Source organism: Molothrus ater, chromosome 26 (assembly GCF_012460135.2).
Source record: "Molothrus ater isolate BHLD 08-10-18 breed brown headed cowbird chromosome 26, BPBGC_Mater_1.1, whole genome shotgun sequence".
In the NCBI taxonomy this organism is placed as follows: Eukaryota; Metazoa; Chordata; class Aves; order Passeriformes; family Icteridae; genus Molothrus; species Molothrus ater.
This window is the reverse complement of record NC_050503.2, coordinates 396,333-521,681: the sequence shown is the minus strand read 5'-3', so window position 1 is coordinate 521,681 and position 125,349 is coordinate 396,333. Positions and strand designations below refer to the sequence as shown.

General features: G+C 43.7%; 4 protein-coding genes and 1 pseudogene across 6 annotated transcripts; 3 read left to right on the top strand and 2 right to left on the bottom strand.

Annotated features, from left to right (window-relative positions):
• The first annotated feature begins 6,561 nt into the window (after positions 1–6,561).
• LOC118697123 (ceramide synthase 4-like) lies at positions 6,562–51,073 on the top strand. Of its 2 annotated transcripts, none has more exons than XM_036399629.2 (11): positions 6,562–6,753; positions 27,215–27,388; positions 34,560–34,677; positions 37,049–37,167; positions 39,141–39,198; positions 41,643–41,693; positions 45,599–45,691; positions 46,311–46,439; positions 46,693–46,799; positions 47,132–47,288; positions 49,927–51,073. In XM_036399629.2, the coding sequence occupies exons 2-11, from the start codon at positions 27,216–27,218 to the stop codon at positions 50,116–50,118; spliced, it is 1,197 nt and encodes a 398-aa protein (XP_036255522.1). In that variant the 5' UTR covers positions 6,562–6,753; position 27,215; the 3' UTR covers positions 50,119–51,073. The 2 variants fall into 2 exon arrangements, with proteins under 2 accessions (XP_036255522.1, XP_036255523.1); XM_036399630.2 differs by lacking the exon at positions 6,562–6,753 and adding an exon at positions 10,656–11,287.
• Positions 51,074–55,121: 4,048 nt separating this feature from the next.
• On the top strand, positions 55,122–68,247 carry LOC118697160 (ceramide synthase 4-like; annotated as a pseudogene).
• A 2,114-nt stretch (positions 68,248–70,361) lies between these two features.
• On the bottom strand, positions 70,362–74,968 carry LOC118696868 (kelch-like protein 24). The gene is made up of 3 exons (XM_036399205.2): positions 72,263–74,968; positions 71,130–71,541; positions 70,362–70,907 (listed from the first exon to the last, which is right to left on the bottom strand). The coding sequence occupies exons 1-3, from the start codon at positions 73,182–73,184 to the stop codon at positions 70,595–70,597; spliced, it is 1,647 nt and encodes a 548-aa protein (XP_036255098.1). The 5' UTR covers positions 73,185–74,968; the 3' UTR covers positions 70,362–70,594.
• A 97-nt stretch (positions 74,969–75,065) lies between these two features.
• LSM7 (LSM7 homolog, U6 small nuclear RNA and mRNA degradation associated) lies at positions 75,066–80,491 on the bottom strand. The gene is made up of 4 exons (XM_036399209.2): positions 80,379–80,491; positions 80,065–80,155; positions 78,725–78,796; positions 75,066–76,111 (listed from the first exon to the last, which is right to left on the bottom strand). The coding sequence occupies exons 1-4, from the start codon at positions 80,418–80,420 to the stop codon at positions 75,969–75,971; spliced, it is 348 nt and encodes a 115-aa protein (XP_036255102.1). The 5' UTR covers positions 80,421–80,491; the 3' UTR covers positions 75,066–75,968.
• A 21-nt stretch (positions 80,492–80,512) lies between these two features.
• On the top strand, positions 80,513–111,848 carry SPPL2B (signal peptide peptidase like 2B). Of its 2 annotated transcripts, none has more exons than XM_036399208.2 (15): positions 80,513–80,643; positions 88,610–88,729; positions 90,757–90,939; positions 91,639–91,728; positions 92,082–92,221; positions 93,059–93,201; positions 94,026–94,122; positions 94,278–94,394; positions 95,866–95,947; positions 96,761–96,835; positions 96,969–97,031; positions 98,360–98,459; positions 99,417–99,494; positions 101,732–101,892; positions 102,870–111,848. In XM_036399208.2, the coding sequence occupies exons 1-15, from the start codon at positions 80,587–80,589 to the stop codon at positions 103,155–103,157; spliced, it is 1,794 nt and encodes a 597-aa protein (XP_036255101.1). In that variant the 5' UTR covers positions 80,513–80,586; the 3' UTR covers positions 103,158–111,848. The 2 variants fall into 2 exon arrangements, with proteins under 2 accessions (XP_036255101.1, XP_036255099.1); XM_036399206.2 differs by having other exon boundaries at positions 80,528–80,643; positions 101,732–101,960; positions 102,870–102,982.
• The last annotated feature ends 13,501 nt before the right edge of the window (positions 111,849–125,349 follow it).

The following is a 125,349-nucleotide window of genomic DNA, read 5'->3' as shown; positions in this document are numbered from 1 at the left end:
AGAAGCTAAGAGGCTCAGAGACAGAATGTAAACAATGGTTATCTGCTGCTGTGGAATGCAGCAGGTCCACCTGTGACTGGCCCATCTTGGATGTTTATAATTAATGGCCAATCAAGGACCGAGCTATCTCGGACAGAGTCCGAGAGAGCTGCCTTTGTTATCATTCTTTTCTTTTCTATTCTTAGCTTAGTTAGCATCTGAGGAAACCTTTTCCTTTCTTTTTCTTTTTAGTATAGTTATAATGTAATATATATATATCATAAAATAATAAATCAAGCCTTCTGATCATGGAGTCAACATTCTTGTCTCTTGCCTCATCCAAGAACCCCTGTGAACACGGTCACAGGACAGAGGGTCTCCTTGGCCCACCTGATGTATCTATAGAAACACAGAAAAGTATCAATTTATAACCTACAGCATGGGACAGATTAATTTCTAGCTGGGCTTTGGCCCTTCTAACTTTCTCCCTGCCTAACCTCCCAACATCCTCATAAGTCCTCCTGAGTTCCCTGCCCCTTTTTCCAGAGGTGATAAATGCTCTTTTCCTCCCTGAGTTCCAGCCAAATTTCTCTGTTCAGCCAGGCCAGTCTCTTCCTCACCAGCTTGTCTTTCAGCACATGGGGACAGCCTGTTCTTGTGCCTTGAAGATTTCCTTCTTGAAAAGTGTCCAGCCTTCCTGGACCCCTCTGCCCCTCAGGGCTGCTTCCCAAGGGGCTCTCAATCAGTCTCCTAAACAGACCCAAATCTGCTCTCCAGAAGTCCAGGGTGGCAGTTCTGCTGTCCTCCTTCCTTATTTCTCCAATATCAAAACCTCTGTCACTTCATCATTGCTGTGTCCGGATGGCCTCAGCTGTCACGTCCCCCCCAGTCCATCTCTGCTCACAAACAGCAAGGCCAGCAGGGCAGCTTCCCTGGTTGTCTCACTTTCCAGCTGTGTCAGGCAGTTCTCTTCCATGCACTCCAGGAACCTCATAGACTCTTTTCTCTCCACTGTGTTGAGAGAAAAGTCTATCTGTATTTCCAGCAGATATCTGGTTAAGCTGAAGTCCCACACAAGACCAAGTACCAGTGATTGTGGGGAATTTCTAGCTGCTTATAGAAGGTTTTGTCTGCCTCTTCTTCCTGGTTGGTCAGTCTATGATGGTCAATGTTCCTCCTCCAATCCTTAACCATAAACCTATGCATTTAACCTTATCATTGGCATCATTAAGCTCAAAGCAGTCAAAACACTCACTCACAATATGGTTACCCCAACTTGGTTACTTCCTTGCCTGCAGCACTCCAGTCATGTGAGTTATCCCACCATGTCTCCGTGGTGGCAATGATGTCATAGTTTTCTGTAGGATATGGGATAATAATTATCAGAGTGGTTACGGCTTACGCTCACCAGAAGGCCCCACAGAAAGGCACAGCCGCAGGCCGGATGGGTGGGAGGCGGCTGAGGGGTGAGAGGCCACTGGGAGTGAGGAGTCCGTCAGCTGAAACTGAGATTGTGATTGGCTGGAGGAACATGTGGACTGTGTATGAGCAGGAAGCTGATTGGATGGTAGGATGCATGGACAGCAGACATGCATAACAGACTTAACTTTCTGTTAAGTTCTGTTAAGTCTCAGTTTGGTTTCAGTTATGTCAGGTTAAAATTAAAGGTAAATGTGGAAAATGTGTATTATATGATTGGCTTTTCACAAATATTAAAATGAATATTATATGTGTTATGTTAGAAAGTTATGCTGTATTAATCCTTTTAAATAGTGTATTAAATATAGTTTTAGGCTACAACATAATATTAAAACAGAGACTATGCGATGTAAGATATTTTTCTGACTAGCTCAAGGAATGGATAAGATAATCAAGAAATTCTTTGCACAGAGATAACAGCAACAAGACACTAAAATCCCAAAGAGAAGAATTATTGCCTCCTTATTGGGAAGAACCAGGCTTCTTCTACCTCCTTTCAAACTCCATGGACCCAAACCATCATTTACAAGAAGAACGGGGAGAAGTTAACAATAAACAGAAAAATCCCTAGTTTGAAAGGAATGTTTGCATCATGTATAAGATATATGAATATGCAACAGGCTATTGCTTTTAAGGGTTAATCCTTTGTTAGCGGACATGCTTTTTTGAGGAAAGCATCCAAACGTTCATAATTCTTTGCTTTTTTATTGTCCTTTATTATCTTAACTCTGATTGTCCAAATTCTTATTGCTCTAATTTGTATTACTATTTTTATAACCATTTTATTACTATTAAACTTTTAAAATTTTAAAACAAGTGATGGGCATTTTTCAAAGTGAAAAAAGGGACTGATTCTACAATAAAGCGATCTCCTTTGGATGCATAAGGGGGTCCGTATCACTTTGTTCCCCACTGCTACAGTTTTCCAGCTGCACAATGGCTCCCAGAGTTAATTTTATTCCCAGGGGCTGGTACATCGTTGTGGTTTTTTGATTCATGAAGAGAATAATGTTGATCACACACTGATTTCATTGTTTCTCAGTTGTGCTCACCCCAAGTCAAGGACTTTTCATTCTCTCATGCTCTGCCAGTGAGGAGCCGTACAAGAAGCTGGGGGGAACATGGCTGGGAAAGCTGACCCAAACTGGCCAGAGGGATATTCCACACCATAAAACGTCCTGCCCAGTGTGTAAACAGGGGGGAACTGCCCAGGAGGGGCAGTTCTTGCTGCTCAAGAGTGGGCTGGGCATTGGTGAGCAACTGTTTTTGGCTTCACTTGTTCCTTTTGCATTTTATCTGTCTCCTTTTCACAACAATTATTAGTATTGTTATTATTATTATTGGTGGGGTTCTTTTGTGGTTTTTTTTTTTATTGTTAAACTGTTCTTCTCTCAGCCCATGAGCTTTAACTTTTCCTTCTGATTCTTCCCACCAAGTGCAGGATGGAGGTGCGCGAGGAGCAGCTGTGTGGTATTTCGTTGCCAGCTGGGATTTAGCCATGACACACTCTCAATGTCACAACACAGATCCTTCCATATGTCCAAACATGGATCTGATAGATCAGCAGGTATCAACAGGCCTGTGAGAGTGAGGCTAGAAACTGTGCTGATTTGGCACAGCCTAGTTCTTAGTATCGAAGAAGGGCCACAACAGTGGCTTCTCTGAGAAGCTGCTAGAAGCTTCACCATGTCTGATAGAGCCAATCTCTGATGGCTCTGAAGATGAACATGCTGCTGGCCCAATTAGAGAAGTTGGTAACACTCTGTGGTGACATATTTGAGAAGGAAATCAAAATGGCACATGGGAAGGTTTTTCCGAGGGGTGGCGAGGCGTGAGCCAGGGGTGATCCTGGCGCTGGGTGTGGCCATACAACCACCACAGCCACCACATTTTGGCACAGCCCGCGCTGAGCCTTGCCTACCTGGCCACTCCTAGCCAGCTGTGCCATGGGCAGAAGGGCAGGGGCAGCAGCAGCTTCCCCTTCCTGGTACATGTGGAGAGGCATTGAATGGTGCCAGCGCCGCAGCAGCCGCCACTGCCTGTGCAATGGCAGCAGAGCCGCACGGCTGGCAGCAGAAGCATGACGAGTGATTCCCAACGTGGAACCTAGACGAGATCAACTTCTCAGCGCTGCAGGATCCTGCAGGAATCTTTGAATTCATGGGATTTGTTGGCAGTGGTACCTACAAGCAGTAGCTCTCTTCTAGTCAGAGAAGAGGAGGAAGTGAGGACTCATGAGGGAAAACAACATGGCGGCACCAAGATCAGTGGTAAAGAAAGGGGGAAGAAGTGCTCCAAGTGTCAGAGCCAAGATTCCTCTGCAAGCTGTAGTGAGGACTGTGGTGAAACAAACTGTCTACTTGTAATGCATGAAGTCCACGGGGGATGAAGAGATCTACTCACAACCTATAAGCAAAGGTACTCATGCTGGAGTGGGTGGATCCTAAAAAAGCTGGGGTCTAGTGGGAGACCTGAACAAAGAGAGAGGGCCCATGCTTCCAAACTAGAGCACCTAGCCTTAAAAGACTACATCCCATGGACTAGTGACCCATGACATGCAGTTTTGAGAAGAGTCTTTTGCCTGTGGGAGGGACTCATGTTACAGCAAGCTGGGCAGGACTGCTACTTGTGAAATTAGAACCGTGCTGAACCACAGTCACTGAGAACTGTCTCCCATGGGAAAGACTCCATGGCACAGCAGAAGAAAAAGACTCCTCTTCCTAAGCAAACTGTAGAAAGATCTCAAGTGACGAACTGAAAGGCTTCTTTTACTCCTCATTATCCTCCTCTGACCCTGTTAATATTAAATTTACTTTATACCTTTAACTTTGAGCCTGTTTTGCCCCTAGAGTGTTTTCTTCCAATCCTTATCTCAGCTCATGAGCCCTTCATTATTATTTTCATGGGTGCTGGGTGCCTGGTATCTTGACCAGTGTCAAACCACAACAGAGATAAATTCCCTTTTCTTGAATGCCCTAGTCTTTAACAGCAAGGATTGCAAATGACACAGGATTTATGAGCTGAAACCTGTGCTTTGAATTACATTTGAAAACAAGTTGGTAACCAGTACATTTTAAGACCATCCTCTCCCCTCTGCAAAGGGCCACACACTGCAAATGAATGTTGGCATATCAAATCCTGAAAAAATTTACTATAGCTGTAATAGCTGCATTTCTGTTCTGTCCCCCCCTAGAATGGGAATGCAATCCCATAAATTGGGCCCCACAATTTAAAAAGGAATGTGAAGGTCCTTGAATGAGTCCAGAGGAGTGGAACCAAGCTGGGTGGATGGCATGCCCTTGAGGAGCAGCTGAGGGCTCTGGTCTTGTCTCCTTTGGAGGCTGAGGGATGACACTGTTGCTCTCTGCAGCTTCCTGAGGAGGGGATATGGAGAGGGCAGTGCTGAGCTCTTCGCCCTCAGGTCCAGGGACAGCACTCTGGAAACGGTACAAAGCCATTCCAGGGAAGGTTCAGACTGGACATGAGGGAGCATTTCCTTATGAAGAGGGTGCTCAAACCCTGGAATGGGCATCCCTGAGAGGCAGTCAATGCCCCCAGCTTGTCAGTGTTGAAGAGGCATTGGGACAATGGCCTTAAGAGCAAGCTTTAGTTTTTGGTCAGCCCTGAAGAGTTCAGGCAGGTGGATGAGGTGGTTGTTGTAGGTCTCCTGTAGCAGGCACAGGGCCTGCAAGGTCCCTCTGGTGGCCAGCAGCCTAAGATAAGAAATGCCTAGTCATGATGACTGGACCTAAGAAACCCCTCTTCCGCCCTCGGACCCTTGTTATCTCTGTAAAATGATAGGTCACTTTTGCCTCGACCCTTACTACTGGACTGTTTTCCAAAACTCCTATACCCATATAAACCCCTATTTCTGCCCAGTTCAGCAGCAGAACTGTCACTGGGACCCTTTGAGAAGATATCAATGAAGACACCTCTGTGGAACCTCACACAGCCTTCTCCTCTCTCTCCCTGGTCTGCTGAGGCACTTTGAAAGCAAAGAGCTGAAATCACTAAAGAGCTGAAAATCACCAAAGAGCTGAAAATCACCAAAGAGCTGATCTCACTTAAGAGCTGAGCTTGCTAAGATTGCCAGCAGCTTTGAGCCTGCCTGAGAGGCCTGGACAGGTTGTGCTTAACTGGACTTCCCTGTCTGGGACACTCATGGCAGCCGGAGTCGGTGAGACCCCGAAAACCCCAGAGCTGCATTATATCCTCCAACTGAAATATTTGAGTCTGTTCAGTTCCTAGGGCTAGCTGCAGGGCTACAGGGTCCCACCTGTGCCATTGCAAGGCTTGGTGAAGCCCTGGCACTCTCTGGAGCAAGAGCCTTGGGGTGGGTATGAAAGGTGTATGCAATATGCAGCACGTGGCCACCAACTCATGAAGAGCTGAGAGACGTGATGAGGACTCAGCAGCCAGTGTTCTGTTCGTGGTGTTACCTCAAGTAACACCACTTGCACACATTCATCTCAGTACTTCTGTATGAATGCCAGAGAACCTGTGAATGAAATTTAAAGGCAAATGAATGGAAATGAAGTCAGTTTTGTTTCTAATAAAATCAGCTATTCAGTATATCATCCTGAGTTTTGCTGCGCTGGCTGTGCAAGGGAAAGGGAGGATGTTCTGACACTCCAGCAGGCTTGCCTGGGACACTTCACCCTCTTCAACAAAAATGTCAGCAAGGAACCCTTAAGTGTTCAGTGACGTGAGTCCTGAGGTCCTGACATTCACTCTGAAAATGGTGCTACAGGATGAAATCACAGCAGGTATGGGCAGAGCCAAGCACTACAGAAAGGGCACTGGATTGCTTGCTGAAGTTACAGTGTCTAATATTAGCCACAGGTCGGACACTTTAGAAAGCCTTTCAAGAAGGACAGAGGTTGTGGGACAGCTTTCCTGCCTGTAATCCCCTAGAGCAGCACACTCAACAGCAGGTCTTTGAGGCTTGTAACCCAAATCCTGCCAGGCTGCGCAGAGAGTACAAATGGCTCTTGGATACTTAGGTCTGTATCTAAAATAGGAACAAAGCTGCTCCCATGTGCCTCCCCACAGAGCTGGGGGAGGGGCTCACATGATATCTGAGAGTGTCCGTGGTGTCTGCATCTCTCCTCTTTCTACTTCACTTACAAAGTTGTACCTTTCTCTCAAGATACTGAACTTTGGCACCAGGCAATAAGCCACCTTCTCTGCACACCCAAGGTTGTAAGGATATCCAAGGACAACCAATTCAGGCTGATACATGGCAGGAAGAATGTGGAAGTAAGACAGTGCAGCAGCCGCCAGCAGCAGGAGCGGGTAAGTGAACTGCCATAAGCAGCGATGGGTGTGCGGTGTGGGACGTGCTGTCTCTGCACAGAGAATCTGAGGTCCCTCTCTGGCCCTAAACATTAGGGTTCAGAACCCAAATGACACCATAATAGCAGACACCAGTGTCAGAATATTGGGGTGGGGGTGCCAGCGGGAAAGAGAGTAAGTGGAGTTGTGTCAATGGGCATCACCTGTCACTGCAGGAGTTTAGGGCAGAGTTCAGGTAGCAAACAGCTGCTGAGAGACAGATAAGGGGGACCCAATTAAGCCCAAGCAAAAAATTTTGCATCAGGCTTGAACAAATGAAGAAACTAAATGGCACAGAATTCAGGATTATCTAAGTGGGAAAAAGGAAAGTACATACACCAAAATATCAAGACAATGGTGTTAACAGGAAGCTGCATGTTAACTTCCTAGGCAATAGTATGATCAAAAGGAATGTCTTGAGAGGGTGTTGGCCCTCAAAGAGGAGCTGTTATTCCAGAAAATTCATAGAAGACATTGCTTCTACAGGAATAGCCATTGGTAAATGGAAGGAGACCTAGAAGATTTTCAAATTTTCCTATTTAAGAATGTTCTTTAAATCCCACCAGCCACTCTGCATTTCAGGGTAACTAAGATGGCAGAGACCTGTTCAAAGCACTCTGAGCACACTCTCTAGGAGAGTATGTAATTTATAAAGGTCCTGTGAGTAAAACTAAGCTCTTGCTGCTGTAGTGTGCAGGCTTCGATAGCATTCACAGATCCAGGCTCTGCACCACTGGCTCATACATTCCATTCCATTACTGCTGTACAGTTTTTTTTAATTGCTAGACTCCTTCTGCTTAAGTCATGTAAAACCCAATACCCCACTGGCCACAGCCAGTGCCAAAATGATGCCACATCTGGTACTCTGAGCAAGCAGATGTGGAGGAACCCAGGTGGAGCTGGAATTCACAGCCTCTACAGAAGGAATCAACAGCAGACTTGGAACAGAGATACCTGCTTTCTGTGAAGACACTGGGGATTTATTTTAATGACCTGGCTTAGCTGATGACATGAAGACTTTAAGACTCCTCAGACTGTTAGTGTTAGGAGTGTTGGCATGAGTAATGTCACTGATTCAGAACATGAGCATTTCTAGAGAGGAGGTTTGGTGCAGTTAATCATGGTTGGGCTCCTCTTGAGAAGCATCAGTGATGTGTCAGCCATAGTATCTACCCCCTGACACCTTCATTGCCTGACCATAAACATATGCCTCACCATGATCTACAGGAAAGCCAGTTTCTGAGTTTGTCTGCTAGTGATGATTCTTTCAAAACTCCCACCTTACCCTGCTCTGACAAAAAGGCCATAAAGTGATAATAGAAAGGCATGTTCATAAGGATAGTCCTGTTAGCAACAGCATCTTATCAAATTTCAGGTGTAAATAATTGCACGTTCTTCCATGAACTACCTGTGCAGGTCCAGTTAGACACTGTCTCACAGCATCTTCTCTCAAGACCTGAGGAATTGCAGTATCTTCCAAAGACAAGCCTCCCCCTTTCTTCATAAACAGGATCTGTTTCAAGAGTAGATGAACCAATTCCATGAAAATGCTGTGTCCTGGTCTTGAGTTATAATGGCTTTGGGATCCTCACTAGGATGGAGAGGTGCACGAATAAGACAGTAGGATGAAGTGTTATGAGAGTCACAACTCAAGAGTGACTTAAATGCAAGAATCCACACAAGGTGAGATTTGTTGCAGATGGACCAATAAGGCTCCAGTGGGCAGCAGCTCTGCCCAGATCAGTGCCACAGCAGGCACAAGCATTCACTCACCATTGCCAGACCTGAGCACATCCAGCTCTAGGGGTACCAGTGCTCAATTGCATTTGGAGTTTCATAGAATTACAGAATGGCTTGGATTGGAAAGGACCTTTAGGTCCATCTCATTCCCACCCCTGCCATGGGGCAGGGACACCTTCCACTATCCCAGGTTGCTCCAAGTCCCATCCAGCCTGGCCTTGAACACTTCCAGGGATGGGACAGCCACAGCTTTCCTGGGTAAAGTGTGCCAGGCCTCACCATCATCACAGGGAAGAATTTTTTCCCAGTATCCCATCTAAGCCTGCCCTCTGGAAGTAGGAAGCCATTCCCCCTTGTCCTGTTCCTCCACTCCCCCTTGTCCTTCCTCCTTGCCCAAAGTCCCTTCCAAGCTCCCTTGGAGCCCCTTAAAGGAATAAAAGGGGCTCTGAGGTCTCCCTAGAGCCTTCTCCAGCCTGAACTAATTTTGCTTACCTCAGGTCCTGCTGACTGGGAGGAACTTAATTTTCCCACTCGAGGGTGCTGTTCCCATTGGCAAAGGCCAGCCTTCTGCTTTTCCAGTGCCCAGCATCACATCCCAGAGCTCACAGACAAAATGGCTATCAGGCTTGCTCAGAGCTTCATTTGGACACACTGAACAGGGTTTCAGAGGGTAACATTCTTGTGGACTCTAACTAGAGGACTTGTTTGACCTCTGAACATATTATCATCCTGTTCACAGTGGGCATCTGCTGGATAAATGATTACATTTTTATAAACCTGTGTATACTCATAAATATATTGTCATATAAATACTAACCCAGCAGGGGTTCAGCAGTCCATATTCTGAAATGATAAGTGATTTTGAAGTACCTCATATCCTAATTGTTTCATGAAGTATTGAACAAACCTGATAGGTAAGAGACTGGGTGCCCATCTTTGTCCTTCAGACCCCTTTGGATGTCTCAAGGTACAGATCCCAAAAAACCTGGTATCTTTCAAGGCTTAAAGGCAGCACACTGCAGAGGGATTGAGTAGCAGTATTCAGCACTTGTAATTCTAGACTCACCATGATTTATGATTATGGACTGCTGAGGCATGCAGGGTTAGCCCTTCTGAGCAAGGCTCTGCTCTGAGCTGCTTTGCTGTGCGGAGGTTGGTGCTGGGTTGTGCTGCTGCAGCTCTGCGTGCTGGGAACCCTCTGGTGAGGACACAGATGGGTCCTCCTGGGTGGGAGGACTTGGATCACATCTCTGTAACTAAAAGAGTCAAAGTGAACGCAAGGGAAATAAAAGGCAAACAACACCTGAGCACCTTCCTTTGCTCCGGGAGTCTTAGATGGTTTTGTTCCACCTATTGCACACACTGAAACAAGCAGACTTTTGCTTGTGGAAAGCCCAATCCCAATCCTTTGGAAGTCAGTGGGAGTTTTCGTCAGTGGGCTTCAGATCAGCCCCAGAAGAACTGGCTCTATAAATATGGTCATTGCAGATAAAGCACTGTTTTGAGATGGTTTCAGTGATGTCACACAAGGAGATACTGGACAACCACCTGCTTGTAGGTGTACAGGTGTCCCCTGGCGCTCTGAGAGGGCCAGAGTTTCCTGACAGGATTGTAAAACCAGGGCCCCAGTACTTTGTGCAACTATGGTCTCTGATATGCTGTGGCAACCTGGCTACTGTAACTGAGACTGTTTACAAGCCATCCCTTTGCCAGCAGCTGGACTGTGCATTGCCTAGTGGGAATGGAGCAGGTGGATTCAAATGGGTAAGCGAGAAAACTATCAGCAAGTCACGGTGTTTGTTTTAAAATTGTTCACATTTCTGTCTGCAAAGGTATTTATAACCATGCTCATCATAACCGTGCTGACTACAGCTTTAGAAAAGTCTGGCAAGAAAGAGCTGATGGACAGCATTTCAGTGAGACAAGGGAACAGCCTTAAGTGCTCCAAGAATGCATTACAGCACAGGAACAGCAAACAGGATCTGTGCTCCCAAGGCTTGAGAGCAAGAATGACGGAGTGGAATTTTTTTTGGCCTACGTAACACAGGACAGAATAGATCATCTCAAGGGGGTTTTTTTCCGGCCTTAAAATCTACACAGCTGTACTGCACTGATTCCAAAGCCGTGGTCCACAGAAGGAGCACTTTCTCCCTGTTTCTACTGAAATACTATGTATTACTTTAACCACTGTTTTCTGTGTAAAGAGCAGCTGCAATTTCGCTGAAGGAGCCCCGGGTCCCCCGCGCCGAGATCTCCCCGCGCGGCCGCCCTGAGCCGCCCTGGGCCGGGCGGGCAGGGCAGCGCCGGGAGCGGGGCAGAGACGAGCAGTGTCGGGAGCAGAGAGAGGCAGCGCCGGGAGCGGAGCGGGGCAGCGCCGGGAGCACAGAGAGGCAGTGCCGGGAGCGGAGCACAGAGAGGCAGCGCCGGGAGCGGAGCGGGGCAGCGCCGGGAGCGAGCAGAGAGCGTCAGCGCCGGGAGCAGAGAGAGGCAGTGCCGGGAGCGAGCAGAGAGGGCAGCGCCGGGAGCGGAGAGAGGCAGTGCCGGGAGCAGAGAGCGGCAGCGCCGGGAGCGGAGCAGAGAGGGCAGCGCCGGGAGCAGAGAGGGGCAGTGCCGGGAGCGAGCAGAGAGCGGCAGCGCCGGGAGCAGAGAGCGGCAGTGCCGGGCCCGCCGCCGGCTGCTCCGCCCGGGCGCGCGGGGGCCGCTCGCGGGGCGCGGCGGGGTCCGGGCCGGCGCCGCCCGGTGCGCGAGGCCGGAGGTGAGCGGGCGGCGCGCGGGGGCCGCGGGGCTGCGGGGCCGGGGGCGCTCAGCGCGCGGCGAGCACGGGAGCGTCGCTCTCACCCCGTGGCATGAAAAACGATGCGACTGAGGAAGATTTTCTTGGCAGCAATGAAAACTGTTCTCAGAGAAAAGGACGACAAAGCTGGGCAGGAGGCTGAGATATTTCGTTTGTGATTTGAATTGTTTTTTAGAAAGATTTGTGTAATGAGCAAAATTCAAGTAGGATAACGACAAAAAACCAACCAAGCAAAGCAACCCTAATTTTAGACTGTAGTTGCCGAAGACCTCAAATCAGATACTTGACAGCAAATTCCACTTCTGGAATCGTTTAAAGCCTGACCAGCTGGTAGGTTTTAGGAGGTAATGGCAATCAGATAAGAGTAAACTCAGGTGTCAGGGCATGAGGTGAGTGTTTCTGGAGCAGACCGGTGTTAATTTGCAGTCTGACAGCTGAATTTTAGCTCACCAGATTGGAAAATGCATCTTTATCTATATCAGTTTATCATCTTTTAAAGGTAATTCCTTCTTTTGAAAATGTAATATGGAGTTTTGTGAGATAAGTTTGGTCAAAGTCAGATGGAAGGTGTGTGTGAGAGGACGCATGTGGTGAAGTTTGTCCTCAGAAGGAATCTACCTCTCCTTCTGCCAACAGTGAGAACTGGGGTGAGGTGTGAGACTCAGCTGGTGATTGATGAATCTACATGCTCAGGTTTATCAAGATAGCCATGAGGCTTGAAAATGCAGAGGATTTTTTTCTGTATTTCTGTTTAAAAGAAAAAAGAAAAAAAAGGACAAAGCTTTTTTTTTACCTGGGAGTTGTACACTGAAAGATAAGACTTTGAGATGCTTATGTTCAGAGCAGTAAAGAAGCTGCCAAAATGGAAAAATGCAGCCAAAAGAGCTTTTTACTGAGAATCAAAGCTGCTGAGGCTTATTAGCTGTTAAAATCTGTTGAAATTTGCATATAATATTAATTTTCTTAATCTTATCCCTATCTAATGTCAGAGTTTTGTTAAGGAGATAAAGCAGAGTAGAGACTTCACAGCTTGACAACTGCTTCCAGACAGGAAGGAGGGTAAACACCTGCAATGAAAAATTATTATTGTCCTTTTCTTTTGTTGTAGTCTACCAAAATCCACAGAAATGGCTTTGTTTTGCTGTCACACCAGTAACTACAAGAGACTTGGCTCCTCTGTTCACATGTGGCAAAGATTAGATTCATGCTGCCAACCTTTCATGTTGGGCTGAAGGATTTCAGCTCTAATCAAAATTAAAAACTCGTCTGAGTTGCTGTCCTTTTCCCATGTTGTTGGACGGTGTCTGGGAAGCCCCTGCATTGCCAAATGAGAGACAAGTGGTGCTTGAGGATGTCTCAGCTATCTGCTCTTGCTTCCCAAGTCTGTCTGGGGACACCAACCTGTCTGAACTCCAGAGGCTCACGGTTGGGTACTCGTGCAGGCATCCTCACAGGCTTCAAAGTTCAGTTTCCTGGTATCTGCCTTTCTGTTGAAATAGAGTTAAATAAGGCTTCTTTTTAAAGCTTCTCCTCGTGATGGAGCTTTTTTCTTCACTTCCTGAGGTCACCAGATTGATGGAGCGCATTTCCATTGGGTTTTTAAACACCACTTACAGTTTCTGATGTCCTTTTGAATGCAGAACTTAAATGATGTCTGATCTGAAGGAGAGCATGAGCTCTGGAAAGTCAGTATCTTGACAACATCCAATCTTTTATAAACCTGCCAGTGTCCAATAAACACAAAAATTACTAATTCAGGCATTCCTGCAATTTATGTTTTTTCTGACAGGCCGCTAATTAGAATCCTTGATCATATTCATGAGCCCAAGAAGGCTCAAGAAGCAAAAAAGTGTCAGGAAAGTCCAATTGCTTTCTGTTCTTTGAGATACATAACAAGAAAATTGATACTGTTTTTCTAAATTTTTATTTTCTATTTTAGCTCTAGCTTTTATAAAACCCTCGATTCTTCCCTGCGAAGCTCTTTGGGGGAAATTGCTTTCAGGCTCATAGAGTTATCCAAATTTTTCTTTTCTGACATGTTTATGGCAGAGAACAATACTTTGCAGGGCAGGAAAGGAAGTGAAAGCCTTTGTAGATCACTTATTTTAGCATTATTCTAGGAAGTGGCTTATGTGGGCTCAATATACAGAAGTCAAACTGCAAAGCTGCTAATTCTGCTTGTGAAAAGTGACTGTGGTAAAGGAGTGTTTAGTCAATACAGCTACAGATGACAAGGCTCCAGCCATCTGGGCGCACGCCTGAGCTTGGTCTCCTTTTCTTCCAAGGCAGTTCCAAGGTACAGGTCCATGGGACTTGTCTTTTTGGAGAGCACTGTGCACAGAACTAGTACATGAGTTGGGTTTGTGACCAGTGCTTGAAGCAGATTGAGGCACATCACAGCTGAGCTGCAGCAGCTGGGTTGCCACCTGCCAAGGTCATGATGATTTGTCCAGACTTTGGAAGCAGTGGTTGTAAATGAAAGATCCCTCAGGGAATCTCCGGATCCTCATTCATAGCAAGTTTCTCTGCAAGAGAGTAAAATGCAGCTAGAATGTTATTGGACGCTACTTTTTCAGGTCTAAGATGAGTAGGGGATAGTTCTTTTAACTTGTTACTCACTCCTGAGAGAAATAGGAGAAAAATACAGGCATGGTGTTTGGTGTGATATGATCCAGAGGTTCCCTCAGTTGTGTATGTACACCCAGAAATTGCTTGGGGGTGCATCTATCACATATTTAGGCTTAATTTTCTGGTGGGTTTTTTGTGTGTGTGTGGTTTGGGTTTTTTGTTTGTTTGTTTGGGGGTTTTTTGTTTGTCTTTTTCTTTTTGTTGTTGTTGGTGGTTTTCGTTTGGTTTGGTTTTTTGGGTTTTTTTAGGTTCCTTTTGCAAAGGTCAGTAAGGACTCGATGATATGAATCCTGATATTTCCAGGTATGATGTAGCAGATGGGTGTTTGGAGCTCAGCAGAGGTACGGTTTCATTAGCTTGAGCTGCGTTCCTGTAGAGAGAGGTGCCACCTTTGCCAGGTCCAGGCCACATCTCATTTCCCCTAACAACTTACACCGAGCCTGCACAAATGATTTTGAAGCCGGGAGGTAAATTGCACTGAGGAACTGGCACGGGGTAAAATCACCCCCAAGTAATAAAACCAGAAAAAGTTTGGTTTAAACCCAGATCTTTTTCTCAAGCTGGTTCTCTGTGAAGCCTGACAAATCGCTGTGCAGAGCGTGGCAGGGTGGTGGCAGTGATGTGGGAGAGCTGGCCAGGAACGGGTGGAGGCCGGGGTCCAGTCTTTGATGGCTCTGTTGGTTTACTCTGGCTCTCAGTTGTAAGGAGCCTCTCTCAGCAGGGGGATCTTCATGCTGGAAAGAGCAGCAGTTTCATTTTAAGGACTGTAGTGGATCTCTCCACCCACTGATATAATCTTAAAGGAAGCACATCTGTTTCTTTTCCCACTCTGGTCCTCCAGTCTTAGGCTTTGTTCAGGTGAAAACAAACTTAGAAGAAAGGAGATTGTAGAACATGAAAGAACTGACATGCGCAAGTCAGAACAAATAGTCCATCTTGATTTTCTGTACTGTAGGGTGTAAGTAACATGTAGTTGTTCTTTGAAATGCTGAGTCATTATATCACAGCATTTTCTGAAAAATCACATTTGTTTAATACATTTAGGCTCATTAGATATATCCAGACATTACTATGACATAACAAGTCCACACTAAAATCCAGTGGGGGTGCAGCTGAACTGAGGGGCATGCAGTTTTGAACTGACTCCCCTTTAGCTGTGAATTTAGAGCCTGTTGATAAGAACAAAAGTGTCATGAGATTTCTGGAGTCAGAATTGTTTATTGTGCTCTGTGTTTTATATCCTGCTTGTATTTCCAATGTCTGTTCCAGGTTTCTTCCCTGTGGGAGAAAAGCCACGCTTTCATGTAAAGGAAAAGTAGAAGTCAAAAGGCTTACTTCAAAATAGATTGCTCTTGAGGAAGCCAAAATCTTGTCATTATTTCTTACAAGTAAAATTAATTATCCTCGTTCTAGTTAATAGTGAGATATTGAACATTTCAGTGGCATCCGTTGTAGGTGTAGAGTTTGCACATTTCCAGCCCCATTTCATTGCAGTGCCACACACTGCAGGTTCTGTTGTAAAGGCTGGAGCTCAGGAAGCCCCTAGACCTGGAGTGCACCTGAAAGGAGCTGTAGGGGAACCTCTGCCAGGAGCATGGACAGCCCTGGAATGCCCAGTGCAGCTTCTGGTCCTGGATGAGTTCCAGGAGCTGCTGCCAGCCCAGGCTGGGCCTGTGTGAAGCTGCCACAAAGGGCTGAGGATGCAGTGTTGTTCTCCACTGGATGCATCCTGGCCACCACAGGTGTTGGCAGAGCTCCTGTCCTTGGGCCTGCTTGTGGTGTGACTCAGTGCTGACCTGGCTGTGGGGTGCTTTTCACCTTAACTAGGTGTCTGCAAGTCTGTTCTGTGCCCTTAGCCACCCTCCTCATTCAAATTAAGGTTTGCATTTTATTGTGGGTCTCTGCTCTATGCATGTATTCACCTTTAGTATATCTGTATCGAAAGTTTCATATTTAATTCTACTGGCATTCTATAGCAGGTTCTTCTTAAGTAAAAAGAAAAAAAGTCATAATTTTCCCAGTTTTGAAAGTCCACTTAAGGCTGTTCTGTTGGGGGTTGTTTTTGTAGTGTATGCCTCAGCAGGTTTGTCCAGAATTAAACAGCAATGTCAAGAACCCAGTGCATGTTCCCCACTCCTTTTCCAATATGCATTAGTTTTAATTAATCCAGGAGTTTTATTTGGAAAAATAGGAAAGACATTCGAAGAGCACTGCAGTAATTCCATAAACTTTGAGACTGATTCACCTTTTACCGAAACTGGTTTTGATCAGAGCTAGTGTCTTTGTTTTAAAAGTCAGTTCCAAAAATAAAGAAATTCTTAAAATACTTTTCTTTCTGAGGTTGCTGCGCTGGTAGTCACAGGTTATGGCATATGCCTTCCAACCCAACAAATGCCAAGGCTTTAAATCAAAGCAGATAAGGAAAAATAAATTGTGAAAGAGGTAAACTACAGGCTGCGTTCACATTATTTTGTTTGTAATGAGCAGTGTTATTTTTATCCCTGAGGTACTATAAGAGCCTTTGGGACAACAGCTTCCCTGTCGTTCATCTGTCTGTCTTCATACATATTTGAAAGATCCTTCTGCAGGGTTTGAAAGATGAATTGTCAGAGTTTGTGTTTAATGTTTTCAAAGAAAAGATCAGAGGAATTTTTCTGTTTAGAGAGGATATTGAATTAAAAGCACGAAAGCAGAATTCCCCAAATAATCCCTTCTGTATGACTTTTCTTGTAAAGTTACTTGTGGTGAACTGAAGCAAGAAGAAAGTGACCCTCGGTATCAGCGTTTTAAAAATAAACCCTTAGCTCAGGCAGCTGAGCCAGGGCTGTGCCCGGGAGCCGGGGGTGCTGCTGGGATGGGGGATGGGGTGTCCGAGTTCTCTCTCAGACCCTTCAGCAAACACAGGCTCCTCAGTAGAGCAGGAGGGGGAGTCCGGCTTGAGGAGGGACTGTGTTCCTCAGAAGACCAAGAGGACCCCCAGGGCTGAGCAATCCCAATGAGCGCTGTCTGTGTCCAGCGGGATCCCTCATTGAAAGGGTGCCGCTGCACATGTGGTTATACCATCCCATAATGCCAGAATTACTGGATACATAGCACAGTTGTTGCAGCCTTCAAATCTTGACAAGGAATACACCGTCCTACAGTGATTTGTTTATGTAATAGATAAAGCTCCATTGGAGGCAGGTTCTCTTCATGTTAGCCACCTTCCAGCAAAGAAAAGAGCTCAATGCCTATGGAAACAACTGGAGTTTTTCATTCTGCTTTATAGGCTGCTCCTATCACAGAGCTTTTAAGTTATCTGCACTAATGAAGAATAATTCATATTCACATTTGTTTTTCAATGAACATCATCATGTGATAGATTGCATTACTCATTAAGCAGTAATGCTTGTGAAAAGTGATTCTCAATGGTTTTAATCTTGGAGAAAGGCAAATCTTTCTACCAGTTGCTATCTCAATGTTTTTGACATATTTTGCTTTTGCAGTAATGTTGGGAATGTAGATGTTCTCAGATAAAGTTTTATGTTTTGTGTTTTGAAATGAAAAATCATGAAAGCATGTACTAGTTTTACAGGTAGGAGTATAATTTAAAAGAATCTTAATTTTAGCATAATTAATTTTTTTTTCCCTAAGCTTTGGAACAGGCTGGGGAGTTTGCAAGAACAAATACCTGGGAAACTGATGGAACAGTTGATACTGAAATTTAAAGACAACTCATAGAAAGTAATTAAAGCCTGTGTGTTTCCTGCATGAGGGAGGAGAACGAGGGTTATGTGAAAAGTCATTTACTGTGTGTGTAGGTGTACTGCATTGTAATACAGGATGCTTCCCTCAACTTCACACAACAGATTAATCCTAAATGATAGGTAAGCACTTTTCTAATCTATGTTGGCATTAAGGATGATCCAATTCCACTTTGCTGTTTGATCTTTGCGAGGTCTGTGGCAGAGGTTGCACAGATCGGTCCCTGAGGCCTCCTTGTTTAACACAGCAGGTTCTCTTGTTTTGACCCAACATTGGCTGTTCAGGAGTTCAGCGCTCAGGGGGATGCTCAGATGTGCTGGTGTGATGAATTAGAAAACTTGACTGGGGAAATGGCCTGGCTGGAGGAGAAAGAGGGATAAGAGTGCTTGATTCACTGTAGGGCTTGACTGTATGAATTAGGAGCAATGGTGACACTTTGGGCTGCAGGGAAGTAGGAACTGTAGGTGAAACTATGGATGAAGAGCTTCTGAGGGCTGCACAGACTGTGGAACCTGGGGTGTGGCTGAAGACAAAAGGACAGGAGAGGAGGAGCTGTCCTGGAAGGGACCAGAAGGGCTTGCCAAGGGTGATTCTTAGAGGTGAGGAGAGGGCCATCACAACAGTACGATTATTTAGGAATGTTTATGCCTCAAAAGTGCTGGAGAGTCAGGTAATGCATTGGAGAAGCATTGCACTGTCACATGAGCTCATAAGAGGCTTTATTGAGCACTGTGTTGGTATTTTAATGTGATTCAAGTATGGCTTGGAAGCTTGAACCTACTACCTGCTTTTTGTTATTCTCAATTTTTAAGTTAGGATTAAACTTTTTAAGGCCTGGTATATGTTTGTAGAGTAGCAGGGTTAGTGATAATCTGTTGAGTGATTGCAGTCGATAGTAGAAACAGTGTCAGGGGTATGTATTGTAATGAATTATCTGGACAAATATTTTTTTGCTCCTCCAGCATCTGAACATCCACGCACATAAACTGGGTTATAAGGCCAGAACTTGTCTTTGGAAGAGTTTCTCACAAAGTTATTGCTGTCCAGGCTCAAAGTCTTGAGCCTTATTCAGTGTGTATTCTCACAGTGTGATTCCTTTTTGTGCCTTTCTCCTCCAAAATCTGGCAAAAGGCTTCTATTGGTGCATGAACGTGCTTGTTGGTACAGTCTTTGTGGATAAATAGCATTTCTGTTTAGAGGCTTTTTGGCAGTTTTTACTGTCTCTTAATTCAGATTGAAGGACATGATCTCATTAAGATTGCCTGACTCTTTCTTTGATACTGATAAAATTTAGAGAAAGAACAGGCGAGCAGTTCTAGGAGAAGTAATCTCCCTCTTGATTCTTTGAGTGATCTTCCAGCCTGACTTCTTAGCTCACTGTGGCCTGAGGCCAATAACTTGATTTTCTTCCTCAGTTCTATCAAGTGATGTCAGACAGTGATGGCTGTTTCTACAGTGAGACTGGAGGAAATAGTAGGTGTCAGGAGAAAGAATGAAGGAAAAAATGCAAAGAAATTGATAAGTAGCTCATTTGGGGTTTATAGGTACCTCCTTCTTATATTTTACATTTGCACTCTTGAGAAACCCACATAGGTCTGGACTGTGTGTTTTGTGGAGATGTTGTAGCTGGTGCTTTGACACCGGTGGTGTCTGATGTTCTTACTAAGCCATGATATGGTCTGTAGCTTTCTGCACAGGGATGTGGCCAAACAGTCAGCATGCAGTCTCCTGTGGTTTTCCGCTGATTTTTGTTTTGTTTTTGTTTGTTTGGACAGTTAATGTTCAGTAGCAGAACATTGTTCCCAAGTGTCAGGACAACAAGGTTTTTGTTACCTCACTCTGTCCTTGGAAGGCGTGTTACTTCATGTTAGCATGTAACAGGAATGTTACTGCATTTAATAATTCAGCCGTGAACTAGGTACCAGCCAAACAGCAAAAGTCTTCTTGCTTTTACCCTGATAATTCAATACAGCACTTTGTTTTTCAGATAGTTTTGTTTTTTTTGATGAGTGCTGCAGTTCAGCCCAGGTTTTTTGCAGCATTAGTAGGGAAGTATCTCCAGGTTCTTGGAGGAAAGATATGGTAGAAACAGCTGTGGTATTTCAAAATTTGAATCTACCTTCTTGGGTTTTTCTTAAGTTTCAGGAGAGGAGATTTGTGCTTCTTCAGGGATCTGCTTGGCAGGAGTTCATGGGAGACTCTCCTGGCAGGTAAAGGTGCTGATCTTCCAGGACCAGATCCAAGCACATGTAGTCCATTGCAACATGCAAGAAGACAAACAAACATGGTAGGAGGCAAAGGAGCATGAGCATGGAGCTGTTGTTTGAGCTCAAACACAAGCAGGAAGCATCAGGAAGGTGGGAGAGGTATGAATGGCCAAGAGCAATATAGAAATGTTGCCTGGGGAAAGAAGGATGCGAGGAGGAAAGCTGAAGCTCAGCTGGAGTGAGGGGTGTGAAGAGCACCCAGAGCAGCTTCTCAAAGTACATTGGTAGCAAGAGAGAGGCTAAGAAAAATTTGGACACGCTGCTCTGACCACCTTTTGACCAAAGACATGGTGAAGCCAGAAGTATCTGGGGCCTTTCGGCCTTGTTTTTAGCTGAATAAACTAATGCTTGTTTTTCACTGGGCAAAACCAGGAAGTTGTACTCGTTCCCCTCAGTGAGGGATGACTGAATGAGAAGAGCTGTCTGATTTGCATTCTGACGTGGTGAGTGACATCAGCTGAAACCCTGCTGTGCTGTGGGTGATACCTGCAGTCTGTTCAGAGCCAGCACTCACAGGCACAGCAGCCCAGCAGGGAAGGAGCTGGCAAGTGGAGCATAAGGTATGGGAGGTTAGTATGTACTTTATGCTGGGTGAGGAAGATGTTCTCTGCAGATCTAGGTAAGCAAGTTTGTCTATTGTGGGACTTTTATTTGCGGTTTCAAATATTTAATTGGGCATTTTAGGGGTTTTCTGCAACAGAGCTCTCCCAAAAGATGGAAATTTTGGCCTTTGAACAGAGCAGCGTGTGACTTGGAAAATGAATTTATTCTTGTATAAACAGCAGACATGAAATAATTTGGTAGGAAATGTCAGCTGGTAGATCTAGGTGAGGAGAACATCCAAAAGCTAGGAAGTTGAGGGTAATTGGACATTGGTGGAGAAACAAGGCTGCACAAATAATTTCAAATTTTCAGTTATCTTCCAAAAAAAAGGATATGGAGAACAGAGTCTGGGTGAGGAGAGTGAGCCTGGAGAACATAGTGTTGGTGATTACAAAGGTGAGGAGGTTGTGGTTTCATTTCTCTTGCTACTGGTCAGAGTTGAAACATCTTATTTGAGTCAAAAACAAATGGAGGTTCTGCCAGAAGCTGTAGTTTTAGGGAAAAGGGTATGTAGAGTCACAAGAGACAGAGAGAAGAAGGCTGAGGAACTAGAGAAATAAAGCAGAATTATCTGCAGGTAAAAAGAGATTAATGACAAAACTTGTACACGTGGTTGGAGATTCTGCATCAGTTATGGCCAGAGAAAGCAGGCTTGTAAAAATCTGCAAAAGAAGTTCAAAGAAATAGAGGTGTACAGGGTGATGAGTTCCATAGGAATGTTACTTTGACAGGTTGAGGAAGCATGCTAGGAGAGCTAAGGCCAATAAGTTGTTCATGGACTGGAACTATATGGAAAGGTTTAAATATCTTTTCATTACCATGGGAGGACCTTCTTAGGCATTTTTCTTAATTGATAACTTTCAGCTGAGTCCCTTGGACACTGTCCATCCATGGTTAAATTTACATTATAAGAAAAGCCTTAAAATGGTGAAGAACCAAGGGAAACAGTTTAAAAAGGATCTCGGGCAGGGGAAGTGTTGTTTTGAGTAAGGTGATATCTGAAAGCAGATATGACTCCAGGATGCTAACAGAGATGAGGAAATGGAAATGAACATATCAAAACTGAAGTGAAATTTGAAAAGCCTAATATATTCCCTTCAGGCAGGTGACTCTAACTAACTAATCTCTGTCTCAGTATCCTGAAAATAATGCTACCTGTAATTAAAAATTTTGGAGCAGAGATTTTTTTATCCATAAATTTTACCAAATCTTTAGTGATTTTTTTATCTATAAATTTTACCAAGTCTTGATATATATTAGGAGAAATGTATAAAAGATTTTACCAAGAAAAAAAGAAGCAAAAATTATCCTAGAACTATAATACTATAATACCAGTATTGTGATCATTAGTGTGAAAGTTTAAAAAAAGAAAAATCCTTGGAGATGGAGATTAAGATATTAAATATAATATGGGTGTTCAAAAGATAGCCTGTGCTATGTTAGTCAGAGCTTTATTTGATAAAATTATTTCTTTATACCTAAAAGAGACACAGTAATTTTTGTGTCTAAACTAGTAACTTCTCTTGGGTTGCTCTAACAAGTAGTTTTAGTTGAAGACATCAGAATTATGGAAAATATCAAACAAGAAACTGCCTAGAAAAGCTATCGGGAGAGAATTTACTCATGGAGTTCTTGGCTAATTGATTTCTTAGTAAAATGACTTAAAGGTTCAAAGACATAATAGGCAATGGAAACTCAAATTTAGGCAATATGGACCAGAGTAGGGCAGGAACACAATGGCTCCAAATTCCAGTTTGAAATAACAGGAACCTTTAGAACTATATGGAAGACTTTGTTTCTCAACCCCAGTTTCTTGGGAAGATAGGACAAGCCTCTCCATTTTGGTCTCCAGCAAATCAAGATTGAAGAAGCTTTTTTGGTTTTGTTTAGCCTCAACCCCATGGAAAAATAAAGCAGCTTGACTCGAGAAGCAGCATAACTGCATCTTGTGGTGGTGTGCTTCCCCATTAACTGGTGATTTCCCCTGTGGCAGTGCTGTGCTGCAGGGGATATTTGCATCCTGGGAAAACTGGCCCTACCAGGAAGGCTGCTGCAGGAATCCCCGCGCTGCTCTGGCAGCCAGGCCATTAACGTGGTGCTGCAATTAAACTAATAAGACTTGGCTGACCTAAATGGCTTGGCCCAGAGCCACTGCAGGGATGTTTGTACCTTTGGCATGGTTCACCCACAAACCTGTATAATCCACCTGCAGACAATGGCCCATGTCTGCTGTAATTGAGCACTCGAGGCCTCTGTAGCCAGTTCTTTCCAAGACGTGTGAGCTGTTTCTCTCTGTTTCGTCTCCACCCTTATCTGCTATAGTCACGCATGTAAATTTACATGAATATTTGTGTACCTATATATTAATGTTTTGCTTGGGAATGGAGTCTGTAAGTGAAGCAAGAGAGTAACTCTTTGAAGATGTAAGCAACAGTTAACATTGCCTGGGTAAACCTGCTTAGCCATTTTACCTGTGAAACGAGCAGTAACCTCCTTAGCTGGATGTCCTGCTTCTTCTCAAACAGTTCTGCTTTGAAAGCAAAACCAAGCACAAACCTGGCCCTGCAGGGTTCAGTGCAGTGGTGTTCTGTGGCTCAGGGTGGGGAGCCCTGCTGTGCTGCTCTGCTGCAGGCACTGCAGATGCAGCAATTCCTGCTCTCCTTGGAGCAGCCCAGCAAGCCCAACAGCAGAGACCTTTGCAATGCTGAGGATTCAGATGAGACCACTGTGTTCACAAAAACCAAAAAAACAAGCAACACCAGGAAAGGCAAGATTCAACAAAGTAAATACAGTGGATGAAGCCACTGGGCAGCAGAGTCCAGTTGCTTCAAGATCTTCTGGCTGTGTCACCTCAAAGGACCTCAGTGAAGTCTCCTCTTGGTGCACTATGGGCTTGGGAAGTGCTGAAGCCTTGTCCTCCCTTACCCAATGGTGTAGCTGTGATACTTCTCTGGTTTTGATTTCATCCTTACATGTACCTTTCTGCAACCAACCTAAAGCTGTTCTTTCAGCATTTACTATTTTGTTGGTTGGTTGTGAAGTCCTTATGTTGATCTGTCCAGTGTTTCCCACGGCTGTTTGTTATCTCTGCTCTTGCTGAGCTCTGTGTGAGGGGGTGTCTTCTCTGTTAGACCTGTGTTCAGAGCTGAAGGGTTTGGTTCTGCACATTCAAAAGCTACAGTGCAGGATAGGTGCTGTGTGAGGTGTAAAGAACTGAGAAAGAATGGGCCCACTTACACTTTTCTGTGGATGCTCAAAGGGCCTTTTAGACACACCATTGTCTTCAGCTTTCCAGCAGCCTTGACTTGAGAACTTGACCTGTATAAATTGCAAAAGATATATGTGTTGCTTCATGTAGTACCGTGTTCTGTATTTTTGGTTTTTTGTATTTTTTGTTCTGTATTTTCTGCAATGTGTAAAGACTGCTGCAAAGATGAAGAAATATTCCATGAGGGTGATCCTGCCTATCTGTGTTTTGCACACAAGAGTCAATTAGGTACTGGCTATTTGCTTCCTTAGCACACTGAATCTATATATCCCCCCTAAGCAAATTGGACGTCTATTTTATGTTCTTCCACAGAGAGTCCCCAGTGGAGTTCAGCTGCTGTTCTCTACCAGGTGTGGTTTTGTGTTGTTGCCAGATATAGACAGTTCTGGAGGGAGAATGTGGGAATGTGTAGCTGCAAAGCTGGCTGTGATGGCAGCTTTCCCCAGCATGCCTTCTGTCTGCACAGTGGGAAAACCTACTGAAGAAATGGTTTTTGAAGAGCTGAGTCAAAGAGGAAGTGTAATTTTTCCCTGGAGTTCTCCTAGGTATTCCTAATGATTTTCCCAACTAGAGCTGAGATTTTTAACAGCTGAGAAAGTTTACCAACATTTTGAGGTTGGTATGTTCAATGCCTGTAAAGTTCTTTGCAATTCAGACACCTCACTCTGGTTATCTGGCTCTTCAGGCTGGTGTCCAGTACTGTCTGAAGTGCACAAGTTGTTTTTTTTGGTGTGGTGTCACTATGCTTCATGGGGACAGGATGTTGAATTCATCCTAGGCTAAGCCCATATACAGTTTGCTTCTACACAAACACATTTTTCTCTAAAAAATGCAAGCTTTTATGGAGAAACCTGGGTTCACACAGTCTGTAGGAAATTTCGGGACATCCTGAAAAAATGGTTCACCGAGGTCTGGGGGTTCAGCACAGCCCCCCTGTCCTGTGGGCACAGGGCTGTGTCACCCAAGTGGAGCTGTAGCGTGTTTACTGAGCAGTCTGAAAAGCTTTTTCTGGCAGGTGTGTATGTGTGCTTCAGCTAGCTCTGTCACCAGGGAGCCATCACCAACCTCCATGGTCCTGGCTCCAGGTGCTTTTGCTGGAGCACTAAAGGGAAAGGAAACTGTCCCAAAGGATCCTACAGCCCTGCCAGAGGAGCAGTGGTTGGTAGCAATGTTCCCACCTCCAAACAGCCTTGGTGGGGACAGGCCCCTGAGAGCTGTAGACACTCGAGATTTGGCAGGCAATTCCAAAACTGCTGCATCCTGCTTGTCGGGCTCTTAGAACAGGATTTGAAGAATCTTTAAACTCTCTGTATCTCCATTTAGTGGAGATGTGCCAGTGGTTTTTGTCCAGGTATTGTCTGGAAGAAGAGCTAGAAGAAGGAATGGAGAGCAGCCTGGAAGTGGTATCAAAACTGCAGTTTCAAGAGGCCCAGGAGCTACACCAGCAAGAAAATACTGTTGATTATTGTCAAACTGAAGTCTAGTAAAAACCTGGATTGTTCTTGACAGTGCTAGTGAAGCCATACATCCACTTCTTTTGGTTGCAGTTCTTCAGTATGTCAGGTTTTTGATTTTTAGGAAGATTTTTATGCTGTGGGTTTTACTATGAAAAGCTGAAATCAGGCAGTGCACAGTGGAGGAGAAGAATGCATTTTTCATAAGATGGTTTTCCTTTTTCTTTGGGGAAAAGAGGAATGTTTTCCTCCTTTCTATATAAGATATATAAATTCTGTATATTATATATATTTTAGGGATTAGAATTTAGACTTTTATAAATATATAAGTGATTAGAAAGTTTTCATCCACTTACTATCAATTACACATATATTTTTAATCAGCTTTGTCCTCAAACCAAATTGGATATGCATGTGCCAGGAGAAATGAGTCAAATCTGAAGAAATAGCATCCTCTCCTTCTCGGTTGTAGTCAGATAAAAGAAACATTCAGGGGAATAGTAAAGTCCAAATCAAGAAAAGATCTCACATTTCCTTCCAGTGCCTGAAGGGGGCCTACAAGAAAGATGGAGAGATACTTTTTCAAGGGCTTGGAGGGATTGGACATGGAGGAATGCCTTCAAACTGAGAGAGATGGGATATTAGGAAGAAATTCTTCCCCATGAGGGTGGGCAGGCCCTGGCACAGGGTGCCCAGAGCAGCTGTGGCTGCCCCTGCATCCCTGGCAGTGCCCAAGGCCAGGCTGGACAGGGCTGGGAGCAGCCTGGGACAGTGGGAGGTGTCCCTGCCATGGCAGGGGGTGGAATGAAATTCAAGGTCCTGTCTAACCCAACCCATTCTATGACTCCAGGGCTGTGATTCAGAAAATATCCCTCAGATACCAAAATTGTAGAATGAGTTTAACAGAGAAATTGCATCAGAATTAAAGATATCTTCAAAATAAAATGACTGCTTAATTTTTATTTGATAGGCAGTTCTTGCAGAAAATAGGCCAGGCCATGGGACTGTGCTTGAAGAGAAGCTTTATAATACTTGGGCCAGACACTTAAATTCTATGCTTTTTCCCTAGTTTCCTAAGGTGGCATTTCCTGTGCACTGTTCTGATTATCTCAAGGGGCATTTCATTCCCATATTCTTCTTCTGTGCTTACACAGAGTTTGTTTGACTTCAGAGCTTCTGTTTGGGATGTTGGTTGTTACCAGCTAAGAATGAGCAATGTGTATTGGAGGGTGGTGCAGCTCATATTTCTGTATGAGGTAGAGTTATCTAGAAACAGTATTTGTGTGTTGAATTGTCACATCAACATTCTGCTGTCCATTTTGCTGCTAAACTCACTGATCATATATGTAGATTCTACATTCAAGCATAGTCTTTAAAATTACTTTAAGAACACAGCACAAAATCTGCCTAGCACAAAAATTCTTACCTGAAGTACCTTCCTTAATAATTCAAAGCAAAAAGATGATTTCTTTTCTTTTCTAAGGCGAAGTCTCAGAATAATAATGCATACACACACACACACACACATACACATAATGGAATTACAATCTGTAAATAGAATCAAATAAATGCAAAAGATCAAAAACTGAAAAATAAGGATACATACATAAAAAGTAGAGCAGACTTGCCACATCCCCACAATACCTAGCTGTAGAGAGGAATCTCTGAACTGAGAAGTTTGGCACTAATACTCTGTTGAATTCTGAGGCACTTTTGTCCATTTTACCCCTGTTTTGGTTCAGTGCCAGGAGTCAGCATTTCCCAAGCACACGATAAGGATCTGTGAACAGGTTATCAGTTCTTTGGGCAGTGCTGTGTCCCACAGCCAGATGCCACCTCAGCAAGGGTGTAATCCTTCCTTGGCTTGTGCTGACAGGTTTTCTGTGTGCAGGGCTCACTCGATTCTGGTCTCTCCTCCTTCCAGGATGGCTCGCTCTCTGTATGAGTGGCTGTGGCAGCACGAGTTCTGGCTGCCCCCAGGAATCACCTGGGAGGACATGCAAGAGTCTGAAGACACTCATTACCCTCAGCCTCGTGATCTCCTGCTCAGTATCCCTTTTGCTTTAATCTTGGTAGTCATTCGGTGTGCCTTTGAAAGGTAAGTTATTTAATACTGTTTGTGGTTTCTTAGGTACAATGGGAGCAGTTTGGGTCCAAAAGCTGGCTTTATTGTCTGTGCCAATGCATGACTGAAGAGATCCACAGAGACTCCATGTCACAGTCTGCTGGCATTTTTCAGCACCTTCCTTTCAGCCCTGTGTACTGGCTAAAGAAGTGTGTTGAATGTAGAGCACAAACCCTATCCTTAGGGTCTATTTGCAAGCACTGTGACTTTGTACACATTGAACAGATCAGTGTAGGTGAGGTTTATGTGTGTGTTTTGCTGGTTTGTGTGTGTTGCATGTTACTTGCTGTTTCTGGGTTGAGTGTGGCAGAAATCATGTTAAGACTCCATCATACAGTAAAGTCTCCTTTATCTTGGGTGATGGGGATGTGGAGTATTGCACCTGACAGACAAACCTGAGCAAGATGCATCAGACTGGGCTGAGCCCTGTGCCTCAGCATCAGCCCTGCCTGGCACAGGGGTGTGTGGCACTGATCCCCATGTGGGCTGGCAGTGCCACTGCTCTCCTCTGCCAGGGACAGACATTTGCAGCTGCTTCCTCTGTCTTGAAGTTGCTACAGACCCTTCAGTGCTGGGCTGCCAGGATTTCTGCTCCTCTCGTTCTGCTACCAAATCTGCTTTTGGGGCTGCTTTTTGCAAACTCTGTGATATCATCCTCCAGTGCTGGCACAAGAAGTTACTCTGACTCAAGGATCTTTCTGGCCAGAACCATTTGAATGTTTTTCACATTACATTTCAGCACAGAAAATTTGGGCCTTATGACAAAAGTAAGGGCCTTATGACAATAGCAAGAAATCCTGCAGGTGTCACTAACTCTGAGTTTAATCATTAAAGTCCTGAACTGGTGCCATTGCTTAATGCAGTTTGGTCAGTAGTTAATGTGGTTGGTGACACATGATTTGCTGGTGGAAAACAGATTTACTACAGCATTAACTGTTGATAAGACTGCAGAGCAAGTTCCCTTCATGATTTTGAATACACTTTAAAGTGGTTTTCAGTATATTCAAAACACAGTACTCTTAGTAGCTCTCTGAATAAGTAATAATTCAAAATCTTCATTGGTTTTAAGTTTGGAAAGAGGGGAAAATGACAATTTAAAAAACGTTTTATTATTCTCTTTTGAAAAGTGGGTGCACAACAAAATGGAAATGGACTTTTCTGTAGACTAGAAGGATGTTTCTTCTGCAGATTCTCTGTGACACAAGGGTAGCTTGGAAAAAACTATAGAAGTTGAAATGATTCAGAACTCTCCTATAAGAATGTTTTTATCTAAAAATAGTAGCTGTAAGTTGGGGTATTTTATTAAAACTAAATGTGTGAATAATTACTGAAATAATCATTTTAGGATGATACAAGATTGGAATTAAAATATCTTCTTTGTAAACAATATGTTCAGTGTGCATTCCATAAATTCCATGGTTTTTGTCCTACACTTTCCTGGGTACAGGGCATCTTGGTTACCTCTATTCATGTGGAAACCAAGGTGCTCTGGGTAGCCATTAAAACACAAGTGACTCACATTTCTTTCCTGCTGGTGCAGAGACCTGGCTGGATTCCTACTCCTCCAGGTGGGCCCTGCTGGTGGGTGACACAGATGTGCTTCTGGTGTGGAGCTGGAAATGGGGCCCATGTGCCACTGATGGCACTTGGCCAGTTTATGGCTCCCCAGTGCAAGACATGGCCGGGAAGGAGGAGCCAAACTCTTCCCAGTGGTGGCTCCTGACAGGACATGAAGCAGTGGGCACAAACTGAAATGCATGATGCTCCATCTGCACACACAAAAACTCTCTTCCTACTGTGACGGTGGTCAAACATTGGAACAGTTTCCCCAGAGAGGGAAGGAGTCTGCCTGGGCAGAGATACACAACACCCAGCTGGACACAGCCCAGGCAGCTGCTGGAGCAGCAGAGCAGGGCTGGGTCATCTCCAGAGGCCCCTTTCAGCATCTCTGATTCTGTGCTTCTGTCACTCCGTCCCTTTATTTGCTTACCTCCTGCCACACCACTCCCAGTCAATCTAAATATCTTTTTCATCTGCTTTTAGATGCCAATGCCCAAGTAAAAAGATTTTTTTCTTTCCCATCCAAGTGCTGCCTCAGCTGGGAGTGTTTCCACAGGCCTGGTCCTACTCATTAATTTTAAAGCTGTTTTGATTCACAAACTTCATTAAATTAAAGCTGCATGTCACACCCTTGAAAAAGATAACATCACAAGCCCATTTTACAGGTCCAGGAAACCTATAATCATAGTACTATTTTACCTATGCAAATTACAAGCCGGTGTTCTGAGCTGTATTCTTGTTTGTCCTAACTGTGCAGTAATTTATTTCAGCATGACTTTTTCTCATTCTGAATCATTACTGTTTCACATCCAGTTCATCCCGGAGAAGAAATCTTCCCCTGGGAAGGTGAGGTGTGAATCCAGCCCTCAGTTTCTCCATTGCCTTATCTGTATCTTTAAACAGTGGCACTGGCCCTGTTTAAAATAATTTATACCAAGTTTTAGAACTGCAGAAGGAAACGTTTATTTCTCATTTTCTGTGTAGATAACCCTGACTGTATATTTTTGGACACCTAGTCTGCAGATTGAAATGAGTGGCTGTAACTAGGGACAGGTTTGGGTTTAGTGGCTGTAGCTTGCCCTGTGGCAACTTATTCTGCCTTCAGCCACCACCAGCTATTACTTGCAACTCTGCATTGGGTGCCAAGTTTTTCTCTCTCTAGATAGTTCCTGGTGGTGTCTGCTTTGGGATTTCAGACATGTTATAATGTGATTCATGTGATTTAACTGTGAGAAATCCAGGTAAATAATAAGAGGCAGGGGAAGTCTGGAGGATTTTCTGCAGTGTGCCATCATTGGCCACATCAGCCGCTGTGCTGGGACCAATTGTTTCATCCTTTTTTTAGGCATTAAACTTGTGAAAGGATGGATTTTCCTCTCCTTTGCACCAGCTGGCTGAACTGAGGAAAGCTGAGACAGCAGCGTCCTTCCAAGAGGCAGCGATGCTGGGGATGAGGTGGTGGCTGTGGGAAGAGGACCTGCAGTGTCTGGGTGTGCCTGGGAGAGCTCAGGAGGTTGTGGGTGCAGCCCTGGGGGAGAAGAAACAGCTCATGGGTTGTGAAGCAACTCCCCTGTGAGCTGGTTTGTACTGAGGAAGGTGGGGAAAGGTGGATTCAGGGCTGGAGAGTAGAAATCCCATTTCTGCTGCAGTGCTGAGCTATGCCACAGTACTGAGGCAGGAACTGGGGGAAGCAGTTAATGATGTCCTAAGAAGAGAGAGGACCTAGAACTTGGGAACCTCCCCTGTTACTTTAATGTTTCCAGATTGCACTTGTGAGTAGGAGATATGTCCAGCAACCATAACTTGGACCTTGATTTTACTTAGCAGAACTTTTCCCTAGGCATAGTCCTGCAAGGATGTTGGCTACTCTTCTAGTTATGTAATGTTTAAGACCATTTCTGTAAAAATCAAGTTCTTGGAAAGCTATGATATTGAAGGAATATTGCAAAGTGTTTCTTACCTGCATAGTTAGTAAAATGTGGCAACTAAAGTCCTTTGAGAAATAGTAAAGCCATTGAAAACCAGACTTTACATACAATTTTTGATTTGTCTGACTTTGGGCTTGTCCAGGAACTTTTGGGTGTTGGGCAATTGAAAGGAATTGTCAATGAACTTGAATCCACACAGCTCCCAGATTTCACTAGAAGAAGATTTTAGTCAGAAATACTCGGTCTCTTTGTGGGAGGGTGGTGCCAGGATGTGAGCCATATGTTATACATTTAAAGAAATAGACACTCTTGATCAGCAGGAACAGATACTTGAACTCAAAACCAGAAGAAGGAAAGGACACCAATTCTGAATATTTTATTTAGAAATGCATCTTTCTAAAGCTTATTTTGCATTGAGACTTTTGTTGTTGATCAGTAATCAGGAAGGATCTGGAAACAGTTTCCTGTTAAGGTCTTCCAGGCAGGGCTTGGTGCAGGGATGAGGGACACATTGCAGCATTGAACTGAAAACGGACCTGGCTCAGTCTGGACAGCAGCACTGTAGTGAATCCAGGCCTTGTATCAAATGGAACAGTCAGTTTAACTGGTGTGAAACATTCTCCTGCAAGCAGGAGAAGGCAGAGACTACACCAGGAGCACAGCAATAGCCCTCTGCCAAAGGAAAGCAAGGAGGCCAAAAGAGACTGTGCAGTTCAAAGAACAGAAGTTCAAATTGCTGCTGTCACTGGTTCTGTATTTCTTAGTACTTGAAGGTATTTGCAAGTGGCACCCTTATAAATAATATTTTAAAAATCCACCTCCAAAGTCAAATATTTCTTTTACCTCACACTAGCTCTGAAAGCATCTGCAGGAGTGTAGCCCACTTTTGAAAGATGGGAGAGTAGCAGTTTAAACCCATTCATTTAAATCCACTTAGTTTCAACTTCAGGAGGTTTTTGCACAAGACAGCTTGTTCTGTGATTACTGAATAAAGTGCCTTGGAGAGACCTCTGCCATGTAAAACATGGAGTGAGATGTGCTCACTGATGGAGGAGTAGGCTGGTGATGAGAATCATCTCCCTGACTGTGTCTGACTCTGAGAGGAGACAGTTTAGTCCTCAGATTTACCCTTTTGTCTTGCAGAGAGCTGATAAAGTGCCATGATGAGGCTGTCTGCCACTGAGATGACATATCTGTGATGTTGAAATCAGTAGAAGCATCATCCTTTTAGGGCTGTGCTTGGAACAGGACTGAACTGAGAACTGAGTCAGAGCATACAGCCAACACATGCAAATGTCCCTTAGGAAGAATTTCAGGCCTTGTTTTCCCAATGATGTTCATAAAAGTAGGATTGGTTCCATAAATCACGGGTAAACTCAAAACCAGAATAACAAAGTAATTGTAACTGGTTACACCCTGTCTTCATCCACTGCTAGTGGCTTGTTTCTGTTGCAGAGAGATTTTATGCCACAACCATAAGAAATCATCAGAAAATATAGAGAAGTCAGGGATTAAACAAAATTAAGAAAATTTTCAGGATACTTTTCAGTAAAATAAATTTGTTGGCAAGCTGCATTGACACCTGACATTCTCTTTGTTTAATGTATCTGGAAAATGTCATACATTGCAGTTCCCAATATGGCCTGAGAAGAAGTGGCAATAAGGTAGTTTTCAACAATATAATTTATTACATCTTCCTCTTCAGAGGTGCTTATATTGATGCCTGTTCTTTGAAAGAGAAAGATCAGGCCCACTGTTTAATATAAGAACCAAGATCTAGTGCAGAGCTTAAGGTGGATGTTTTCCCAACTTCAGTGGAGTTATGGATACTACTGAAATACTGTGTTATTGTTCTTAGCACAGGACCTGCTGGTCCAGTATCACTCTTATTAAACCAATCACTTCATATACAAAAAAGTCATTAGATGCACTTAAAACATTTATTTAGAGCAGTCAGAGCCAAACCCCAGAATTCCCAGTGATGGCTATATTCCTTTGCCACCCAGCAGCAGTGCCAGAGTGCTGCTAAATTTCACTGAAACTGGTTAATGCTTCCTCGTGTTTTTGTGATCACTTTGTGTCTTGTTGCCAGCAAGCACACTTATACCTGGCCCTTCTTTTAGGGTAGAAACATGTAATTTTTGTCGGCCTTGGTACATCTTTGAATGTTCCTATAGCCAGTGATGCCAAAGGAATTTCCCAAAGATAATGACAAAGAACAATTGATACACAGGCAGATGGGTTGGCTGTGCAAAAGAAAAGTGAGAGCTGTTATATGAGTGAGCAAAATGTGTACCCATCCTGTGGTTTAACAGAAGTTACAGCATTCCTTAGGTAGGGGGTCTTTTTATAATTTTTTTTTTTTTAATACTAGATAATTAAATTAAGAAATGAGTTCTTGAAAAGAAAACTTCTGAAAGACCCATCTGGAGGATTCTGGACCTGAAATAGTCCCTAAAGATATGCATATGGAGTATAAGCTCTATGACTAGCAGAAACCACAGGTAACCACACCAGATAATCACAGCCTTAAATATATCCCATACTATGTTGAAGTAGAACACCTTTAAGCACCTGAACAGTGAAATAGCTTTTGCAGCTTTTTTTAACCAAAGTGAAAGGAAAAAAATCTTCTTCTGTGTCCAAATCATTAGGGAGAATGGATCAGAGGACTTGCCTGGACATCAGGAGTGACCAGGCAGAGCAGGTGTGGGCTCAGCCCTCACTGCCTCTGCTTGGTGCTGTCAGCTCAAAGCAGCTTCAGCACCAGTTTGCAGTAGCACAGAGACCCTTCCCCACTGGCAGTGTGTAAAAGGGAGCAATTAATAAGAACAGCTAATTCTTGAGAAAATAAAGTAAAATTCAGATTATTTGGATATTAAAAAAAATTGTTTGACAAGTTTCCTCTTTGTGCAGTATTTATGCAGGATCTCACTTCACCTTCAATGAGGATGTTTTCTGCTGCTGAGGTAGAGAAGGGTGTTGGTAGTAGAGGAGTTGAGTTGTTGAGCACAGGAATCCTCTGACAGTTTTCCTTGGATAATTTTTTCTATTTATACAGGTTTTTTTGTTTTGTTTTGTTTTGTTTTCTTTATTTCTTCAATGTGAAAGACTGAAGATGCACAGCTGGTAACTGTGTTTGATTTATATTAGGAAACATGGGGGTAAGTTACTCCAGGAAAGACCAAATGGCTTCCTGTTTCAGCAGGACATTTCTTCTGCATTAAAAATACACCTCTGGCAGAGCCTCCCTCTTGATCCTGAGCCTAGGCCTTAGTTCAGGTGAATGCCATGTATGCTCCATGTTCTAGATCAAGCAGGGAACAACATTTAGGCCTTATCACCAATGTGGTACTCCCCATCAGCTGCAAGGATGCCAGAGGCATGTGACTGGTGATTCAGAAGCTGACAAAGGAGGATATTGCATTTGCCAACGTCATGTAATTTTGAATATCACAGCACAGAGCTCAGAGCAGTAGGGTGCAAGTCCAACAGTTTCTGCTGTAAGTTTGTGCTTTTACCTGCTCAACATAATACTCATATTTAGATTCATATGTGGGAAGCAGCTGTTATTTCCTGCACCATGTTTTAACAGTGCTGCAAAATCAGAAATCACTGTTCTACTTTTGGCTGACCGTTTATGTTTTTTTTTGCAGAGCCATAGCCCTGCCCCTCAGTACCAAATTGGGTGTGAGAGACAAGCAGAGACCAAAAGCTCAGCCCAACCCCGTGCTGGAAACATTCTATAGGACACGCTGCAAGAACCCTAAAGAGGTGAGTCCCTTCTTTCTTTGCTTTCCTGTAGATTTAGTGTCTTTAGCCAAAGAAAATCCCATTTGGAATCCTGAAGTTTAGCAATGCCATTCGTATCTGGAAGCTCAAGAAAGGAAACACTGTCGCCCTGGTTAGCTGAGAGCAGCCTGCCAGGAGGCTCCTCCTGCAATTCCATCAGTGCTGAGCAGTGACAGCTCCTGTCCCTGCTCACCCATACACAGCACAAGCTGCAGCACTGGGGGCTCTGCCTGAACATCAGTGACACCTTTTTACTGTCAAGGTGCCCAGGGAGCTTGGGAATTTATAGCCTTGGGAAAACTCAAAGCTCTCTGGACATGGTCCTTGACACCTGGCTCCAGGCAGCTCCATTTGAGCAGGGCCCATTGGATGAGATGATTTCCATGGTCCCTTCCAACCCCAGCCGTTCTGTGATGGCTTCTTTTCATACACTGGCAAATCCTGAAAAAAATCAGCTGCCTTGAGCTCCCACATTGCTACTCCCTGCAGCTCAGCCAGTGTGTCTTGCTTGATCTCCTAGTCCTAGACTAGGTCATTCTGTTGCCATGCAGTCCCTGAGTTTGAGATTGGCCTTGCAAGAAGCCAAAGTCTTGGCCATCATCACAGAGATTGGGAGGGGCTTCAGAAACCTGCAAACACAACTGGTGGGTAGTTTTCCCCTGAGGGGTAAGAAAAATGTTTTTCAAGAAATTGGCAAGATGACCCAGAGTTATAATGGCTGCTGCTGATGGGAAAAACCATTAGCAGGATTATGAATTGTCAGGCAATATTAGAATTCAGCCTGGTCAGGGAAGTCTCTGAGTGTGAACTATGTGGTAAGGAAAGCAATCTGATTTTATTTCAGCTTGTTTTTGTAGACTTTCTCTTGGCCTCAAAGCAATAGCTGTGAACTCATAGAGGATGGGTGAGTAGGGTGCTCACCATGGGTTCCATTCCCAAGGAACACATTGCTTCACCAAGGCTTTTGCAGCATGGTTTTGCTGTAGTGGGGCATGAGGAGCCCCAGGATATGCAGTACCAGGTTAGAAATAAAGGAGAAGAGACTAAAATTAAAATGCAGGCATTGATCTGGGTAGTGCAGCCAGCCCATCTCTGCAGCAGGGGGAAGGAGTGTTCCGAGGGACACTTGTCAGTGGTTGACCTTCCTCTTGCCTTTCTGTCCACAAAATCCAGACATTTCTCAGTATAACTGCTGCTACGTCAGAGATCTAACTCAAGGCCTGGCTTTGCCAGCAGGTTTTTCCTGTGGCTCTTCCTGCACCCCTGTTGCACTAAGTGGTGCTTTTCTCCCAGCAGATCTGGGATACTGGAACAGATCCTCACCATGAGACAGCAGTATGAGGTGAAGCAGGAACTGCTGCCTGGCTCTCTCCACTCGCTGGGTACACCTCAGCCAGTCTGCTGGCTCCCTTCCCCTCCCATGAGCTCTCAAACCACTGCTTAGAGGCAACTTTTACTTGTCCAGTACAATATGAGATTTTGCAGCTCTTGGCAGCCATTTCTCGGGAGAATTCCACATGATGGAGCAGTTAGAGAATGTAAATTAGCATCTCCATTTGTCTCTACCTCCAGAAAAGGGCTCATAAAACAGCACATTTGAAAGCAGCATATCTGAAAATTAGTAATCAACTTATTTTTGTACAGCATGCTCAAAGTATGTAGGCCAGTCTCACATGATACTAATTCAGGTAAATGCATTCCATGAAAAACTATTGCTTTATTTAAAAAATAAGGTTATCCATGATGACACTTCCAAGTAGGAATATAAAACATGACAAACTCTCAACAGCCTAAGGACAAGAAGGAAGGTAATTGCAGGATTTCTGTGAGTTATATATTGAAGAATTACCCCAACAAGTTTACCACAAGAGGAGAATATCCAGTAGGAAAATGATGTTGTCTCTGTTTATGACATCCACCATGATACTGCATCAGAATTGCTGAGAGGCGTGACAAGGTTCAGTGCAGAAGCATAAAATAGGATTTAAGCTGCAGTGATCTTTATTGGAGTGACAGATTTTAAGGATTTGATCCCTGAAGACAGGGTGAGAAGTGATTAGGCAACAAAATCACGTGAGGAGACAAGATCAGTTTGAAACTGGGGAAGTTAACATAAAAAATGAGAACTTTCAACATTAGTATTTATAACCAATTGATTAGAGGAGAATGGAAAGATTTTCTGCTATCCAAGATCTTTACACTGGGAATGGAGAGCTTTCAGAAAGATGCCTTGGCTTGAACAGACTTAGGCTGGCCAGGGGCTCCAGCTGGGCTCTGTGGTGGGTCAGATGAGATATTGCCCTGTCTGACCTTTGAATCTGGATCTGAGCCTGCTGCCTCACCTCTTTTCCAGGGTGAGCTCCTCAGTTTAGCCAAGCAATGTGACCTGCCAGTGAGGAAGGTGGAGAAGTGGTTCCGGCACCGGAGGAACATGGACCGGCCCAGCCTGTCCAAGAAGTTCAGCGAGGCCTGGTGAGCAGGAGCACAAGCCATGAACTCAGGTTTTCACTGGAGCTGAGCTCCACAGACAGCTCACTGCCTCCCCCTGCCCTCCATCCCTCCACAGAGATCCCAGCTCCCTGTCTGCCCTCCATCCCTCCACAGAGATCCCAGCTCCCTGTCTGCCCTCCATCCCTCCACAGAGATCCCAGCTCCCTGTCTGCCCTCCATCTCCCCAGAGAGATCCCAGCTCCCTGTCTGCCCTCCATCCCTCCACAGAGATCCCAGCTCCCTGTCTGCCCTCCATCTCCCCAGAGAGATCCCAGCTCCCTCCACAAAAAGCATCTTGGGTCTCCCTGACCCACTTGGCTCTGCTATTACTCTCTGCTGCTTCTCTGTTAAGAAACATTTCTTGCTTTTCCCCCTTATTTGCAATCTCAAATCTCCTTTTGCTGTTGTACCTTTATTCCTTACTGGGCCCTTGTTTCTGACCTTTCCTGACTTTGTCACACTGGCATCCTGCTTTGACACACATTTGAACCTGAGAAACTCTCTGCTGTTTACATCTTAGTGCTTTGCTGTTGCTTCAGTTCCTACTATAAAGGCATCCTTTCTGTTGCCTTCCCCATAGTTTCCCTTTCTGCATAGATTCCTTCTGCTGCACCTTTTCTGCAACTATTTTGCACACTGTTGCTTTCAAAAGCTACAGGCAGCAGGCTGGATTGGATTCTGCTGTCGTTTGTCTTCAGCATCCTGAAAGTCACAAACCAGCATCCTTCCACAGGGGTGGAAGTTTGTGAGCAAAGAGCAAAAACTGCCTTGGAAACAGTTGTGTGGAAATCCTCCTTGTTATGTGGAGGCACAAAATAAATTTCAGGACAGACAGATTTGCATGTGAGTCCTGGCTCAGCTTTCCACAGAAAAGGAGGGTTCTCCACAGGCTGGTTGGAATGCCTCATTTACAAGGGGCTGCTCTGCTATTTGTGTAAGGAATTGGGCTCCCCCAGGAAGGCCACATAAGCAAAAGAAATCATTAAATACCTGGAGTACTATCTATCTAAATAGTACTATACCTGGAGTTCATCTATCTAAAAGTGTGTATCTGTATCCATTGGGTAGGCATCAACTTTGGGCTCATCAGCATGTGTTCCATTTAACACTCCACCTGTAATTTGAAACCCCTGCATAAAAACCCCAATTCAAAAAGAAAGGAATGTGTATTATTTAGAGTCTTTCCCCTGGCCCTCTGTTGCCATGTGCAGTCTGTAGACAGAATGTCTCTCTGATGTGACATAGCAGCTTTACAGAGTTTATTTTTGTCTTGGAATTCCTGGGGCTTTCATTGACAGGTGGAGTCTCTCAAAATGCAGTTATGTCTGAATTGTTATGGAGATTTTTGGAAATTAAAGGACTAGTTTAGGCAGTTTTACTCCTTTTCATATTTCCGGTGGTTCATTTATTAATAACTTGTTTATTCAGTTGGGCTGAAATTCCCCCATTCCTTACTATGTGTGTGAATATTCAGGTGACCTGCCTCTGTCCACTGAACTGGGCAAACAGTTTGTTGTATTTCTGTGTGGGTTTAATGTTGGAAAGTCATTTCTGGCTCCTCACTGGGCCAAACATGACAGTAATTAGTTACTGTACATGATAACAAATTTAGCAGGCTGGATCTCCAAAGGCCTAGGAGAGAGATTGGCATTGTTTCACTTTTACAAATGCATCTGCTACTGCTGGGAAGCTTTGGGATTATTCTCCTCAGGATTTTAGTCAGCAAGATTCTTGTGTCCTCTGCCATCTCTACAGCAAAGGAATTGCTCTTTGTGAGGTCTGTGAAATGTGCTGGTAAAATGCAAAGAGCTGGTCCTGTTTTGGTCAAACCTTGAACATACTAACGTGTCTTTGCCTTAATAGTGTTATTCTTTTAATTAGTGTGAGGATACACAGACTTGCAGCTCAGGGCTTAATGAATAGGATTCTAATGCCCTTTTTTTTTTTGTTTGTAGCTGGAGATTTACATTTTACATCATTTCTTTCTTCACTGGACTCGCTGTCCTGTATGATGTGAGTACACACGCAGTCACCTGCTGTTCTACCCAGCCAATGCCTGCAAGAATGGCAGAGTTTGTTGTCAAACATGCCTTTTCAGATCTTCTTCTAGAGGTTTTCCATACAGGTTGGTGTGTATCCCCTGCATAGCACACTTAGGAGACCACAGACATACTGGACCATGCCTAGTTTAAGGACTCCAGAACCAAGATGTTTCCTCTTCTTCTGGCAAAGCAGAAGGCAGTTGAGATTGTATAAAAGTAAATTGCTGTAGGGTAGGAGATAGAACACTTACCTAAGCTGGAAGCTGCAGGGCCTGTTTGTGTGTTGTACCCAATACCTCTTTAAGGCAAATAAATTTGGCTTCCTTTGGAGCATGGACTGCAATTTAATAATTTTATCTGCTAATTTTGTTTTCCTTAGCCAGGATGTGATTGGTTGAGGCTCATGCCTCAGCCTTTTCTCTAATTTGATAAAGAGTGAGTTCTCTTCATACAATTTGTACTGCGTCATCAGGCAGAAGTGGTAACAGGAGCCGTGGGTGTGCTCTTGTCCCTGAGCTGTGGTCACTGAGCTGGGACTAGGGCACTGGCCATCTGCTGCCTCTGTTTTCAAGGTTCCCCTGACTCTTTTGCTGTGTCTGGTTCCCTAGGGGAGATTTGCAAAAGTCTTCTGGTACAGTCTGATGAGTTAAGCAATGTAAAATGTGCACATTCCAAGGCAACAGGCACAAACTCTCCTTGTAACCTCTCATTGTAACACGTGAAGGACGTTTCATTTACACAGATTTTTAAGTCAGATTTTAAGGTACTCAAAAGTATGAGGAATAGAGGATGAGCTAGCTGAGGAGTGAAGGTATCTGAACCCCAGCTGCAGTGTTCTGTGGATCTGTACATCGAAACAGAAGACTGTTCTTTGAGACCAGCTATTGAAATTTGGTCTGTATGATCTACTTAGCATTGTACAAGAGCCCTATGGCAACAAGGGACAAAATCATATTCTTCAGCATGTTGTCTGTCCATTATATGGATGAAATGCCATTTTCACTTTTTGTGACCCATGTCTTTATTCAACACACATCTTACAACTTTCACAAAAAAGGGAGACATCCATCCTACAGATAGCACCTCTAGATCCTGTAGCAAATATATTATTGTTACCTAAATTGTACTAAAATGACTACTTTAAAAAGAAGGACAAAGAACTAACATGACAAGGCATATATACCTGTGAAATTTTCTAACTTTCACAGGTTTATTTTGTAACCTGAGCAGCTTTTAAATGTGTGTTTTGTTTTTGTGAAACTCCCTTCTTTCTTTAGGAAAAAATCAAATGTTTAAATTCTGCATTAGTAGTTTTGGGCTGACAGCAAAAACCTCTGCCCGAAAGTCAGTGAAACAGCCTGTAACAAAAGAAAGTTATCTTCCAGCAGGCCACTAGAAATCAGCTATGTTTGCTGAGAATAGAGGAATGATGAAATTCAGGGATCTGGAGTTCCTTTCTAGCTTAGGTAAACAGTATGCCATAGTTGTTTCGCAGTTTTTACCTTGTGCTTTCTGGTTCTATATCACACATCTCTCCTGGTTCTGCACATGTATTTGCTGTAAATTCTATTCCCAACCTCACTCCCAGTCAGCAGGAACCGTGTCTGTTCCAAGTCACCACTGCACCTAAAACCACTGCCTCCTGCTTTGCCTCTGTATCACCCACATACCAGCAGTGCTCAGTGGGAAGAAGAAATGCTGCCTTCTTGCCTGAGCTCTGATACCTGGAACGCTGTAGAACTAAAAGAAAATTACCCTCATAGGTGTGAGGCATTGCTGTGCTCCGTGAGCTCTGACCCAGTCTGGGCACAGCTCCAGACAGAGCCTGCTCCATGCAGGGAGGACTCTTGGGGACTTTAGTTGCCATGTTTCTATGAAGGTTTCAAAACTGCCAAGTTCTAAACTACCAATTTTCTGTTGAACAGAGTAGGATCTTTTCAGAGGTTCATTACTTAACAAACTGCAGCATAACCTTCACTGTTAAAGGAAAAAAACACATACCTGACGCACCAGTTTTCAACCTTGTATCCACATTTAAGTGTTATTGTCTAAATCACAGATATTCCTAATGAAATATTTATAAGATTATTTTTAAATGGTCAAAACATCACCACCACCTCAAGCTTGTAGAAGATGGTAAAAAGTTGGGAGAAGTCTTCTCTGAGCTATTTTATTTGGAACAGTTAAATAGTGTGTGAGATTTCAGGCAAATAGCCATAATTTGGAAATGTCACAAGCAGATGCAAGTCCTTGTAGTGGAAATCTCTTGGCAGTTGGATTCCAGACAGCGAGACCAGCTCTGCCTGTAATAAAAGACAACAAAGTCTATAGTAGTAACAAACTAAAGGAATTAGACAACTGATACGTAAAGAACTTCTCTGATATGCTCACATATGTGTTGCATTTTTGTTGCAGAAGCCTTGGCTTTGGGACCATAGAGAGTGCTGGACAGGATATCCACAACAGGTGAGTCACACAAGAAGGAGAATTGCTGTTATCAGTCTTGTATTTGTTTCTGTATTTTTTGAAAATCAAATTATAATAGTGACAAAAAGAGGACACTGAATTAAATTCAGACACAGAAGACCTAAGAATTCAAAGTCAGACCCTCATCTGAAGAGAACATCTTTGTACCTGGTCTCATCTAATGGAAGAGAAGATGAATTGGCAGAGCACTTTGTCACTTCTAAAAGAAAATGAAGACTTATGTTCCATGGGTTTTGTCTGACAGTCAAAGCTAGAGCAAGACCCCTTGACTGTATGTGGAGGTTGCAAACCCATAAAGAGAAAAGTAATGCCCAATTCTAACAGCATGAGGCACAGGAAATGTAATGAGACTAATGACTTAAGAGTGAGGCAATGCCTTGGAGGATGAGTCTCTGAGCAATCCAGTATTGCTTGAAGACAAAAATTTTAGGGGCAAGTCTGTAGTTCTGTGTAAAAATTAAACCATACAAACAAGTGAGGCTTGAATAGGAATGTAAGACTGCAAGGATCACTTGGCTCCCTCTGTCTCCTGCTCTGTACACTTGTGATCCATGTCTTGTCAAAACAATGGGAGCCTCCATAAGGGCACACTGTGATAGACTGACCCTGGCTGGCCACAGTGTGCCCACCAAGCCCATTTTTCTCTCCCCTCCTCAAATGGAAAGGGGGGAGAAAATATAGAAAAGGCTCATGGGTTGAGATAAGGACAGAGAGAGAGCATACCCAGTTGCCATCACAGGTAAAACAGGCTTGACTTGGGGAAAAAATATTTTAATTTACTGTTAGTGAAACAAGAGTAGTTTAATAAGAAATAAACCCAAATCTTAAAAGCACCTTCTTGCACCCTTCCCTTCTTCCTGGGCTTAACTTCACCCCCACATTCTCCACCTCCTCCCCTGCAGTGGTGCAGTGAGATGTGGAATGGGGGTTGTGGTCAGTCCATCACACCTTGTCCCTGCTGCTCCTTCCTCTGGCTCTGGTAGAAGGGTTCTCCAGCGGGAGACAGCTCTCCATGAACCTCTCCACTGTGGGTCCTTTCCACAGAATGCACTCCATTAGGAATGGACTGCTCCATCCTGGCTCCAGCACAGGTCCACAGGTGCTGCCAGGAGCCTGCCCCAGCACAGGGTCTCCACAGGCTCAGAGCTTCCTTAGGCCACGTCCCCCTGCTCTAGTCAGGGGTCCTTCAGGGACTGCAGGTGTATTTCTGCTCCCTGTGGACCTCCATGGGTGCAGGGGCACAGCCTGTATCACCATGGCCTGCTGGGGAGTCTCTGCTCCACCACCAGGACCTCCTCCTCCTCCTTCTCCTCCTGCGCTGACCTGAGGCTCTACAGAGCTGTATCTCATATTCTCACTCCTCTCTCCACACCACTCTTGCCCAGCAGTTTTTTTCCATTCTTAAATACATTGTCCTTGAGCTGCTGCCACTATCATTTATGGACCCAGTGGCACATCCATCTTGGAGGTGTCTGGAGCTGGCTCTGTTGGACAGGGGGCAGCTTCTGGCATGTCACAGAAGCCACCCCTGCCCTTACCCCACTAGCAAAACCTTTCCATGTAAATCCAACACACTCATTTTCCAACATTTGTAACAACCAGAAAAGACCAAAACCAGGGTTGGTCATGTCCCACTGGGAAAAAGCAAGTCAAGGACAAACCTGTGTATTAGCAGGAACAACAAATGTATTAATTACAATTTCTACTAAACAGACCACACCGTGCTACAGACAATGACAAAAGAAATACCAGTTCTCCCAAATAGTCTGATCTTTGGGGGAAAAAATAGCTTCTGATCCAGAGCTCCTGTTTGGATAACCTGGAGGGTGACCAGCACATACCAGCTAGGGAGATGTTCATATCCTCCCTGGAAGCCCCAGGGCATCCAGGTGTGCTTCCTCTTGTGGCCAATTGCTGGTGCTACAAAGGAAAACAAACTAAAATTTATGAAGGCCATAAATAACCAGTTGGTATTAGGGAGCACGATACTTCATGCTCCTTTGAAAATGGTTGCAAAGCCACTTTAGTCATAGTAACTATTAATCAAATAGATTCAGGTTTAAAGAGGTCATGTAATGCAACAACAGCAAAAATTGCTTGTTAAGTAACAAAATCTTGCTGAGTGGGTCTAAGCTTTCTGTTTCCCAGCTGTAAAAGCCCAGATAATTTACCCAAAAGAATGTGAATTACATTTCCTGCTGGGGTTGGATTTTCCCCCCATTAGTTTGATTAAATTGGAAAATTTGTGACAGAGTGCAGGGTATCTGAAGCATCTTCAAGCCTAAAAAGGGAATGGTTTATTCAGCTACTCCTTTTCCACCATAATGAATTGGTTTATGTAGTTTTTAAAACTCTCTACTGTCTGCTCAGGAATCTGAATAATGTTGAAGAAATCCTAAAAATATTCATGATCTTCATGGTGGTTCCCTAAATGTTTGACATGGTGTGGTAAAGTTGAATTTCCCCTGCTGTTTGATTTAATCTTGGCACAGATGACATTTAGTAAGTGAGTGTGTTGTTCAGTTGAACTATTTCCCCCTGTAGCTGCGGGAGCCTGCTTTGTTGATTTGGTTGTAATATTGGGGTTTTCGCTGCCTGTTTTTGGTAGCAGGGGGCTACAGAGGTGGCTTCTGTAAGAAGTTGCCAGAATCCTCCTCCGTGTCCAGCAGAGCCAATCCCTGGTGGCTCCAAGTTGCCACTTGGCCAAGGCTGGGCCAATTACAAATAGCGGTAACACCTCTGTGATAACAGATTTAAAATGAAGGAAAAAAAAAAAAAAAAGAAGAAGTTATTGCACAGTTGTGCAATTCACTTGCAGCCAGAGAAGAGCAGGCTGAGAACATGGGAGAGGAACAACTCTGCAGACACCAAGGTCAGTGGAGAAGGAGGGATAGGAGGTGCTCCAGGGACCAGAGCTGAGGTTCCTCTGCAGGCTGTGCTGAGGACCAGGGTGAAGCAGCTCTGCCCCTGCAGCCCCTGGGGATCCATGGGGATGCAGAGGTCCACCCACAGCCCTTGGGGGTCCACAGGGGATGCAGAGATCCACTCAGCCCATGGGGATCCACAGGGGATGCAGAGATCCACCCACAGCCTGTGGGATCCACAGGGGATGCAGAGATCCAACCACAGCCTGTGGAAGAGGAGCCCACACCAGAGTAGGGGGATGCCTGGGAGGAGGCTGTGGCCCCGTGGGAGGCCCATGGAGAGAGGAGCCCTGCTCCTGTGCTGCAGCAGCCTGTCCTTGAGGGACTGCACCCCATGGAAGAGTGACCCATGCCGCAGCAGTTTGGGAAAGACTGTTCTCCATGGGATGAACTTATGTTGTGCCAGTTCACAGAGAGCTGTTGCCTGTGGGCTGGACTCACAATGGAGAAGTTAATGAAGAACTGCTTCCCATGGGAGGGACCCCACAGCACAGCAGGGAAACCATTCCTCTCCCTGAGCAGCAGGAGAAGCCATGGGTGATGAACTGACCATAACCCCCATTCCCTTGTCCTTGCATCACTGGTGTTTGAGGTAGAGCTGGGAAGGAGGGAGGGGCAGGGGGAAAGGTGTTTCTAAGGGTTTATTTCACTTCTCATGATCATGCTCTGATTTTGTTAGCAATTAACTTAATTCATATCTCTAATTAGAGTCTGCTTTGCCCATGACTAGATTTGATGAGCAATCTGTCCTGGTCCTTGTCTCAACTCATGAACCTTTTGTTATATTTTCTCTCCTCTGTCTAGCTGTGCAGGGGAGTGACAGAGTGGCTTTGGTGGCTGCCTGGCATCCAGTCAGCATCAACCCACTACAGTTGTCTTTTGCCTTGGAAGGAGTTTTCACTTGCAGCCCTTGCACTAATGTATCTGATGGGTGTTTCCCTGTCTCTCCCTCTCTCACAGCCTCTCCAACCCTCCCTGTTCTGGTACTACATGCTGGAGCTCTCCTTCTACTGGTCACTGGTCTTCACCTTGCCCTTTGATGTGAAGAGGAAGGTGAGTGGCAGTCTCAGGGGAGAATCAAGTACAAACAGGACTCAAGCTGAACACTTAGGAGAGTGATCTCGAAGAGCATGTGTATAGTGACAATCAAGGTTTTGTGGCAGTCTCTCCTTGCTCATTCACAGGAATTTTCATTACCACTCATTGGAAGTGGAGAACACTAGCCCTGATATAGAAAGGTGCAAAGTACTGCAGAGTTCTCAATCCAAACTTAAAATCCAAATATAAAAATTGCTCTTTTGTAACTCTTCCAGGCTGCACTGATCATAGAGATGGGAAAAGAGGTGGTTCTCTGCCAGTAAAGCTGCTTGTGTTCCTGGTGCCAGTGTCCCAACAGACAGGGTGCAGCATCAGGCCATGGCTGGTGGAGGGAAAGAATGTTCTTTGTTGTGAGATCCTCAGTTTACACCATGAGCTCTTCATTCCTGGGTCTCCTGGTTGCCTACATTTCTAGAATACATTTAGTAAAATAATTATGTGGGTAAGACTTTGTAGAGGGAGGTTTCTTAGTCACTAGGTAGAGAGATATCATTGCTACCTGCAGGCACCACGTTTAGACTGGAGCAGGAGGTACATTATGCATTTTATTCTCTGCTGTTCCCCTTCTCACCAGGATTTCAAGGAGCAGATAGTCCATCATGCTGCAACCATCTTCCTGATCAGTTTTTCATACTGTGCCAACTACATCCGCATTGGGACACTGGTGATGGTGATTCATGATGCTTCTGATTGCTTCCTAGAGGTGAGCCAGGCAGAGCCTAATCAGCAATGGTGCTCTTCAGTCACAGAATGTCCTTCTGTCTAACACAGGCCAAGCACTGGGGTGTTCCACAGATCTTCTGCTGCTCTGCTGACCCAGCCAAGGGTGCCCAGCTGAGAGCTGGGCAGAGCTGTGGTTACCTGCACGCAGATTGTGTCATACATGTCTCATTAACCCCCTGGAGTGTGTGCAGATGCTGTCTTGGCTGCAGTTTAATTGTTCTTTTTCCTTCCAGCCAACTAAGATATTCAATTACATGAAGTGGAAAAAAACTTGTGACAGCCTCTTTATGATCTTCTCAGCTGTCTTCCTGATCAGCCGCCTGGTCATTTACCCCTACACGTGAGTCTGCTCAGTGAGGGGACATGGAGGAGCTGCCTCCTGAGAGACAGGAGGATTATCTGGGGGCTGCAGCCTTTGGTTTTTGTCCTGGAGCATGGGTTCCTCCCCTTTGCACCTGCCTTGGGGTAAAAAGGCTGCTCTTTGGGTTCATAGAGCAGTCCTGGAGCCCTGGCTCCATCCTGTGTACTTCAGGTGGGGAACTGAGAACTGGGATAGGTATAGATGGAAGTGGCTGATCTGAAACTTCCTCTGTGACTACAAATTTCTGGGGCTTAATTGTGGCCCTGTTAACAACATGCTTTCCCTGCACCGCAATCCCCTCTGTTTTGCAGAGTGCTTTATAACACCTACTATTACTCCATGGAGATATTCCAGCCCTTCTTTGGATACTACTTTGTGAATGTTCTCCTGATGATTCTGCAGCTGCTCCATGTCTTCTGGTCCTGCCTAATTATTCACATGGTCTACAAGTTCGTCCTCCAGGGCACGGTATGCATCAGTTTGTACTGTCCTTTACATCACATGGGGAGGGAGGGTCCACCTGGACTGCTTGAGAATACAGGGGTCCATCTGGCATGGATTCCTTATTGTTCTATTGAAATTATACATGCATATTTCCAACAGTGAGGTAGAAGGAAACTCAGTTGTATTAGGGAAAGTTGACCAAAAAATTTTTTATGAATACTGGGTCCACTTCTGATGCTTATATTCAAGAAAAATATGGATTGGACTCCAGGAGAGATGTCTGTGAACAATGCCAGTGACATCTGAGTAAAAATCCCAACACTTTGTGCAGTGTGATTTGCATTTGTAATGAGACTAAGAAATCAAGGAAGAGGAAATTGTCATGACTGGTGAGGTCAGTGCAAAAGTGTTTCCCTTATTGTACAGGATTTTTGATTACAATTGTGTTATGGTGCTGTAGATTTCACACAGTAGGTATTTCTGTCTAAACCAGCTGCCTGGGCTCTTCTTCCAGCAGTGGAAGGCAACAGGCATGCCCAAATTAGATCCATTCCATACTTCACCTGCCAGTGCTGCTCAACAGGCACAAAGCAATCAGAGATGAGTATCTGAGCTCCAGCTGTATAAACTGAAATGGAATGCATCCCGCATCTCACTCTTTCTGGCCTGTAGTATTTGCTGTGCAACCAAAGTGCTGCTCAGTATGTTCCCAAAATCAAAGCCATGACTGGCCACATGCCAAGGATAAAGTCCAAAGGTGACCAGTCAGTGCCTTGTGGGAAGTGACCTCAGAGCCCAGGATGATTTGTTTTATTAGTATCCAACTGAAGAATTCTGTCTTACAGGAACTGAGAGCAACCATTAAAGGTTCTTCTTTATCCTGATTGTCCCCATTTTATTTACCTGCCTTCCCTTAAAGTAGCACAGAGCAAATTACTAGCAGATCAGGAAACAGGGCCGGAAATGAAGATACAACTGAATACAGCCTTTTTCTGTTTTCCTAGTTTTTGTATGGGCTGAATTACCACTGCAGTTACTGTCATTTAAAATGATGGGGTAATAAATAGTCTTATTAGAAAGTAAAGAACCATCAGGGAAGAAAATCCTGAAGCATATCCAGAATTTTTCCTATTTTATCTAAAATGGATATGCCAGATTTGATATAAAATATATTTGAAAACTTTCTGTACTGAGCAGTAAAAAGCAGAAAAGAATTCTCCTAAACAGATCCGTTTCAATGACAATATTTAGTAGCCCAAAGCAATATCAGCAAGAATACGGGACATTCTCTCTTTGAGAGCTACAAAACTTTTGCTGCAATCAGTTCATGTTCTTCTTGCAGGCCTTTCTGGTCTCCACAGTTTTCCTCTCTGGCTACAGAATAATCTTTACCACCTTCTCACATGATGTTTCCTAATCCCAAGTAATTAGTACTCAGCCTAGATACTGAAGTACAAGTTTCATTCCCTCATAGAGGGAGGAGCTTTATAGTTCCTTTGGGAATCTTGCCAGATTTAAGGCCTCAGCCACATTCTCTGGCTATAAATGGATATATTTAGAAATATTGACTATTATTTGTCCTTATGCTGCAGGTCCAGACTCCTGCATATTTCCTGATCTGTCAGTTCCAGAGTGATCTAAGGTGCAGGTTGTTCACAGCAGATCCTATCTCCCACTCATATTGTCCTTGGAGGCAGAGTGAATTCAGTGCAAATTTAGATTTTTACAAATCCTGTCTGCATCTGGTTGTAGTGATCTCTGGAAAGAGCATGAGCTGAAATAGAGTTCTCAGTATGATTTGGGAGATCTCAAGAAGAATGGACAGCCATAAATGGAGACTAAATTTCTGGGCAGCACCTGATTTTCCCCTGAGCAGTTTCTAAAGCTGAGGTCACAGAAGGGGTTTGCAGCTTTCCCTCTCTGTCCAACAAGGAGTGTGACACTGTGAATTTGTCCCCAATATTGGCATCTTATATGGCAGAGTAGAGACAGCCTGAGAAGCCAAGAAGTGCTGAGCTGCTTTTTTCTAAGCTGTCATTTTATCCCATTATTTCTTTTTTGCCTTCCTTTTAAGGCAGATAATTAAATACTTAGAAGTGGATTACAGGTCTCTCAGTCAATAAACAGCAAGAGGAAAAACCTGACCATAAACCTGAATGCAGTCAGAGTGGAGTGGCTTTGTGTTGAGCCTTTGGGAAGCATGTTTCCAGCCTGTCCCAAGTGTTGTCAGCCTGCAGCCACCCAGGCATGTAGGCAGAAAGCTCCTTGTCCCTTTTGGAAAGTGTAAATGAGCTTGACTAACTGCCTCCCCCATCCTTCTCCCTCGTGCCGATGACCAGGGCAGCAACGTGGATCTCCTCAGGCTCTCCACAGTTGTCCTCAGTCCTGGGCATTTGTGGTTTTGCTCTGCTTCACAGCCTGTAATTCCTAATTTCAGGAATTACGTGTATCAGGAATGTGTATCAGGGTCACAGATGAGATTCCAGTGAGACTGAAAGCAAAGAGGCAGGGAGAATCTGCTCCCAAGGGTAATGTGAAAGCTGAAGGGACCCTGTGCTGAGTGGCTGAGGCAGCAGGTGCATGGTCAGCCTGTGGCTCAGCCATCACTGCTGCTTGTGCAACTGCTGTGTTTATCTGGCTTCTCACTCACCTGCCTTTGTAGATGGAAAAGGACATGAGAAGTGACACAGAAGAAAGTGACAAGGATGAAGAAAGAGATAAAATTAGAGAAAAGGAGAAAAATGGGATCACGTGTTTCAGCAACGTCACAAGCAATGGTTACATCCAGAGGAACGGATCTGAGCCCCTGGACAACAGAGCCCACCGTGCCAATGGCCATGCCAAGGAAAGATAGCTGCTGTCCTGTGCTGCTGGCCTGGCCTCCAGCAAGCCCAGGCCACCATCTGTACAAACAGTTTTGCTCACTGTGTAGATAACCTGGAGTGCAATTGCAGTATTGTAGCTGAATTCCTGCTTCCCATAAACCGAAGTGTTTATAGCCAGTGGATATTTGAAGGAAGTTTTTTGTCTTCCTTCAGTAAAAGCTTACTATAGGTTGTAGCCTCAAAACAGATAGCAAGGGATCAAAGTGGTTTGACTTGTATTAAGACTGTACCATAATTGTTGTCAAATGTGTTAATCTTGAAAAATACTTTAAAAATAAGATGGTGGGTAACTCTGGCAGTGTCAAGTTTTACCCACCTAATGTTTGATAGGAATCTGTTTAGCCTGGATCAGCCTCTGGAGGCCCTGGCCTATTGCCAGTAATTATTATGGCCGACGAGTAACAAATCTTATCACTGGGATACCTCTTCTGAGAAAACAGGTGCCCTGTATACACTCAAAAAATTAAAACTGAGTATAGTGAAATGAAAACTTTTGGAAAGGCATAAGATAAAACATGCTCTTCTCAAAGGAAGTACTCTTTGTGCCAGTGACCAGTTTTGTAATGTGTGGATCTCAGTCCCTACTTACTGCCCCTAAGCTCCAAAGCCCAGGCTGGAGGAGTACCCACAATCACATTGGAAGAGCTGGGAGTACCACAAATCACATTGGAAGAGCTGGGAAGTCCAGACAGCTGTTTCTCAACACTTAGGAGTTGGACTCAATGATCCTTGTGGGTCCCTTCCAACACATAAAATTCTGTAATTCTGTGATAATTGAAAGTTGGAAGCACATGTTGTGTATGCTGTGATCTGAGCGTATGGTCCCACCTCTCTGCAGGTGCTGTGCTCAGGAGGGATATTGAAATGCTACATCATTTTGTACTACTGAATGTAAATGTTCTTTATAAATTACGTTTAAAGGTTTGATCGTCTGGTCTCTTTTCTACTTCTTTACCCACCAGGAGGTAAACCTGGCTGGCTGCACCTTACAGGTGGATGTGTGATGAGGGAGACCCATGTGGGTGCCATTGCCAAGGGGAAGATGCTGCCTGCACAGGACACACAGCCACACTGAGCCATGCCAGTAAAGACCTGCAGCTGCCACGTTTGTCTCCTGTTAGTAAGACTGTGTTTGGCCCTGTAACAAGGGACAACTTGGAACACCCCTACACTAGACTTAGGGGCAGGCCAGGTTACTTGGTACTGCCAGGACAATGGCAAGTCCAAGATGGCAACACTGGGGAGGTGCTTTGGCCTTGCAAGAGTAGGAGGAGAGAAATTAATATCTATTCTTCTTTTTTTCTGAGGTTTTAGGAGGCTAGGAAAGCTCCCTGTTGTAAAATCACATCACCTCTCCTCCTAGGAGCAGAATTCTTCCCAGAGTCTGCATAATGCCCAATGGAGCCAGTGTATGTTAATGCCTGCTGGATTTGACCCTCAGGGCTTTGTTGTGTCCTTGAAGATTGAGATAAGCTTGTTAGGAGGCAAATCTGGTTTTTATGAAAGATACATCAAGGATACAGGAGAGCTGTTGGATTTGAGCAAGAATTACTGAGTGCTGCCTTTAGCTGAGCATAACAGTCATGAGTCATCGAGGCAGATCAGCTGATGAATTTGTTTTCTTGCCATCAACTTGCTAAGGCTTGAAGAAGCATTCAGCTCTCTCCCTGCTCCTCCACCTTCTCTCTTTATGTTTGCTCGAGGGCTGGGAAGCTTCTGAGTAGTGTGACAGTGTTTAAGACTTTAGTGTATCCATCCCCTTCTCTCTTCACACATGGGGCATCACAGCTCCCCCCACAGAACAACTGTTATAGAACTGTTATATATAACTTGCAGCTAGTCTGTCACTTGTCTGCTGAGAAACCCAGCAGAGCATATCATGGAACCACCAAATCCATTAGATTGGGGAAGGCCTCTGAGATCATCAAGTACAGCCTGTGACCAGTCACCACTTTGTCAATCAGAGCAGAGTCCAATCACTTCTTAATTACTTCCAGGGACGGAGACTCCACCACCTCCCTGGGCAACCCATTCCAATGTTTAACAACCCCTTCCATGAAAAAATTCTTCATGATGTCCAACCCATACCTCTCCTGGCATGGCTTGAGTCCACTTCCTCTGCTCCTGTCATCCTAATTCCTACCTGGCTGCATCCTCCTGTTAGGGAGTTGTAGAGAGAAGATCACCCTGAGCCTCCTTTTCTCCAGGCTGAGCCCCCCCAGCTCCCTCAGCTTCTCCTCAAAGGACTCACTCTCTAATGGAGAGTTCTGTTTCCAGATGGAGCACTGGGCACCAAGCAGGGCCTGACTCTCTTTTCCCCATACTTTTATCCCCCATATGCACTGATGAGATGTGCATCACACAGTGTGTGCCCACATAATGTTAGTGAGCAGCTGTGGGCGATGAGGCATCCAGCTCCAGGTGAGCCATGAGAAAAAGAGCATATATAGATGCTTCCAGGCTGCTATGAGGTGAGTGAGTCAAGGCTGCCACAGTGTGGCCCTCAGGCTGCTCTAGCCCAAAATTATGGCTGACGTCAATCTGCTGTCCAATCATGGACATCTGCTGCCATTTTGGATCTTATTTTAAGAATAATTTGGCACGGTTGTTTCCTTCTTCCTGCACACAGTAAATTTCAAAGATCTCCATTATCATGTTATTTCACATTATTTCATTCAGAAATGTATGCCCAAGGGAACCTTTTCTTGGATGGCTGCACTTGGAACAGCATTGCTTTTCTCATTCTCACAGGTACAGCAGACACAGTGCCTGCAAATAAAGACAAGGCCTTGTTCAAAAAGCTGAAGTCATGTCTAAACAAGGGAAGGGACCTATAACTTTGTCAGATGAATGTAAGCAGGCCAAGAAATATCCTGAGAAACAACTTGAAAGGCAATATGAAACACTGACAAGATGGCTGGATTCAGAAATGATGGTGGCAGACAGCAGCAACACAGGGATAGGTCAGGCTAGAGCCAAGAAATGCAGTGAGCTGCCCTGTGTGGCTCCCCAGCTGAGGGAGAGAGGGTTCAATACCTGACATCTCACTGAGAACATATTGCAAGAGGATCCACTTCAGGCCAACAGGGGAGAAAATGTCACCTAGCACACAGATTACCTGAGTAACAGCAAACCTTCAAACCCACTGGCAGGAGGAAATTTGCACTTAAAGGAGTTCAACTACCAACTGTGGAATGCTGTTCTTTGTTTCAAATCATCTTGTTATCAGAAAAATTTAAGAAGGTTCCAGTGGGAATGTAAGAAACTTCAGCCTTCTGTAGTCTGACATGAAGACTGGTCAGAGCAGTAGATAGTATTATATGTGATAGAATGTTGTGTTATTATGCTCCCCCGGTTTAAGCTGGAATGTTCTGTTACCCCCTTTTTCTGTATAATGGTTCTGTCTGGAATTCCCCCTCTTTCCCAGTTATCTGTCCATCACCAGTTACCTTGGAAACTCGCGCCCTTTCTGTCACCCCCAAATGCCCCCCTTTTATCCAGAAACTTCGGGGGTATACATGGAATTATTGGACCGGGGACTGGGGTCTCACCTTTGAGCTCTCTCGGTTGGCTTCCCGTCCTGTCTCTCTGAAAAGCCCGCGCTCACCGTGGGCTCCCATTCGCTGCCTGTCTGAGCTCTCCCATATAACACGTGTATTCCCTCCCCCCGTCGCCCTTCAATCCGGCAGCTCCCCCTGGCTGTTACTCCGCGTTCTGGAATAAAACCTGGACTAGTCCCGGTCGGAGGGACACTCTCCCATCCTTGCCTGTTGGTGCCGTGCCTTTTTATCCGCCTCTGGCAGAGCTGAACGCCGATCCAGCGCGTCCCTGAGACGGAGCGGCTCCCGCTCGCCGAGCCGCGAAACCGCGCACGCTCCCTGCCGCTCCGTCTGCTACCGGCAAAGAGGCGGCGCAGGCGGGATTTTTAAAGTCACGGTTACCGCAATAGAATTTTTGGAAATAGGTGTGAACATAATAGGAAAGAGTCCCCACAGGGCGGGGGGTTCTGTGGGGAAGTTGTCTCACTCTGCTGGAGTTACCCCAAAGAATTGGTGAGCACATCTAGTGGAGAGAACCTGCACCCTGCTCAGCTTTGCAAAGGCATTCAGAAAGGTCCCTCACCAGCCTGATGAGGAAACCCACCTGAGCTGAGTATGAGAGACCAACACTGGTCATTTGCAACTCTGTATCGGTGCAGGTGCCCCCAAAAAGGGGGAGGGAAAGACAAAGCAAAATCAGCTGATAATGAAGGTTCTTCATGATGGTGTTGCAGGCTGTCTGCTGCAGTTCACAGCGCTGAGAGACTGACAGAACACAGGTGAAGCTGAGTGGAGCAGAGGAAGGTGATGCAGGAGAAAGGGTGTCCTGAAGTTCTGGTCTGTGTGTGAGCACTCCAGAACTGCTCTGGGGAGCAGTGCCTCAGCTTTGTGCTCAGTATATGAGGATTCAAAATGCAAAGAGGATATGGGATGTCACTGGCCAGGATGAAGGAACCAAAACTGGGACTGCTGGGACCTTGAAGATGCCAGAAGATTTTAATGGATGTAGACAGTCTCCCCTGGGACCTCCATCCACACCCTCTGCTGGGTGTCAGAGCTGATTAAGAGATGAGGGCTTTGCAGAATGAGAGGGAAAGAAAGAGGGGGCAAAAGAGATAACTCTGCTGATAGTGTCACCAGGTAGGTGTCATCTGTGAAACAGAGTGAAATTGAAATCAGCCACCTCCTTGACACCCTCTAAGTTACTCTTGTGTACTAGGACATCTTGCCCGACCTCCAAGCTCACAGACATGTCAAAACAAGTGATGATATTTCAACTGGTCTGACATACTCATGGGATTGAGCAAGAGATTGGGACAGTGAGTGATGAGCTGTTGAGTTGGGAATCCTGATTTAGCAGTGAGCTTTATGCCTTACTAATACCTGCTTGCTGCAGGCAGCCACTGGTTTCTGTGCCCACTGTCTTGACCAGAATGGGAGTGTCAGAGGGGTCCTGGCACCATGAATACTGCCTGCCACCTGGAGCTATCTGGGAAGACTTGAAGGGGTCTGCAGTACCCACAGCCTCAGCACCTCCTGCTCTGCATCCCTGGTGCCCCATTATTGATCTTTGATGCATCTTTGAAAGGCGAGTGCAGCACCTCTGGTTTCTCCTGTGCTGATTGCCACCAGTTTTGCAGGGCTGCTCCAGAATAATCCTTGCCTGCCTCTTGACCACTACAAAGTGCACTTGGGATTGTCCCCAAGAATTATGAATCTCTCTGCTTTTCATACCATATGGAATTGTATGGTATGGCAGCTCTTTCCCCTGCCCTCCCTCTCTCCTGTACCTGTAGTTGTGAAAAGACAAGTCAATCTCTCAGTCACACCTTAGCTGTGGGTGGGTCCCTCTGGAGACAGTCCAAGACAGATAAGGCAGCTTGCAGCACAGATAAGGGATTTACTGGGTATGTCAGTGCTGGAAGCCCCTAGCTGAGCCAGGGTTCAGCCTGATCCTAGAGGATGCTTCTGAAGGTGCTGTGTGAGCTCCCTACCCCAGAGCTCCTAGGGCTGCCATGGGACCTCTTTGCTCACACCACTCTTTGCCCAGCTCTGCCTCACTTTCTCCTCCTGACACCAGAGAACCCCAGTTCTGCCAGGGGTGATGATCCACTCCAGGGTCCCAGCTGCAGGCTTGTCACCCCCAGGGAGCCTGAGGACTGGTTAGTACCTTCCCAGAACTTGTCTGTGGAAATGAGGCAGATCCACATTGCTCATCCCATGAGATGGATTCAGAGAGGGCTTTGAGCCCCTTTTTCAGGAACAAGGACTGACATGTGGGGAGGTGCAGATCAGACCTCATGCTCAGAAAATTGGAAGCTGGTCAGTTAAAGCAGGGCTGTGTGCCCCTGTGGGCAGAACTGCCAGTATGCTTCCCACCAGGCACAGCAGGACTCCAGGGGGGGGAAAAGGGGAGGACATGAAGTATCAAAGCTGTGGTCAGCAAACCTGCCCTAAGCTGGGACAGAGGGTCTCTCCTGGAGGAGGCGGGGAGCATTGACCCATCTGCCCCAAGTGCTGGCTCCTGCCTGCAGTGCACAGCCACGTAAGAAGATGAGGCAGATGAGGGCTGTAGGAAGAGCCAGAGTTAATTCCAGGGTCATCAGGTCTTCCCTCAAAGAAGGGAAGGCATGTTGCACCTGCTTGGCTTCCTAGAAACAACATGATTTAAGACACAATGCCTCCCACTAGAGCTTTGTTGCGGTTTCCTGCAGGAACCAGCATATTCCCATGTGTTCTGTCCTTGGCTCCTGCTGCAGACAGTGGTCAGGTACCCTGGATACAGAGCCCCTGGGACACTCAGACACTTGCAGACTGTTGTTGTAGCATCCTCTGGACTGCTCAGGAGCGCAGTAAGGAGGGCCAGCATATACTCCAACACAGAGGCATGCTCTGTGTCCTATTGCCTCAGCAAAATTAATTATTGCTTATTTAGCCATCGTTACTGTTGTCTCCACTCCACCTTTGCTTTGGTGCTTTGGTGCCATTGTGCTTATGAAGAAAGAGCATGGACCTAGCAGAGGTACCAAGCCCTGAGTGTGCACTGGAGCAGCATTGGGAGCCTTGGGCTGTACCCTGAGCCAGGTGTGGGAGCACTCTGCTGGTGCTGGGGCTCTACATCCAGCACAGAGCATGGCACTGGCAGCATCTTCCTGTTGGCTGACCCTGGCTGCCAGTGTGGGCACACAGGTCCTCTCCTGCCAGAGCTCCTTCCTCTTACAGAGCCCTGACTCTGCCCTTGGGCAGGGCACGGGGGTGAGCGACAAGCAAAGGCCCGAAGTTCAGACCAATGCCACACTGGAAGGCTCCTACATTCTGCTGGGCAGAACCCCAAAGAAGGTGAGTGTCTCCTGTGTCCCACTGTCCCAAAAGCCCAGGCAAGCAACACCTTCTCTCTGTCCCCAGGCCAGGCCAACCAGCCTCACAAGCCAGGCAGTTGCTGTTTGCCACCCTTCAGGGAAGAGATGTACCAACAGATATTGCAGCAGCTTCCAACATGTTCAGCAGCTGCAATCCCAGCACCCCTGACCTGCTGCGTGTCAAACACAGCAGCTGCTGTGACAGCTGCTGGCTCTGGCTCTACCCTTTGGGTAGAGTCTATTAAGGCTGCTTAGTTTTGGCAGAACTCCAAGTCCTTCAGAATCACAGAATCATTTAAGTTGGAAAAGCTCTCCGAGATCATGAAGTCCAGCCATTCTCCCAGCGCTGCCATGTCCCCATGTACCACATCTACCTGTATTTTATATCTCTTCAAGAATGGGGACTCCACCACAGTCCTGGGCAGCCTGTGCCAGGGCTTGAAGTTTTTCCAATCTAAACCTCTCCCGGAACAACTAGAGGCCATTTCATCTTGTTCTACTTCTGCCAGGGAGTTGTAGAGAGCGAGAAGGTCTCCTCTGAGCCTCCTTTTCTCCAGGCTGAGCCCTCCCAGCTCCCTCAGCTGCTCCTTATCAGCCTTGTGCTCCAGACCCTTCCCCAGCTCTGCTCCCTTCTCTGGACATGCTCCAGCCCTTCAGTGACCTTCTTGGGGTGAAGGGCCAAAAACTGACCCCAGGACTTGATGTGGGGCCTCACCAGTGCCTAACACAGAGGGACAGTCACTGCCCTGGTCCTGCAGCCACACTGTGGCTGGTACAGGCCAGGTGCCATTGGCCTTCTTGGCCACCTGGGCTCACGTTCAGCCACTATTGACCAGCACCCCCAGGTCCTTCTCCACCAGGCAGCTTTCCAGCCACTCTACCCCAAACCTGGATTGTCCCATGGGGTTCTTGTGACCCAAGGGCAGGGCCCGGCCCTTTGCCTTGTTGGCCTTGGCCCATTGATCCAGCCTGTCAAATTGCCTCTGCAGAGCATTCCTGCCCTCCAGCAAATCAACATGCCACCCAGCTTGGTGTCATCTGTGAAATGACTGAGGGTGTCCTTGATCTCCTCGTCCAGATCATCAATGAAAATATTAAATGTGACTGGCCTCAAAACTGAGCCCTGGGGGAAACCACTGGTCTCCAGCTGGATTTAGCTTCATCCACCACCAGTCTCTGGGCCTGGATCATGACTCACACTGATGCATTGATTTTAAAAAATAATTTACTGTAATCATGATGAAGCTTTGTCAGATTAATTATAAAATGCTCATGAGCTCATCTTTACATTAATTTTAATCACAGTTTATAAACCTTAACTCTTATCATTGTTACGTTTGCCCAATTATCCCATCATAAAAAAACCAAACTATTTTAGGTAGCAACAATTTTAATTGAATAGTTTAGAAAATATATATATTGACAATATAATTTGATAAAAAATAAAGGATAATTTGGTTCCAATAATAGCGCATAAGCAAAAGATAACCATGGGGTACGGAGTGCAGGGCTCTGGACCCTTGCCACCTCACGTACAAGCTTGCCAAATGAAGATTCCCCCCTTTTATGCCATGTGTCAATGCCATCTCCTCCCATTTTCGATTCATCACACTTCTACCTCCGCCCTCATCACCACCTTTACCGCGCATGCTCCACCACTCGTTTTGGTGGTCGCACCAGTCTTTGGAGGTCGTTTTTGATGAAGGCCTCTCCTCTTCCTCGATGTCCTTTAATTCACCTTTGGGTTACACCTGTGCACCAAGCCAGTACAATGTAAGCCAAGACTAACATATTACTACATTTAAGCATCAAAGCAATAAATCTCTTATAGTTGGCATTTTCCTGGGACCTAACCAGATTTCCCTTTCTTTCTGTTAATTTTTAGTAACTGTTATCTCTTGTTATTTTCTCCTGTCCTTGAACATCTGCAGGAAGGGGGGGGTGGGGGGGGGGGGTGGAACCCCTCCTCTCCCATTCTTTCTTGGCATTACAACTTTAAACTGTTTTATTTCCAAATATTAATTACTGCATCAATATTGATTACTGTTTCAATTTTGTCAGCACGAATCATACCTATTTAGCACATCATGTTATTTGGAATTCATGAAGAAAATGAGAATGATAGAATTGATGCCTTTGAGCCTGTGACTGCCACTTCAACAGCTGAATGGTTTACTGACATTATGGAGTGAACCATGTGTCTATTTCTTTATCTTTCCAAGTTGAAACTTCTTTTATCTTCAGCTTTTATCAATAGCTGATAATTATAAGCCAAAATTGTATCAGATATGAAAATAAATGTATTTGGACTTTTATAGCCAGACATTACATCCCATTGTGTACAGGTGACAAAATTTAACCAGGGAGAGGCTGTGCTTACTTCTGAACCTGCATTTAGGTATGTCTGAATTGGAGTTTTAAAATGGCCAAAACAATCTGGGAGTTCACAAATGCAAACAGAGTTGATACAATTTTTTCAAAGAAAGGTGTACTTTGGGCAGAGGTAGACAGGCAGAAGCAGGCCCTCCTCCTCCCTCACAGGGAATGACAGCCCCCAGAAGGTTCAGTCCTTTCTCCCTGCTCTGTTTTCCGGGAGGAGCTGGTTGCACTGGCCAAGCAAAGTGACCTGCCTGTCAGAAAGTGGAGACCTGGTTCAGGACCAGGGGGCCCAGGACCACCCCAGGTTGATGAAGAAGTTCTGTGAGGCCAGATAGTTGGGTTAGATTTTGGTGATGGAGACCTCCAGCAGGCCTGCACATCATCAACATCCTCTGTCCTGTCCTTACCCCAAACCCACTCCCAGGGAGCTGCTGTGGCTGCGAGCAGAGCCTCTGTCCCATGAGGGGAGGTCCCCTTAGTGCACACAGAGCCACACTGCAGCACTGCCAGCTTCCCATACTTACCTTTGAAAAGTTAAATTTGCCTCAACAGAGTCTACTGGCCTTGATGGAGAACAGGTTTAAATCTCAAAATCCCTCAGAGGGATTTTGAACACAAAAGCCGCTTGTAAAATGTGTTAAACTTATTTTCAAAGGTGATTTTGATACAAAATTAAAATTTTAAGATCTTGTCAGCATGGATGGTTGGACAGAAAATTAATCCATGAAGTGCAGTTAGGAGGCAGTGCAAGCCATGAAAGAGGGAGGTTAAAACTGAACAACCCAAGAAAGCACCAAAATCCTGACAGCTTTCCTTTTCCCTAAGTTGTTTGCTCTCTTATATTAAATCTTCCTGCATATCTTAGTAATGCATGGAGTCATGGTGGAGAGAGGAGTCACCAAGTGTCTTGATCAAGAGAATCAAGTTATCTCTGGTTCTCACCTTGAGGTTTAATGCTATATGTACATAAAGACCCCCATCAGGTAAGAGATCTACTCCTCTTCCCCCTCTAAAAAAGAAATTATTCTGTGCTTGAATCATGTTATTATGTTTAAAAAAATATACTCTCCACCTGAAAGCTTGTGCATTGCTTCCTACTGCAGCATTTCTGAAGAAACTTATAAACGCCCCAGTATTCCTGTGCCATCACTGAGAAAAATTTGTTGCCTTCCACTGTCTGGGGTGTATAAGCATCTGATAGGTGATCTACAAACATCCACACAACAAAAGGAGACAGGGAGAGTCATCTTGGTAGTCTTACTGCATCCTCTTTAGCACTGATGGAATGCCCAAGGAATCTGGGCAAAGGCTGGATCTCAGCAGAGCCTGGTTGGGCAGGGAATACCCTGAAGCACATGCTTCCATGTGCCAGCAGATCTGAGATTCTGCAAATCTCTGTCCACACAAGCACAGGTTCCCCTGTGGGCATCCTGAGCACAGCCTGGGGAGCTATTTCAACTCTGGAGGAGGTCTTAATTCCTTGTTTTCTGTTTTAGTTGGAGATTTACATTTTATTTCACCTCATTCTTCTCTGGACTGGCTCTTCTGTATGATGTAAGCATGTGAACAGGGTCATGCTGTGAAGTGACACCTTTCAAGGGCTCTTTGTTCATTGCAAATGAGGCTGATGGTCCCAGGCCACTTTAAAGAGCCCATCCAAAGACGATGGGTGGTCGTGACTGTGGGTGCAAAGCCAAAGAAGGACAAATTCAGGGGTATGGAGCAGAATCATCCCCAATCCTGATTCAGCAGTTCCCTTCTCCCTGGATGGAGATGGCTAGCTGTCAGTGATGTCACTCTGCTGTTCTTGTCTTAGATCCTGGTGTAAGTGCTCCCCACAGATACCTACACACAGCTCCTGCATCTCAGACAAGAGCAGACCCTGTCCTGACTGTGGCTGCTGCCCACTGCTCCAAAAACTTTCCCTATGACATCTTGTACATTCACTAATGATAAATGCATTTTGCCAACCAGTTTCTCCAAAGCTCAGAGCCAGATTGGATCTAGCATGGGTACATTGAGTCCTTGCAATACCTCTTCCCATGGTCTTCATGTGTCATTAAAAGGCACTGGGTTCTTACTGCTGCCTTCTCTATGCACAGAAGCCCTGGTTTTGGAACGACACCAAGTGCTGGTTGAAATTTCCACAACAAGTGAGCAGCACATACATGGAATCACAAGATAATTCATATTGGAAGAGAGATAAGAATGATTCTTGTCCGACCTCCTGCTTGCAGAACTTAGCTGTGAGATCAGATCAGGTTACCTAAGGCTTTTCCCAGTTTAGGTTTTCCAGTTTACTTTCGAAAACCTTCAAGTATGGAGACAGCACCACCTTATGACAAAAAGCTTTATACTCATACCTCACTATATCCACCTGTCTTATTTCAACACCCCTCTGGTCTCTCATCCTCACATTATGCATTATGCAAACAGTTTGACACCTGCTTGATGAGCTCCTCACATGTGCTCCCACATGACAGCCCATGGAGAGCTCTGCTCAGAGCAGGCACCTCTTCTCACTTTTTCTGTCACCCAAGACTTTTTGGAAGTGGCTGTCTGTGCCACAAAAGGGGGTCAGGACATCTGACACTTCAAAGCAGGAATAAAGACGAGGTGTCTGAGTCTCTGAAGAGGGGAGACCCCAGCTGCTCCCAGTTCAGTTGCAGACAGACCAGGGCTAGTCCTGGCTTTGGACTTGTCAGTACATCAGCAAACAGTTAAGTCAGTGGGAACAGGAAAATTTAGGCATGACCAGCACCTGCTGTCCCAAACATGGGTTGAATGAAGAGGAAGACTCTTCCCCTCTCCTGAACCCAGGCCTAGGCAGGGCTGTCACACTGCCTGTCATTTGTCTTACAGCCTCCACCACCCATATTGGGCTGGTTCTACCTCCTGGAGCTCTCCTTCTACTGCTCACTGGTGGCCACCCTGCCCTTGCATGTGAAGAGGAAGGTGATTGACCACAGCACAACCAGATGGTTCAGTCAGCCCCCTATGCCCCTGCCCCACTGTCAGCTCCCTGGGGGTGCAAAGGAGAAGGCACAAGTGCTGCTGTGAAGCCCCTTGTGCATGTGAACCCCTTCAGCTCTCAGAGCACCCTGCACTGGGCCCTGCTCGTGTGTGGCATGGCCTTCCTGTCTGCCAAGCTGGGGAAGTGCTGGGGGCCCGGGACTGGTCAAGGGACAGCACTGGGTGAACATCACAGCCTTTCCCAGCTCTCAGGTGCTGCCTGCACCACAGAGCTGTGCCCCCCGATGGGAGGGACCTGGCCTGCCCTGCCCTGATGAGGGTCCTGTAAATGTATGTGTGACTTTTGCAGCACAGTCAGCTGAAGAAGCACAGGCAATTGAAGAGCTCCTCCATTATAGCCAATGGGTAGGACCTGCCCCAGGCCAAGGGCAATCTGCTGTCATTACAAAAGGCCTTCAATACACAGAGGAGGCATCTGGAAGAAAATATGGGGTATTAAGAAAGCAATGTTGGAAGGGCAGATTGATTCACGAAAACTTAAAAAAATCCATCTTACAGCATGTTTGCACCTACAAATGTCTCATGGGTATTTATCTGGGTTTCCATAAACTGGGCATAAAGGACAAAATCCTCTTCTTGAGATTGTGCAGGACCTCAGAGAGCTGTAGTGTGGTGGGGAGCACTGATGATTTGTGGAGATGTTTGACACATCCTAGTGAAGCAGCACTGTGCAGGATCAGATGCCGCCAGGGCAAGGTAAGACTGACAATCTCTCCTCTCATGACAGGACTTTAAAGAACAGATTGTCCACCACATCGCCACCATCACTTTGACCTTTGTCTCCTACTGTGACAATATGATATGGTTTGGGATGGTAGTCATGCTGGTCCATGATGCCTCTGGTTATATTTTAGAGGGGTGTTACCCTCACCTGGAAATCATGGAATCACTGGATGGTTTGGGGTAGGAAAGGACTTTAAGGCCCATCTCATTCCACCCCCCTGCCATGGGCAGGGACACTTTCCACTAGATCAGATTTCTCCAAAACCTATTCAACCTACCCCAAGGATGGGGCAACCTCAGCTTCTCTGGCCAACCTGTGCCAGGTTGGCAATTATTTACTCTCTGAGTAAATAATTTCTTCCTAACATCTAATCTAAATCTCTCCGAGTTTAAAACTGTTGCCTGTGTAAAAAGTCGCTGTCCCAGTTGCAGGCCTGTGCTCATGCCTGTGGGCAGCCCTGGCAGCTGTGCACATTGCTACACATGACACATGTCAATGCAGTGCCCATGAGTGGGACACGTGAGTTGGTGACAGAGAAATTAGGAAGTACTTGTTCTGCTGCTCTTGGGGAAAGGTAATTGGATGCAAAGAGACTAGGACACATCCCTACAAGCCTGGTCATCCTTGCAGGATGTGGGAAATCCCTCAGCCCCTAGATGGAAACACAGGCACAAGGGACATCCAGAAATTTGTTTCTCTACAGCTTGCCAGGATACTCCATTACCTGGAATACAAGTGGGTCTGTGAAGCAGTATTTAATGGTTTTGCTGTGGTTTTCATCATCTCCTGGCTTGTCATTTTCCCATTAATGTGAATAACATTTTGATGTCCTCTGCATGTGGGTGTTATGCGTTGTTAGAGTTCCTGGATAGGTGACCCTCCATGCTGAGGGAGGAAAGGCAGAGAACAGAACACTACAAGTTCAAAAATTAATTCAACTGGAACAGAAGAACACACAGGGGAAAAAAAAAAGCCCTAGGGTTTTAACTATATTAATGAATTAATTCTACTAATTAATCTAGAGCCACAGCCTCTGCTCCTCTTCTCCCACTCCTAATGTTATAAACACTGGTTCCTATTAGAGAGAGAAGGTGCAGACCATACTGGTTAGAATTTCCCAAGAAATTCTTAACAGACTAAAAAAGCCTTAAAGCTCAAGTCTACTAAGATACAATACCAAAAAAAAACCAAAAAAAAACCAGCACAGTAAATTTAAAGTTGCCCACCATGGATCTGAAATAAAACAAGAAAATCATGAGGCATTCAGGGCATGCTGGGAGGGCAATGGCAATGGTTCCTCCAGAAGCCACACACAGGTACCAGCCTTGGAGAACGGCTTTTGGATACACACATCTGGCAGCCCTTCCAGCCTTTAACTGGGCTGAAGTTGTTCTTTTTTCTTTACCTTTGCCAAGCTGCCTGGAAAAGCTGATAGTGACTAACTTCCCATAAACTTATTCCACAACACTAGCATTATAGTCTAATCTTTCTGTTTTCTTTCAAACCAAACATTTCATTTGTTACACCAAGAAGAATTTTAAAAATAGGGCATGCTATACACACAGAACGGGATAAGTCTCTGTTGCTGTCCTTTGTCCCTACCCTTGCTGCATACCACCACCGAAGATGCTGAGTTTTGAACTATGGTCATGTTGCCATTTAGTCTGGATGCCTATGAGGCTGACTTTGCATGACAAGTCCCACATTCTGGTTGTTATAAGTAAAAGTTATGTTAAAGTAGGGTATAGTTCAATTATATTGTATTAATTATGTTATATTAATTGTATTATGTTAAGAGTGGGCAGGGGGTTATTAGAATGTTCTAGGAGAAGGGTCCAGGGTTTGGTGGAAGGGTGGTCTGCCGGGGCAAGGCGAGGTCGAAGAGGGATTGGATGGAAGATCTGACCAATCATTCAAAGCCCTGCAGAAATGATTGGTCTGAATGAACGGTGTTAAAGACCAATGAGAAGCCTGGAAATGGACCAATCACCATGTGGATCAAAAATGGACCAATCCTGGACTCAAAGGGGGCTATAAATGGAGGAAGTTAGGTTGAATCAGGGTTCTTTTTGGAAACTTGCTTGGTGCTGAGGGCCTAGTGCACTTGGGATAGCGCACTGTTCTGTTTTTGGCTTGCTTTGTGGCTTATCCTAGGTACTCCGTTCCTTGCAGCTATTTTAATAAACGAGGACCTGTTTCTCCAGAGACAGTTTGGCCTCGTTCATATTCATAACATGGTGGTCATATGTCTGCCTTAGAGAGAAAAGCACTAAAAGCTTGAGGCAACTTTCCTGAGAACAAGCACAACTTAAGTTGTCTCCACTACTAAGTGTGAAGTCCCAGAATCCCAAACTGCTGTACCATAATGTAAGGACAAAGAAGGTAAGAGGTGTCAGACTAAGGGTCCCCTGAGATCAGCACGTCTCAGCACCAACAGCAAGCAGCAGAGATCGAGGAAGGCAAGTGCAGAGCAATTACATGCTCTGTCCAACAAGGTTTCCCAGCATACAATTTATTCATGTCATAGGTAATTTGTGGAGGAAGACATACTAGCAACTCATCATTTCTCTCCTGTGCTGAACTGCTCTCTGTCCTGTCTGCTTTCCATTTCCAACCCAGTGCTGTCCTCTTTTCTGTTCTCATCACTGAGGATACCAACTTTCTGTGACTTTTGTTAAAAATAATGCTGTGTCTAGCTGGTCATCTGCGCCCTTAACTCTTCCCTAAATTCATTTTAAAAAGCCATTATCTTTTTATTTAAGTGAGGTCTCCTTATGGTTTCACTTTTCCCCATTGTTCCTCTTAAGATTTAGTTTAGGAGAAATGTTGCCAGTTCCTGTCTCTTCTAAGGGAGCATTGCAGGTGTCTGATAACTGACCTGTTTGCAAAGCCTATTGCATTGCTGGTGATTTTAATACAGAGCTTCAGCAGGTCCTCTGAGACTTGCTTTGTGAGAGCTGGGCACAGTGTGAAGCCTGGTGGTGCCATCCTGGTTCAGCTCAGCTCTGCCCTGGGAACACCTCAGCCAAGTCATTCTGCAGAAAGACACTTAATCCTTGTAAGTCTGAAGATACTTAACCTGCTTTCTTTACTCTTGTGTCTTCTGATTTGCCTCTCCCTCTCTTTCCCACAGTGTACATTATTATTTCATTACAAAAGTTTGGTTGTTCCCCATAAGCTGTCTCATACATGCTTTCCTGGTGATCCTATAGTTGTTACACATTTTCTGGTCCTGTGTGATCATCCAGATGATCTTCAATGTCATCCTCTGTGGTGAGGTATGAAAAGTCTTTGTCTCCTTTGTGCCACCACTGCTCATGAGAGAACGTGAGGTTCAGGGTGACTCCTACTTGCCTGCAGGAAGGAAGGAGAGAAATGAGATTGCCCCACAAACAGCTAACAGCTTCTTAAGGCATATGTTGGGAGCTGTATGGATACCTTATCTCACAAAGATCAGAGCAGGAGCTCACTTCTAGCTTGCAGCTATGTTCTAGTGACATGGGAGCCATCCACAGACCTTTCTCCTCACCACCTAATGGCTTCTCAGTATGTAGTATCAGAGAACTGCAACCTGTTGGTATGTCCAAAGAGGAGTAAGGAAGGAGCAAACAGGTAAGCCTGGCAGATAGCACACTGTGTATTTGGATCTCTGAGTTTTGGGTGCCTTCCACAGGCTCTTGGTTCATGCCAGAGTTTGTATAGGGTTCACTTGGACAAATGTCATCAGAGAGGGCAGCTCCCTAGCCTGCCTTGCTAACAGAGGGAGATGACATTGAGGGAGCATCTGAGAAGATTTCGTGAAAGCTTTGAGGACACGGGGTGAGAAAAAACCTCTCCACCATGTTGGTGCTATGCCTTCAACTTCCTTGAGTTACCCCTTCATCAAAGCTAAATTACAAGAAAAAGCAGTTTTTCTGAGGAAATGATGGAGGACACCCTACTAGTTGGAAAACAAACCTGTGGGAGCTTTCAAGTAAGAACTACAATTTAATAGAAAATTAAAATAAAAGCAGAAAACACTGGCTTAAACTGACAGTCAGGATACAACCTGACACACTATTAGTCGGGGTGGTGGTGGCAGTCCCATTAAATGGTGGCTGCAGTCCTCTTTTAGTGATAGATGTGGTTCTGTTGAAGTGCTGATCCCGTAGAAAGGTCTGGTCTTCCTCTGAAGGTCCAGGGAGGTTATGAAGCTCTTCTCCTCTTGGAATCTAGTAGGTAAGGCTCCTCACGGTGTTCCAAACTCAGATTATACCCGGGTAGAAATGCTTGGTTCCTCCCCATGGGTGGAGCATTGCACAGTGAGATGATGTAATTTTTGAGTCATGCAGTGAGACTTGATGGCCCATTGGCAGAAGATATCCCCAGGAGGTGTTATCAGGGCTGAGTCATGGAAGAGATAAAGAACACAGCCCTGCCTGTTTTTAACAGTTTATGAAGATGATGATAGAATACATACTTTTGGTTACATCTTACATTGTAACCTGAGACAGACACGCTCATGGATTGTAGACAATAGCAAAAGAAGGAGTCCAGTGCATATGCTTGCTGGACAAATCTCTGTTGGCTTTCACAGCTTCAACAGTAATATATTGCATGGAAAAATATGCTGAACAACTATATGTAGAATAAATACAAACTTATTTTCAGGAAATCATATTACAAGACACATTATCAGGGTGAGAAAAATTGGGTGAAACCATAATAGAGTTAACACCTGTCAGTTTAAGTCAATCTCCCAATGCAGGGACAATGAGGCACTGGCTTTAATGACATGATCACACCTCTTTTATTTTAGCTGCCATGTTACGCCCTGAGGGCAGTGAAGGAATATAGGACTAGTCTTCTTAAATACAATTTAAACTTTCTTTTCTCCCGAAAAGACAAGATGCCAGAAGTGACACCAAAGAGAGTGACAAGAGCAAGGAGAGGATCTGGCAAAGAACAAAGAATAACACGGGGCTTGCTGCAAAACACCAGGATCCAGGGCAGTGCTTGGAATGCAGGAAGGCTGAACAGGAGTTGGGAGAGAGGCTGGACAGGGCTTCACTGCAGTGTGCCTGAGGCCTAGGTGGTGAATTTCATCACATCTATAGGCAGTTAAGTCACTTCAGGAGTTGTTTCCTATAATTCTTCTATTAGGATTATTCTTTTACTATTACTCTATAGCCTTTAATCCAGGAAGAAAAGGGTATACTAGCCAAAGACCCACTGTATAAAGAGAAGATGGGTTGAACAAGCTGCTGAAGATATGACTCCTATCTGTGATTATCTGAAAGCCTTCCCAAAAGGTTCATGAGATAATAAACTAAAACTGGGGAAGATTTAACCAATTTGCAGTTTCAAAAGACAGTGGCATTCATTGCCAGCCACCCCACAAAAGGACTTGCGTGTGAAAGGTACTGGTTTGAATGGCAAATAAGTTTTCACTTGGGAAGTATAAAATGGTCAGGCTCTGGGATAAACCATTTCTGCAGCTAAGGCCAGGTTAAATTACACAAGCTGTATTTTCTGTATGAATTATTCAAAATAGCTCTGATGTCTAAAGATTTTGCTTACTGCATGTCCACTCAGGGAAAAGTCTCCTAAAATGGAAAGGAACTAAATTCTTCCAAAGGCACTTTTTTCTATCAGAAATTATACATAATAAATGAAAGCTTTCTATATGGATGTAATAATTTTGTTGAGATTTCAGTTTTAAAATTGGAAAATAGGAGCATTACAACACTATCATTTTACCTGGATAGCTTAGGAGTTGGATGATGCTTCATCTTATAATTTCTTGCATAAGTTCTAATTTTCAGAATTTATAGCATAACAATAAATTTTAAGTAAATGTAAAAATTAATTACACCCAAAAAAGTCTGTTATATGTACATTTTGCCTGAAATCTTTTTACACTAGCAGACCATATGTCAGTAGGAAAATCTTTGAAGCTTGCTGGCAGCCTGACATCATGTAACTCAAACATTGAACCAGCTTTCACTTGAAGGACTCTGGAATTTGGGTCTGCAGGCTGCAATGCTGGAAGGCAGGCAGTCACCCTCTCTCATGGAACATCAGCCTTGAGCAGGATGTCACCTCATCCCCACTAGCTGCCCTTTGGTGAGGTGAAAGACCCTTCATGGGGATCCCTGTGTAAGGGTTTGCCCATGAATTAATGTACCTTCTCCCTTCAAGTACGATGCTTTCTTTAAAAGCTCCAAATGACACATGAGAATTTCATAATTCAAAAGACTTATACAGTCTCCAGGGCACAACTGGCCTCTGGGCCCAGAGAACAGGCCCAGCCTTGGCTGCTGCAGCCCCATCATGGGACCCCCAGCTCTGGGAGGGAGCTGGCAAGGAGAGGAAGCCAAACCAGACCTAGAGGGCTCCATGTCTGCAGGCCTGCTGTCCTGACAGAGCTGTCACAGTGGCAGGATTGTTTTTCATCAACACCTCTCAGTTTTTAAGGCCTCTCCCCTTCTCTGGAGATGATAATAACTCAGCTCAGGAGGTCTCTTGCTGTGTCACATCAGAGAACAGACTGACAGCACAGATGACAGCAGTGCTTGCAGTGCAGCCTCCCAGCTCGTGTCTGTTGAACCAGTGGGGCTGTCACTCTCTCCCTCTCCACACTTGGGAGGCCCGAGTGCCCTTGGAGATCAATCCCTACCACCCTAAGGCCATAGTTCTGCCCAGGAAATGCTCTTCCTCATACACAGTCTTTAATTACAGCCATGTGCAGGACCCTGCCTTGCAACTTCATTTTCGTGCTTTGGGATGGGCATTTTTATTCTGAGTCTCTGCAGCTGTGAACCCAAAGACAACTAAGGAAACTGAAGCTAGATTCTTAAGACTCAGTGTGCAGAAGTTTGTCATCACATACCTGAATCCATAAGTCCAGAACAGTCTCCCTCCTTCTGTGGTGCTCTTCAGCCTTGACTAAAGATAATTTTAGCCATAATTAACCTGTGAAACTTGCTTATTTCAGGCTAAAATGGTACTGGATATTAAGTATGGCTTGACAGCAATTGCTGTTTGGGTTTTTGGCTCTGTCTACAGCACTATGGGCTTATAACCATGCTGAAGATTCCCTTGACACCCATTTGATTATTTAAATCCTATGATATTTTCTAACAATGAGGCAGTGATTTTCTAGCTGTTCAAAGAACAGAGAGACACAGAGGTTAAAGGTCAGAACAGCCCTTTACTAAGCATCAACCCTAAGGAGTTTATATGCCATAACAATACCAATCACCATTTCAGCCTTTGTGTAGACAAAGTTTGCACTGGCTTTTGCTTCAAGTTCATTTGTCAAGTAGAAAAAAAAAGGTAAAATTACAAAGGAATAAAATTTTTTAAATGTCACAGGCCAAAGCTGATGCAATCTAACTCCCTTCAGCTGTAAAGTACATATCTTCCACTCTTATGCCCACGTATCAAATCTTCGCACAGAGACACAGCCATGAATAGGAAGGGGGCAAGGGAGTTTGTTATCTATGACCTGGCACACATCAGTGTAGGGATCAAAGAGGACTGCAATGGGGAGGGTGCTGTTTCCCTTCCTCTGTCCAAGAAGATAAATTTGTCCATTCACGGTGCTGCATCCCATGAAGAACTTCTGGGTCAAGCATTCCTCATTCACCTGGGTCCATTCATCTGTCTCCACATCAAATCGAAAAGCTTCCCCTCCTACAGTGTACAGAGCCCCATTCAGGGATGTGATGCAGAGGTCATACCTGAGAGAGAAGAAACCCTTGATCAGAATCAACAGAAAGATTTGGCCCCTGAAATATTCAGGGTGATCTTGGTCCTCAGATCAGAAGTCCTATTTAAACAGAGAATCACAGAAGTGTTGCAGGGACAGAACTTATGGATTTCTACACTATAACCTCTTCCTGGAGCCGGATCAACACTAGAATCCTTCATCTTCTGCCAGGTCCCAGAATATTATTTCTTACCTTGGAAGAGGGGAGAACGAGATGACATCCCAGCTGTCTGTCTCTGTGTTCAGCCTTTGGACTCCATCATACACGTGTCCATTCTCATCCAGGCCACAGACCACATAGATCCTGGTTCCCACACTGGCCGCGTCGCCTCTCTCCACAGGCTGAGCCATAGGACTCATGCTTTCCCACTCTGACTCCATCAAAGCCATGCGCTCCACTGCTGGGATTATCCCTTCATCTGTACTCCCTCCGAGGACATACAAGTGGAGCCCTACTCCTACTGCACAGTGGCTGTTGCGGGACTTCTTCATGGCTGGCCCTTCCAGCCAGCAATTGTCCAAGCAGTTGTAGATGAGCACCCAATCCACACTGTACCACACAAATTCATCCCGGAAATATCCTCCTGTCACAAAAAGGAAGCTCCCTGGAAGCACAGCAAAGAAAATACTAGTCATGTGAAGGCTAAAAATTGCTCCTGATACCTGGGGTTCTCATTTCACCCTGGGCTGTACTGATAAGGTGCAAGATGAGGAGAGAAAATCACTCTTCTATCAGTTTGTAGTATTTAATTCATTGGGCCTATGGAATGCAGCCAGTCTTTCCAAGCCTGCTCCCATTTTTGAACAGAATCATGGAAACACTGGTTGGAAAGAACCTCAGAGATCTTACTTCTAAAAACTTCTACCAGAAATGGGACTATTGCCAACACTAATACAGGAAGCCATAGTACTGAGCTGGCTTGAAAGTCTCCAAGCATGAAGATTTCCCAGCATCTGTAGATAAGTTTAATGTAATGGCAACTATAAATCAGAATTCACCTGTCATATGTCTAAATCACTACAAAAGAGAAGGCCAAAAAATACACTTGGCTTTAAAGCCAAGTCCTTAGACTAATTCCAGATAAAGTCAAGGTAAGGAGCTTGGGAGACTGCATAGTTTCTGCTATAGGAGAATAGTATTGTCTAGCACTCTCCCAGGACTAAGGAAGAAAAAAACATTCTTTGAACAAATGTGAACACCAATATGAATGAGGTTTTAGCAATGCTGAGCACAACAGTTTTACAGCAACAGTTGAACTCCCTGCATTTGGGACTCAGTCTCAACTTCTGTTTGCATCTGCTCAGTCTCCCTCCTCTGTAAGTTACCTACTGCTGCCACTGCATACTGGGTGAGGTTCTTGCGCTGCAGTGGAGAACAAGCCTGCCAGGTCCCTGTTTTAGGTTGAAAGAGAAATAATTCTTGCTGTTCCTTGTCATGCTTTCCTCCCAGGACATATAAGGTGTCATAGCTCCGGCCAGCATAAGGGCACAGTTTCGGATTTTGCCAGCTGGGTGGGGGACAGCTGTCTAACTTCTTTATTAGTCTGGAAAAGATATCTGTCTCTCCAGCACGCTTGCTGCGTTTCACCAAGATATCGAGGAAGGACAAACTCAGAAAAGTGACCCTGACTTCGCCCACCAAATCCAGAAATTCTTCCTCTCTTGTTGCTGGGTCCTCCATTATCCAAATCACAATACTGTCAAAAACCACATCCTCTCTTGAAATGAAGAGGTCATCACTCTTCAGGAGCTGCACCAGCATTTCCTTGGGTAATGCCTTAAATTCTTCCTGGCATATCACATCCCCCCAGTGAGTGAGAGCCACATTCATAGCAGACACATATAACTCTGTAAAGGCAAATTGCTGTGAGTAGATCATCAAGCCCAGGCAGTTTGAAACATGCAGTTCTCTCTCCAGAAATTTCTCACACAACAGTTTCACCCTATCAAACTGAAAAAAATCAGCTGTTTCCAGTAAGCTGGTCACATTTTCTTGACCTATGAGCACTTGGGCTGTGCGCGTGAACTCAAGTAGTGCCTGAAATGGCACTGCATCGATCCCTTTGATCACTATGTGCTGTTCAGAGCTCTCTCTTGCTCCTCCAAAAAACATGGCTTCAAAATATCGACTGTGTACTGAAAGCACCCTACGGCTGACCTGGAAGAGTCTCTCTCCAACCTCAAGAATTGTGTCTGCAATCATTTCTGTCTGAGGTCCCAGCTCCTGTGGCTCTTGTGCAGGCTCCATGCTTGTATACTGCCAGGCAGTTAATTTTAACTCAGTCTTATGCAGCCCTTTCCATCTCTGGAAACACTATCTCCCTGGCTAGGATAAGTATGAGATAAACCAATCTTGTCCTAAAAATAGCATGTTTTCTACTCTCCTGCTTTGTTCTTCTGTCTTTTCTGCTGCTTTCTGAACAGCATTAGCAGAACAGCTGTATAACCTAAAAATTACAGATTTGACTGGCATCTACTTTTACCAGGTAAGGCCACAGCAAATAAGGGGAGCTGTTAGCCAAGCAAAGAGCCTGGGCTAAAAAGAAAAAACTGGAGAAACAACCAAAAGATTCCTAAGCAGTGAGTAAATATAAAGAAGTTGTAAAAAACATTAAACGCATTTGGAAAAAAAACAACTATTACCTCATCTTTCATTAGTTCAAGTTTAACCAAATACCAAAGTGATTACAGTTTTTATTACATATCTAACTTTATACTTTAGTAAGAGAAGGAGTGAGCCCCCATTCAAACCCAGATGGCTTCACATGTTCAGTCATCCTCAATCTGAAAGCACTAAAAAAACACAGATGTAGGACAAGCAACAGCTAATGCCACCGTGAATTTTTCCAAAGCTATTGCATGAAGAGACTTGCATAGGGACCTTGAAGTAGAGTCCCTTACCCAAAGAGCCCATACCAGCAAGACTCACTCCCAGTTCTTGGCAGAGCTCAGCAAACAGAAGCCTTGCCAGTGTCTCACCATGCCATCATAAAAACTTTCTTCCTTATTTCTACTCTGGATCATCCTTCTTTTAGCTTAAACCATTACCCCTTGTCCTATCACAACAGGCCCTGCTAAAATGTCTGCCCCCTATTATTTTCAAATTCTTCTTTTCAGGTACTTGACTCCAAAGTATAACCTCAGAGTCTGTGCTGCAGAAAAGGAGAGCCATGCAGCTCACAACAAAGACCAAGCAACCAAACACCTGAGCAGGAAATGTTGGGAACATGCCCCTCTCCAGAGTTTACACACTTGACCCACATCTTCAGGCAGATCTCCCAGCACCGAGAGCCCAGAATCCAGCCCAGAGAGCCCCAGCAGGCCTGTTTCTGATGCTATACTTAGAGTGCAAAAATAGCGCAGCACGTTATTGGCATCAACACCAGCAATCTTTCTCCCACCTAAAAGGACAGTTCAAGACTCTGCTCAGGCCGATGGCAAGCAAATTCTACTCCTCACACTCTAAATAAGGATTATCTTTTGAATTGTGCAGTTTCACAAGCAAGTTTTGTAGCATTAGAAAACTAGGTTGTGAGGAGCACAACTTTGTAGACAGCTCTGTGAGTCCCCAGATTAAAATCCAGACGCACCCAAGTTCACACAGGCAACGCATCACACACAACACCAGGTCCCTAGTTTCAGAGCCTCCTGGAAGTCAGATTCACTACAATGAAATTTACTCTAAGTTCCCACCCATTTTGGAGCTGACCCAGGAAAGGTTATGCATGGGAGAAAAGTGCTGTGGCCAAAATAACCAAAACAACCTGTACTTGCCATGTGTTCTTGACACCCTTCAGGAACGAAACTGCTGCTGCCAGCAAAACAATTCACTCTGCCACAGCCTCCTCATAAAGGGTCCTCTATAAAGGCAAGAGCAGGTAGCAGAAGCAGGTTACAGGCTCCAGGCACATGCCTCAACCAGGTAGTCTTTAAAATGCTTCAGAAGAGGGACAAGATGCTCTCAGGCCTTCTCCATCAATTCCCTGTTTGAAGTACGGCTTCTGCTCTGGTCCCTCCTGATCCTGCAGTGTTTATGCACCTCCTGAACTAATTTTATTTAGATTTATGGCTGGAGAACTGTAATGTCAGCTGTAGTGCACTTTTACAGACTAAAAACCAGACATTTGGAAACAGATCAATTTGTCTTTATTCACTCAGAACTCCTCAAATCTTGCATTTTCTGCAGTATAAAAGAAATAAAAATGTTTACTTACAAATCAAGTTATAACAGGCAAAACCACAAGTGGATAGCTACAATATAAAAATATGCAGTACTTCCAGACACTGCCTACAATTGAACAAATATTAGGATATTAAATATTCTCCTCCTAAAATTCCAAGTAACAAATAGCTACCTCCATAAGGTTTAGGTCACTTAACCAAGCATTATCCCACAAGTTAGACCAATCCTCTGTAGAAATATGTGAGCCTGCTGATACACAGATCACAGCCCACCAGTTCTGGAACAAGTGCTGAAAAAGACCTTCTTGGCTACATCCCTTGTAAGGCGATGACACTACACAAGGAAGTAATTTTCCTGCACAAGAGACTGAACTCAACAGCAGAAGACTACAACATAATGCTTCCCCAGTTGAGTACTGATATCTAAGAGGAAGAAAAACATGTTCTACTGTATTTAGGCTTTTAATTTCGATTAAAGGCATTTTAATGTATTTAAAAATTGAAAGAATATAACCAATATTCAGGGCATTCATAACTAATTTTATGGGGTTGTTTCAAAACTCACAAGATCAAGAAGGTCTCAGACAATTCATGACAATATGTTCTCTTCTGTCAGCTCTAAACAACATAGTTACACGCTTATTTGGGGGGGGGAGGAAAACAAGAACATGCTTCTTACATTCCTCATCCTCTCATCATTTATGAAAGCCACAAAAATAAAAGTTGACTTCTTTCACACTAACAAATACACATTCAAACTTCCCCCCAAAACAGGAAGCTTCTCACACACTGATAGTTTTCTCCAATGACTTGCACCCCTGAAGTTTTCAGAGACAATCCAAAGAAAGCATTAGCCATCCTGCTGCTGAATGAAAGGGTTTGGAATAGCTTCCATTCCATCCTGTGGACAAATCAGAACCACAGAAGTTCCTCTGCAAACCACAAGTCCCAGCTGACGTGTGTCTTCTGTTAATTTAAATTGATCATCCGGATCTAAAAAGCAGAGATCCATGGTTAGAACAGGAAAATAAGAAAAGGAAACCAAATTCCATCAACTTCAAAAGGCACAGACATGCATGTTCTTTCCTGGCATAGCTGCTTTGTTTTATTGAACACATGGATCATACAGGTGATGCAGCAGTGACATTTGATGTTTTCAAGACCTTACCTACAGTAAGCAATAACAAAACTTGCTTTGTATGCAACAAAAAGCAGAACACACTTATTAAAGAATTCATAGGCCTCTAACTAATAATATACATGCAAGTGATTAATAAAAGTTCTTGATCCCATTTCAAATGTCATTTTAGACAAACAGTTGGGGATTAATGCAGATCAGAAAAAGACCCTGACTTCTCAATGCACTAGGGAAGAGAGCACCAGTCCATTCTCAGACCAGGCCAAACAGGGCTGGATTGGGACAAACACAAACCAACCACTTCTATCTTCCATATAGAGATATCTCTATAGTCAATAGAAATGAACAACACATTTCAAAACTCTCTTTTAAAGATGAAATTCAAAGCTTCTGTGCTCCCTTTTAAACAGGTAGGAGAATACTCTTCAAAAACATTGTCCTATCAAATGATAGCTTTTGTACCAGAGAAGAAAGAGACACTGCTTTATTGAAGCTTTAGAGGACAAGGGCAGCCAATGAGATAACTATAGAGGAGCTCAAGCAAGGACTACCAGGGATGTTCTATCACAGGAAATGTGCTTAACCTAACTTCTGCTGCAGAATCACCTTTAAAGGTCATCTGGTACAGCCCCCCTGCAACAAGCAGGGACATCTTTAACTAGACCCAGTTGCTCAGAGTCCCATCTTTGAATGCTCCCAAGGATAGGGCACCTATCACCTCTCCGAGCAACTTGTCCCAGTATTTTTATCATACTCATTATAAAAAAACTGTCTTCCTTATATCTATATCTTCTGTTATATCTACATTGACCCTCCTTTAGTTTAAACCCATTACCTCTTGCTCTGCCACAATAGGGCTTGCTGAAGCATTCACCCCCTGGCATTTCCTTTTATGTCCCTTTAAAACTGAAAGGCCACAATACCATCTCCTCAAAGATCTCTCTTCTTCAGGTGAGCACCCCCAGCTCTCCCAGGCTGGCTCCAGAGCAGAGGGGCCACAGCCCTTGGAGCATCTCTGTGGCCTCCTCTGGCCTGGCTCCAGCAGCTCCACGTCCTCCTGCTGCTGTTGCCCAGGGCTGGGGCAGCTCTGTTCATGGGGTCTCACCTGAGCACAGGGGCACAGGGGCAGAATCCTCTCCCTGGGGATGAATCCCCTCCCTGGTAGAAATGCAGCCCAGGATACAGCTGGCTTTGTGAGCTGCAAGCACATATTGTCCAGCCTCTCATCCACCAGCAAGTCCAAGTCCCTCTCAGCAGGGCTGCTCTCAATCTATTCATCCCCCAGCCTGGGTCTTGCTGAACCTCATGAAGTTCATTTGGGCCCTCTTCAAAAACTTGTCCAGGTCCCTCTGGATCCTTCAGGTGTGTCACCTGCAGACTGAGGGTGAACTTGATCCCACTGCCTACATCACTGATGGACACTAAAGAGTACTGGTCCCCAGAGATCTCTGAGGGACACCCCCTGTCCCTGATGTTCATAGGGACATGAAGCCATTGACTACTACCCTCTGCATATGACCATCCAACCAATTCCACATTCACCAAACAGTCCACCCATCAAATCCATTTCTCTTCAATTTAGGGAGAAGGATGTTGTGGGGTGTGGCAGCAGCTCTCAGGCCACAGAGAGCAACAGACAACTTTCTCAGGCCTTTCTGGGAAAAGGCTGTGAGAAGATCAGAGAAAAGAATGAGAAATAGTTCTTATCTTGGCCTGCTGCACCTGTTATTGTGAACATGTGGAATGTGTTATGGAGATTTGTTTACCAAAGGATGATTTCTTAATTAGCCAATGGTGATAGCGTTTGGATTGGAGGACCAATTCAGTCCAGGTGTATCGTAACGGTCTATAAAAGCAATGGGGTTCTTAATAATGATATATATAAATACATATATATATAAAATAAAAATATTGATCAGCCTTCTGTGAACCATGGAGGCAATGCTAATTATTACCCAGCCGGGGGCCCACTGCTGTGACAGTGGGGGATTGTGTCAAAGGCCACTGGGTTGTTCAGACAGGATTTCCCCTTGGTAAAGCCATAGAAGATGTCTAAAATCACCTCCCTGTCCTCCAAATGTCTTAGCAGAGCTCTAAGGAGGATCTTTTCCATGATCGTCCCAGGCACAAGAGGTCAGGCTGACAGCACAGTAGTTCCCAGGCTCCTTTCTTCCCTTTTGAAAAATGGTTTCAATGTTTCCCTCTTTCCCTTTATCTGATTGCCATCACTTGTTAAATGTTTTAGAGGAGCCTGGGAACTGTAACAGCCAATTCCCTCAGGAACATGTTATCAGGTCCCATAGACCCATCACCTTATGTCTTTCTTTAAAAGATAGTTATCCCAAGCATGCTGCAGTTTGGGTGATGTTAATCTGCCATTTCTGCTTATTCGCTTACAGAACTGTAAGATTTCTGTCAAGAAAATCACCCAGGGAAGGGAAGCTTTCCAAAGATCGCACATTACTTACCTCGCATATACTCAATGGTACCATCCAGCACAAGGTTCAGAAGAGGGTCAAATCCTTTCAAGACACCACTTGCTATTGAAGACCACACAGAAAACAATGATTAGGACCAAAACAAGGTATACAGCAACATAATACTTCATGAAAGGTAGATTCAGTTCTCCAGGCCTCTTCCCTCCTTCAGGCAAGTCCAAACAAATGAGGCCAGAGATATTAAACAGTGTCTTCTTTATCAATGGCAAGTACACAAGAGCTGGTCTGCATTGCACCAATTAAAAGTTACAGATTTTTTAATCAATTCTTCCAAATGTTCTTCAAGACACTAACTTTCTTGCTTTCAGACAACTTCAAGGGCACTTTAAGAATACTGCATAACAAATCAGTACAAGTCACACAAAGAAAAAAAAAAAGACAACTCCAACACAAAATACATATCCTTAATGAAAGGTTATGGTTAAAAATGAAGCAAGACCATATTTTAAGTTCTTTCCTCAGAAACCCCATCTTCCAGGTGTCCTCCTGGCACATCATGTCTTTAGCATAAGCACTGCCTCACGGGAAGGCACTGCAGATAGACCAGCACTTGGTCCTAATGGAGAACGTGATTCCACAAGACTAGTCACTTAATATATCACAAAATTACACAGAGCGACTTCCTCATTTGACAAATACACTTCTCAGTAAGGAGTTTGAGTAACTTCCAAACCCTTATAAGCACAAGGTTGCAGTGGAGTTTGAAAATGCAGCACATGGTAAACTCAGACAAACAAGTGCCTGCGGGTGGCACCAAGTGCACTGGGATGTACCTGCCCAGCTGGGAAGGGACGGGGATGCAAAGGCACCGTGGTATATATTGAACCACGAACTCTGGGCATGCTTACCATGTCAAGAGACGAAAGGCACGACAGTTGCATTAATTGTTACATCCATAAATGTTTCTTTGTTCCTTTAAGTGCATCCTTGCAATGCAAAAAGAAAGAAAAAAAAAACCCAAAAAAACCCCAAAACAAAACAAACAAACAAAAAAACCCCAAAAAATAAAAACAACAAAAAAAACCCCCAAAAAACTAACCCCAGCCGAAATAAGGCTGTTCAAAACAACTAATAAAAGAAGAGATGCACAGATGAGCCATAAAAGTGCACCCAGGAGATCAACGGAATACTTAAACGAGAGAAGCTTCGCACCATTAACTACAACCACTAATAAGTAAAAGCACCCGCTACTCCTCCACTTCCCTTGATGGGAAAGCAGTGTGAGCAGGAGGGCAGAGCCCACAGGCATCGGCTGAGGAAAACGCCGAGAGGCCAAAGAGCTTCGTGCTGCAGCCACGCGCCAGGCTCACCTTCCCGCCCGCCCTGGAACTTCACCCGGATGGTCTTGTCGATGTACTTGGAGAGGTCCAAGATGCTCTCCTTCTTCTTCTTCTCCTTATCCTACGGCAGAGCACAGGCGGCTCAGTTAAAGCGCGCCATCCGCGGAGACACAGACCCGGAACGCTGCTGCGGGATGCCGCGGTGGCGGGACGGGGGCGCAGATGCACCACCGGCACCACCGGCACCACCGGCACCACCGGCACCACCGGCACCACCGGCACCACCGGCACCACCGGCACCACCGGCACCACCGGCACCGAGCCCACACTACCCCGTTCCTCACCGCCATCTTCCCCGCACCGCCGCCACCGCCGCCACTCGCCATTTCATTCGGCACCGCCAGAAGTGACGTCGTGCCCCGGCGGAGCCGGTTGGCGGCTCGGGGCGCTGGGGCGGGACGTCCGGGGCGGGCTCTGGGTGCCCGGTGCGGAAGGGTCCGGTCCGGCCCGGCTCAGCTCGGAACAAAGCGGCAGCGGCGCGGCAGGCCCGGCATGGCGGCGCGGCCGGCCCCGCTCCGCCTCTGGCTGTTCCTGCATCTGCTGCCGCAGGTCAGTGGCCGTGCCGGGCCGTGCACTCCCCGAGCTACGCGCCCAGCCCGGCTGAGGGCGGGGAGCGGCCCCCGGCGCAGCCCGGCCCGGGCGGGCTGTGCGGCGCGTCCGAGCCCGGAGCCGCCTCCCGTGGGCGCTCGGAGGCGCTGCAGCCGTCCCGCAGCGGGCCGGGGCCGAGCCGCGGCCGCAGGAAGGCAGCGGAGCGCATGGGGCGGCCGGCCCTGCCCTCCGCGATTTGGCAGTATTGATATATCTGTGGGTCTGGGGTTGTTTGAGACTTTTTTGTTCTTTCCGTAGTAACTAGCGTTTTCCTCGTAGTTCCTAAAACTTCGGGGCCCCCGTGGGCCCAGCCCAGCATCCTCGCCAGGCAGCCCCAGGGAGGGGAGCGCAGCCGAGCCCCCGGGCCAGATCCCCGCAGTGACGGCTCTGGCTTTATCCTGACTGCCAAACTCCCTGAGAGGAAGCGTTCAGCAAAAAAGAAGGGATTTCTGCTGACCCTGACTCTGTAGTCTGTCTTGAGTCTTGTATTGTCATTACTAAAATATTATTTTGTGGGATACGTTTCTAAGGGTGTGACGAACTGGGCATGAAATCCTGATACAGGAGAGAGTGGATTTCTAGCAATTGCACTGCATGGTATATAGCTTTTGCCTTTTAAGTTCGGTGTTTTGTGTTCTGAAAATTTTGAAATGTCATTTAATGTGTCATTTAAACTTCTTGACTGTTTGTTAGGTAATTTGGAGTGTATTATGGCTTCTTGAATATTATTGGTGTAACATCGTAACATGGAATTCTAATTTTTCCTTCTTCTCCCTCTGTCTCCTTACTGTTTCCTTGCCAATAATCTTTAGTTACAGAGTAGTCTGGTTGTCAACTATCTTCTTTATTTCTATATCATTCCCTTTTTGCATCCATTATCCTTATCTTCATTATGTGTTCATTATGCTCTTGCATGCGCCATTCATTTTGTCATCTCCAGTGAGGCTTCGCAGGGACTGGTAGTGCCAGTGTAGGCCCAACAAATTAATAAGATTTAATTAACGAATTAACAAGAATGAGTCAAAGACTGGCATGGAGTCAGTTTGATCCATCAGTTTGGGGAAGGTGAGCATATGGCAGTGCAGAAGGACAGTGGGTGGATAGTCTTGGAGGTCTTATGTTCAGCTCCATGCATTGCAGCACATTCCTGTCTGTAGACATTTGGTATATTTGTGCAGTGGAAGTGTTAATGTAGTTGAATAAGCTTGGGCGGACTGGCCAGGGTGCTGAAGCAGTCCTGCTGCTGCAGTGAAAAGTGGATGTACTGTGTGCTGCCAATATGTTTCTGTTAGCCAAGCTCATGTTTTAAAAATTTGCTTGAATACCTTGTATTGTGCCTAACTTCTGCGTCTCTTGTGCTTGGACTTGTTGGGATGGCTTGAGTAGCACATCCTCCTTAGTGTGAGGCAGAGAGGAGTGCTCTGGTGCTCGTGTCCTGGTTTGGTACCCCTGTGACTGATGGCTGGAGTCATTCCAGGGGACAGTGCTGACAGCTGTTGTCAGGAGCTGCTATGTGGGTTTTCTTTGTGCCAGCTGTACTCATTCTCAGTGCTTTACTCTTGCCTTAGTGAGCATATACCTTTGTCTCCCTCCTTGAAACAGGATAATAGAAATGTTTTGTTTATTTGTTTTCCCTGGGGCAAGAGGAGGTAATGTCCACATTTGCTTCTATCTTCTGATTTAGGGAGAAGGATCAGCCTGGCTACTGAAGCATGGCTCTTCCAAATCTGGGTCCTTATCTGGGAACACTTTAAGGGTGGTGTGATCTTATAGATCCAAGTACAATCTGCACTTAGATCTTGCTTTGGTATTTGAGTTCTCACATTTCATTTAAATTCCTGTTCTTTCCAGGTATTGTTACCCCTCAGTTTCCTGTAACAACAGCAGATATGTGAGCCTTTGACTAGTGACGAACATAGCAACATGATCTGCAGCAAGTGTGTTGGATCTAGCTGGCCTTCACTATAGCAGCTTTCAGCAGAATATGTTGAATTGAAGTGATGGGTTTGTATTTTAAATTAGGGCACTCTATGATATGGGTCCAAAGAATTGGAAAGTCTGTCTGAAATTCTGCATTATGGTGGTGGCTGACAATTTAAGTCTCCTGGAATTATTGCATTATGAATATGTAGCTCTCTGCACTGTGTTTGTTGAAGGAGTGCTTTATTTGTGTGCAGCTTTGCTGCCTGCTGTTGCTGGTCTCCAGATGGATCAGTGCAGTTCATGGGAAAGAATGACTCCAGCTCCTGGGAACTCAGACATGGTACCTACTCTAGGAGTAGGATAGCTCATTCATTCCTTCTTCAAGGAACACAGCTCCCAGTGTCTGTGAAACCTCTCTTGAGATATGAGTGGCTAGGTCAGTTAATAGAGCTACTAAAGCAGAAAAGGTGTATAGGACATCCAGTGAGTGTGGGGCCAGAGGCAGGGAGGAACAAACAAGACAGACATTGGGTTGGCTCAGTCACACACACTGAAGTTTCTTGAAATACTGGTGAACTGAATTCTTCCTCTCTGCCCTCTTCTATCATTTAACTTGCAAGTCCAGTGCTTGCCTCTGAGCTACATTAATTCACCTAAAAAAACTTGCACAGCAAATAAACTGGGGAGCATTCTTGTCTTTTATGCATTGATCTGTGGAAGGCCCTGATGAGATTTAGAGCTAACAAGTATGCCCTTCTATTACCACAAACATTAGATTAGCTCATCTGTCTGTTAAATTCTGCCCTCAGATTTTACATTTCTGTTGTGTGAAAACCCTTTCCAGTTTTGCAGCTTTATAGAAAACACTTCCTTTTGTGTTAATTTTACACTATTGTGTGCTTTTTAAGCCACAGGATCAATAAGATGCAAGTATTATAATATACCTTATTGTCACAGCAGCTGTTGTTTTCTGTGTTTGAAAAAGGCTGGACTTGATATCCAAACACTTGGAAAAGAGCCTTTGGTGTTGTAGGCACATTGTATAGGATTGCACAGGAGATGATATTTTCTCCTGGGTTAATCTAGGATATGAAGTGGTCTCTAGGAGTAAGAAATCATTATAAATGTTCCCACTATGCCAGTGCATCAGCAGCACTGCTCGAACTTTTGTTGTCTCATACCTACTGACATGAATAAAAACAAACCTGGATGCATGAAAGTGGATAAGAACAAACTTCAGAGCTATGCTTTGCTTCTAAGTGATAATAGCTTTGTAAAAATGTCTGTTAATCCACATTATCCACAGATTATGTTCTCTACAGAGTTTCTAAAACTCTCTGTTCCCTCTTCTGCTTTTAGCCCTGCTCATATTGCCTTTAATTCCTCTCATGCTTGACTTTCATTTGGCTTTTGGAACACAAATCTACATAGCTTCTAAAATGTTTTGAGCGTTTCACATTAGGAACCTTCTACTCCCTTAATATTTCTTTGAAGAACGTCCATTAAATGGCTCAGAAAGCAAAATTGTGTATAACTGCCTCCCAGGTGCCTTTTAGGAATTATTCCTGAGTTCCAGTAATGCTTATCTCCACAGAAATGTAGCAACACACCCTATAGTTACTCTCATTTTAAAGATGTGTGCCATATATTTCATAGATGTAAAACTTTTAACTGTACAGCTTGATTGTTTCCCATATGCATAAAGCTGTTCAGTTACAGGAGAGCTCCTACAAAACTGCCTGAAGATTTTGGAGAGAGTTGTACATGTAATATTCAAAGCTAAGATACTTCATGTTTTGTTTTTTTTATCTAAGCCTAGTTAGATTATGTACAATAAGCAGGGAGCATTCTTTTGTTCTTGTCTTTTGTGTATGACTGTATTTGCATCTCTGTTGTTTGTTACTCTTCAAAATCAAATTCAAGATAATAAGTACAGGTTATTTTTCTAAATTATTTGCTTCTGTTGTTTAGGTGCTATGGTTGGATACCTGAGATATGAGTTAACAAGTCCACTATAGCAGGGAGCTGGAGTTCTTGTTTCCTCACAGCATATGCACAGTAGTGTCTCTCTTTCTTCACAGATATCTTGGAAACTTGCACTGTGCTCAAGTGGCTTTAATCTGCACTGAGCTAATCGGTGTGACCTCCCCTATAAGCATGCTTCAGGACAAATGTCATTGGCTCTAAAGGACTTAGTTAACACTCATGTTATAAAAAAGGGAAAAAGTTGCTGCATATGTTAACAAAGACCATTTATACACAGAAGAGCTAAATATAAAAATCTCTACCTCCTGTATATTTTTACAATGACGTGTCTTTACTGCTTTGCTGACATCTTGCAGCAGAATGCTGTCATTGCCTCTGGACACACTGTGTGTGTTAAAGAGGGATTTTACAATGTAGGTGGTAAAAACTGGCACAGTGTAAAATACTAGTAAAGCACACAACTCCTCACTGTGTCCAGAGAAGAGGTAGGTGTCCCATCCCTGAAAGTGTTCAAGGCCAGGTTGAACAAGGTTTGCTCTACTTGACAATTTCCCAGCCCATTGCCAGGGATTTGGACAAGGTGACCTTTAAAGGTCCCTTCCAACCTAAACTATTCTGTAATTCTCAAAAGTTTTCCAAAAAACATCTTTTTACCCTGGTCTCCTAGGGATGCATGATAATTTCTGTGTAGTAGGGTTTGAAATAAAGAGGAAGAAATAAATGCAATGGATTCTTTTAATGGATTTTTGAACAAGCATGTTAAGATACGACATTTTTGCTGACTCCAGTCATCTTTAGCATCTTGTTCCTCGGCTGCTACATGAAGAAACAGATGTGTTAGGTGTATTTGTAAGAGTGTAACTGCATAATTATCATATCATTGGTGTGTTTAGGGTAGGAATGTTAAACTAGATGTTGACAAATTAGTCTGTCACAACGTTCTAATTAGTAGCAGTGATGGTTAGGGATATGATATTATATTTATCTCCTGAACAAAGTTTCATCAGTTCTGGTAGGCACAAAGTGATTTCCTTGAGGAAAACTAAAGCAGAGCAATAGACCAGTTAAACACATCTTCAGTCAATGACTTCAGTTTTGCTTGAGTGCTGGACAAGAGAAAGAGAGCAGGAAGAATGGAAAGGAAGGAATTGGATGTGTGGGTATGAGAGGAATATGACACAAAGGGGGATGGTAGAAAGATAAGATGGTTGTGATGGGAGGGGGCTTGTTTGGTTGGTTTGAGGGGATTTTGGTTGGTTGGTGGATTTTGGGTTTTTTACAACTTCCAAGTGCTAAGTGCTACCAAGGATTAGTGAATGTCCTCAATAAAATGGAGAAACTTCCCATTACAATAGGAAACAATGCTCTGGGAACACAAAAATGATAAGAGGAAGAATCCAGTCACATTAACAGTGTTTGGTATTCCTAAGGACTGGATTTCCAAATCAGTGAGCTGAAATAGTATTTTGAGACTGCTACATTTAATATGCGGTCAACTTCTTCCTGACTATCTAGTAGCTTGTATGAAGCTAAAATACAGATATGATTTGCATTTGCTCTCAGCATCATCCTTTTGTAATCTATTACCAGACAGCATTTCTTGAACATTGAAATTGCTCTGTAAGAGCACTGTGAGGCTCTAAAGCAGCAACTGAAGATCAACAAGACTCTCCTTCAAAAAGAAGCATTGATCTGGGTTTGTATAATTGAATTACATTTTTAAAGTTAGGTTTTGTCCTGCTTTCTGAACACTACGTTTGTATCTTAATGTATTTTTATGTGAAGCATTAAAATCTTTTTGCAGCAGCTGGTCAGATCTTAATCTGAAATTGAATTCTTAATGTGTTGATGTTCAAACCTGACCAGATGGCCCCAGAATGCATATAAGCAAACTTCACACTGAGGAGCTGATGTTCAGTATTTTGTATAAAGGAAAGACTTCTTGACTTACTCTTTTTCAATGAGTGGAAATGGTGCCTGACAGTCCTCCCAAGACAGAGCCTGCAATCCCTGTGTTGCTGCTCTGAGGAGCAAGTGTCCGGTGGACTTGATGGCTGATTGATAAAGCGATGATGCTCTGATGCCTTCTTGTTCAAGCAAGGACAAGAGCCTCTTGTCAGAGAGAGAAGCATTGCAAGGGACCTGTTTGCCACTTAGAAATGGCCCAGAGGATTATTTCAGCGTCCTTAGAACACTACAACCAGACCTCATCATATACTTTGTGTTTCTTAACCATTTCCAAGATCAGGGAGGATTTACAATTATTTTGACTCAGTTAATACAAGAATGAAATCAACACTAATTAAAGGAAACCATCACTAGTGATAGGGGAGTTGTACGTATTTCCACTGTTATTTTGTCTTCCTACTTCCTGATTCCCTGGGTAAACATCTATTAGGACTTGGGGTGCAAACAGACAACTGCATCAACTCCACAGAAGTACTTTATTTTGCAGGTTATGTATATATTTGCAGGTTATGTATGTGTGTGTGTATATATATATATACACTCTTGTAGGTGATTTAGGTTCAGCTTTTTGGGTGGAAGATGAGGAATATACCTAGTACTCACAAAATTGTGTCACTATACACAGGGAAGGGAAGGATAGGAGTAGATGTTTAAAAGAACAGACCTCATCATGAAGAATGAGATTTGTGAAAACAGCTGTGTTAAGGAAATGTTTGCCAGTACCTACTTGTGAGCCCCCAGATCTTCCAGTTTTGCTGGGAAATGGCCTGGTACAATCTGACCTAACCAAAATAATGAGGAAATGACTGTGTTTGCTGTGGTTTTTTGTTTGGTTGGGTTTTTTTCAGGGATGGGAAGCTGAAAATATTTGTGCTAAAATCAGCACATCTTGCAGTTAGGTGTAGTATGAGCAGTTCACTGAATGAGCAAGTTACATACTGTGTATCACAACTGAGACGTCTAAAACTGGTAGATTTGCTGCATGTTACTATTTTTATTTTTTGCTGTAGTTCTTGTTCTCTTTCTGCATGTTACAACAGGATCTGGGTTCTGTTACCTCAGTTTCCATGAGTTCTTCAGGAGAATTCTAACATGTGCATGATGCAAAAGATAGCTAACCTCCTTATAAAAATGAATGTGATATGCTATGGATGTGGAATATCTCCTTGTTGAATCATCTGCCTGGTTGGGACCCCTTCCAAACCTCTTGGGCATCTATTCACCAGGTGAACAGGGTGAGAAACAGAGAAGGCCTTGACACTCTGCTCACTGTTCAGCAATAGCTAAAACATTAGTTTGTTATCAGCATTGTTTTGGGCACAAAACTAAAACACTGCAACATCAGCTGCTATAAAGAAAACTAACTCCATCCCAGCCAGACCAAGGACAGGCCTTTAATTATAAATATTAGATACGTAATCTCACTACTTACGTTGTTGCAGATGTCATTGGAGTTTTGACAACAGTGACAACTGGTCATTGAAGCAGTGATAAATAAATGCAGTAGGTAGACTTGAGAGTCTACATCTACTACCTAGGACAGAAAAAGAGCTGCTGCTGCTTTGGGGTCTTGCCACATCTTCAGCAAAGGTGTCCAAGGTTGAGTTTTGGAGTGATACAAATTTAGAATTGATCATTATTTCAGGCTGTACTTTCAGGAGTTGGTATCTTATTCATAAAATCATGAAACGCTGTGGTTATACATATGTGCATATGGTTATACATTTATACATATGTGCACCAGTGTTGTTTGAGGTTGGCTCTTTTGTTTGTTGTGTTTTTCTTTAAACACATCCAATATTGTTTCATTTGATTCTTTAGCCAATTGCTGTGTAGGAGGGAATCTACCTAATGTATCTAAAGTCCTTCTTTGAAGCATGATGGAAATAATAACAAATTCCACTGTACTCCCTGCACAGATATGGAAACTTTTTAGACTCTTGTTTTTCTTTAAAAATATAAAGCAGGCCAGTCAACACCAAGTTACTCCCTTCACTTCTGATATTTTATGTAACCTAAAATTCTTGTGAAATTTTTGTTACATTTTCAGGTGTACTGTGAGTATGGGATGGTACATGTCCTTTCAGAGAAGGGGAGCAGCAAAGGAAAAGACTACTGTATTCTCTTCAACTCTCAGTGGGCCCATTTGCCACATGATCTGGGTAAAGCTGTAAGTACCTAGCTAACTGATGACAAAAAATGTATAGAAATGCCTTTGTTACAAGGAAACTTCTGATTTCTTAGTTGGATTACTAGAATTTGAAGCAACTGCTTTGTTTGCTTTGCCTAGAAAGTGTTTTATCTCCTAAGATCACTAGGCAGTGCTAGGATGGCAATGTTCATTTCCAGGCATTGTGCAGAGATAATGACTGTTGCTGTTCAAAACAAAAATACTCCTTTTCAATGGTGTGATCAATGAAATTAAAATGGCACATACCTGGGCTTGCAAAGGAGTTTTTGTAGTCAGCATGGTACAAGAAGATATCTCATGGCTTTTCTTATATAGTGACTGTGGCCTTTAGTGCTTTCTCAGTATCAAGTGTAAGATTAGGTAGTCATAAACTGTGTCAAGCTTTTGCTGCATTATTCAAAGCTGTATGAGCTGAAAATGGAGTAAATTCTTCACTCTTTTCTGTGAGACAAAGTTACTGGCACTGAATGATGAAATCATTAAATGCACTTTGAATGAGCCCCACAGAATTATTAGAGTTCCTTACCAGTGTGTAGGCAAGTCTCAGTTACTTCTGGTGGGTTTATTGCACCTGTAGATTAGTCCCTAGATACATCAGTAGTTGTCTTTGCCTTGTATAGACTCAGCTAATAAACTCTTGCAGTTGCCCTGACTGTGTAATGTGAATTGTCACATGCATGACTGACGGTGGTACTTGTGAGACTGTACTCTAGACACTTTGTTTAAATCAGTCTCCTGTAACTTCACTAGATTCATATCTCAGTAGCTCTGCAGGAGCCAGTACAGTCCAGAATAGCTTGCACAGGCTTGGTAGTGTATGCTATATCCCTTGCCTGTCCCTGTCTCCTTCCTTGGTTCTTTCCTGCTTTTCTCTTCTTTCACATTCTCGCTCCTCCTCCTTCAGTCCTCCAGCAGTACAGTTCATTCACTGAGGCCATGCAGTGCAGCACTCTGAGCTCACTCTGCATTTGTGTTGTGCTCCATGCTCTGAGTCTTGCCTGGCCAGGAAGTGTGGGTTGGAGCATTTCACTGTCTCCAGAGGTCAGGCTGGAGACAGCAGTTTTCTGAATAAGGTGGAAGCTCCTGACAACCTGACACTTCCCTTCCCCTCCTAAAACTGTAGAGTTCATTACACAGGTATTGTATGTTGTGTACCTGTGGATTTTTAATACAAACTGTTCCATTTTTTCAGGTTAAAACTTGACCTTGACTCTACTCAAATCTGACAGCTCTCCTCAGCAAGGGCTGAGACCTGCTTCTCTTAGCACAGCTTGGTTGTTTGGTAGATAATTGCAGTTTTCTGGTAACTTGCAAATAGAACTGGGCAAAGATGCTGGTGGTTGTTTAGATTTTGCAAGGAACAATTCATGCCAGTGTTATTTCTAAAACCTTGAAGTGTCTTTGGGATGTTCTTGTTGAAACACACCAGATTAGATGCCTTTGGGTCTGAGGAAGGGCAAAATTAAGGAATTGGGACAGGCTTGCAATGTCTCTGGATCACAAGTGGTGAGAGAAGTAGCTTAGAATCCAGTATTCAAGTACTTGGGATGCAAAATCTCAGGTCACTGGATAGAGTAGGTTTCAAGATGGAAGTTTATTCCATATGCTTCTGTACTTTTCCCCAGCCTGTGTTTTAGTTTCTAGCTGTTCATACTCTCCATCATCCCAGCCTGCCATTCTGCTACACAAGCAAAGATAAAACCTTGCTGTACTCCTCCCACATCCTGGCCGTGTGCATCAGAACAGCAGCAATGCTGAAGAAAATAGATGCAAGTGAAGGTCATATTTTATTACCAGCAGAATTCTGTACAATAAGGTGAAACAAGGCAGGTCCCTACATAATAGAGAAGACTGCATTGTTTCAGCTTCCATTTTGTTCTGAGAATAGTCTACCACTCCATTACTGGAAGGTTTTAAATTACTCTTTAGAGACTCTGGCTTCTGCTCTTGACTTCTTTTATTATTTTATGTTATATATATGTATTTAACTAATTTCTTTTTTTCAGTCACTCCTGCAACTGCAGGATCAGACAGCATCTGTTTTGTGTTCTCCTTCTGATGTACCTCATGGGGGATTTAATAATCAAATCCCCATGGTGATGCGAGGAAATTGCACCTTCTATGAGAAAGTGAGGCTTGCTCAGATAAATGGGGCCCGTGGGCTGCTGATTGTTAGTAGAGAGAGACTGGTAAGTTGCTTTTTATCTTCCTATGCTGCTGATACTCCTCTGATGCTAGATATTGTCTTGTCTTTGGTGCACATTGCTGGTATTTGATGTTCCTCTTTAAAGTAAATAATGCATGTGTGTTCCTGCATGTACATATGTTGCATAGTTATGTGTGGAAACCATACATCTGATGGAAGAATGAATGAAACAAGAATCCTCATTTCAGCAGGAAGGGTTGGCAGCTCATGTGAAATTCAGGTTAAGGGCTCAGGATTATCCTTGTTCCAAATGAAACTGGAGTCAAAGGATGAGGTTGGTTTGTGACTCCATCATACTACCACACTCAATCTAGTGCTTTAGATTCAGCTGGAGCAGCCACAGCATGTATTTTGTAAAATTAGTAGTTTTGAAAATAAAATTAGTAGGTTTGAGTCCTGGTCAATACTAGAGGCACACATCAGTCATAAACCTGTGACCCTGATGTGCAAAAAAACTGCTTGAAATTTGGTTGCTTCATTTTGCTGTTACAGTCTTATATTACTTCTGTTTTACTGGGAGCAGGCATATATTTTGACTTTTGAGTGTTTGCTGTCATTAAGTTCCCTTCTAGAGTATTTTTTCAAATTAGCCAGAACAGAATTTGCAACTTTAACCCTTTTGAACCAGTAGAAGTATTTCCAGAAATAAACATATTCTTACCTGGTCTGAACTGTCTTTCAGGTTCCTCCTGGAGGTAATAGGAGCCAGTATGAAGAGATTGATATTCCTGTGGCTCTGCTTAGCTATACTGATATGTTAGATATTGGCAAGGTAAACTCGATACTAAAAGCTCTCATTTATATTATCTCATGTAAATGAGTCACTGCTCAACAGTATTAAGTCCACCTTAAGAGCTTTGAATATGTAGAGAGTGTATTCATGAAGATTGCATTATTGTGTTTTGGAAAAAAAAATCTCTTGGGAGGTTATTTCTCATCTTTGGAATAAAATCAAAGTACAGCCTGGTGCTGGAAATAAATATCACTAATAGAAGAGCCAATAGATGGCTCTTATGTGTTTATAATAAAGCCTGATTCTGAGGTTGCTTAGTGAAAATTAAGTAAGTGAACCTTTGCTAAGGTGGATTTTTGGATGTCCTTCCTAACTTGTAGTTCCCTCCACAGAGCTTTGGCAGCTCAGTGAAAGGAGCAATGTATGCACCAAATGAACCTGTGCTGGACTACAACATGGTGATTATCTTTGTCATGGCCGTGGGGACTGTTGCAATTGGAGGCTACTGGGCAGGAAGCAGAGATGTGAAAAAGTGAGTAACTAAATGCAATATACCAGTTTTCCTGTATTTTTCACAGAACAACAAAAAAAAGGTGGTGTTTATGTAAGCATCACCTGGCAGCTCTGCTAGTGAGGTTAGGAGACTCTAGGGAAAATGCCGATGTGATGTTTAAAAGGCCCTTTTGGTGTGATGTTTAAAAGGCCTTGCATTGGTTTGGTCACTGTAGGAAATCATTAGAGTTTAAATTGCATGTAGATTTTTTTAGGATTTTGCCATGTTAAAAGACCAAAAATTTGAAAAACTCAGAAAGAAAATTATTAAGTAATAGGCTTCCCTTTTGCAAAAATTCACCACATAAATGCTCTGTAAAAAAATAATAAAATTTGCTGTTACTGGTATAGGGCAAACCAAATTGATTGGATGGCTAATATATGCTATGTTTGTTGCCAACTTTTAAACGAAGTTTTATGGTTACTTTTTAGCAGCAAGTGGGATTGGGAGAAGGTGGTCATTGTCCCACACTAATTTTAACATTTATTTTGTATACACAACCTGATTCAAGGATTTCTTCTGAAGTTAACAAATTATTCTGTGGTAGTTTTCAAGATTCAGTTGAGTTTTTAGCAAATGAAATAGTTCTCTAGATAAGTTAACACAGCAGTTACTGGTTTATGCATTTGTGTTACAGCTGATGTTCATACCTCCATGGAAAATATGGTGTCCCACTGACTTGAGTGGGAATCAAAGCAGGCATTGGTGTTGTTTCAACCCCTTTTTGAAGGGTTTTTTTTTTTGCTGAAGATTCAGTGTCCTTGTGTATTTTGTTGCAGAAGGAATGAATTGATGGTAGCCATGTTACTCTTTCAGGAGATACATGAAGCACAAGCGCGATGATGGGGCAGAGAAACATGATGATGAAACAGTGGATGTGACTCCCATAATGATCTGTGTGTTTGTAGTGATGTGCTGCTCCATGCTCGTCCTCCTTTATTTCTTCTATGACCACTTAGGTACTCTTAAGGTTGTATTTGTATTGATACATCTTCAATACCACAAGGCTGACATCGTTCAATGTACACTTTATTGTGAAAATAATAATGAAACATCTCTCTTCTGTCATGTGTCTTCATCCCAATATGATTTAAAATACTGTAAGAAAACTTACTGAGTAGATTTCTAATCCTTCTTTTTGTGAGGTCTATCATAAAGCTTCTTTCAAACGTTAAAGACTATTAAGTAGATAGAGACTTAGTATTTTCCACCTTTTATTTTTGTTAAAGGGGTTCTCAGACCTATTCTTTCTCTCTATTATTGTTCAGTTTGAAGTCAAGACAAGGATCATTTTTTTGTCTTTATAAAGATTATCATTTTCTACTGATCACTTATCAGATTGACAAAACATGAGAGCCTAATGCTTCTTCATATTTTTGAGGAAGTAGTGAAACATGCATCCCATCTGTATTGATTCATTTTGCTACTTAGTGACTTTAATAGTTCCTTATAATGCTCCTGTGTACTCATAAAGAGAAGATAAATGCTTCACCATAGGTTGCCTTTGAGGCTTATGACTTACTTAAAGAAGATTAGGATAGAGGTTTTTTACTTTAAGTAGGTATTGCATAAAGTGCACCTGAGTAAAAGGAGCTAGAATTAGATACTTAAAGAGCACAAATCTAATCAATCATTTGAAGTCTCTGTATTTATCTTTCACTGTTGAAATGCAAGCCTTATTTCTCATTTAGTCTTACTGACTGACTGTTCTTTATTCAGTCAGGATATGCAAAAAGCATTTCTTGCCTTATCCTACTTGGACTTAATACTTTTTTCCCCTCAGTCTATGTTATAATAGGAATATTCTGCCTGGCTGCCTCGATTGGTCTTTACAGCTGTCTGTCTCCCTTTGTAAGAAGATTTCCCTTTGGAAAGTGTAGGTATGTGGCAAATTTCAAACTTTTAATAGGGAACTTAGATTTTTATACTGTTGGGTAGGTGTGGGGTTTAAAAGGTGGTTTCATGCTTCAAAGTGTTGATAAAGGAAGAGGCTATATACATTAACAATTGTAGCTTTGGTGTGATTCTTTTTCAGAATCCCAGACAACAACTTGCCATATTTTCACAAGCGTCCCCAGGTCCGGATGTTGCTCTTGGCAGTATTTTGTATCTCTGTCAGCGTAGTCTGGGGAATCTTCAGAAATGAAGATCAGTAAGTGATCTGTGCTAAAAAATTTTCTGTGCTAAAAATTGTAATACACTTTATAGTATAAATAACTGACATCCACAGAAGTCTACATATATCCAGAAATTAGGAATGACAGGAAAAAAAATAAAGACATGCAGAAATTCTTAGTTGTTCCTTATGTACTTAATTTTTTTCTTGTTCATTTAAATTACAGAAAACTGTCTCTTGTTAAGCTTGAATTTCTCTTAGTCTCAGTCAGTATTCTGATCTTTGACTTAAGACAGCTTTTCAGAAGTGATATGGAAAGTTGGACACAAGTTGTCTAACTTATTTCTTAATGAGAATAAGAACTGGTAAGATTGTCAGATCTTTAGTTTCTCTCAGCTTTCTTGTACAAGTCAGTAATTCTCTACAACCAGTGTTGCTGTAGTACCTAATTGTAGCAGGTTCTTACCACTTTTGTTAGAGGTGGATCTTTTACTGTGGTGTGTTTTTGTTTGTGTTTGGGATTTTTTACCTCTTACCTCACTCCCAGATATTCCAGTTTTCCCATATATACAGGTTGTGTTCATCTTCTTGGTTCATCTTTTGGGGGTTCAGTATTGGACTGAAATGCTGGCTGTGTTTCTGTTGATGATATCAAAGATGTCTGACTTGTGCTTTGAATGCATGTTAGTGCTTATGTGGGATCTGTGTTCTATGTGGACCAATCAATGACAGAACTCAAATCCAGGAATTACCAACTCTGAAAGACCCTTTAGAGAGATAAGTGTCAGACTGAGGAGCACAGCAGTACTATAGAAATGTTCCAAAATACTTAGGACTAGGAAATCCATTTTCTGCATCAGAGCTGAAGTGGGCCTGAGTGTTTCCTGCAAGAGCTCCATCAGCAAGTACACATGTATTGATCCAACAGCACCATCTGTCATTGTACCCTGGACCATAGCAATTTTTGGGAAACCTTAGTGTTGTTTTTGTCAGATCCTACTTGTCTTTAACCCTAGACGTTGAGAGTAAAGCAAAGAGCACTTCTATACTCAACTTGCAAAACACAATTGAAAACCAGGCCCAGCTGTAAATTTGCCTCAGCACACAAGGGTGCACACCAATATACAGGACAAAGGACCCCAGCACTTCCCATTTCGCTATCCCCTGACCTCATTCAGCCAGTTTTCAGTCCACCTCACTGCTCATTCAGCTAGTACTTCCTCAGTTTCTCTGTGAGGATTTTATGGAAGATTGTCAGTGGAAAGCCTTACTGAAGTCTAGATAGACAATCACACAGGTCTTCCCTCATCTCCCAGGCATTTCTTTGTGGAAGGTTATCAGGTTGATGAAAAACAACTTCCCATTTGGAAACTCATGCTGACAACGATGTCAAGCAAGTACTTTGAATAAAAGGGTTTTTTCTTTGTCTCTTGTCCCTTAGTGAGGACAAGGCTTGGTCTGTTTTTCCTGCTGTTTCCTGCAAAAATGTTACTTTTCTCTCTTTAAGGTGGGCCTGGGTTCTGCAAGATGCTTTAGGAATTGCTTTCTGTCTTTACATGTTGAAAACAATTCGCCTGCCTACATTTAAGGTATGAAAGTTAAACAGAAGTTATAGACTTTCAGAAGAAAGTTAAAGAGAAGTTTGCATGTATATGTTTGAAGAGGAGTCACTTAAAATGGAGTATATTGTCTTGGAAATGCAACTCCATTCATATGTCAGCATGGAAAAAAGGGATGCAATGAGTATAATGAAGACCCAGAAGTGGCATATGATTGTTCTGTAGATTCTGTTGAGCGTTGACTAGTAAATCACACAGCACCTCTTTATTTATGTATTTGGTATTTGGGTATTTTGTTGGGGGGGGGTGTGTTTGTTCTGGTTTGATTGTTTTGATTTTGTTTTTCAAATTGACATACAACTAATGCATCAATCTAGTGGGTTTTTTTCCAAATCTTTCTGACCTTAGTCAGTATCCTAAGACAAAAATTAATATTAGTCATCTATTTGCCCCTTAAGCAGCTCTTCAAACTCTTGTTTCAAATTGTCTTCACCTATAAGTCTGTACAGACTGACAGTAAATGGTATATAGTGTTTCAAGCTATGCCTGGCATCTTCCAGTGCAGAGCTACTTCATATTTCCCAGCAAACTGAAGTGGCACCATTTTCAGATTTTACACAATAAAGAATTTTGGGCAATAACATGTAATTTTGTGGTTTATTATATATGGTGCATGCAAGACTCTATTCCTTTATCTAAAATATTTAGGAATTAAGAAAAATACATTACTGACTTGTTTTAGTCTTTGCAAGCTTTTTCTTTTAATAGCCTTCTAATTATTAATTCTTTGCTGTTTGCCAATGCATTGTATGTAAATACCAAATATCTTGTCTCTTCCTTCAGGGTTGTACCTTACTCCTCCTGGTTCTTTTTGTGTATGATGTATTCTTTGTATTTATCACACCTTTTCTAACAAAGGTAAGTAAGGTGCTTCTCTATTGCCTGCTGCCCACAGAGCAAAGTGTAATGACTTGTTTCTCTGAGTGTTCCTAAATGATCCCAGAGCTGCTGAGTGAAGTGCTCATTTACAATTTTCACATTTTTTCTTTAGACTGGGGAGAGTATAATGGTGGAGGTCGCTGCAGGCCCATCTGATTCTGCCACTCATGAAAAGGTACTGCATGTTGGCTGAAAATCTGGCACTAGCTTTCAACTATTACACTTTTAACTTCTCTAAAATTCAAGACCACAAAGCTGAAATGAAGATGTCAGTCTGAAAAGAACTTAATATGGGAATAAGTGCTCCTGAATGTTTATTCTGGAGGGGCAAAGCAGACTTGTAGTGGCTCATCACACCAGCTTTGGTTTTCCTTTATCTTTTTTTGACAGGGTTTCAATATAAGAAAGCTGGTTAGCTCAGCTTCACACAAACATGACCACATCTGTAAATATTAACTTGTTGCTAATTAAGCATGAGCATCTTTTCCTAAAGAGATAAAACATATAATCAGTCTGTCTCTTCCCCCTCCTTCCCTTTTTTGACATTTGCTTTATGAAAAGCTGAGGCTGTAGGTAAAAGAGAGAAACACAGATTGGAGACAGAAGAAAACAGAAGTCAGTGTTCAGTGGGTTTTCACCGTTGGACAGCAGCCAATTGCATGAACACCTTACAAGATGTGGCTGACTCAGGGAGGAAAGTATGTGAGATATAGGAGATAGTGAGATTTAGTGAACAAAACAAAAAACTAATCAGTAGGAAAACCTAGTTATGTTATTTTAAGGATTAATTTGATCTATTTCAGCAATGAATGTAATAGTGTCATGTGGGAAAATAGCAAGGAAAATAGTTGTTTGCAGGATGTGGATCAATCCATACAGTCCATACTAATTTCTTTGACTTCTTTTGTTCTTCTCTCCTGTACCCCTTTAGTACCCCTTTGGATTCAACATTATGTCATGAAAGTATAAGTATATAAAATTATTTTGGCACTAATATAAGAAAAAAAAAAGTTTCTTTAATGTACTGTAATAAAGAAAATACAGGTTTGCAATGGACCGTGGCATACTGTGCCTCACATTGCAATTTATGTAATAAATAGGAACACAGGGAAGAGTCTTTAAAGTGATTTGAAAAATGACTTTTTAAAATTATTCATGTCTTGGTCTTCTGAGACTTTTATTGCACCCAGGTGAATGAACTATATAAATTATTATTTCCTATGCATGTAGCAACTTACCTAAATTTTGCACATACCTGCAGCTAAAGCAGAGTTGATACCCAAATGTATATGAAAACTTTGAAGTTAACCTAGTATTTAGAAAGTATTTCATTGCTCCCATCTTAAATGCATTTTGTTAGTTGTCAGTAATATTGTATGTAATGAATGTATAAAAAGATCCATTTGATGTATTTGAAACTTGCACTTTGAGTACAACAGAAACAAGTTCTGGGAGGTAGTGTCACTGTGCTTTTCATCAGACATGTGTCTCTCTCATTCCAAGCTCCCAATGGTCCTGAAGGTTCCACGACTGAATTCCTCACCATTGGCTCTATGTGACAGGCCTTTTTCTCTCCTAGGATTTGGAGACATTTTAGTTCCAGGTATTGTTTAGCATGTTAAGAATTTTACATGTTGCATTGTCATATTAGTTTATTCTTCTTGTACTCCTGCTTCAAGTGGTAGGTTTGATTTTACTACTGTAAACCTGATAAGTTTTCAAGTATAGGGTTTTTTTGTGCACTGTTCACTTTTTCAACAAGAAAAATGCACATTAATCTCATGGTTCACTTTCACATGCAGTGATGTCAAGAAATGTAGAGAAATTGCAGGAGTAGATTTAGCAACTGATTCTATACTAGAAAGCATCTTTGATAGTGTGGTGATAGAGGAAGTTATTTGTCCATTTGCACACGGATTAAGTACGGATGCCTGACCACTCAAAACTTCCTAACTGTTAGTCACACTACACCCAGTATTTCTGCCACACTTTATCTCAAATTTGATTTTAGATAGTATGTAGAACTATACCTGGCATCACTGCAGATGAAAGAATTATGCACCGTCTGGCTTTCAGATTTCTTCTGCAAAATAATTTGTTTACTTTCTTGTATTTTGGGAAATATGAACTCTGTCATGCCCATTAGTCTCCCGTCCTCACCCCAACCTGAAGCAGGCATAGTCATTAACCATAAAATTCTACTGTCTTCAGTACCAGCTCAAAGGGCTGAACTTACTCTTGCTCTTGTCGTGAACACTGTATTTTTGCAAATGTTTAGTAGGGATGAGATTACATTTTTATCTATGATCTGCATGTTTGTAGCTGTGTATTTTACTTTTGGACTGCTTCCAATACATGGGGCTTGTACCATCAGATAACTGGTTTGTAAATTGTGCAGCCTCCTGGATATATTGTCATGGTGCTTATACACAGGGTGCCAAGGAAGTTTTTCGGGAAAAAAAAGTTCTTGCAAGTTCCTAGCTGGTTTGATGGTTTTATTTTTATCATGAAGTGTGTGACTAGGTTGAAAGCATATTGTAACTGTTCTTTCTTTTCCTAGGCTTACTGGTAGCCTATTGCCATAGATTTGATATTCAGGTGCAGTCATCCAGAGTCTATTTTGTAGCCTGCACAATAGGTATGTACCACAGTGCCACCTGAACACAAGACCTACAGGAGTGGCTCCCTCTAAAAGCATGTCATCAGTCTTGCATGGCATATTTGGGGGTTTTATCCTGTTCCTCCTTTTATTATTAAACAGAAACATTTAACAAAGTGCTTTCAAGGCTAGATCTTCCATCACCAAACTAGCTGATGTTGCTTTTCTGAGCTGTTTTGCCTGCCTTACGTAAGGGGAGCTCTTGTTACCATGGCTGCCAAGGGTCTCAATCTACCCCTTGTCATTACACTGTTTTTACATGTGCTCAGCTACTCATTGAGGTTTCTTGATTCATGAATCTTTGAGTTTATTGTGCATGAGAATTCAGGTTCAGGGATATCATCCTTTGACTTTGTTCTTAATTTCTTGTGTATTCTTAAAATCCATAACCTATGATTTAGAGAATTTTATTATGATGACTACAACACCTCTAGATAAGTTTTCTTTAGTTGTAAAATCCAAGGAATTATGTGCCATGAACATAAATACTACTGATGAATAGGATCTGACAGATTCCTGTTGTCTTTACAATGTACTTCTGCTAGCAAAGACTTCTAATGCTTGCAGTGAATTTCATGACAAATTGTCATTAACAACTTCTTTAGAAATTCTTCTGGGAAAATATCTAGGTTCATGGACACTTCTAGCAGGGGTAGAGAGATGCTTTTATTGATGTTCCAAATCACTGTCTCATATATAGTAAAACAAAATTGTTGTCTTATCTGGTACTTTAAAAATACGTTTGCAGAAATCGGAAAATGTTGTATTGATAAAGAGGCAGCAGTGTGCTATTGCAGCACTGAGAATGAGCCACATACAGGGCTGAGTTAGCAAGATGTAGTCAGCAGTTACGAGAGGAATGATTATTCCTCAAAATTTGTCACTTAAGACTGAGTTAAGCAGATCCCTGGTGCCAGACAGACATTGACATGCTGGAGTAAATCCAGTGGAGACCGTCAGGAGGGATGAAGACTGGAGCACAGGCTTGTAAAAAGAAGAGAAGGCAAAAGGGAGATTCTGTTGCTTCCCACAGCTGCCTAATGGGAGACTGCAGAGAGGACAGAGAGGCTTTTCCTACAGGTGTGAGGCAATGGACTTAAATCGTTGTAAGAAACAATAAGAAATAATTATATGTACAGAACTCTCAATAATAACAGAATATGCCCCTGCCCAAAAAGCATTTTCAAGAGCTGTAAAAAGTTATTGATTATTCTAATCACAGCCCTCTGAGATCATCAAGTCCAGCCAGGCCCCCAGGACTGCCAAGCCCACCTCTAACCATATCCCCAGATGCAAAATCCATACATCTTTTAAATGCCTGCAGAGGTAGGTACTCCATCACTGCTCTGGGCAGCTGTGCCAGGACTGGAAAACCTTTTTGGAGAGGAAGCTCTGCCTAATATCCTAAACCTCCCCTGGCAGAACTTGAGGCCATTTCGTCTTCTCCTGTCCCTTGTTCCCTGGGAGCCACCTGGCTGCACCCTCCTGTCAGGGAGTTGTGGAGAGTGAGGAAGTCCCCCTGAGCCTCCTTTTCTCCAGGCTGAGCTCCTTTCCCAGCTCCCTCAGCTGCTTCTCTCAGACCCTTCCCCAACTCTGTTCTCTTCTCTGGACAGCCCCTCAATGTCTTTCTTGACTTTCTGAAGAAAAATCTGGATCTGAAGAAAAAGTTGGATTAACTTCATTGTCTTGAAAATGTAATTGAAAATAATTACATTATGAGATCCAACCTACTTCTGTTCTGCTAAATAAATTTTGCCACATTTATGCAGAAATTAAATAGAAAGTAATAAAAACATATAACCTAGAGCAGGCTGGCTTTTTTTTTTAGCTGTGTGGCAGGATAGGAAGAAACAGCTAAAGCCAACCCAAACAAGAAGCACATAATGGTCAGAATATTTGTCTGTATCTGCTGAGTTCATAAGTATAATATGATGCACAATATTTCATATATTTATTTTGCTTAAGGTAATTATTTAATTGTACAGTATGGACTAGGCCAATCACACTACTTTCCCATGTTATCAATAGAAAAACTGTAGTAGTCCATGTTTACATGGTGTAAATAATGCTAAAGAGGCCTGAAAACTTCTGGAGATGTTGTACATATTGCTTAAAAAAATAATCCAGTGAGAATGCTCCTTTAGCCAATTATTTAGTTGTGCTTGAGCAAAGCTATATCTGAATGACTGTGTTTTGCTGGGTTTGTTTTCTTCCAGCATATGGCATAGGCCTTCTTGTGACCTTTGTTGCCTTGGCACTGATGCAGATGGGCCAGCCTGCTCTCCTCTACCTGGTGCCCTGTACTCTCCTCACCAGCTTGGTGGTGGCCCTTTGGAGAAGGGAGCTTGCCATGTTCTGGACGGGCAGCGGCTTTGCGGTGAATACCAGTTTGATATGAGTGTCTTCAGGAAATACTAATATTATAAAAACCTAACTAGAATTAAAGTTGAGTAAAATATTGCAGTATTATCACACAAACACAAAGATTTTGGTTTTGCTTGATTGTTTGCTTTTTTAAATAATTTTTTTTGCCTCAGTAAGGTTTTCTGTTTTTTGCAATGTTTATGGCCACTTAAATCAGAGTAGTGAAAAGTAAAGTAGATCTTGTCCATCCTTGATTCTGCCAAAATGTTACTTGTTTGATCTCTCTTGAAAGTATCAGTAGTAGTAAAAGGTTATAATATTATATAAAATGTGGGGTTTAGTACTATATAAAATATACCCTTAAAATGCTTTCTTCTATTTCTTCATAGCATATTGTTTATGAAGGTGGAAATGTAGTTCAGTATTGTAAATTATCCCTTTGTTTCACTGTGCTGCAAGTGAAATTAACCTGATTCAAAAAGGAATAATTTCTGTCATGCATTATTTTAGTTTTTGAATACTTACTAGAAGGCCAAATTTATGAAGCTGGAGGTTCCCCCAGTGAGTTTTATTTTATTATTCAACTATTTGTGATAACTTTTACAAGCTTCCGCTAGAGAAATTAATTTAATTGTTAGAGATCATCTGAAATGTTATGTAAAAGTTGTCAGTTCTTGTACAGTGATAGTAAAGGTGGGCAGAACTGGATAGTGGCCAAGGACCAAGTGCCTGTTGCTGCCTTATCAGCAGAGCACATCTGAAACTGGTAAGGAGCAATCACTCAGAAAGCAAATACTTTCTGGAAGGAAAAATTCTCCTGGTGTCCTATAAAACACAAAGAAAGGATAACTGTATGCATCTGTCCACTGCTGGAGAATGAGAACAGAGTTGATGGACCTTTAATCTTCCTCTTGTATGACCATTACCTTGGATAACTGGACACAATAGTTCTTGTTTTCCATCATTTTGACTGTGGTCTTCCATTTACAGAAAGACCTACCTCAGCCTCCTGTGGTGATAGCTCCTGTCAACTGCCCTCAGCTTCCCAAAGACAGCAGTGTGCCAGCCTCTCAGCAAGACACAGAGCAAATGACCAACCCCACCCTCCACGTGAAGGAGCTGCACGGCTCCGCCTCGGCTGAAGAGGAGCTGGCTGATACCAGCACAAAGACAGACCAGTCAGAAATCTCTGTGGCCCACAGTGAGGAAGCAACTGCTCAGAATAAGGATGACCTTGAAAGCAAATGCCTAAATGCAGAACAAAACCAGTTGGAATAAGTGATGTGATAAGAACTCCTTAACTTTCCCTCACAAACATACATAAAACCAGTATGTATTTAGGACTGGTTTAGTAGGGTTTGCTTTCATTGAGGAACCTCACTAGGAGTCTGATCATCAAATCCAACAAGGAATGTTCTGTCTCCAGCTTTGGTACAGCTATATACTTAAAACACCTTTCTGAAATATGGTGCTCTCCAGGAGTTCTGATGTGTGGGTTTCAATGATCGCTGTTAGTGAATGCCTTTGACCATTTGTTCTCTTTGCATTAGAGCAGGGTGGCATCAAGAGTCCTTATTTACTCTGTGCTTGTATGGCTGTTTCACTGCTTCACCATGATGTAGGGTAACATGGAGGAAAAGCATTGAACAAGTCTGCTACAATGCTTACTTGAGAGAAATATGGTCTGGTTGTTTGTTTTTTGGGGTTTTTTTTGGGCACTTTCCCTATTGTCACCATTTACTTTACTTCTCCTGACTTGTCAAAGCCATTGATATAAGGGAATGCATTATTATAAACTGACATTCAGGAAATGCAGATAATGGTTACATTACCATTACTCCTAAAGGCTTTATGCTACCATGATGCATTAAATGCATCTCTTAAATTTTTGTCTTTGTTTTTACTTCTAGGAACCTGAGCTACCAGTCTAGTTTAAAAGGCAGGTTGAGTAGAGCTCCAGGAAGCTTTCTAGGCATTCATATGAACTCTAAGGGCTCTGATAATAAACAGGGCTGGTCACAGAATAATGCCTGGAAGCAAATGCATAATAGGAATGTTTAGAAATAAAATATAAGCCAAATAGGTGAAAAAACAATTAGGTAGTAACACTATACTAAGCTTAACAGGCAGCATTTTCATTGGGAAAATGTTAAAGCGCAAATGTTCTTATGTTTGGGGCTTTGAGCTTCTATTTGTTCTTCATTCAAGGAATATAATTGTGATTTCTGATTCTGAAGAAAATAGTCTGATTTTTCATTCCCACCGGAGCACATATGGTGCTAGAGACAGGTGTGATTTAAAAGCTACTTGCTGCTCAGTAACTTACCAACTGCCTAAGTCATGTTTTGTCTTTGTCCCAAGAATAGCCAAAGCATCGTCTGTCCGGTTCTGGAATGAACCTGGGAGCTCACTTATTATTTTGTCTTTCTTGCTACATTGTGAAGGAATTTATGATTTAAAAATTTTGGAGTGCAGCTGGTCTTACTTCATATTCCTGAAATTGTTTGTTTTCCTGTATAACATGATTGAGTCTTTTATGCATCAGCTTTTGTACATAGAAAGATGATGGGATTTGTGTATTACTTGTTCCATCTAAGTACATTTGGCTTTATCAGAGGAGTCTGTTCTGCACTTATGTTGCAATTCCAGAAAGCCTCAAACACTTCACACAAAAACTGAAATAGAAAATTGAAGTATTATAGGATCCTTGGATATGATTCCAGATTGCAAGGAAGAAATTCTCTCGAGTATTTGGGAGTCCAAAATGTAGTTCACAAAAGTATTGTTGCAGTGATGCATTCAGAGGCGTTGCTGTTGAATTGAGATTCTCCATTTGGCATGTTGAACTGGACTTGAAGGGCTCTCTTTTCAAGAATGTCAGTTAAATATCAGCCATTGTCTTTTTGGCTAGATCTTCCAAAATTTTGCCCTGTGCTTTTTGGATGAAAGCTTTCGTGGACAATGGTAGCATTCTTTCTCTAGAATTGAGCTGCTTTCTCTAAAACCACACTCTGGCTTCAGAGTTTTACCAGCTTCTGCTTAAAGCTTTGAACCTTGTCTGATAGGATGATTAATGAAGTTTCTTGGAAGGCTCCCTGGGTCCAATGGCCAACACAATGTTTAATTTACAAATTGCCCTAATGGAAGATAGTACTAAAGCAATCTGCTTTTCAGTCTTCTCTTTAATGGACCCTTCCTTTGGCCAGCAGTAACCTGAACCAGTTATTACTAATAAAAAGCAACAGAAACATTTTACTGAAAACTTCAATTAGCTGGATTATGCCTTAAGTCTTTGTGTAAGTATGGTTATTATTAAATTAAGAAAGCAATCTTGTGTTTAAATAATGAGCTTGACAAATAGCAAGGTAAATTGGAGACTGACTCAAAGTTCTATTGGTTTTTGCCTTGATCATCTCTTAGTCAGAATGTTGTTTGGAGTAGCTTTCTACATATTTAAAAGCCAGTAGCTTTCTGATGATGAAGCATTAGGTATTATCATCTACTTGAAAGTGTACTTTCACATTTGTTCTCCTGTGTGGTTAGGAAACAGTTTATTTCAGATTGTTCATAGCTCAGTTAAAACAGAAGAACTGGTCACACTGAACTAGGCATTTCACAGTTGTATTCTGGACATTCTGCTTCACCTCAGGTTTTGAGGAATTTCCATCTATTTTTAAGTGTAATTTTTTTCTCTCCCAAACAACAAAGAATGCAGGAAAAAAAATCCCAATTTCTTCTCAGTGCAGTACCTCCAGTTAAAGCATGTGAAGTGGTAACAATTTACAGATTTTGACTATCTCAGTACTGTACAAATCAGGTGCCCCTGGTGCTCCAGTTTGGCTGTGACTGTTTGGACCCTGATCCTTGGGCAGATCAATCCCTTCCATCAAACAGCAACGATGGTTTTTTTTTATCTTTAAAAAACTTCCCTCTCCAGCTTAATTTAAAACTTAATGTTGTATAGGAAAATATGCCTATCAGTTCAATGTGACTGACTCTGATTTTATTTGATGATTTCCGATACACATTCCACACCAAACTTGAGTTTTAATATTTAAAGTAATTAAAGTAATATTAATGTTAAAAATAATGTTGATAGGCTTCTTGTTTATGTCTTTCACATACTAAGCCTTATCTGTCTAGAAATTCGGTAAGGGTTCTGTTCCTGAGAACTTGTATGTGTTCAGGGGAAGCACTTCTTTTAGTCAAAAAAAAAAAAAAAACCCCAAACAAAACACAAAAACCCCAGTAACAATCAACACCACTAAAACAAAAATCCATTTGAGAAAATTTGACTCTTTGGACCACATAATGAGGGTCAGATTCCTTCCTCAGGTGTTTGTTTTGGTCTGTTCCCTGCTGAAGAACTGCCCAAATGCAGCTGAAGGTAGAGTGGAATATGAAAGACTACTGAGGATGACAAGAGAAAAGTATCTCAAACCCTCTTTAAATTTTGCAGATTTTCTTTTTCTTGTCAGAAATGAAGAGCATTTTAAATGAAATATATAAAAAAGAAACAAAAGAATAGATTTGAAAATATATTCTATGTTTACCAGTGGCACTAAAATAAAAGTGCATCCACATATATAAGAATTACACTTGGAAAAATATTAAATGTTTTCTCTAAACTTGGACAGATGCCAGACAACAGAAAATCTGCTGCACAGCCTATTTTCCAAAAGATTTATTAACATACTTCATAGAAAACTTCATTTAGAAAACTGTTTCCATATTTCTTGAACATTTTCCATGGTCTTGGATAATTGGTCAAGCTTTTCCTTCAGAGGATGATGCTCTTTCCTTACAGTACCCCTCAATATGGCTCTTGTTAAGAATGTCTTGACAGTATTTTTCAGCCATGCACATTTCAGTGTTTCGGCTTTGATTTTTGCCTTCCAGCTGCATTGTTCCAACTGGGAACAGATCATGACTACCATGGTAGTGCCTGTTGACTTCTGAGTATGCTGGAAGTGGTGCTGACATTAATGAATGCTGCAGTCATTAATGAATTTATCTGCCTCGGGGAGATGCTGTGAATTTACCTGCAGCTCTTTAAAAAAGCCAATATTGGATGTTTGAGAACAGTGTTGCCTTGAAGTCAAAGCTCATGTGCACTGTTTTAGTGCAAGATCCAGTGCTTTTGTTCTTGTCTTTAGCCCCTGTAGTAGTGGCTGTGTATGTGTTTCTGGTTTGTCGCACTACACAGGCTGTATAGGATGTAAAGCCCATGATACTTCTTTTTAACAGCAGCTTCATCGATTGTCCATGAGCAAACCAGAGTATTTTGTACATGCTCTCATCATTTGGTGTGTTATTTGTAGTGTGCTGAAGGCTGAGTATGCTGGCCAAGCAGCAGTGTATACAACTAATGATTATCAACACTTGGCACATAGCACATTGACACAAATGTGAAATACAGACATACCAGTAGATCCAAATACACATCCAAGGCCTGCAAAGATGGTGCTTTTTTCCATGACAAGTATTATCTCTGATATTTTAAAAAGAATGTAGGGCTGTGTCTTCAGGCAGATGAGGACAGGAACTATTTTCAGAGGTCCAGAAAACATCATCAACAAGGAGCAATTCATCTTTAGGTATTTTAATCTTGCATGTGGTTTCCTAGCTGGGGCAAGACATGAAGAACAGAGCTGCACTAACAGCTTTCCAGTTTAGGTTTTTGCCAGTGGTGCTGGGTAGGGTGGAGAAAGGGAAAAAACCTGAAGATTACTCAGAAAGCATGAGGAGACACTGAACAAGAAAGGCAGTGGAAGAGTTTACTACAAAGAGATCTAAGGGCATGATAAATACCCAAAAATCTGAAAGGCTGCTGCAAATTGGGAAAACAGTTTGTCAAGTAGGGATGACATTAGAATTAATAGACTTAATAAGGAAATTTTGGTGCTGGCGGTAGGAAAAATCCAGGAGTGGCTGACAGGTGAGGGGCTCAGCCGGACAGGGCAGTGCCCAGTGCATGAGCGCCCTTGGTTCTGCCAGGAGAGAACTGAACCACACCAACCAGAGTCATTTCGTGCCACTGGCAGTTGTGGCCAGCCAACAAGCCCTCTCCTCCCTGTCGAGATACAGTCTGAGGGTCAGGATTCCTGGTTTTAATGAAGTTATAGCATGAACTTCATCCCAGAGTACTCCGTTTATATTCGTGAATGCTGTCAGGGTGTTCTGTACCAACTGTGATGGACAGTTCAGCTCTTGTGAGACAAAGACTGCATTTTCTGCTACTTAAAAGTGATAAATCTTCTGGAAAGCACATCAATTTTAGTCATTTTTGTCTATGTTTAATTTGTTGAATTGCTTCTGGCAGCCTGGAACATTTTCAGAACAAGACAGCTTTGTGTGCTACCAGAAGCTTCCTTTGCCCAGTGGCATAAAAGAATTTTCTTTTCATTTATCCTCTCTATCATCTCTATCAATGATGTGCTCTTCTGTGAGGGTTCCACCTTCTCCAGTTTTGCAGTTAAATATTCAGATTATGTGGAATAAAGATGGCATTTTGCGATCTGTAGATTAGTGATAGGTGATGAATAATGTGTTTAAATTGGATTTTCTTGAATTGGGAACTAGTGTACTGTACACAATAATCTATAATTTCAGGAACTAGCAGAGGACTTAACTTCATGTGATGCAGGGGCTCAGGCTTGGTTCTGTTTGCCAGAAGCTGTTGGTGGGTCCAGCAGCCAGGGGTTACAGGTGCACAGGCTGCTGCAATTATTTGGAGTTACCTTCCTTAGGTGAAGGTGGCGTTACAGTTTTATCCAATTTTCTCATAATATTTTTCTGCATGTCAGCATGCAAGTTTAGCTCCAGATGGCAAACTTCATCCAGGTGTTTGTCTCTGAAAAATTCTGAGATTATCTGCTAGCTAGATGTTTTTTGCTTAAGAACTGCTTCCTGCTGACAGACATGCATTGTATGTTGTGAACTGACTTTGAGTGTTTCATGTAAATATTGGTCAGCTGAAAATATGCAGGGACATGCTTTCAAAGTAAACCAGCTCATCACCAGCTTATGCCCCATCCCTGGAAGTTCAAAGCTAGGTTGGATGTAGCCCTGAGCAACCTGAATCTAGTGGATGGCATCCCTGCCCATGGCAGGGGCTGGAATGAGATGATCTTAAAGTCCCTTCGAACCCAAAGACCATTTTGTGATTCTAAGATTCTATCATGACTCCTAAAAAATTTGATGGCGTGGGCTGGTAGGAGCCCTGCAGTAGCCAACACCTCACAGTCAAGTGCTGCTGTAAGATCTCCAGCCCTGAGAATGTGGCACTTGGCATGAGCAGCAACACCCTGTTGTGCAGCAAGGGTTCCCAGAGCCTGACCCTGGGGTAGGGCTGCACACAAGAGTCCTATCTGATGTTTTCAATACACTAACTTCTTTCTTGAGCCAGAGGTTTGGAATGGATAGAAATAGCTCTTTTCTTCTGAAACATATGTCTGTAGTCAAGAAATTGCCATAAACCTGCCCCTTCTCCACTGTGGATTCAAGCCTTGAGTACTGGGATGGTGGGGAGCTGGTGCTGTTTGAGGAGTACAGTCCTTCACATGCATTCCCCAGCAAGGAACCAGAAGAGAATTTTATTGTTCTGCTCTGACTGAAGTTGTTCTGATTTATGTTGAAGAAAAACTTCAAAATAGTGGTTCAGGTTTAGTTTGACAAAGTAAAAAACAACCCATAGTGGCACACTTTAATTTGGTTTGGATTATAATCTACTTTTTTCATAATCAGTAGTGGACACTACAAAAAAATGTTTATCAGAGATGTTACAGCAGACCCTAAGCTGGCAGGAAGCCTGTGTGGGAAGCAGTCTGACTGCTCTGATGGCCAGTTAGTGCTGTGCTTGGCCTGTGCTGGGGTGAGCACGTCACCAATTTGTCTTCTGCTCATTCTTTGCCATTTGTCTCCTCCAGCAACCTTTTACTCTCATTGAGAGTCCCACAGCCAGCACCGGTTGTGGGAGAGCAAGAAGGAATCTCTGTGTCACAGAGCACTCCTGGTGCTGTAGGAAAGGCATGAAATGGAATTGGACCACTCTTCTCAGCCTGGGGCCTGGGCCACATGCTGCATTCCTCATGGGGCTGAACACAAAACCTCGATCCTAAAGCCACTGATAGGAACTATGAGCTCTGGTACTTTCAGCCTAGGAACACAGGAAAGCAAAACCTAAGAAAAATCTGAATTTACAGCCCTGCCCATGGATGCTCTGTTCATTGCTGACCACGTTCCTTCAAGGCTGGAGGAACTGGGGTCTGATAGACTTCCAGCAAGCCACGAGCCCCCTGTGACCCCTGCTGGTGTTACTTTACTGAAACTGAATCAGAAGTGCTTTGGATGTGGATTGGTGGGAAGCTGGAAGCAAAAATTTCAAGCAGTATAAAGATGATTTAGAAGCTAAGACCCATTTGGATGCTTGACAGTAGCTGCTTTTAGAGAGTAAGTTGATTCTTGGAGATAACATTATCAGTCTTAAATGTCTGGTGTCTTTGTGGAAAGACTTTGTAATGGTGTTCAAATAGTAGTATGTAGGATAGTATATGAAGAGTGCAACCTAAAAGATAGTTAAATTTAGCACTTGCAAATGCATCTGTTTACCTCTACATATGTACGCATGAAGAATAAACGTTAAGCTCATTCAGGTACTGAAGGAAAGATTTTCTCTTGATCCAATGTGTTACATGTTTTTGCTGTTGTAAGATCTTCTATGCAGCTTGGCCCCTTAATAATTTTAAAAAAAATTAGAAAAAAACCCCACATTAAAAAATACCCCCTCCCTCCATAAAAAGAACAGCCAAGGAAGTTGGCCAGTGTGGGAGACTGGTATGAAAACTACTTGGAGTATTTTTCCTGCAAAAAAATTTTCAAACCCACAAGCTATGGAAATGAAGTGCAGATGGGACATAAAGAATGAGGAATTTAGTTGTCTGTAAGGATGTAGTCAGTGATGCTGATACAATGAATGTCATTCCCTGAGTCCCTGGTTCCTATCTTGTGTTCTTTACCTCATCAGTCAGTCTGTCAATGGCATACACCACGTGGATCAGTCCCACAGCTGTAGCTGATTGTGGGGTTGTTGATTCCCCATGGGAAGAGGGTCCCTCTCCCCTAACTCAGGCTACTACTTGATGACTTGCAAAATTGTGCATATTGCATGATATCTGCAAGGAGAGGTAAATCAGTAATTCTATGACTTTTGTCTATGATACAAGTATCTTCTATCTATGGTACCAAGATATTTTTTTCTGCTGTTAATGTTTGCAAGTAGTATGAAGTACAGACTGTGTCACCTCATGGATCCCTTCCTGTGCTGACACTAGGAGAGAGCCATTGCAAAAACCAAGGGAAAAAGCAAGTTTGTTCCTAAGTAGTAAAAAAACATTTTTGGCAAACATTTCTGTTTTTCCAAAACTGTAGGTCTTACCATAGTACATGCATCTGATTTTCAGTTCAGTCTGGGTGGCCTTTTCCCACCCTATGTCTGTATGGATCTTTATGGTTTTGATACCAGCCCTCCCTCTGGCTGAATTACAGCCTTCTATCCAATTGCACAGCACATCATTATATATATATTTTTTTTATATGTAAATACATTGTAATACATAGGATTTCCAGTGACCAGATGTAGATTAACTTTCCTTCTGTGATGTAACATGGGAAAAAACCTATTTCAAAATTAATGAGGATGGCAGAATCTTAAGACAAACAGACAGGAAATATCCCAAGGGTTTCTGCAGAGTGAATTTTCTGTGGAATAAGGAAGCCCGATTCGGGCATATATAGATACAATGAAAGAAAGCAAACTTGAAATTGACTGGTCAACTAGTCAAATTGCAGGCATTTAGTTTTTTCTTTCTGTTTTGCTTTTAAAAAACACTGTAATTTCCTTTAGTCTGTTTTAGTTTAAAACTGTAAAAAATTTCTAAAAGTGTAAAATAAAGTTACCTAATTTTTGAACTGAGTTTTGCTATTTTATATCAACCTTAAGTTTGAAACACTTTTTTTTTTGTTTGTTCTGGGATGTGATAAAATGTGGGTTGGAATTTAAAGTTCACTGTGTGCAGCTCCCACCATGAGCTGGATTCCATGCAAAATTTTTAAAACTTGCTCAATACCAGAAACAGTGTTTGACATCCCCACACGGTCCACACAAGTAATTTCTTTCCCTGGCTTTTGTAACCCTGACAGAATTCCAGAATAGTTTGGGTTGGAAGGACCATAAAGCCCATCCCATCCCATCCCATCCCAGACACCTCCCGGTCCAGCCTGGCCTTGGGCACTGCCAGGGATGCAGGGGCAGCCCCAGCTGCTCTGGGCACCCTGTGCCAGGGCCTCCCCAGCCATTTAAAGTCGTGTGATCACTTGTACTGATAAATTGGGTTTGTTTTGACTACTCTGTTGCACGTTGAAGTGCTATTGCTTGGGAAGGGAGGTGTTTACTAACAGTCCCTTTTTCTTAAAAAATGCTGAATATCTACTGAATTACAAGGCAAGTCACGGGTGTATCCAGGAACAGTACAAACTGACAGCAGGTACAATTCCACCCTGTGTTTCTGCTTAGCATGTCCTGCGTTTCACTTGTAAATACACAATGTACCTGAGAAGAGGGAAATTGAGAAATTTCTTGTGATATCTGACTCTAAAAAGCAACAACAAAACAAGCAAACAAACAGAAAGAGAACTACACACACACACACAAAAATTCCAATCCACTAAAAAATCCAGCTGCAGCAAGACAGCCTTTCTATCTGGACTCTCACTGGGAACCAAGAGACAGCTGCTTCCATTCAGAAAAGGCAGGTTCAAAACCAGAAAGACTGGGTTCATTTTAAATAGAGGGTAGTAAATACTAAGATACAATCTGGCCACAAAGCTCATCCTAAAGTATTGTAAACCTCAGCAGATATTATCTGAAACAGTGCCTGGTGTTCTAGATTTAGATGTACATCTGCAAAATTGTGTGACCTTTATATTCTTGTACTTGGTTATTCCTGTATCTTTTGAATAGAGAAGGACAAGGATAGAGCATTTGTTATTTCAGGTTTTGTGGGTTTGGGTTGGTTTGGGTTGGTTTGGGGAGCAGGTTGCTTTTTGGTGGGGTTTTTTTTGGGTTTTTTTTTTGCCTTTTTTTCCCCTCCTTTTTTTTCTCCTTTCTTTTTTCCCAGGGGGATATTTGATTTGGGGTTTTTTTTGCAAAAACCCATATTATAGGTCTTGACACAAAGAAATGCTCTAATGGGGAATGGCACCATTCCAGCAGGAGCTGTTGACTGAACTGCTGCTCTGCTGAACAATTGTGGCGGAGCCCACAGTCCTTCCCACAGTGACACAAGTGCAGATCCATCACTAGCGAAGATCTTGACATTCTAAGCCCCCCCTGACTGTGCATTTGCTAAAGATTTGTCCTACGTGACCATTTCTGCATCTGCAGGGACAGTTTGTGTGGAGTATTCACAGGCATTTTATCTCTATACACCTTGCTGAGTTTTGCAGCAAAACCCCCTCAGGCATCTCAGGAAGGAGGGGCTGAATTCTCCACATTCTGCACCCAGGATGATGGCTCAGTTAAGTACAGGGATTGCCCTATGCACAGGAGCTGCCTGAAGCTCGGTTTCAGGGCATACTGAAATTCCCACCTGGAGAGCTCCTGTGCCAACTGCTGAAATACATTTTTGAGAATGTATTCAGTCAATTACCAAATTTCAAATCAGCTCATTGCCTCACTTGTGCAGGTGATTAACTGGGGAGTTCCTGGACCACCTGGGGACCCTAGGACTTGGGTAAATCTGTCCTATTTTTCTTCTTGTGGGAACTTTAACGAGCCATATACAGTATTGTGGTCTCTGGTTTTTCTAAGTACAATTTCCATATTCATGGTTTGTCAGTCTCACCTCCAAGATAGATTTGACTCTTTAGGTCACCTCTGCATACTGCTCTCCATTAGAAGAGTTTCTTGGAAAGAGATGCAGCCTTCAGAAGAGTGTGCTTTATGTCTCCATTGGCTCCTTGGAGTCACCCCGTTCCCAGCAGATGCTCCTGAGGTTATGTTATAGTCAGGTATGTCTGCATCCTCTGCAATGCAAACCAGCCATTCAAATGTTTCCTGTTTTCCTCTGTGTGGGGCAGGGGAGGACTGCAAGGAAACACTGCCTGAGCAGCAAGAGTTGGCTTGCTGCCCCCTCCTAGATCAATCTGCTCGGCAGCATGGGGTTGCGCTAAAAGAGAGAACATTAAGGAGCTTGATGGACTCTGTGCCATGAGGATTCCAGAGGAAGAATTTTTCAGTCTTGTTGAACTTGAAGAGGTTTCTTTTGCTCTGTCTGATGTACTCTGTTACATTCATCAGCCAGAGTCAGGAGCTCTTTAAAGCTCTAAAAATAAAAAATATCCACAACACCTAGTGTATAGTGATGAGGGCAATAGTCCTATTCACAGAATCCCATAATTGTTTGGGTTGGGAGAGACCTTAAAGCCCATCTTGTTCCAGCCCCTGCCATAGTGGGGACACATTTTGCTATCCCAGGACTGCTCCAACCTGGCCTTGGGCACTGCCAGGGATGCAGGGGCAGCCCCAGCTGCTCTGGGCACCCTGTGCCAGGGCCTGCCCACCCTGCCAGGGAACAATTCCTGATTGCCAAGATCCCATCCAGCCCTGCCCTCTGGCACTGGGAGCCATTGCCTGGCTCCTGTCCCTGCAGGCCTTGTCCCCAGTCCCTCTGCAGCTCTCCTGGAGCCCCTTCAGGCCCTGCCAGGGGCTCTGGGGTGTCCCTGGAGCCTTCTCTTGTCCAGGTGAGCAGCCCCAGCTGTGCCAGGCTGGCTCCAGAGCAGAGGGGCTCCAGCCCTTGCAGCATCTCCTCTGCATTTGCTCCAACAGATCTGTGTCCTTCCTGATGCTGAGGACCCTACAGGTAGGTGTAGTGCTCCAGGTGAGGTATTTCAAGTGAAAAATTAATTCCAAATGACCTTCAGTAGGCCAAATGAAGAGTATATTTATTCTGTGTCTTTGTACCCCCTGCATGGAGATAGAGAGAGGGCACAATTCTGTGACGATTACAGAATCGCTCAATGGTCTCAAAAAAATCCATCAAAATTCAAACAACTTTCATTAATAAGTTAGTGAGTCACTCAATATTTCTGTGATATTTCCATAGGGGAAAAAAAGGGACAGGGAAACTCTAGCAGAAGAAATCCACATAACCATCAGTTTTCTCTGTTTATTAAAATGAAAAGTGCAGAATTTAATTTTATGAAGAAAAAAATTTTTCTCAAATGTCTCTCATAAAGTTATGAGTATCATTTTTAAAAATTCCTGTGTTCTCTTGTATCTTGATTAGTTTATCACTCTGAAATCAAGATTTTAAATTTAATTAAATCAACCAATACTTTTTCCCCTTCAAGAATGAGAAATGTCTCTACCCATGCAGGAAAAAAAAAATGAAACAAGGAAATCTGCACTTAAAATGTCTTTTGGGGGTGGTGCTGTGTGACATATGTCTTGATGTGTCAGGATGGGGTTTGCATGAGAAAAAGCTCTTCATTTCTAAACTGTTTTCATAGGCTGGTTTCTGCCCCCATTCTATTTCTTAGTTTTTGTACCACAGGGGAAGAACACAACCATTTAACCTCACGTTCATTTTTTCCATGCCCTCAGTAAAAGGGTATTCCTGGGAAGCAGAATTAGGTGAATGGTCTTTGAAATCCTTTCATCTAAATTTCTCCTTACTGTGTTTTTTGCATCTAGAAATTTTCTTGACCATAGAAATAATTCCATATCCCATGCACAGCATTTTCCAGCATTCCAACGTGAAATGTAGCAAACGATCTAAATACTATTAAAGACATCTAAGTCCTTTTAGTGCACCACAATGTTTTCCTGATTGTTCTATTAAATTTTGAGTATTATATTGCTTTAGTGCAGTGTTCATTTTATCTGCACACTGTGACTGTGTGTGCAACAAACATAAGAGACAAGAGTAGTCCCAGCTGCCCCTGTTGAGTTTGGTTGCCAGAGATGGCATCCACAGTGACTTGTCTTCTCACTTAACTTTGATGTGTTTGCTCCCATCTCCTTCAGCAGGAGTGCAGAAACTGCTGCTCCTAATTTCTTACTTATTTAACCACTGATAGATTTTGTTGGTTTCTTCTTTTATTGCAGTCTTATTCCTTCTCCCTCTTCCTCCCTTCTCCTTCTCCCCTTGCTACTTTAGGGCTTTGATTGTGCAGTTTTTCATCTCCATTCACACAAAGATATGTGCAGATCCTCTTTATCTGATGAACATTAGAAGGATGTCACTCCCTCACTCAGCTCTTTCACAGGGATGTACAATTGGTCTGAAAGGACAAGAACTGCTTGTGGTGTTTACGGGCTCATAGCCAAACATGTTCAGATTCAGAGATTGCAGCATTTTTCTGGTTATTGGCTTGGTGCTAATAAGACCAAAGTTCTGGGTTTGATCCTCATATGGACCGTTCACTTAAGAGTTGGACTCGATCCTTCTGGGTGCCTTTCAGCACAGACCAGTCTGTAATTCTGTAACCAGCCAAATCTTCATTATCGATGCTCAGCAGGAAACCTAAAACAGATTTCGGTCATTGTTGCTCAGTCTGGAGAGATCCATGGGACAGCAGATGTTAGGAATGAATGGATATACTCTAACCAAAATCAACTTCAGAGAAATCTCTATGATAATTTTATCATTTTAGGATCCTATGTTCTTTCCTCGCTTTGCTACCAAACACATGAACTGCTCAAGTTTGCTGTTAATGTTGAAGATACTTAGGGACAGAATTGGCTATTGGATGAGAGATGACTTGTGCAGGCCAAAACTCAGACTAAAGCAAAACAAGTTCTCAGCTTTTCATCTACTTTTTGCCTTTTCAAGATGGCAGAAGGGTCACTTGTGGGCTTAAATAAACTTCAGCACAAGGAACTCTGTCCAGTTTTGGCCTCTGCTGTGCATGGGTGTGATGTTGGATAATCCCTGCCTGTTCCTGTGCAGCAGTTAGGCTGTTCTAACACATAAATGATGACAAATAGGATTATAAGGATGGTAAATACAGTATGAACTGGAAGGGCTATGGATGTCTGACTGAGGAAATCAGTAGGGATTTTTGGGAATCCCTACGCTCCCTTTATGGTTTCTGTGTGCACGGTTAAGAGATCATCCCGTGTGGGAGCTGCCGATGGGGGGAAATTCAGTGGTGCAGTGCTGCAGGCATGAACCACCCCACTTCAGGCAGCTCTTTTCCTTTAGGTGCTGCTGCTGGAGAGGATGGGAGTCGTACAGCGAACTGCAGGAACGTCTCGTGACTGGGGAGATGCAGGGGCTGGGGCATCACTGGTCCAGCCTGGTCCAGCTCCCAACACAGGCAGCTGGGGAGCAGGCGGGGGGGAGGGGGGGGGGGCTGGGGGTGGAAATTACTTAATTCCAAAGTTCAGTGAAAGCAACAAACCAGCTCTTCAGGCTGAGCCGTTCCTGTCGCTCAGCCTGTGCCTTTAAGCTCCGCCGCGAACTCCCCCAGTGCCTCCCACCGCCCCCGCCGGCGCCCCGCAGGCCCGGGCGGGTCAGCTGCCGGGGAAGGCAGCTGGCGGCAACGGGAAAAGCAAAGCAGGTGAGTCCCTGCTCCTTCTTAGGAGCCCTTTTTACTTCCTTCAAGGTGCCGGGCTTTCTTGCCTCGGAAGGGAAGAGGAAAAACCCGCACCTTTCCCAGTGGCTGCACCCACCCACCCCTGGGTGCTCCTCGCCCCGCGGTCCCACCGCCCAGCGCGATCCCTCCTGCCTGGCAGCCCTCCTCCTCCTCTCCTGCTGCTGCTCTTTTTTTCACCTCCTCCTCCTTCTTCACCACCTGCTTCTGTTCTTCCTCATTGCTTCTCCATCAGGGTCAGACAGGTTTGCTGCCTGCATCCGCAGATTTTCAGTCGAGCTGGAGTTTGAAACTGCTTCTCCACGCTGGATCTTCCCCCGTGCTTGGGGAAATCCCTCGTGCTTAGCTGGCTCTGAGCAAACTGCCTGTTTCTGAATTTAATGCCTGTGGGGAAAACAGCTCACCTTTTATTGAAAGTGGAAAAAAAAAGATTGAAAGATGGAAAAAAACTTCTGTGCTTCCTTTTAGTCGCTTATGGCTAAGTAGTTTTCCTTATGTAGTGCTGGATTGCTTTTTAGTGCTTTTCGATTCTATGTAACTCTAACATGATTCAGTGACTTCTAGACCCTCTTCTCTGAAAGTACTGGTTAAGAGAAATATCTTAGTTACTTAAACACTTCGGAAACCAAATGCAGAGAATGGTCTATATTATTTGAAACCTATAACAAATTAGGAAGTATTCTAGAAAGAAAACTCAAGGTACTTCACCAAAAACAAAAAGTGCAACTTTGACAGTAATGCAGACCCAAAAGCTGAAAAAATCAATATTATCAATGTAGGAAATACAAGAGTGAAACAGCCGTGGCAGCGAGCAGCTTCGACTTAGGCATGGGACAAACTCTTATCAACAACCTCTATGGACCTGTAATAGCACCATCATTTGAGCTTAAGAAATGTTTCTGTAGCTGGATGGTTCTTTGTTCCCATGGTTGAAAGGGCTTGAGAGTCATACTGCTTCACACCCACTTGTCTTCCAGCCCTGAGGCTGCCCTGCAAAGAGCTCGGGCACAGCCCCTGATCCGGCTTAAGGGAGGCCCCTGTGAGCGAGGTGTGCTGAGGGAGGCCCCTGTGAGCCAGGTGTGCTGAGGGAGGCCCCTGTGAGCCAGGAGTGCTAATGGAGGCCCCTGTGAGCCAGGAGTGCTAATGGAGGCCCCTGTGAGCAAGGAGTGCTGAGGGAGGCCCCTGTGAGCAAGGAGTGCTAATGGAGGCCCCTGTGAGCCAGGAGTGCTAATGGAGGCCCCTGTGAGCGAGGTGTGCTGAGGGAGGCCCCTGTGAGCCAGGAGTGCTGAGGGAGGCCCCTGTGAGCCAGGAGTGCTGAGGGAGGCCCCTGTGAGCCAGGAGTGCTGAGGGAGGCCCCTGTGAGCCAGGAGTGCTAATGGAGGCCCCTGTAAGCCAGGAGTGCTAATGGAGGCCCCTGTGAGCCAGGAGTGCTAATGGAGGCCCCTGTGAGCGAGGTGTGCTAATGGAGGCCCCTGTGAGCGAGGTGTGCTGAGGGAGGCCCCTGTGAGCCAGGAGTGCTGAGGGAGGCCCCTGTAAGCCAGGAGTGCTAATGGAGGCCCCTGTGAGCGAGGTCCAGCCAGGCAGCACTGCCCAGAGCAGGTCCAGGACTGGAGCAGCCCCTGTGTGCCTGCGTCTTGCGGCCTCTGCCCGGTGTGGCCTCCCCGGGCAGGAGCGCTGCCCAAAGCTGGGCACAGTCACACAGCTTCGGCGCTGAAGATCAGCATGTGGCACTGTCCCATATCGATACACAGAGAGTTTCACTCTCATTGACTCAAGTGCATGAGAATGCACTGCTTGACTTATACTGTTCATCACTTGCTGGTTTCTCTGTGTGAATTCTTCCTTTGAGGGAGCATGCATTGCAGGTAACTGATTCCAGGGTTGCTTGGGGATTTCATATCTATGAACACTAATGCCTACCTGACAATCTGTAATAACAGCTGAAGCTAGGGTAAAAATGTAATTTACATGTTGCTTCTAATGTATGTAAGCTGGTAAGAAAGAATAAAATGTGATTATTTGCAAACTGAAGACCTCTACCTTAGCCCCTGTTTCTCCAAGAGCCTCTGGTCCCAGCGTGTCCATCAGCTTCATCGGACCAAGATTTCTCCCATACCGTCTGCACTGGGCCAGGCAGTATTCAAGGGGGGTGACTGAATGTCAGTGGAGGAAATGCCATGAGTTAAGCATGTGAGTTTTTCTTGGCCATTCATGAGCTGAAAAGTATCAAATTATATAGTGCTCCTATTGTGGAAAGTAACAGACAAACATGGACTTCCTGGCTTACTGGATACTCCCTATGTGTATTCAGTATTTACTATCTGTACTGAGTTTTCAAGCCAGCAGAACTGGGGGGTAAGGGGGGCAAGGCTGCCTTTATTTTATTGTGTAACCCACGGCTACAAGTTTAAGAAGTAATTGCAGGTACAAATCTGCCCAGTACTTTGTTACCAGAGAGAGAGAGCTCAGGGTTGAGTGTCTCCAAGGTGGAAGTGATGTTAGAGCCTTTGTTACCTGTGACAATACGAGCACTGGGGAACTCAGCTTGTCTGTCATGCCCCGGCTGAGACTGCTGAGCTGGCAGGCAGGGAGAGGATCTTCTTACTTGTAAATTGAGAGACATTTGTAGACCGAGAGGGACAATAAACAAGGCCAGCACAGTGTCATTTGGCTTGCTGGGAGCAGGACTACAGCTGAACCAGGTGCATCTCCACAAGTGCTGCAGATGAACAGGGACTCAGGATCCTCAGTACTCTCAGGGGCTTTCAGATTTGCTCACTTGCATGATCTGGGAGCTTGCAGTGTCAGGGCTTTTCACTCACCTCAGTAATAAGAGGTGTCCTCAGCTCACTCTGCATTCTCTTAAGTGACAAGAGTTTCTTTCTGCTTTAAAGTAGGGTTTAGCCTTTTAAATGCAGCACATCCACTTCTAAATGTTAACCTGCAGAGAGGTGGGGACATGGATATACTCTATACATCCATTACAGAAACTGGAGATGGGTTAAAGCAAAAGGATTAGAGAAATGCTATGTTGGCTGGTCCAGGGAACCAGCGTTGTGGTAGGTGAAGCTCATGTCACACAAAACAAAAGGCCATGTAGCCAAGCCTGTGTCTGCTGGTCATGGGAAGGTTTGCCTTTGATGCTGAGAGCTCTGTTCATCATAACCCATCTCTTACCTGTTTGACCAGCTGCTGCTGTCTCTGCATAGGCTTTTTTTTCATGACGTAAGATCATCTCATCAGAAGGTTTAAGTGGAAATATATGGGCTCACCAGGAAGCAACAGTGTTGGGATAAATTCCTGCACTCCCTTCTCTGGAGCCCCACTCAGAGAGAGAGTGAGCCATAAGGATGGACTGGCACACAGTTCTTGCCATCTCCAGACTGACATGGCCTCACACTGCACCACCACCCAATAGATACCACTGGTTAGAAATCCACTCCCCTACAAAAGTATTCTACCCTTCTCAGTACCTGCTGGCACAAGTTCTGAGCTTCATTTCAATGCAAATAAATTCTCAGCTGTAAGGATAAAATCACTAGGCTTGATGCCATTTTAACAGAGATATTTCAGGTTGGCTGTTCCCACCACCTTGCTCTGCCAGCAGATCTGTTTGCACAGCCACATCTGTTATCTCCTGTGGTCGTGCATCTCACAGCAAATGAGTGTCTTCTCTCCTGCTCAGGCTCAGGTTTGGTGTCATATGTCACCAAAGGTTTATTGTTTCGGCAGCTGTGATTTTGGATGGTGAACCTACCAAGTGAGGCATATTGGAGTCTGCTTTCTGATTTTGGGGTACCTCCTTCTGGAGAACTATCCTGCTTCTGCTGTATTCCCCCTCTGAAGTTCCACAAGTCTTATCTTGGTGATAAAATCAATGGTCCTTTATTTGCCTTTGGCCACAGACTCGTTATTTGCTGAGGCTTCAGGCAGATTTGCTGCTGAGCTTGTGGTCTGCCTTGGCAAGTGGCATGTTTTTCATATTTGTGCCATCATTTTGCAAAGGCTCTGTCTGGGTTTACAGGATTTACAGGTCAGAGTGAGACAGTTTTACAGCCCCTGTGTCTGAAGGCTCAGCAGACACCGTATTGCTGTGCTAAGAGCCACACTACCCCATTATGGGATGAAGCAAATATTCTATTAACACTTGGGTATTCAAATGGTTGCAGCATATTGGCTGCCCTTTATCATTACAGTGTGGGAGAAACCAAGCATGCTAGAATACAGAAATGCAGCACAAAGACCCCAGAGCAGCCCAGACTTGCCATCGAGGGGGGGTGGGGATGGGGCAGTGGTTTTCTTACATTATCCCTTGGGGGACATCAGGGTTTCCTTGCATTAGTTATCTGTAAATGAAGTTGACTTTTGAAAACACAGGTACCACTATTTCTTTCCTGTCTTTCTTTCCTCTGGCCAACAGTTCAGAGCAGGGCGCCTCAGCTTGCCTCCCTGTGGTTGAGGGCTGCTGGTAGGGGCTGGCAGACTGGGAATGGGAGAAGCTGGAGAAGAGCAGGAGGAAGCCTGGGGCAGTGCAGTGCAAGACAGGAGTTTAAACACTCCTGTTCTGATGGGAGAAAGATTGCAGAAGGCTAAGAAGGCAGAAGAAAAGGTCTCAGGAGGTGAAAACATGAAGGTGAAGACATGGTGAGGTGAAGGAAGAGAAGTACCAAGCAGTGGAAGAAAGAAGGTCAGGGTCTGTGGAGGTGAATGAAGAAAACCAGCCCTTTTGCTGGGCAGTACTGGGAGCTCACCACTGTGCTTTAGAGTCAGGAGCTGTGGCATTTTGCAAGAAGACAGTTTCTACCTGGAAACAGGAACCTGCACAATTTGTGCTGGAGACTGGGCCAGCCCTGCAGGTCTGTGTGGAATCACCTGGGCTGGAGAGGCACCTGCCACAGCGAGGCTGGGGCTGTGGCCAGGCATGGGCCAGCAACCAGGGGGCCTCTCTTGAGGCCCTGCCTTGTCCCTCTGCTGCTCCTGCAGGGGATCTTCCCCCAGCATGCACAGGCATGTTCTGACACACACGTGTGCATGCACACACACACCACACACGATCACACACACGTGAGGTCACACACACACACACACACACACACAGAATCACTCTCACACTCACACACACTCACTCTCACAGTCACACACACAGTCACACACACACATACACGCATTCACATGCTACTTTTCCTCTTTGACAAGAAGAGCGGGTGTTAGTGACTGTTTAGCTAATTGGGTAAAGGAATATTTTTACCATAACACTTTATATTTTACAATGTCCTTGGTTGAATCAGCTGAGAAATAAAAGACATCTTCCAAAGAAATCCTATGGAGTGACTCAAGGCTGCCCTAGAGAAAAATTCAGATTTCTGTGGAGAAAACAAACCCTATGCTCCCAAGCAGCAGCAGCAGAGCAGGTGTGGTGGCCAACTCCCAGCACTGTGGCAGATCCTCAGGGAGAGCTGGAGATGGTGACAGTCTGCAGGACAGCTCTTGCTGACTCTGTGCTGCACATCAGACATGCCTTCTCTGCTAAAATGTAACAGTGAAAAGACACCCCAGTGGTGCAGGGACTCTCTTAGGTCAGAGTTCCCCACACCCTGCTTACAAGGGCATATTTTATAACCACTTACAATTTATAAGCTGACAAAAAAACCATAAATGTGCTTTTATTTCTCAGTATTCCTATTGGAAATTCGTGACTGTTAATACTCTCCCAATTTCTGCCCTACTAAAAAAAATCTACTTTTCACTCCTCTGATTTTATGTCACAATATTTTTCACTGTGTATAGTTTCTTGCCACAGATCTCCACTATGTATTTATAGATGATCCTTATTATCTTTCAGAAAAAAAAAAAAATTGCAACCTCTATTTTGCTATTTCAAAATGGGCTTTCCATTTACATGTCCTTTTAATTCTTTTTTAACTCACACCACTGACAGCAAAAGAAAATAAACTTTCCTTTTGCCAAAAGGGAGAACAAAGACAAGTTTTGATTGTTTTGGGAAGTAGAAAGTTTCTCTAAATAATCTGTTTTCCAGTTAAAATGCCTCTGCAATCACTAATGCAAACTTTTTTCTAGGGTTCCAAGTACCTTTTTTTGTAGTATGACTTTTACAAGCAACTAAGATTGTATCGTCAAAAAAAAAAAAAAAAAAGCCAGAGCCAGTTTTGTCTGCAATTTTTATTGTTTTCCTCAGATACATCTGTTCTACCTTTGAGGTCCATTGAAGTACACTGTTGCACTGGGCAGCACACCTGAACTAGATTTCTGCGTGCCCACATTCAGCACACTGCAAGAGGGACAGTGACTCCAAAACCTACCGAAAGAGGGAAGGAGAGATTCCTCATCTGTATGTATTCAGGCCACAAGAACCACTGGAGAAAAGGTTCCCTACTTGTCTCCCCTTAGCCAGAGCTGAATTGTCAAACAGAGATATTGTTAGCAGAACCCAGGGGCCACAGTGCTGATCTGTGCCAGGCTCAGTTACAGCTGAAAAAGAATATTTGGGTGTCTGCTAGAAAAAAAGAGGCATCTTGGACAGACTCTCCCTCCCTCTCCCCTTTCTCTGTCTGCTGCCTCACAAAGAAGTGACCTTCTAAAATCTCTTATCTAGAAGCTTCTGTTTAAAGAGATGCTGACGCCTCTTGGAAAACACTGAAAAGCTCTTCTGAAACAGGGAGCTGCTTCTCCCTGTGTCCCTTTCCTCCCCTCTTCCTTTCATTGCTGGATGCATTTACATTAGAAAAGGCTGTTCCTCTGCAGCTTCTCTGAACTCCCAGTCTGATTTACAGCAGCAGGGAATCGCTGCTGTGGCAGCCCAACCTCTCCCAGCACAGAGAGGATAGGAATGTGACATGTGAGATGTCCCTCAGCAGGGCAGACTCAGGAACTGAGGAGGGAAGAGCTGTGTGGGTTTTGTACTCTTGACGCTGTCAATATCAAGACAGAGTAAAAGTTTGAGGTGATTGTGCCTTGCCAAGGCTTTTCTGGTGTCCTCTGTAAATGTGAGTTTCCCAACAGTTAGAGGTTGAGTCCTCAAAAAAATCACTCTGCAGCTGAGGAGCTCTGGACCCTTGGCCAAGAGGAGTGGACTTCTATGGATTTCCACTCTGATCTCACAAATTGTCTGAGACAACTTCAACCTGCCAGTTTGAACAGCAGCATTGTGCGTCTTCTTCATGCCTATGAGGGAGAAATATTAATACAGTAATTTAATACATTTTAGGACCACAGGAAATCAGTGTCCCTCCTTGTCTCATCAGGCTTGTTGCAGATACTAACCTGTCTGAATGATGTAGTAACTATGTATATTACAGGCTGGTTTCATTCCCAATTGTTGATGATGTGCAAATAAAGGCCAAATATAGTCTGGCTCGTACTAGAAAAACTGCAGAGGAAAAAAACCAAAAAACAAGAGAGATACTCTCTATTTTTGGCATTTTTGAATTCACACTTGGAGCAACATAACCCATCTGAGCATCTTCAGTGCATGCAAAACATTGACATACTGAAACCAGTCAAGCAAAGGAAAACGTGGAGGCAGAAAAGGTGACATGAAGGGGCTTTGCTTCGGGTGCAGGACCACTTGGGGCAAAATACTGGAAGCACCAGTGCTAATGCTGGCCACAGGGAAGGAGAATCTGCTCATCAGGGTAGCAGCAAAGCTGTAAGCAAAGGACATATTAATTGCTCTACATTACTAGGCTTTGGGAGCTCTCAGCTAAATGCTGTAAAGTGGGTGGGGGGAATCACCCACTGTGATTTTATAATTCATCTAGAATTCCTGCAAAAAATGTGGAATAGCATTGGGCCA

Excerpts from the sequence above, each read along its gene's own strand:
- LOC118697123 (XM_036399629.2), top strand. The coding sequence starts at position 27,216 with ATGGCTCGCTCTCTGTATGAGTGGCTGTGGCAGCACGAGTTCTGGCTG. Across the intron at positions 27,389-34,559 it reads ATTCGGTGTGCCTTTGAAAG|AGCCATAGCCCTGCCCCTCA; the intron begins GTAAGTTATTTA and ends TTTTTTTTGCAG. Across the intron at positions 41,694-45,598 it reads GGACAGGATATCCACAACAG|CCTCTCCAACCCTCCCTGTT; the intron begins GTGAGTCACACA and ends CCTCTCTCACAG.
- LOC118696868 (XM_036399205.2), bottom strand. The coding sequence starts at position 73,184 with ATGGAGCCTGCACAAGAGCCACAGGAGCTGGGACCTCAGACAGAAATG. Across the intron at positions 71,542-72,262 it reads GTATGCAGTGGCAGCAGTAG|GGAGCTTCCTTTTTGTGACA; the intron begins GTAACTTACAGA and ends CTGTGCTTCCAG. Across the intron at positions 70,908-71,129 it reads TCGTTCTCCCCTCTTCCAAG|GTATGACCTCTGCATCACAT; the intron begins GTAAGAAATAAT and ends CTTCTCTCTCAG.
- LSM7 (XM_036399209.2), bottom strand. The coding sequence starts at position 80,420 with ATGGCGAGTGGCGGCGGTGGCGGCGGTGCGGGGAAGATGGCG. Across the intron at positions 80,156-80,378 it reads GCGGTGCGGGGAAGATGGCG|GATAAGGAGAAGAAGAAGAA; the intron begins GTGAGGAACGGG and ends GCTCTGCCGTAG. Across the intron at positions 78,797-80,064 it reads GTTCCAGGGCGGGCGGGAAG|CAAGTGGTGTCTTGAAAGGA; the intron begins GTGAGCCTGGCG and ends GGTCTTCAATAG.
- SPPL2B (XM_036399208.2), top strand. The coding sequence starts at position 80,587 with ATGGCGGCGCGGCCGGCCCCGCTCCGCCTCTGGCTGTTCCTGCATCTG. Across the intron at positions 98,460-99,416 it reads TGGAGACATTTTAGTTCCAG|GCTTACTGGTAGCCTATTGC; the intron begins GTATTGTTTAGC and ends TTCTTTTCCTAG. Across the intron at positions 99,495-101,731 it reads TTTTGTAGCCTGCACAATAG|CATATGGCATAGGCCTTCTT; the intron begins GTATGTACCACA and ends GTTTTCTTCCAG.